At 41.8% G+C, this 120,978-nt stretch overlaps 2 protein-coding genes across 4 annotated transcripts; one reads left to right on the top strand and one right to left on the bottom strand.

The window, feature by feature from the left end:
• The first annotated feature begins 4,709 nt into the window (after positions 1-4,709).
• On the top strand, positions 4,710-27,308 carry LOC132832147 (leukocyte elastase inhibitor-like). Of its 3 annotated transcripts, none has more exons than XM_060849893.1 (7): positions 4,710-4,796; positions 15,426-15,604; positions 16,376-16,513; positions 18,302-18,419; positions 22,596-22,738; positions 23,945-24,112; positions 25,944-27,308. In XM_060849893.1, exons 2-7 carry the CDS (start codon positions 15,437-15,439, stop codon positions 26,346-26,348), a joined length of 1,140 nt encoding a protein of 379 aa, XP_060705876.1. In that variant the 5' UTR covers positions 4,710-4,796; positions 15,426-15,436; the 3' UTR covers positions 26,349-27,308. The 3 variants fall into 3 exon arrangements, with proteins under 3 accessions (XP_060705876.1, XP_060705877.1, XP_060705875.1); XM_060849894.1 differs by having other exon boundaries at positions 4,743-4,802; XM_060849892.1 differs by lacking the exon at positions 4,710-4,796 and adding an exon at positions 14,248-14,346.
• Positions 27,309-48,221: 20,913 nt separating this feature from the next.
• wrnip1 (WRN helicase interacting protein 1) lies at positions 48,222-120,774 on the bottom strand. The gene is made up of 8 exons (XM_060849838.1): positions 120,109-120,774; positions 104,619-104,813; positions 104,026-104,261; positions 63,060-63,292; positions 57,537-57,692; positions 54,853-54,932; positions 51,656-52,258; positions 48,222-49,520 (listed from the first exon to the last, which is right to left on the bottom strand). Exons 1-7 carry the CDS (start codon positions 120,676-120,678, stop codon positions 52,022-52,024), a joined length of 1,707 nt encoding a protein of 568 aa, XP_060705821.1. The 5' UTR covers positions 120,679-120,774; the 3' UTR covers positions 48,222-49,520; positions 51,656-52,021.
• Between the last annotated feature and the right edge of the window lie 204 nt (positions 120,775-120,978).

Below are 120,978 nucleotides of genomic sequence, written 5' to 3'. Positions count from 1 at the left end.
CCGAGGAGCAGGAGAGTCGACGTTTTGGGCATAAGCTGTTCGACTCGCCTGCTCTTTAGATGCTGCCTGACCTGCTGTGCTTTTCCAGCGCCACACTTTTTGACTCTGATCTCCAGCATCTGCCAGACCTCAGTTTCCCTTCATGGACCTCAGCTAATTCTGGATGGAGAGACCCAGACCGTTACATCAATTTTAGTAACATAATTTCACACCTAACTTTAAAACTGAATCCAGTGCAATTTATCTCACTGACTAAAAATGATATTTAATTCAACAAACTGTTGCCATTTCACAAGTGGTATTTTCGTGTGTTTCCTCAATTCCCGGCCATTTCTGCAGACGCTCTGCTGAAGTCACAATCAGGGATTGGGAGAGATAAATATATATTATCTTGCAATGTTTAGACATTGTGCGAGACTGCAGTTATACATATGATTTTACAAAATCCTGTTCCTCGTAGTATTGGGAATTTGTGTTTCTACATCAGTTACACTTAATGTGAAATAGATGAGTCAGGTTCCATTCTCAGTTTCTTTTAACCAACGCGGTAATCTGTGGGGTTCGATTACAGAAAATTTGTAAGGTTTAATTACTGCGAGGCAGGTAAGTGAGGAACTGGTGCATTTAACACTCAGCAATAATCAACAGTCTCAAACAAAAACAGAAATTGCTGGAAAGGCTCAGCAGGCCTGGCAGCATCCATGGAGGAAAATCAGAGTTAACATTTTGGGTCGCGTGACCCTTCCTCAGAACTGTCAACCATCTCCTGAGGAAGAGTACTCTACAACTCCACTCACAGAGTGCACTTTGCTGACAAAGTTAAAAATCACATGACATCAGGTTACAGCGCAACAGGTTTATTTGGAAGTACTAGCTTTCGAAGCGCTGCTCCTTCATCAGCTTGTTATGGAGCAGGATGATAAGACCAAATAGGCCAAAGATTGGCAGATTGAGTTTAATTTAGGTAAATGTGAGGTGCGACATCTTGGAAAGGCAAATCAGGGCAGGACTTTTACACTTAATGGTCAGGTTCTGTGAAGTGTTGCTGAACAAAGACACCTTGGATTGCCGGTTCATAGTCCCTTGAAAGTGATGTCACAGAAACACAGATAGTGAAGAAAGCATTTGGTGTGCTTTTAATGGTTGAGGCATTAGAGTAAACACTCAGTGTGTCACTGAAGCTTTGTCCAATAGTCAGAACATACTGCATATACAATCTGATGTGATAAATTCCATCTCCACATCTTGCAAAAGTGCTATTGACATTAAGGATGACTGAACATTAAGATTAATATTTGAAATTCCTGCAGGTACAATTGTAATTGGATTAAGTCAATGATTATAATAAATAATAATTGTCTTGGATAGCTATTTGAAGATTGCATGTAACATTATGCCTTTAAAGGCTTCACTGAAACTTCTACACCAAAATAAACTGGTGCCTGACTGAAAGAACACAAGTTGAGCAATGGCCGATGACCGTAAGTGGAGATTTACTGAGGCCTATAATAGACACGTACTCGACAAATCTTGGAAATCTTGTTTACACACAATGAGCAGGTTTAAAATGACAATCAGGGACGGGCATGTCCAACAGAATGTGTGGCCAGCCTAGGCACTCACTCCTGAGCTGATGCCTATAATACATTCGGTAGGTGGGTAAGGCATTAGCCAGGCTGCCCTTAGGCCCATTGAAGCCTTTAGCTAATGCATTAATACCCTCTTCCTACCCCAATGGGAATAGTATGTGGAATCAAGAAAGGTGGAACATAAAGTGTAGCCTGTTCCTTCACTATCTCGGGTGAAAACCCAGGAAGAATGAGGCTCGATCTTTTTTGAGGGATGCCCTACGTCCATCTGCAGCAATCACTTCAAATATGTTACACCTGCCCTTTGCGATTCTACTCATCCCTAGCCCTCCTCGAGCTCTGAAATCTATTCTCGTTCTGCCCACACTGCAATGACCTGATCCCTTCTAGTACTTCCCTCTCAATCTGGTCACCGACGACAGATTCTGATTTTTTTTACATATATGTAGAGTGATAGAGTCATACAGCATGGAAACAGACCCGTTGGTCCAACTAGATTTTTACAACTTCGAGGAGAAATCCCAAAGCATTCCCTTTGCTCATTACAAGGCAGTGAAGAATAAGATTTTGATTTTCCCTTTCAATATATCAGATCAGATCAAGTAAAAGTTCATAAGTTATTCATTGGACCGTTGTTCCCATGGATTGGGGAAGGATATTTGATTAAAAACAAATCAACTATACCAGGAATGAGATGCTAGGTGTTCCTGCAGCTTTTCCCAAGCCAAATCCTTATCACATCCTTCTGTACACCTACTTTACCACCTGATCTGTGCATCCGTAGCTCTCTGAGAGTGGCAAGGCAAGTGGGTAAGTTGGTAAAGAAGGTGTACTGCATTCTTGCCTTCATCAGTTGGGCCACTGAATGAAGAGGTTGGCAAGTCATGTTGGAGCTGGACAAAACTTCATTTCGGCTACGTTTGGAGTATTTTGTGAAGTTCTTGACACTACACTACAGCCAGGATGTGGAAGCTTTGGAGAGGATGCAAAAGAGGTTTACCAGGATATTGTCTGTAATGGACGGTATTAACCATAAGGAGAGGTTGGACTTGGATTGTTTTAATTAAAATGTCAGAGGCGGCGGGGCGACCTGATAGAAGTCCATAGTGTTATGGCAGGCGTGAATAGGGTGATGTGGAGGAGCTGGTGTTGGAATGGTGTGGACAAAGTTAAAAATCACACAACACCAGGTTACAGTCCAACAGGTTTATTTGGAAGCACTAGCTTTCGGAGCACTGCTCCTTCATCAGGAAGTTATACAGCACAATCATAAAACCTAATGGGCCAAAGATTGGCAGATTGAGTTTAATTTAGATAAATGTGAGTTACGACATTTTGGAAAGACAAATCAGGGCAGGAATTATACATTTAATGGTTAGGTTCTGGGAAGTGTTGCTGCACAAAAACACCTTGGAGTACAGGTTCATAGTTGCTTGAAAGTGGAATTGCAGATAGACAGGATAATGAAGATAGCGTTTGGTATGCTTTCCTTTATTGGTCAGAGCATGTTGTAGCTGTACTGGACATTGGTTAGTCCACTTTTGGAATATTGTGTCTAATTCTGGACTCCCTCCTATAGGAAAGATGTTGTGAAACTTGAAAGGGTTTGAAAAGGTTTACAAGGATATTGCCTGGGTTGGAGGATTTGAGCTATACGGAGAGCCTAAATAGGCTGGAGCTGTTTTCCCCGGAGCATCGGAAGCAGATGGGTGACCTTATAGAGGTTTATAAAATCATGAGGGGCATGGATAGGATAAATAGACATCCTGGGGTGGGGGAGTCCAGACCTAGAGGGCAAAGGTTTAGGATGAAAGGAGCAAGATATAAAGGGACCTAAGGGGCAACATTTTCACACAGAGGGTGGTGTGTGTATGGAATGAGCTGCCAGAGGAAGTGATGGAGGCTGGCACAATTACAGCATTTTGAAGGCATCTGGATGGGTACATGCATAGGAAGGGTTTCAAGGGATATGGACCAAGTGCCAGCAAATAGACCTAGATTAGGTTAGGATACGTGGTCAGCATGGACAAGTTGGACCGAGTGGTTTGTTTCTGTGCCTTGCATCTCTATGACTGTATTACCAGGTTATAGTCCAACAGATTTATTTGGAAGTACAAGTTTTCAGAGCACTGCTCCTTTGTCAGGTAGTATGTGGAGTAGCATCATAAGGCACAGAATTTATGGTAAATGCTCATTGCTCACTGATGCAATATATTGAAAAAAACCTAGATTGCTGTTCAATCATTCATCTTTTAGGTTGCAGGTTTTGGTTCATTAGTATGTAAATCCCAGAACGTTTTTCAAGTCACAATCCCAAGATGACTGAAGTTTCTATTTAAAAAAGGTGGCATCTCAGCTCTGACAATGCATTAAGGTTGTGAGGTTAGAGTATGTATTCCATTCTTAAGTCAGACTGGTTCTGTTTCCAAAGTATAAAATGTCATATGGATTCTAAACAACATTGACTCCCTACAGATTGTGTGGTTTTTGAATAGAGTATATCTGCAAATACAATTCTGCAAATTCAGCCCATGGGCTTATATGGAAGTTTGCGTGCAGGTGGGTAGTGGAATCTTTATCCTGTGGTGAAAATGTCAAAAACTAGGGACAGAGGTTTAAGGTGAGAGAGAGAAAGTTTAAGGAGATACATGTGGTAAGTGTTTTACACAGAAGGTGGTAGGTACCTGGAAGGTGCTGCTCGAGGTAGTGGTAGAAGCAGTAAGGATGGCAACGTTTGAGAGGCATCTAGAGAGAGACCTGAACAGGTGGGGAACAGCGGGATCTGGGCCATGAGCAGGCAGGTGGGATTAGTTTAGAATGGTATATTGGTCGGCACAGACATGATGGGCTGAAGGGTCTGTTCCTGTGCTGTGCTGTTCTCGGTTCTGTGTTCTAGGTTCATCCCTGGGCCAGTGCATTTCCACTGAGTACCTCACCGACCTGTATTCAGCAGGGGGTTTTGTTTCAGTTTCTGAGACTGTTCCGGAACATAGACACTTCGCAAAATCTCTGTAATTTGGCAACAACTTTCAAAACTCAAGCACAAGTCATAACCGATTAATTCCTGTTTGTTGGGAAGAGGAGTGGGAGGAGTGCAGTCAATTCGAGGCTGTGGGTGCGGAAACACTGGCATTAAACACCGCCCCAAAGGCGGGGACACCGAGAATGCAAGGAAGTCGGAGCTGCTGAAAGATCCCGGAGCATCAGGTAAAGGTATTTCTATCTCAGCCGAGTCGCTCGGTTACCCTACATCTCCCTATCAGCGCAGTATTCATTTCATATTTGAACCATGAAAGGCGCCAAGCAAATGCAATCCTGAGGGTTGACAATGTTGCGTGTTTCCCTGCTGCAAATGTGTTATGTTGGAGTGTCCGAAAAATACGTCCATTCCAGAGGGCAGCCACGTAAAAGTCATGGTTTTTAAAAGTGGGAGACTAGCTGTGAATCGTGCAGATACTGTGGGACTTTTCTCCCCCGGATTAATGAAGGAGTTCAGAAAGGATCGCTGTGCGTCCAGATTTCCTGGAAACAGGGTGATGAGTTGAAAATAAGTCAGTGCGTTCCCCATGAATGTAAGAAATCGTCAAGCTGATCAAAGCAAGCAGGAATTCTTATTTTATATCAGCTTAATAGAAAGGACGTGGATTTCCAAAGAGCTTTTTGTAGAAACTTAGAAAAGATGTACAAGGGTGTTGCCAAGGTTGGTGTCACAGGGAAGGGCTGAATAGGGTGGGGCTGTTTTCCTTGGGGTGTGGAAGACTGAGGGGTGATCTTACAGGTTTATAAAATGAGCAGTGTGGATCAGGTGCAAAGTCAAGGTCTTTTCCCCGGACTAGGGGAGTCCAAAACTAGAGGGCATGGGTTCAAGGTGCCGGAGCACGATTTAAAAGGAACTTGAGGAGCATGTTTTTCACTGGAGGGTGGTATGTGTATGGAATGTGCTGCCAGAGGTAGTGGTGAAGGCTGGTACAATTTAAAAGGTATCTGAATGGGTTTGTGAATATGAAGGGTTTGGAGAGATATGGGCCAAATGCTGGAAAGTGGGACAAGATTAATTCTGTACATCTGGTCAGCATGGACTGGATGGATGGAAGGGTCGGTTTCTGTGCTGTACAACCCTATGACTCTAGACAATAGGAACAGGAATAGGCCATTCGGCCCTTTGAACCTGCTGCTCTAATCAATATGTCCACGTTTAATAATCTGAGTATCCTCTTCCTGCTTTGTTCTGTACCCTTTGCTCCTTTAGCCCTCAGAATAATGCATAACTCCTTGAAACCATTGCCTATTTAGGTCTCAACTGCTTTCTGTGGCAGAAAATTCCACAGTTTCACCACTCACTGGGTCTCAGTCCAAACTGGCCTGACCTATCTCCTTAGACTGTGACCCTGATTGCAGACTCCCTGATCATCAGGAACATTACTCCTGCATCAACCCTGTTAGAAATGTATTGGTTTCTATGAGATTGCCCCTGCTGTCCAATCCTGATCTTGTGGGTTTAGAATGTGACAAAGCATGTTGCAGCCAAGGAATAGCTTTTGAAGTGAAGTGTTGTAATAAAGGAAATGAGGAAGCTGATTTGGTCACAGGAAGATCTCTCAAACAGCAATATGTTGATAGTCACTAACCATGTGAAGACCTTGAGGAACTCCAATAGGCATCTTTAATCGATTGAGAGAAAGAACATCTGTTTGTATCACACTTTTGACAATCTTGGGCTGTCAAGCACTTTGTATGAGCCCATGATGAGCTTTGAAGTGTAGTCACTGTTATAATGTCAGATGTACAGAAGTGAATTTGTGCATAACAAAATCCCATAACCAGAAATGAAATGAATGACTAGACAACTTGCTTAAGTGATTAGATTTCCTACAGTGTGGAAACAGGCCCTTCGGCCCAACAAGTCCACACTGACTCTCTGAAGAGTAACCACCCACCTCTGACTAATGCACCTAACAACTATGGACAGTTTAGCATGGCCAATTCACCTGACCTGTGGGAGTAAACCGGAGTACCCAGAGAAAATCCACGCAGACACTGGCAGAATGTGCAAACTCCACACACAGTCGCCCAAGCTTAGAATCGAACCTGGGATCCTGGCACTGTGAGGTAGCAGTGCTAACAAATGAGCCACTGTGCTGCTTCTGTTAGAGAGGAAAGGATATCGACCAAATAGGGTCTGTTTCCTTGCCAGAATCTTCAGTCCAACCAGTCTATACCGAACATAATCCCAAACTAAACTAGTCCCACCTGCCTGCTCCTGGTCCAAAGCCCTCCATACCATTCCTATTCATGTTTCTGGATCAGTGGTGCTGGAAGAGCACAGCAGTTCAGGCAGCATCCAATGAGCAGCGAAATCGATGTTTAGGACAAAGCCCTTCATCAGGAATAAAGGCAGTGAGCTGGAAGCGTGGAGAGATAAGCTAGAGGAGGGTGGGGTTGGGAGAGAGTAGCATAGAGTACAATGGGTGAGTGGGGGAGGAGACGAAGGTGATAGGACAGGGAGGAGAGGGTGGAATGGATAGGTGGAAAAGAAGATAGGCAGGTTGGACAAGTGCGGACAGGTCATGGTGACAGCGCTGAGCTGGAAATTTGAAACTAAATTAGAAAAAATAATTCAAACCAATATTAAGAAAACAAAACCGTTAATTATATAAATAAATTCTAACTTATAACCAAGCTATAAAAGAGAATCTGAACAATAATAATTATGATAACAGCCATAACACAGATCAGCAAAACAAAGCAATAGCCCTCGATCATCGAGCGCATAAGGTTTATACATATTCATATGTTCCTTCCCCCTGGATACCAAACTCATTACTTAGAATTGCCATGGCTGTATAAAAGCCCATGTCAGTATGGCAGACAAATCTGTACCCAGGTAGTCCAAAAAGGGCTGCCATGTCTTCCAGAAATTCTCAGTTTTATGGTGCACCATACTGGTCAGAAGGTCCAAGGGGACGTGCTTCATGACTAGCTTATGCCAGTCCACCACCCCAGGGGTTTTTCCAATACCCACCCTAATAGAATGCTCTTTCTAACACAAAAAGTGAGAATACTAAAAAGCCTTTTTTTGTGTGTGCATCTGATGAAAGAGAATTAACAAAGCCAAGAAGAAGAGATACCAGGTTCAACTTCACCTCCGTCCCCAAGGCCTTCTCTATTTCACCTACCTCAGCACTAGTCTGCCCGCAGTCTGTGGCAGGACCAAAGACATTGAGTCAGTGTGCCCACACATCGAAGATGCTCCCACGTTAAATTTAGCGAGGTGGTCTGGGGCCAATTGGACACTGTGATGAATCTTCAATTGCAAGTGGGGGTCCTTTTGCAAATTGAGATCCTTCTAGCATTTTCCCAGATAGCCTCCCATATTTCAGAAAAGATCTCAACGTCCAACATCCTCTTCCACATCCTACAAAGCTGTTCGGTCTTGTCCGAGGGATCCTCTCCCAATAGAAGATAAGCGTTGCTAACAGATAATGTACCCTCAGCACTTCTCCATGTCAGACCTATAAGGGTCAGTTAGAAGTGTGATTTTTTTTGTATGAAGTTTATAATTTGAAAGGAGCAAAAGAGATCCCTACGGGGCAATTCATATTTCTGAGCCAACTGGACAAAATACATCAGTATGTCCCCTTCGAATGAATCACCCAGACAAGATACGCCCTTAGCTGCCCATAGTTTAAACCCAGAGTCCATCATCCCTGGCTAAAAGCCCAGCATACCAACTATAGGAATCAAAAATGATGGGTTTTGGTAATATTGCCCTCACTTTGACGCATTGCCCTTCACACCTTGACAGTACTGATGACTAATGGGCTATGGCAATATTCCTTAACTGTTCTTGTTTTGTCTAAGAACAGCAGGCTAACAAGGAGGCATCTAGCCTGAGATGTTTCGATGTCCAAACATAGTGAGTAAGGGTCCCCCGGGCCCAATCATTCATGTACGATAGCGTCAAACTTGTATGATAGTTTTTGATATCTGGGAGGCCCACTCCTCGTAGTCTGTAAAGTAACTGCAATTTAGTCAATTTAATTAGGGGCCACTTGTGATTCCAGACAAAAGAACTAAACCAGCCATTCAATCTTCTAAATATTTGTTTAGTGAAAAACAGAGGAAGCATTCACATAGGATACAACAGACAGGGTACAATGTTTGTTTTAATGAGGGCTATCCAACATAACCAAGTGTTCGGAAGTGCCTCCCATCTACAAAGGTCCTTCTTGATTCTGTCGAATAAATGGACAGAATTGGTTTTAAATAGCCATTCAAAATGGGGAGTAATAAATATGCCTAAGTAGAGAAAACTCCCTTGCGATCATCTAAAGGGGAACAGAGATCTGCCTTCAGGATCAGGCACTCTCGGGGGACCAGCCATGGGCATGGCTTCTGACTTTGCAAAATTGATCTTATAATCCAAGAAGCCATTAAATAAGTTGATGCATTGTACCAGGTGTGACACTGAAACTGTTGGATTTAATAAGAAGGCAAGGACATCATCCGTATACAGCGGGATCTTATGTGACTTTGTCCCCATTTCTGGAGCAGTTATATTGGGATCCCTGCATATTGCCTCTGCCAGCGGTTCAATCACCAATGTGAAAAGCAATGTAACAAGGGACTACCCTGTCAACTACCCCGACAAAGATTAAAATTGCTTGACTTGTGCACCATTGGTGATGACCGTGACAAGAGGATCACTACACAAAACCTCCACCCACCTGATGAAGGTCTCTCCCAGGCCAAACTGCTTCAAAGTATGAAAAAGACTTGGCCACTCAACCCGGTCAAATGCCATTTCCACATCTAAGGAGATCACCAATCCGTGTATCGATAGCTGTTGACATACTTGGATCATGTCAAGTAATCTCCTGATGTTATCCGTCGATCTGCGACCTTCTATGAATCTTGTCTGGTCCTCCTCAATGATGGAGGGCAGTACAGTTTCTGACCTTTAATGCCAAAGTCTTGGATAGAATTTTGAAGTCAACGTTCGGGAGTGAAATGGGTGTATATGAAGCACAATCCTCCGGGGCCTTCCCTTTTTTAAGAATGAGAGAGATATTTGCCTCTTAGAGATGGTGGGAGGAGGCCATGACTATGTGAATCATTACTAAGCATTGGCCCTGACAATATACTTATAAATTCCTCATAGAACTCACTGGGGAATCCATGAGGACCCAGCGCTTTGCCATTCTGGAGCTGCGTCACAGCCTCCTGCACCTTTTGCTCTGACAATGGGGCATTGAAGAGAGACTTTTGTTCAGGGTCACTACCGAAAGGCCCAAATTCTGCAAAAAGGGCTCCATCCTAACCCGCCCACCCGCTTTCAGAATGGTATAATTCAGAGTAAAATTTCCAGAGTGCTGCATTAATCCTTTTAGAATTGTAGGTCAAAATTTCCAGTCTCCTCTTTGATCGAGGTAATGGCTTGGGGCAGGCACTCCTTTACCTAGCAAGGTATGCAAGGTACTTGCACAGCTTATCCCCATACTCCAACAGCCTTTGGCTTGCGAATGTATGCTCCCTCTTGGCTGTCTGTGTGAGTATAAAGTTCAGCCTGGACCGGAGCGCCATGATCCTCTGCAGTTTAACCAGAGAGGACCTGTCCATGTATGCCTTTTTAGCTGTTTTTAGATGCATCTCCAGCAAGTGTTGCTGCTCACCCGTCTGTCACTTCTTATTGGCTGAATATGAGATAATCAACTCCCTAGCATAGGCTTTAGCTGTTTCCCAAAGAATGGATGGGCTACTGGCCGAGGCTGAATTAATACCTAAAAGTCCTGAACTCTGTAGAAAAAAATTCGATAAACTTGCTATCCTTAAGGATGAAGAGGTCCAGTCACCTGTGCCTTGAGCCTACCATTGTATTCTTACCCATAACCATTAAATATACTGGGGCATAATTGGAAATAATGGTATTGCCTCTTGTACATGACGTCACAAAGCCCAGATGTGTTGCAGGGGTCAGAAAAGATCACTCTTGGTATGGCATTTATGTGGTGAGAAGAATGTGAAGTCCCTGCTATTAGGGTGAAGGTGCTCCCAGACATCGACCAACCCCAATTCAGCACACAGTTCCCTTAATTGTTTAGATTGCAAAGAAGATACCGGTGTACCTTTGGGCAATCTGTCTGCTGTAAGGTCTATGAAACAATTGAAATCCCCTCCTACAATAGGTTAATCAGTCTAGAAAGTGCGGCTGTGAAGAATTTAAAGGTGTGGGTCAAGGGACAGTAAAAATTTCAGGTCCCGTATTCTTCCCCATGTACCAAAGCTTTAAGAATTACAAATCTCCCATGTGTGTCTTTAATGCACTCTAATAACTTAAGTGGGAGATTCTTTCTAGCTAAAATGGCCACCGCTCTTCTACTCTTATTGAAAGATGAAAAATAAACCTGGTCATACCCATTCTGTTGAACTTCAAATGCTCTGCATCATCCAGGTGTATTTCTTGTAATAAGGCAACATCCACCCCCTCCCTTTTGAGGCTGAAAAGGATCTTTTTACTCTTGACAGGTGAGTGACTTCCCTTAATATTCCAGGTGCATCCCTTAAACACATCTTTAGCCATAACCATAACCACAGCACCATCTAGTCTCCAGAGAGGAAAAACCCAAACTACAGATCGCTGAGCTTTAATGCAAAAGAATCCACAAAACTCCAAAATTACACAGACTAAAGTAACTACATTCAACAGATCAACAAAACTTATAAAAACTATATACAAAATTCACCAAAGGGGCTGATTGGAGGAATTTACCCCCCAATTCAAAGGGGGTACCTACACATCCTACAACCCTACTAACTATCCCAACTGCCCTCCTACCAGCTAGGGTTGCGCCACACACACCGAACACCCAGTAGAGAAAGTAAAACACCAAGAGCATGTTGTTACTATAGACAAGTAAACTAAAAATAAATATGTCACCCATCCCTTAACATAACTTAGAAATTGAAAATAAATGCTCTATCCATCCTGGACATCATTTCATGCAACTTATTACCAGAAAAGAGACTCCACCAAATCCTTTTTAAAGAAGAGCAAACCAGAACAGTTCTGTCCTCTACACCTATTCGTCCGTTTGACTTAAGTCAACGTGTCCACAAAGGTGTTTGCTTTCTCCGAGTCAAACAAATCTATGGATGCATTATGATTGATCTGAAGCACAGCTGGATATCTTAAAAAATACTGGATCCCAAGCTCTCTCTATCTCCTCTTGATGTCATCATAGGACTTGTTTTTCACTGCCGTTGAGAAGTCTTTAAAAAAAAACCATGACTCTGGAGGCACCACCCGGGCTCTAGAAGCTTCCATGACCCTTTGCTTGTCTTAAAATGTTGGAATCACACCAGGACGGGGCGTCGGCGCTGATCTGCACCTGGTTTTCGTGCTGCAATCCAATGGGCTCTTTCAATTGATATCCTTTCCTTCTCAACCTCCAAACCAAGGAACTCCAGAAACTACTTATTGAAGAACTCCCCTGGCTGCTCACCTTCCGTCCCCTCCGGTATGCCGACAATGCTCAGGTTCTTTTTTCTGCCCCTGTTTTCAAGATCGTCTACCAGATCCAACAGACCTTGGACCTGTGTTTCCAGGGCTTCAATTCAGCTCTTGGAGGAGTCAGTCTCTGCATCTACCCCTGCAGTCCAGCACTCGAGCTCATTGGTCCTTTTTCCCAAGTTTTGCAGCATAGCAGATAGAGGAGCCAGCTTCTCTTCATTTTTTTTTTGGATCTGCCTCCCCAGGACCTTGCGGGATATATCTAGCTCCTCAACCAGGGTCTGGTGAGTAAGCAAGCCTGCTGCTTCAGAGGGCCAGACCGTGTACCCGGCCCCAGGCGAGCTTCATCCTTTCTTCGACATTCTGCAGCTGCAAGGACAAGGGTAAGTACGGTTTTTCAGGTTTCCAGCTCCTTTGTGTTTTGACACACACTGAAGTGTTTTGGATAGGTTCTGCCTCTGTTGAGTCAGTATTGCAGCGTGGAGCCCAGCAAATGTAATCCTACCAGGATGCTGCCATCTAAGATTCCCCCAGGATTGATACTTTAAGGCAATGATGCATTTAAGAGGGAGTGGTTGGACATTAGACAGACATTGACCAGAAGGTGGTCAGTGGAGGGGCTCATGTTCAAAAAAGGGATAAGATAATCAGGAGATTAAAACTCTGTTCATACTGCAGAAGTATATTTGAGGATCTCTCCATAAGCTGATGAAAAATACACAATAGAAAAGGAATGCTCATGTTTTACTATGCTCACCCGCTTGGTGGAAGCAACATCTCCAATGCAGACCAGACCGCAATATGGTCTTGTTTACCTCGACTCCAAAACACATTCAAAAAAATTTCTCATATAAACTTTGAAGTTGAATTCAGTACTCTGGGAATTAAGAATAAATTGTTAAAATTAATTCTAACCAAATTGAAGGTAGGAAACAACACTGTATAAATATTCTTGCTAATATTGATTGTGATTTGTGCAATTCCTGTGCAATTGTAACCTTGTATGCCTCACTATGTTTAAGCACCCTAGCATCTATATGTACTTGTTTGCTATGATCTGCCTCTACTGCTCACACACAGAGCTTTTCATTGGATATGGGTACATATGACTACAATAAATTAAATCAAATATTTGTACAACCTGGAGAAATCACATCTATTGGCTGCTCTGGTCTCCATGTTTCAAAGGATTTGGAAGCCCTTTGTTTCTACATTTCCTAAAGTTACAGGAGTGGTACCACAAAAGTTGCAACTATCAGGAAGGACTATTACCTAGAAATGAAAGGCTAGAGAAGTTACAGAAGAGAGTTATTTTGAATTCTGAAGGTTTTTGGTATATTTCCACTTGTAAGGGTGTTCAAAACCAAGTTGTAAATGAGAAATAATAATTAAGGCAAAAGTCCTTTACTCAGTGGTGAGAATATAAAACATGTGTCCTCATGGAATGGTCATGGAAAAGAGCACAGATGTATTTACAGGGAAGCTAGATAAGGAAGTGAGGAAGAAGGGAAGAGAAAGCTGTGTTGATAGGGCAGGAGAAAGTAAGATGGGAGGTAACCTGTGTGGAGCTTGCATGGACCTAATAGGGTTTCTGTCCTTTATAATCCTCTGCAAACATAAGTGTGAGAAAGTGAGGACTACGGATGATGGAGATCAGAGTCAAGAACTGTGGTCCTGATGAAGAGCTTATGCTCGAAAGGTCTACTCTCCTGCTCACCGGGTGCTGCCTAAGCGACTGTTCTTTTCCAGCACCACTCTTTTTAACTATCAAATATAAGTGTTTTATGAATGCTATAGAAATCAATAAAAGCAAGGGAACTAGTAAGTGAGTGATCAACAGTAAGTATAAATTTCCAGGTGAAGTAGTGCATGCGAAAATTCAAGTTGCATTTAAGATTTCAAAACTGTGAGAGAAACTATAGGATATTCATGGAAGATTGAATAGATAAGGATCAAATGATTTTATACATCTGGAACTATCTGGTTATTTGTCAATGTATCTCATCATTTGCTCAAGGAACAAATTTGAAGGTAGTGATGGAAACTCATTGAAACTAATAGTTGATAATCAAGTGTTTACATCCCATTTTGTAATTTTTTTTCCCCTATGAAATCAAGATAAATGGTGGACACAAGTTTTATGAACAGGATGACATGTAGCAACATGGGACTACAGATAGCCAAGAATATCAGTGTGTGCTTCTGCACGTATTCTTTCAACACCTTCTGTTTCAAGATAATGCACAAGTAAGCTCACCAGCCAAAAGCAGAATTCCACTCTTTTTCACTGGCTTCTTTTACTAGCTGCTCAGAAGAGACGAGTGTTGAAACATGAATAACAGTGGCTGACCATTTAGCTGAAGTGTTGATAATGATGGATAATGGAACACAATATAAGAATGAGTCGTCTTGTGTGATATTGCATACTCGATAGTGTGTTTTATGCCCACAGGTTAATAAACTACTGAAAGAAGTTAAAATCAAGGGCCTAAAGTCAAAAGATAAGACATGACCTGATTGTTCAGCCCCTCAGGCTGTTACACTACTCAATCACCTTTTTGCTCCATTGCCTTATTAAGTTTCCTAACTTGGATTGGGTAATCTTTTTGCATTGTTTTACGGGAGTAGATGAATTTAGTTAAAATGACCATAGTAACCATGTGGTCTGTGGTAGAAGAGTAAACAGTAGACAAAAGCTCACATGCGTGCATTTGACCTTGCATAATTTAATGTTTAATACCAGTTTAGGATTCAAGATGCTGGAGAAAAATGTATTCAAACATTTATTGTATGGAAAGATATCTTCTGTTTTAAAGTAGGTTATTAGAAAAAAATTATTTCTTTCATGATAGTAACATTGTATTTAATGCCTTTAACATTAATTTTTAACAGCGTGTAATGTGATATTTCTGACTGCTATCTCCGAGAAGGTGCATTTGGGCCTCCCTTTTTGTTTTATTTCACAATTATTTCCAAATATTATCATCTGCTTCACTTAACTTTAAGCTATTTACTTTGGCTGACTGGAAAGTACAATGTTGATTTAAAAGCTGGTTTTTCAATATGAATGCATTGAAGACAGATATTTTTGCTTCAAGTATTGACCAATTAACCAAGGTTACCTCAGCAACTTCATCTTAGTCATACAAAGAATAAAAGCCTGTGTGCAGTTTTATAGCAAGGTTGTAAACATTTCACTGCAAACGCCCAGTTTGCAATTTCTTAGAAGTCACTTCCTTCCTCCGTTTCAAACTTAGTAAATCATAAACCTTCTTGAGAACCTTGTCATACTAAACATTTGTAATTTATATTTATTTTCTTTGCAGTGTAAAACACCATGGAGGAGCTAAGCAAAGCAAATTGCCTTTTCACTCTGGACCTATTCAGAAAGCTGATTGAAAGCAATCAAGACGGCAACATCTTTTTTTCTCCATTCAGCATCTCTGTTGCATTGGCCATGGTTCACCTTGGAGCGAAAAATAACACGGCATCTCAGATGGCAAAAGTATGTATGAAATGAGTTTATTTTCTTACTTTTGATAAATTGAGTAGTTTAGAGCAGGAAGTGATGAGCTAAGCCTCCAGGGCGTAAGGGTTAATGCTTAGTTGATGCTGTGAGCTGATCTAAGTGGAATCATCATTGTTCTGGATGGGAGTATGTACTGGAATTCCTGCTTCATTACTTTGACCTCTACTGCTTTGAACGTGTGGACGTTACCTGAGATCAGGATTGTTTCTTAAATGACTTGACCCTTGGTTGAATAAATGACTGTCAAATGGTCTTTCAGCTTACACCTGTGGAATAGCTTCTTTAGGTATTACTGGAAGGTGATCAACAAGTGCAGAATAGTATTACAGCACAGAATATTTGCCTGCAGGGAATGTGTGAAGGAAACCAGCAGGAACCAAAATGGTGGAAAGAGATTGTATGACCATAAGATATAGGAGCAGAAGTAGGCCATTCAGTCCATAGCGTCTGGTCTGACATTTAATAGAATCATGGCTGATCTGATAATCTTAAGCTCCATTTCCCTTCCTCATTCTCATAACCTGAGATTGCCTCACTGTTTAAAAATCTGTCTATCTCAACATTGAATATTCTTAGCAACCCTACCTCTACACCCTCCGCAGTAATGAGTTCCAAAGATACCTGCTGAGACAATAAATTCCTCCTCATCCCTGTTCTAATTGGACTTAAAAATAGGTGATAATAACTCGTAGTTTCTTCCTCAATTCACTGTATGATGTTTATTTTCTGCATTTATTCTGATAACAGACTCTTCATTTTGATCAAGTTCAAAACGTCCACTCTAGATTCCAGGAAATGCAATCGGAGATTAACCGAGCTGATGCTGCATATCTGTTGAAAGTAGCCAATCGACTGTATGGAGAGAAGACCTATAGCTTCCTGGAGGTAAGTTGTGAGTTGGTCACCAGTTTCCACATTCTTCCACTTTTCTGGAACTAGGCTAGAAAACTCATGCCAGTTGTGCTGCATGTGGATTCTTACAACGATCCTTTCAAAGACAGAGTTCCAGCTATCTGCCAAGCAACACTCACACCATACAAGTGCCAAGTAATTCCCATTTTGAAGAAGAGAAAATCTAACCATCTCATTTGGCATTCAATGGCATTAAATTATGACCCCAGCTGATGTTAACACTGAACAAGTCAGATCCTAAAATGAAACCAGGCTTGATAAGTAATAAGTTTAAATTTTTTGTAGGTTTGGTTAGTCATTGAACACATCATCTTGAGGCTACCAATATATTTTAACATAAGAACACAACGTTACTACACAAAAGAAGTAAAAACAAACAATGCTTTATAAAATTGTTTAGGAAACATAACTTAAGCAGCAAAATAACGTTTCAGTCTACCTTCCAGAGGTATCCTTGTCAGATATGCATCCAAGAGAATTATCACTCACATCTCATTGCTTACATTTCTTTCCTTGTCTGATATTTCCTAATTCTCCTTCTGGTCCATTTTATAATTTCTTTCCAATTCTGATGGCCTAAACCTATTTTCAATTCAGACAACTTGAACGCTTCCATACAAAATCTCATGGCTTAGAGAATTCACAAACTCAACAGACATTTCAGGTGCTCAGATGAAACTGTTCCTTCCTGAACTGAATGCCTGGTTATTTTCCTAGGATGAGGCTGAAAGCTGTTTCTGAATTGAACGCAAATACAGCAGAGACCCCTGGATTGTTTTCACTGTCTATCTGAATATTTGCATTTGATAGGGTAGTTGACTGAATCTTGTGCTTTATTTAGAAATGATGTTCATAAGCCTTGCTTCCAAACAATGTTTTACTTTCTTTTAAAGTAAAATCTCATTTGCTTCCACAAAACTGAAAACAAAACCTCTTTGCCTCTATTTTAACAATCCAGTCTCCCAAAAAATAATAATTTACACCTTTTATCAAAATTACAATTGTTGAATCTATGAGACTCAACACATTGATATTACTATTGACCAGAAACAGAACTGGACCAACCATACGAATACAATGGCTATAAGGGTGGGTCAGAGGCTCAGAATTCTGAGGCTAGTAAATCACTTGCAGTCTCCATAATGCTTGTCCGTTGTCTACAAAGCATTAATCAGAGGTGTAGTGGAATTGCCTCTTCTTGCCTGATTGAGTGTAGCTCCCACAACATCTCATAAACCTAACGCTACCCAGGAGAAAATGTCCCACTCGATTGGTGTGTCATCTTTTAACATTCATTCCCTTCACCACTGCCACTTGGCAACAGCAGTGTGTACTGTCTGTAAGGTGCATTGCAGGAATTCACCAATGTTTCTTTGACAGCACCTTCCAAACCTATGACTTTGACTATCTAGGAAGGCAATGACAGTAGACACATGAGAACACCACCATCTGTAAGTAACCCACCAAGTCACAAACCATTCTAATTTAAAACTATTTTGCTGTTCCTTCACTGCCATTTGATCAAAATCCTGGCACTGCCTTCTCTACACAAGGGCATTTGAGGATGTGTCATAAATGCTGACCTATCCAGCCAAATCACATCCCAGCATCAAACATTCTTCAAATCTATTTTAATGTTGCTGTGCAGATAATACACCAATGTTTAGCAATTCTGGTGGTTAACTGTTTGATCATTATTAAATCAGATCTTCAAAATCTTCCAAAAATGTAGAATTCTGTTTTCCATTATGTATTGTGCAGGAATTCTTTACGTCCTCCATGAAATTCTATGGAGCAAAGATGTCTGCAGTTGATTTCCAAACTGCTGCAAATGGAATTAGGCAGGAGATCAATAAGTGGGTGGAAATAGAGACTGCAAGTAAGTTGTTCTCCTCATTCGGTCATTTGCAATCTGAGGTTAAAGCGAGAACTGAAAAATTTAAAACCCAGAGAAATGTGGATGTTGGAATTTGAAGAAATAAATTTAAAGCAGTTTTATTGAGAGCATAAAGTAGATGCTATGAACTTGTCACCTCTCCTGACGTTCTCCAGTCATTTCTGTTTTTGTTTGAGATTTCCAATATCTGCAGTTCTTTATTTTCTGCTTATTAAATTAACACCCTTGGACCTGAGCCAGGTTACCTTGATTTAAGGTCTGAGTGGAAGCAGTTGGCTTGTTGGTCTGGAATCTGACTTTTTTTTGTGATGAATGAATGTGCTCGAAATGCTGCATTCGAATCCAGGATATGGTCTCTCATTATTCAAGTGCCTTTTCAGTTTGAGAGGAAGATGCTTGAACTGGACATAACAGTATGACAATTGAGTAACAGTAACTGCAAAGACAGAGGTGCTGACCAGTGTTGGTGGAATGAGCCTAACGGGGAAGACAGTGGAGCAGCAATGGCAGGGGTTTCTGTGGGCAATTTGGGAGGCACAGCTGAAATGTATTCCATGGAGGAAGAAACAGACTGAAGGGAAGATGAGGCTACTAAGGCCGACAAGGGAAGTCAAAGACAGCATAAAAGCAAAAGAAAAAAGTATGCAATGTAGTGAAGATTAATGGGATGTCAGAGAATTGTGAACCTTTTAAAAAAAGCATCAGATCACAAATAAAGCAGTAAGGAGACGGGGGAGATGAAATAGAAGGATGAACAAGCTCAAAGATAGACTACAAAGATTTATATTAGACGTACAAGTAGTATTGGGGCATGGGGTGGGGAGGGAGGGGAGGAGTGCAGACATTGGACCGCTGGAGAAGAAGGTATTGAGTCAATTAAATGAAAGAGCGCAGCAGGTCAGGCAGCATCCAAGGAACAGGAGATTTGACGTTTCGGGCATAAGCCCTTCTTCAGGAAATGAAGGGCTTATGCCCGAAACGTCGAATCTCCTGTTCCTTGGATGCTGCCTGACCTGCTGTGCTTTTCCAGCAACACATTTTTCAGCTCTGATCTCCAGCATCTGCAGTCCTCACTTTCTCCCCAATTAAATGAAAGAGCCAGTATACATGATCTATTTTGATTTCCTCAATGCTGTTGATTTAAATGTGTGTGTAGGAGGCTGCTAAATAGACTGCTAACAGTGTTCAGGGTACAGTACAGGCATGGAAAGACGATTGGCTGACTGGCAGAAAGCAGAGAGTGAGAATAAAGGGATTCTGTTTTCAGGATAGCAGCTGGTGACTTGTGGAATTTTGCAGAGGTCTGGTTTTGAATTCCTATCTATTCACGTTATAGCTAACAATCTGGATAAAAGAATTGAGGGTATTTGCAGATGCCAAAGATCGATGGAAGGACAGGTAGTGTTGAGGCTCTAGAAGGCAAATGCGATATGCACAGTCATTTTGAGAGGGCAAGAATACAAGTATGGATTTATTTTTAGGTTGTAAAAGACTGTGGTCAGACCGTATTTGCAAATTTGTGAGCAGTTTTAGGCCCTGCATCTGAGGAAGGATGTGCTGCTATTGGAGGGGTTCCAGAGGATGTTTACAAGATTGATCCCAGGGATGAAGGACTTGTCGTATGAGGAGTGTTTGAGGACTCTGGATTGATTATGGATAGAGTTTACAAGGATGAGTAAACTTACAGAATACTGAGAAGCTGGTATAGAAAGGACATGGAGAAGATGTTTCCACAAATACCAGAGACAACCTGGTGAGGGCACCGCCTCAGAGTGAAGGAACAGCCCTTTACAACTCAAAGGTGGTGAATCTGGAACCCATTGCCACAGATGGCTGTGGGAGCCAATTTAGTGAGGTCATTTCAGACAGAGACAGATAGGTTCTTTATTTAGTCAGGAGATCAAAGGTTATATCAAAAGGCAGGAGAATGGGATTAACTACCTTTTACTCTTGTGGTGCAATATTAGTGTTCCAATCTCGCAATGAGAAAGTCTGGAATCAAATCCTCCCTGCTTCAGAGTATGCCCGAGCACAGCCTAATAGGTTAATGTTTTTTTAAGAAAGTCAAGGTGTTAGAGCAAGTTAATAAGGGTTTATCTGACAAGCCATTAAATTGAATAATTACATGTTCCCTATATTGGTAAGTTTATGTATTGGCTTTACCTGAAATCTGGAGCAGTTCTGACTGGCACATGTGTGTCCTGTGCTACCTGAATGTCAATCTTGTGTGTGATGTACTGTTTATCACAGAAAGTTCAAGGTAATCAGAATCTGCCCACATTCACCTAAATCAGCTGGAAGCCTCTGCAGGAGGAATGATCTTATAATGGGGCATTGGTGAACTTTTAATGAGAAGATTTGTAGAGATCTGGGTGTAAATTCTGCCTAATTTCACGTGACTCCCGAACTTGGTTGATCTTTTATGGTGACTGCATAATACCACGATACAAACTAACATCACTGTCCACAACCTTTTGCTAGATTGCAACATTTCTGAGAAGGCATTAGTTGTGAATGAGCTCCACTTACATCGCTATAATCTGAAGCACAACAAGACAGTCATTTGTTTGATAATTTACATTCAGTAATTCTTTTACTGATTTCTCCTCACTGAGCTTGATAATTTCCGTGACTGCATGATCTTAACTCCTGGACATCAGTCACAAATATTTTACATTTGATGGCTTCAAGCTTTAATTTTCATTACATTGGAGGGAGTTGACAAAGAAACATGCCATATGTTTTGTACTTTCCCTAAAATCTCCTATTATCTTAATTCTGCTTTTGCATTTTAATCACAAAAAACAAAATGTACAGAACCTCAATATAACAAAATAAAACTGGGTACAATGGAACTTTCAGAAAACAGATGAATTTTCTGCAGACTAGAGAAATCAAATTATGATTGATACTTGAACTTTTTCAGTTACCAAGGACAATTTGAGGGCCATTTGTGATCAGTTCCTGTTAGATAGGAATGAGTACCATTTTACATTAAATATAAACTAAGCACTGCGAATGGTAGAGGTTTGAAATAAACACAAAGTGCTGGAGAAACTTAGCAGGTCTGACAACTTCTGTGGAGAGAAAGTCAACATGAATATTTTGGATGTGACTAGCCTTGGAATCTAAGAAAACAATGTTATGACCTAACTTGGAAGAGTGCTGATAAGATATACCAGACTCAAACACTGTCTCTGGTTCTCTTTAAAGATGCTGTAAGACCTACTGAGTTTCTGCATCATTTGTTTTCATACCATTCTCACGCATCTAAGTCTGACTGCAGCTCTGAGTTAGCAAATTTTGCTTCTACTCCTGAGAAATAAAATGAAAGTCTCCCAGAAATGTAACTTTGCCACTAATTTGACAGCACAGCACATTCCTCTGTTTTCATCCAAATCTACCAAAGCTTTGGTACTTGGTTAGAAGGTTCTATACTGGGAAGGTTCGTCTGGCACTTATGACCAGAAAAGGGTACAAAGTTTAACATGACCAGGATAGTAATACCATTTGCAACTGTGTCAAGGAAATTGAGATCATAAATATTCAATCCAGTCATTTTCAAAGTCATTGATGCTGCATCTAAAACCAATGAAGTGACATCATGTAAGGGACCACATTCTTTTTGGACTGTAAACTGGAATGGAAACACAAATGCAATGGAGCTGAGATACCAGGAGAATTTTGCAATTTTGGGAATATTAAGTGATGTCCATTTTTAGCTGTATAAGAAAATATTGCTTTTCAAAACAGTGAGGGGAATATTTTGATACCAAGAGTCTTTAAGTGAAGGAAAGACGGAGTTATCACAATCCTTGGATTGGTCAAGTCACAGTTTGTTGAAGATCAATTCTGGGAATTGTGGGGTTTGATTTCCATCTGCTATCCCAGTGAGCTGTAACTTCCTGTAAACTAGCAGAAGGAGGCCTTCAAAATAGTTTGGTTAATTAATATTTTGTGGGAAAGATCCTGGTTTTCATAAATTTGAGTGCTAATATTTTCAAAAATATAATCAAAAGCTTTGGGAACTATTAATTTAATTCTGTTTCTCTCCTGAACTATTTAAATCACAAAAACAAATTACAAATGGCAGAAACTGTTCCCTTTTGTTTGGTTCTCTTCCAGTGTGCTGATTTTGCTGAATTTTATTCCATTTAGATAAAATCAAAGACTTGCTGGCTGAGGGCTCAGTGGACAGTGATACTAGACTTGTGTTAGTGAATGCTATCTACTTCAAAGGAACCTGGGCTAAGACCTTTGATGAAAAAAAGACAAGGGAAATGCCATTCAGACTGAATAAGGTAATCCAGACCAAGTATCGGCACTGCATCAGGTCATTTGTTTTCTTCGGAGTCAAGGTAGTCAGCCAGATTTTCTTTGAGCTGGGATGATGCAGAGACCTCTTAAAAACAGCAGGATTTACTCACACACTGTGGGACGTAGGAAGTTATGGCAGGCCAGAAACACTGTTGAATGATGGATAAGATCTTCAACTGTCACGTTCTGATGTTATGTAAATTCCCAAACATATGAAAAAGAATGAAACAAGGCTATTGCTGCCAGAATTTTAAAGCAAACCATTATTTCCAGATTGCATCAATTTGACAGGTCTTTTGCTGTAACTTAGGAAAAACACAACTACTTGTTCTCATTTGACAGACTTCATTGCTGTAATTTCCGAAGGGCTTATATTATAGCTGAGCCCATGATGAACGTCTGGTTGAACTTAAAACGACTCAAATGTGCTTATCTCAACAGAGGGTTTGAGTTCACATTTTGATTAATATTTTGAAGAGGCTACTGCAGTACTAAAGAGTTTTGATGGGTAAGAACACTGAAATTTGTTTGTTCAACAACAGATTAACAGACTGAATGGATTTGAAAACTTTTTGGGTTTCACAAATAGTAGTTTCTTTTTTTACTTTGTGTGCCAAGTATGGATGAGTGGAGTGGCACAGTGGCAAGAAGTCTTGCTGAACAGCAGACTCATGTGTGACTTGTAGAGGTGCTGAGACACCTGCCAGTGCCAGGCCAGGCTGACAGGTCACATCTGAGTGATGTGGGTCGAGTGGGTGTGGAGTTGGGTCACCTGTTCACATGCGACACAATCTTGTTATACAGAAAAAAAACATTGATTGAAAACTTTTGCATTTTGGAACTGCTTGGATTTTGAAATTTGGGATAAAGGATTGTGTACCTGTATTAAAATAGCTTTTCCTTGAACAAGCCTCCACTGCTCAAGGCTCCAAGCTCAAAACAACACTTTTTAGAAATAACCCTAAATGTCCGTCCCTTCTGAACATGAGAAAAAGTACAAATTTTTTAAGTTATGCATTACATATTCTTATATAGAAATACTCTCTTTGTAAGTTACTGTTTTCCCTGTATTTGTCCCCATTTTTACAATTCTATTATTTTTTAATTGTTCTCATTATTGTTTCCTTCAACACAATACTTTTTTAAACTTTAATTGCAAAATAATAAAGTGCTTTGATTACTTTCCATAGAATGAGACTAAGCCCGTGAAAATGATGTACCTAAAGAAGAAGTTCTTTATGTCACGTGTTCAAGACTTTAAACTCCAAGTTCTTGAGCTACCATATGTTGGTAATGACTTAAGCATGATCATCTTGTTGCCAGATGACATCATGGATGATTCTACAGGCCTGAAACAGGTACTCTATCTTTTCATCATTTCTTCATTTCAAGTTAACATAAACACGAAGAGCAGGGTCAGCCATCTAACCTTCAGGATTAGAGTGGTACTGGAAAAGCACAGCAGGTCAGGCAGCATCTGAGGAGCAGGAAAATTGACATTTCAGGCAAAAGCCCCTCATTCCTGATGAAGGGCTTTTGCCCGAAACATCAATTTTCCTGCTCCTCAGATGCTGCCTGACTTGCTGTGCTTTTCCAGCACCACTCTAATCTTGACTCTGATCTCCAGCATCCACAGTCCTCACTTTCACCCATTCGACCCTTCAAGCCTACTCTGCCATTCAGTACTGCCATGGCTATTCCCCTATCTAAATGCTGTATTGCCACTTCTTCCCCTTTTTAGCCCTTGATGCCTTTAACACCTTAAAAAGACTTGTCTCTTGATTTTTGGGTGAGATACAGATGGTCAGGTACACAATGTAAAATGCGTTCGCAAGATACCATGATTGTGAGAGACAGGCTGGATGATCCAGAGGTCTCTTCCTATCCATCATTCTTGCACTTGTAGAATTCAGAAAGTAGATGGAGAGACAGCTAAAAGAAATAGAAAATGTTAGGATGGACATTGTAGGCAAATACTACTCAGTGGCAGACCTGATCAGGAAATCCAATAAAGAAATTTGTTTGACCATTGGAGAGTAAAAAAGGTTGGAAAAGGAAGTTGATGTCTGGATGTAGACACAGAAGGTTCAAAGGTCCCACACTGTAGGGAATCTGTTCTAATCTAATTTAAGAAGTTGCTGTTGACAAAGTGTAATTAGTGTTGGGTGACCACAACCAGTTCATTTTGCATGTCAAGAATGTCAAAAATCTCACAGAATGCTTCATGAGGTTACCATGTTGCTTTCCCCACCATTCTGTAATACCAATGTTCTCTCTGTGGTGGGAACGACTCCTCCACTCATTTCCTGTAACTAGTGTTCACATGTCATCCTAAACTTCAAGTCAAAACTGATTGGAAACAATATGGGATTTAAGGAGGGTATGATAGACAAGAGGTGTAGGTACAATACCTGCCTGATGTTCCTTTTCTGTTCTAGAGAGGACACTATTATACATGTATACCATTATACACGAATATGTTATGAATTTTAAAAAGAAATATAAACAGTAAAGGGAGTGATGGGAATGTTGCATCCTAACTAGATGTAATAAACCAAACAGACCATTTTTCATTTGAGCTAATGTGCTCATTGATAAACCCCTGCTGAGCATTGAAATGTTCATTATGATTAACCACAAAACATTGAAATACTTTACCTGCACAATACATCTTTACGTATTTAGAATGGGCTCCTATATATTTAGAGTGGGCTCCTGGGTTTGATTCCAGCTTCAGGTGGCTGTCTGTGTGGAGTTTGTGCATTCCCCTGTGTCCAAAGATGCGCAGGTTAGGTGGATTAGCCATGTTAAATTGCCCATAGTATCCAGGGATGTGCAGGCTCGGTTGATTAGCCATAGGGAACGCAGGATTTTAGAGTAGGAGGGTGGTTTAGGTGGGATGGTCTGCTTTCACACCTTAGCAATTTTATGTTCTCTGCTACAGCCTAACCATTTAATACTAGCCTCGACACTTGTGAGGAATGTAATGTTTCTTTCTACTAGTTAGCTGTAATAAATGGCTGTTGGAATCTTTAGTGCCACATTATTCATTCCTAGTTATTTATATGACAGGAGATAACTTAAGCATTGCCCCATCAGGTGGAAGCAAACTCTCAGCACTTTGTCATTTTTTACCTGAGCTTTTCTTGCTTCGTGACTGACTTGTATCTCTTTGTTTTGTTGTGTCAGCTGGAGCAGGAACTTACATTAGAAAAACTACAAGAATGGACAGATCCAAACCATATGAGAAAGCTGGAGGTTAATGTTCGTCTGCCCAAATTTAAACTGGAAGGTGACTATGAGCTGAACTCGCCCCTGTCCAGTTTAGGCATGAGGGATGTTTTTGATAGTACGATGGCCGATCTATCTGGAATGTCTGCAACTCGTGACTTGTATGTCTCCAAAGTTGCACACAAGTCTTTTGTGGAAGTGAATGAGGAGGGAACTGAAGCAGCAGCAGCTACAGCAGTGATGGTTACAATGTGTGCACGGAAGAAAGAAGAGTATTTCACTGCTGATCATCCCTTCCTCTTTTTCATCAGGCACAACAAAACAAAGAGTATTCTGTTCTTTGGCAGATACTCTTCTCCCTGAATACCACGCTAAGTAACACTACACAATAAAACCTGAAAGCAAAATGTAGAAAATACATTGGTATCAAATGCAAAAGAATAATATTAAAGGCGATTACATTAAATGACCATATTTTACTTGGTAACTCTTCAGTATGCCAAAAATGAAATGTTAGTTTTAAGCAAGCTATTGCCATTTCACATAGGATTTTCAGGGGGTTCCTCAATTCTCCGCCATTTCTGCAGACCTTTTGCTAATTTACAATCTGGGATTGGGAGAGAGATACATTTTTAATTTCTGTCAATACGGTTTGGCACTCTGGGGCTGCAGTTATAGATGTGATTTTACAAAATCCTGCTCCTCATTATTGGAAACTTGTGATTCTATGTCTAAGTCCCTAAGTGATGTTGTAAAGTGCCAGGTGTCAATTTTCTGAAATTTAGTTACACTTTGTAATCTTTAATGAGTGCAAAGTAGAGTCCTAGTGAGGGTTTAATATATTTAATGACTAGCATCGGCAACAGCCTCCTGAGGAAGAGTAATGTACAACACCGCCCACAGAGTGAACTTTGCTGAGTATGATTGGATTGAGGCACTAAAGTAACCACTGACTCTGTGTGTCACTGAAGCTTTGAGAGAATCAAAATGTGTGGTGCTGGAAAAGCATATCAAGAATATCTTGATGAAGACCTTATGCTCGAAATGTCAGCTTTCCTGCTCCTTGGATGCTGTCTGACCGGCTGTGCTTTTTCAGCACCACACTTTTTGTCACTGAAGCTTTGCATATGCTGTATGTTCCTACTGTTGGACAATGTGGTCTGACACTTCCACCTCCACACCCAGTAAAAAGGCTGTTGACTTTGTTACTTTTATGATTGACTGAACATTAAAATTAGTTATCAAATTGCGCTTTGCTGCAGTTCCAATTGTAGTTGAATTAAGGCAAGCTTTACAATAAATGACCATTCTATCTCTAATTTATTTGAAATGTCCATGTAATGTTATGCCTTTAAAGATTTCACTGAAATTTCTGCACCAAAATAAACTGTTGCTTGACTGAAAGTACACAATAAGTTAAGCAATGACTGATGAGTTCTCCAATCTAAGTAGAAATTTGCTATCGATTTTACTCAACAGTTTGCACACAGGTTTTCAATTCTGGTCTCCCTCCTCGAAGGAACGTCGGAGGATGAGGGGTGACTTTATAGAGATTTATAAAATCATGAAGGGGCATGGATAGGGTAAATAGACATGGTCTTTTCCCTGGGTTGGGGGAGTCCAGAACTAGACGGCATAGGTTTAAGGTGAGAGGGAAAAATTTTAAAAGGCCCTTGGGTGCAACCTTTTCACACAAAGAGTGATGTGTATATGGAATAATTTGCCAGAGGAAGTGGTGGAGGCTGGTCCAATTACAACATTTCAAAGGAATCTGGATGGGTATATGAATGGGAAGGGTTTAGAGGGATATGGGCTAATTGCTCGCAATTGGGATCAGATTAGTTTAAGATATTTAGTCAGCATGGACAAGTTAGACTGAAGAGTCTGTGCTGTACATCTTGTGACTCTCCTATGTGGTATCTATATCAGGATTTTTGTTAAGGTTAACATAAGTGGCAGAGAAATGTGATTTTGGTTTAACTCAAAGTGAGATGCTGAGCGACTATCTGGAATGATGTGACCATGCAAAGTGCCTATTAGCTGAAGCGCAAATGCACTTCGAACAGGGTGCTACAACTAGTTTTGTCATTCGAAAATGCAGCAAGTGGAGTTTGAGTTACAGCATATACTGACAGAAGAAGATACCCTCACCAGGCTGACTGAGTTTGTATGAAGGCAATTGCAAAGCCTGACTCAGGATATATCATAAATAGAGGGACTCTAGATCAGCCCACAGCAAAGCTTCAAAACAAAGTCAACCCTCAGCCAAACGGGTAAAAATTTCTTGAGCGTCCAGGCCAGCAGGTCATTGTAGTTGCTGCCGGTATGTGGACTCCAGGCAGCAAAAAAAGTCCCAACTGATTTAAATCGCTTTAGAGAACTCAGGTCGGTATCGAGGAGAGTGTGTACACTGGTGTGGTTGTATCCATGATCACAGACCAGTCTTTAACAAAATTCATTATGGATTCCAACCCTTAAGTGTGCATAGAATCTCGGCCAGGGTGAGGTCCTATACCAGGAACTTATGCAGGTTACAAGTACAACTTCAATTCTGGTCTCTTGTAAGAAGCATTTGGTTAAGTTACCATTGATTGTAGTTAAAGCCTCGGGCCCAAGCTTGATGGGGCGAAATTGGTTGAGAAAGATTCAACTTGATTGGCTCAACATTTCTGATTTGAAAATGGCTGCCTGAGTGCCATCCTAATAAAACATCTGGATGTTTTTCAAGAAGGTCTAGGGGCTATCAGAAGGGCCAAGGCCACTTACATGTTGACCAAGAAGCAATTCCACAATTCTGTAAATCCTGCTCAGTGCCATTTGCCTTATATGCAAAAGTGGAGGCAATAATCAGGAGGCTAGAAAGCAAAGGTGTCAGAAAACCAGGACAGTTTGTGGAGTGGGCAGCATTGATTTTAGTAAAACAAACTTGATTGTGGATCACTATGGGTTGATTCACTTTTGCAGGGATTTTAAATAAATGCTAAATCGTGTTTTGCAGCTGGATAAATACCTAATCTCTTGCATAGAAGACTTGTATACAAATCTGGCATAGGGCTGTCCTTTACGAAGCTAGACATGAGCACTGTATATAGTCGGTTCTGTTATAATGTGCATTTTTTCAATGCGAATTGGCTATAATGCGATTCCAGTCCCATTGGTTTAAATGGTGCTGTGATTTTCTTATAATGTGGGATTGCATGGGAACACAACTATTGCATTATATCAGAACAGACTGCAATTGCGATAAGGATTCTCAGAAGTTTGCTACCAATAAGGGTTTGTACCAATATACAAGACTGCCTTTTCAGGTACCATTTTCCAGTGAACAATGGAGAACATTTTACAAGGTCTACTCCAGATCTCTAATTATTTGGATGATGTGCTAATAACTGGGAAGATCAACAAAGAACATGTAGGGAACTTGGATGTTTTGCTTAAACACTTCTCCAGGTTTTTGTGTTCTAGGCACCCCAAGTGACCTACTTGAGCTAGAGAGTCAACAAAAATTGATTACACCCATTGGAAGGTAGAGTAAGGGGAATCAAACGTGCCTTGGATCTTAGGTCTTTCCTTGGGCTGGTGAATTATTACAGAAAATTCATACATAATCTTGCCTCCATCCTAGTACCGCTACACCGGCTATTGAAAAAGGGTCAGCTTTATAATAGCCATGCAGCCAAGATGTAGGTTTTAGAGAAGTGAAGAAGCAGCTATCATTCATCTGAGGTATTGGCATGCTATGATCCGAAACGAAGAGCAGTACTGACATATGATGCCCCTCTGTATTGTAGAGAGGGTATGATACAACTCTGCGTAGAGTTGGCACACTGGTGACCCAGCAGATATAAATAGGAGCGTCAGGGGTTTTGTTCACTCTAGGAGCCAGCTCTGAGCTCATGGTTCAGTATCAAGTACTATGTAATGGTAAATAATAAGTGACTTGGTGATGGGATACCAGCCTTTGTGAAGTTATTTCAGATGGTATGCATGCTAAATGCCTTCTTGGAGGAGAAAGTGATGACTGAGGATGCTGGAGATCAGAGTTGAGCGTGGTGCTGGAAAAGCACAGCAGGTCAGGCAGCATCCATGGAGCAGGAGAATTGACGTTTTGGGCATAAGCCCTTCATCAGGAATGAATCTTTAATGCCTTCTTAATTGCCCTGTCTATCTGTGACACAAATTTCTAAGGAATATGTACATGAGGCCCTAAGTCTCTTTGTTCTGCAATGCTACGCAGAGTCCTACCATGAACTCTGTAAGTCCTGCCCGTATTTGTTTTACTAAAATGCAAGACCTAACATTTATCCAACTTAAACTCCATCAACCACTCCTCAATCCATTGAACCAGTTGATCAAGATCTCTTTGTAATCATAGATAACCAATTTGACAGTGAGAAGGCTGAGTGTAGGTTGTATCAGGCTTTTTCTGAAGGATTTTTTGCCACAATTCCCTGCCATTTCTCACTAATTGCACCATCACCTCATGTCCGATTCTAGCCCGCTCTTACCATGTGCCATTGTTGGAACAACACTGATGTCCCTGAGGCCAGCGTTCTGGCGTTGTGCCACATTTAAAATGGCTGCTATGCTCCTGGATGAGCACTGGCCCTGCTCAGTGACAAATGGAACATGATCATGTCCGAGAAGGACAAGATGGCATCCTCATGTCAGTTGGACCCTCATGGGTCAAGTCACTTGGCATCACCAACCCAAAGAAACCCAAACCTGTAAACAGAAAGCAGGAATCAGCAGTGATGCTTCACTGGAGGCCCAATGAAAATGTAATCTAGTAGGGTGACGAAACATCTGGAAATGAGCCTTCAACTCATTGAGCAAACCTACATCTAGATAGAAGTAGGTCAACATTCTGATCACGACACTTTTTATGATGTATGTTAATGACCTAGATTTATATATAGAGGGTATATATTCAAATTTTGCAGATAACATGAAATTCAGAAATATGGTAAACAATGGAAAGGATTGATTTCAAAAGGTCACAGACAAGTAAATTTGGCTGACAGAAGGCAATGCAGCTCACGATTGATTTGGCTCAAAATAATGAGGACAGACAATTAAATGACACAATTTTTAAAGAATTTAGGAGTAGAAGTAGGAGAAGTATGGGAGTGTGCACACTAATGTTTAAAGGTGGGAGAACAAGTTGAGAAGGCTAAAGATACAAGGGATCTTTGGCTTTATAAGACAGCAATAAAGCTAGGAGGTCCAACACTTGTTAGGCCAGGTTGGAATATTATGGTCCCTACTGAGCATCACAACTTAAGAAGTCAAAATATTGAAAAGTGTACAAAGATTTACGAGAGTGGAAGCAGATTAAGAAAAAGAGGATTGTCCTCCTCTCGGCAGTAAAGGTTCAGGAGAGATACAAGAGTTCAAAAGTTTGCATGGCTATGATACCAAAAATATTAAGAAACTGTTTCTACTGTCAGTAACATCAATAAGCAGAGGACACCGTTTTAAGGTATTTGACAAAAGAACTTAAAGATCAATGAGAAAATATCTTTTGATAAATACGGTTATTACAATTTGGAATTTTGTCTGAAAGGATGGTGTAAGCAGATTAAGTAATAACTTTTTAAGAAGAATTCTGAATTAAATTTTGAAGGATAAAATAGTGTAAGGCTATGGGGAAAGAATGAAGTTAAAAATCACGCAACACCAAGTTATAGTTTATTTTTTTTTGTAAGATTAGATTAGACTTACAGTGTGGAAACAGGCCCTTCGGCCCAACAAGTCCACACCGACCCGCCAAAGCGCAACCCACCCATACCCCTACATTTACTCCTTACCTAACACTATGGGCAATTTAGCATGGCCAATTCACCTGACCCGCACATCTTTGGACTGTGGGAGGAAACCGGAGCACCCGGAGGAAACCCACGCAGACACGGGGAGAACGTGCAAACTCCACACAGTCAGTCGCCTGAGTCGGGAATTGAACCCGGGTCTCAGGCGCTGTGAGGCAGCAGTGCTAACCACTGTGCCACCGTGCCGCCCACATAGTCCAACAGGTTCATTTGGAAGCACTAGCTTTTGAAGCGCTGCTCCTTCATCAGGTAGCTAGACAAAGGAACAGCACTGAAAGCTTGTACTTCCAAATAAACCTGTTGGTCTATAACCTGGTTTTGTATGATTTTTAACTCTGTCCACCCCAGTTCAACACCAGTACCTCCAAATCGGGTAAGAATGAGACAGCATGATGAACTGGATAGCTATTTCAAACAGTCAGCTCAGGCATGATAATTTAATTATTTCCCTCTTTATTTGCTTTATTGTTTAAAGAAATACTTTGCAACAGATTAGACAATACAATGAGGACACACTTATTGCCAATCCTTAGTTACTCAAAGGAAGTGATTCTCATTTCCTTGTAGTCTTAATGATGATATAGGTTCGATAGGAAGCAACATAAACATAAAAATGACTCAATTATTGTAACTCACACTCTGTAACTCTCTCCATAAACCAACCCCTGCCTGCCTATATCTCTACCCACCCTCCAATTCCACATTCAAATGGAAGACTATCAAAGTGCATAATATTCTGCAAAAAAGTTGAAGGAAATCAGCAAATACTGACATATAACATTTAATACAGACATAAGTGTGAGACACGTAGATCGGAGTAACACAAAATACACAATAAGGAAAGCAATTAACAGAGTGGTTAGATATTATTCTATCATGATTAAGGGAAACAAGAGAAAGACTTATTTACATAATGCCTTTCAGGAACTCAGGAATTTTAACAACCGATGAAATACTCTGAAGTACAATCAATATTGTAGAGCAGGAAACGTTGTAGCCAGTTTGTATGCAACAAGCTCCCACAAACAGAAACGCTTTAGTGTCTAGATAATCTGTTTCTTACTGATATTAACTGAGGAATAAATATTGACCAGTATATGAGGGATTACAACCCAGATCTTCTTCAAAATGCTGTCACAGAATCATTTACATTCACTTAGGAGGAAGGCAGCCTCAGTTTAACATTTTATCCAAAACCAAAAATGAGAATTTGTGCTTACATTCTGCTGGGAAACTCGAACCAAAAACCTTCTGACTTGATGGTAAGAGTGGCATTAACTGAACCATGTCTGCCTTGACAATGAACAAAAACTGGAAGTGATGGAGTTATATTAATAGAAATATGCAAGTCAGGGTCACCTCTGTCCTTGTGGAGTTCCTTGGTTTGACTGTCGTGTCCAGGTTTGTTCACTCACGTGGTTGGAAACATAACCTTGAATAGTTCCTGAGACAAAAAATGATTTCCATCCTAAAGGAAATTTATTTGCTCACATGTGCAGTGTATGAGGCTTTCCTATGTGCTGTCAAAAGAGAACTAGACTGGGTCACATCATATAAGAGGTAAGTAGTTTAAAAATTGCTCAAACATAATTAATATAATTTCCTGACGAGCTCTTCATTGCCTGTAGGGGCTGGAAAGTAATTTCTCTATTATATCCCCATCATTCCAGCCTTAGTTCAAACATGGACAAAAGAGCTGAATTCCAGAGATAAGGGGAGAGTGAACTCAAGAGCCCTTGATATCAAGGCCACAATCAACTGAGTGTGGCATCAAGGAGACCTAGCAAAACTGGAATTAGTGGGTATCAGGGAGCAAAATCTCTGCAAGTTAAAATCATATCTGGCACATAGAAAGGACATCTCTGCAGAAATTCCTCAGGGAAGTGTCCTAAGCCCAACCATTTTTAGCTACTTCAACGACCTTCCTTCCATAAGATCAGAAGTGAGGATATTCACCAGTGGTTGCACAATGTTCAGCACCTCTGGAGGGCTGTTGCAGACTCGATGTGATGAATGGCCTCTTCATTCATTGTAGGGATTCTATCATTCTGTTCAATTCTTTCATGCAATTATTGTCATCAGCAACCACTCACTGCCAAGTATGATTGTTCACTGAGGGAATTCTATGTCACAGGTCATGGATTCTGTCATCTTTGTGAGGTTGATCAGCCCAAACCTAGAGCTGCAACTCTGACCATACATTTGGAAAGAGGTGGAATTGGTCCTTGGCCTTGAAATTGCTGTTATTTATTTATGGAGTGACAGTCATAAAGATGTACAGCACAGAAACAGACCCTTTGGTCCAACTCGTCCATGTTGACCAGATATCCTAACCTAATTTAGTCCCATTTACAAGCACTTGGTCCACATCCCTCTAAACCCTCCTTATTTGTATACCCAACTAGATGCCTTTGAAATGTTATAATTGGACTAGCCTCCACCACCTCCTCTGGCAGTACATTCCATACATGCACTACTCTCTGTATGAAAAAGTGGCACCTGAGGTCCCTTTCAAATTTTTCCCTTCTCACCCTAAACCTATGCCCTCTATTTCTGGATCCCCCACCCCAGGGAAAAGACACTGTTTATTCTCGCTATCCATGTCCCTCATGATTTTATAAATCTCTAGAAGGTCACCCTTCAGCCTCTGATGCTCCATGGAAAACAGCCTCAGTCTATTCAGCCTCTCCCTATAGCCCAAATCCTCCAACAGTGGCAACATCCTTGTAAATCTTTTCTGAATCCTTTCAAGTTTCACAACATCCTTTTTATAGGAGGGACACCAGAACTGCACATCAGAAGTGGCCTAAACAATGTTCAATACAGTCGCAACATTTCCTGACCAATAAAGGAAAGCATACCAAACGCCTTGTTCACTATCCAGTTTATCTGCGACTCCACTTTCAAGGAACTATGAACCTGCACTCCAAGGTCTCTTTGTTCAGAAACACTCCCCAGCATCTTACCATTAAGTGTATAAGTCCTACCCTGATTTGCCTTCCCAAAATGCAGCACCTCACATTTATCGAAATTAAACTTCATCTGCCACTCCTTAGCCCATTGGCCTATCTGATCAAGATCCCGTTGTACTTGGAAGTAACGTTCTTTGCTGTCCACTATGTGTCCAATTTTGGCGTCATCTGCAAACTGACCAACTTGACCTCCAATGTTCACATCCCAATCATTTATATAAATGACAAAAAGCAGTGGACCCAGTAGCACATCACTGGTCATATGCCTCCACTACCACCTTCTGTCTTCTATCTTTGAGCCAGTTCTATACCCAAATGGCTAGTTCTCCCTGTATTCCATGAGATCTAATCTTGCTAACCAGACTACCATGAGGAACCTTGTCAAATACCTTACTGAAGTCCATATAGATCACGTCCACCACTCTGTCCTCATCAATCCTCTTCATTACTTACAGTCATAGAGATGTACAGCAGGGAAACAGACCTTTTGTTCCAACTCGTCCATGCTGTCAGATATCCCAACCCAATCTAGTCTCACCTGCCAGCATCCAGCCCATGTTCCTCCAAACCCTTCCTATTCATATACCCATCCAGATGCCTTTTAAATATTGCAATTGTACTGGCCTCCACCACTTCCCCTGGCAGCCCATTCCACAAACGCACCACCCTCTGCTTGAAAAGGCTGCGCCTTAGGTCTCTTTTATATCTTTCCTCTCAGACTCCATCCTTTTCATTGCCCTGTCTTCCCCCATCCTTTATTCTTCCTCCTCTTCACCAACCTTTCGTGCCTATATTTACCTAATAATTGTGGATGCTGACGATCTGAAACTAAAACAGAAAATGCTGTGGAAACTCAATAGTTCTGGCAGTACGTGTAGAGAAAGATACAGAGTTAATGTTTTAAGCTGAGTGAGTCCTCATCCGAACTGAAAGCAGCTAGGAAAAGGTGGCAAAACCCTGATGATTGTGGGGAAATTAGTGAGATGGATAGATGGAAATGATGCCCATAGAAAGAGAGCAAAACAAAAGGGAAGCAAAGGAATTACTGATAATAAATGGGAGAAGAAGTAAATGCTGAATAAATATGATTAATAGGTGAAAATGATTTGGCTGCACTGAGAGCAACTCATATAAATCAGGACCTGTGGAGGGTGTGCGGGTGGGCAACTGTAACCTGTAAGTATCACTCTACTTTGGTCTTTGCCAATGTTCAGTCATGAGCCCATGCCCCTCTATTCTGGCCATTATATAGGGCACCCTCAAACTGTTTCAATTGCTCCCTCTGTCCTTCCCATTCTTGCCTCTCTGTCTGGCCCGCACCTCCCCTCATTGTGATTTTTTGTTTCACAGTACAGACTATGGGGACACTCTCAGCCACTGGGCTCACAGACTAAGTCTGACTGTGGGAAAGGGCAGAGAATACTACACCTCTCCCTCAACCCCCCGTAACCCCCAAAGTGACCTCACACAGACACTCATCCCCACCCATGAGAATGCCCCACTCCCAGACAGACCTACTTGCACAGACACCACCACCGCCCCCCCAGGACAGTGCCTCATATCCCCAAATGACTACCCTCAGACATCATCCACCACCCCCAAACTCTGGACAACACAGCAAGGGTGAGGGAGGGAGAGGGCGATGGCTGGCTGGGTGGGGCGTGTGGGTGAGAGCTGCCACCCCCAGCCCAAGCTGTGTGTGTGGGAGGTGCAAGGATAGAGGGACATGAGGGTGGAGAATGCACTGCCAGGCAGGTGGGGGTGAGCGAAGGGGGCGTTCTTCAAAAATTTCAAATCAAGTGAGTGAAACATGTATTACTACGCACACAGCCATGATGGCTATCCCTATTTAGTCCTTGCCTTTCCAAATACATGTAAATCTTGTCCCTCAGGATTCCCTCCAACATCACCAATATCAGGCTCACCAGTCAATAGTTCCCAGGCCTGTCCTTACCACTTTCTTAAATAACGGTACCACGTTAGCCAACTTCCAGTCTTCCAGCAGCTCACCTGTGACTATTGATGATACAAATATCTCATTAAGGGGCCTAGCAATCACTTCCCTAGCTTCCCACAGAGTTCTGGGATACACCTGATCAGGTCCTGTGGATTTATCAACTTTTATGCATTTTAAGACATTCAGCATCTCCTCCTCGGTAATATGGTTGTGTTTCAAGATGTCCCCATCTATTTCCCTACGTTCTATATCTTCCATGTTCTTCTCCACGGTAAACACTGATGCAAAATACTTGTGTAGTACCTCCCCCATTTTCTGTGGCTCCACACATAGGCTGTCTTGCTGATTGTTGAAGGGCCCTATTCTCTCCCTAGTTGCCCTTTTGTCCTTAATGTATTTATAAAATCCTATTGGAAGCTTCTTAACCCTATTTGCCAAAGCTATCTCATGTCCCCTTTTTGCCCTCCTGATTTCCCTCTTGTATACTCCTGCTGTCTTTATACTCTTCTAGCAATTAACTCAATCTCTGCTGTCTATATCTGACATATGCTTCCCTTTTATTGGCCAAAACCTCAAATTCTCTAGACATCTAGCATTCCCTACACCTACCAGCTTTGCCTTTTACCACAATAGGATCAAGGATATCCCAAATAGAGATCAGAATATTCTCAAACGGGACAAAGACCAGCAGGAGGTGATTGTGCACATTGGAATTAATGATAGAGGAAGGGAAAAGGATGAGATTGTGAAGGGAGAATATAGAATATATTGGACTCTCATTATCTCATTTTTGAAGGCATCACATTTTCCAGCTGCCCCTTTACCTGTGAAGATTCAACCCCAAAACAACTTTTGAAAGTTCTTGCCTAATATCATCAAAATTGTCCTTCTTCCAATTTAGAATGTTAACATTAGGATCCAGTCTATCCATCACTATTTAAAAACTAATAGAATTGTGGTCGCTGGCCTCAAACTGCTCCCTCAATTACACCCCAATCACTTGCCCTGCCTTATTTCCCAAGATTGGGTCCAGTTTTGCATCTTCTCTACTAAGTACATCCATATACCAAATTAGAAAATTTTCTTGTACACACTTAACAAATTCCTCTCCATCTAAACCCATAACACTATGGCAATCTCAGTCTATGTTTGGCAAGTTAAAATCCCTGACTACAAGCGTCCGCTTACTCTTACAGATAACTGAGATCTCCTTACAAATCTGTTTCTCAATTTCCTGCTGACTATTGGGAGATCTATAGTACAATTTCAATAAGGTGATCATCCCTTTCTTATTTCTCAGTTCCACCCAAATAACCTCCCTAGATTTATTCCCAGGAATATCCTCCCTAATTACACCGTTGATGTTATCCCTTATCAAAAACACCATTCCCCTTCCTCTCTTGCACCCTTTCTGTCCTTCCTGTAGTATTTGCATTCTGGAACATTAAACTGCCAGTCCTGTCCATCCCTGAGCCACATCTCTGTAATTGCTATGATATTCCAGTTCCATGTTCCTAACTATGCTCAGAATTCATCTGCCTTTCCTGTTAGGCCTCTTACATTGAAATAAATGCAGTTTATCAGTCCTGTCTCTTTTTCTGCTTTGTTCCGACCTGCCATGACTGTTTGACTTGCTCCTTTTCCCACCTGTACAGTCTCAGTCTGATCTCTTTCCTCACTATCAACCTTGGTCCCACACCCCCACCTTATTGGTTTAAATCCTCCCGAGCAGCTCTAGCAAATCTCCATGCAAGTATATTAGTCCCCTACCATTCAGGTGTAATCAGTCCTTTTTATACCAGTCACCTCTACCTCAGAAGAGATTCTAATGATCAAAAAATGTGAACCCTTCTCCCCAGCACCAGTCTCTCAGCCACACATTCATCTGGTCTATCCTCCTATTCCTACTTTCAATAGCTCATAGTATCAGGAATAATCCAGATATTACTACCCTAGAGGACCTCCTTTTTAAATTCCTGTGTAACGTTCTATATTCTTCCTTCAGAATCCAATCTTTTTCCCTTCCTCTGTCATTAATTCCAAAGGGCACAACGACTTCCTACTGGTCCCTCTCCCCTTTGAGAATATTCTGCACTCTCTTTGAGATATCCTTGATCCTGGCACTAGGGAGGCAACACACCAACCTGATTTCTCGTTGCCAGCCACAGAAATGTCTGTCTGTGCCCCTGACTAAAGAGTGCCCTATCACAATCGATCACTTAGAATCTGTCATAACCCTCGTCACACTATAGCCAGTCTCAGTACCAGAAACTTGGCTGTTCATGCTGCATTCCCTTGAGTCCATCACCCCCTACATTTTCCAAAACAGCATACTTGTTTAAGAAGGGGATAGCTACCGGCGATTCCTGCACTAACTGCCTCCCTCTCCGAACTCTCCTGGAGGTAACCCATCCACCTGACTATAACTGTGGCTTTCCTCCCTTCCAATAATTGCCATCCATCAAACCCACTAGATCCTGTAAATTCCTCGTTGTCTCTAACCACCCCTCCACTCGATCCATGTGATCTGATAGGGTTTGCAACCAAAGACACATACTGCAGACGTAATCATCAGTAACATGGAAACTCTCCTTAATCTTGCACACCCAACGGGAAGAGCACATCACTCTACTAAAGGCCATCTTTACTCCTTAAAATCTACAGACCCAGAAAATAGCACCATCTTACTGCTCTAAAAAACACTGCTGTAGGCTTAGTTTTATGTTTATATTTTTAAAACTTTAATCAAGAGACCGATATAAATAAATCATATAATGAAAAAAGACCCACTCTACTCACTATTGTAGACTTACAGTAAGGTTACACTTAAAAAACTATGCAGTTGGCTTCTCCCGTGCAGTGAGCTCTCCCATACAGGTTCCTCCAAAATCAGCTATAAATTTCTCTGTTTGTTAATTCTTCTTAGATGCACTCCAATGTACAGAGATTTTTGAACTCAAACAGCAAAGGCAGTAGCTGTGCAGATTTACTGCTGTGTTAGACAGCAGTGTGGGTTTCTTTCTCTGACCATGTGGTTTCTCTTCCTCCTTTTGAAAGTGCTGTTGTTTTGATCCTCCCCCCATCACGCCCCCCTCCCCCCAGAAGTTCCAGAACGATGTAACAGTTTATAAAACAGTAATTACTTCTCCTGGAATTCAAGGAAATCACCTCTGACACATAAAATAGACAATAGGTGCAGGAGTAGGCCATTCTGCCCTTTGAGCCTGCACCACCATTCATTATGATCATTGCTGGTCATCCTCAAGGAATATCCTGTTCCTGCCTTATCACCATAACCCTTGATTCCACTTTCCTTGAGAGCTCTATCCAATTCTTTCTTAAACAAATCCAGAGACTGGGCCTCCACTGCCTTCCGGGGCAGAGCATTCCACACACCCACCACTCTCTGGGTGAAGAAGTTTCTCCTCATCTCTGTCCTAAATGGCCTACCCCGTATTTTTAAGCTGTGTCCTCTGGTTCGGCACTCACCCATCAGCAGAAACATGTTTCCTGCCTCCAGAGAGTCCAATCCTTAAATAATCTTATATGTCTCAATCAGATCCCCTCTCAGTCTTCTAAACTCAAGGGTATACAAGCCCAGTCTCTCCAATCTTTCAAGATAAGGAAGTCCTGCCATTCCAGGAATTGACCTCATGAACCTACGCTGCACTCCCTCAATAGCCAGAATGTCTTTTCTCAAATTTGGAGACCAGAACTGCACACAGTACCCCAAGTGCGGTCTCACCAGGGCCGTGTACAGCTGCAGAAGAACCTCTTTACTTCTATACTCAATCCCTCTTGTTATGAAGGCCAGCATGCTATTAGCTTTCTTCACTACCTGCTGTACCTGCATGCTTGCCTTCATTGACTGGAGTACCTCAAAATACCTCAAAAAAAAGGAGCAGCTCTTACAACCATAATTTTTTCCTATCCTCCATCTTGGATTATTCTCCAGTTCCTTTTCTGTACTTCCAGTTGCCAAGTGCGCTCTCACAGAATTGTGTCCCTTCATACATGAGTTTTTTCACATCAGTCTTATCTGAATGAGGGTCTCCAGGCATTGACATCTCTGTTGTATTTTCTAAAAGCTCCTTCAGGGAGACTTTGAACCACTTCCTTTGTCGTCCTATCATTCAAGTGCCTTCCTTGAGCTTTGGTAATCAGAACCTGGGCATCATAAGAACATTGGCCAGTGCAGCAGAGTTGGGTTTGGATGATCATGGCCTTGATGTTAGTCCTGTTAGCCACTTCAAGGACGTTGATGTTAGTATGTTAGTACTGCTCAAGGACCTTGAGGTGGCATGTATACATAGTCCACGTTTTGGATGCACATAGAAGAGTCAGAATGATGACAGATATCAAGGATCTTGGTATCAGTACAGATGTCATGGTCATCAAAGACACTCATCCTTAGGTGTTCTGTCAAAGTACTTTGGCATGCATTACTTTAGTAATGACTCAATATAAATTAAACTATTGTTTGTTACTTTTTCTGCACCATAAACTTGAAGCTACAGTAAATCCATGAACTAGAATTGTAGTGCTCCTACCAAAAGTTCTCCAGGCCTTTTGTGCTTTCTGCCACTACAGCCAGGCAATTCAGTTTAGTGTTCAATTAATAAAGGGTTAGGAAACGCATAGGAACTATGAATCAGCATCCAACAATGAATAGGATGTTAATCTTGGTGTTATGAATGTTGCTATTCACTGTGCCAGAAGCTGACATTAACAGAATTAGTTTCCAGCTGGAACCGATGGCTACATTGTTCAAGAGTTAGAGCAGTGGTTTGAGTGAGCTGTTTGCTGAGGTTTCAAAGTTCACTGGAGCCTGCTCCTATGAGAGTGGGCTGATAACACAAAGAAATGGGCTTAAAATCCCAGCACAAAGGCTGGGGAATTTTAGCTTCATTATTTAACTTGCAGCAATTGAAGGACTGAATGGGAGAATGACTGAATGGGTTGCTCCAGATTGCTTGACAGGTTCCTTCAGTGCTGTGACTGATTGGAATATCAGATTGCGGAGCGGATGTAGTACAATGTAATAAACCACAATATATTTTCAATTTTCATTTTTAATTGGAGGTTCATCCTTTCCTTTTAATGTAAGGAAATGTCCTCGTCAATAACCATAATATTAAAAAAGCTCAGTATATTCTGTTGGTTTATAGCATTATTGTGTTGGGATTAACTCTTCACTTTGTTCAGAACATTTAATAAAGATACTTCTTTCACCTTAACATAGAACTGGTCCTCCAATTCTAGTCAGTTATCCAGTATTGGTGAACGTAATTATACGGGGATTACATTTCAGCAGTTGATGGTTGAATTTTCCTTATTTTTGTAAATCACTCACCCATTCAGAATACCTGCTGGCTTAATTTTAAGAATGTTGGTCAATTAGCAGGCTGCATCCTCAGTTAACCGTTCAAAAAGTAGGAGTCAAATGCAACCTTGAGCACTGGTCGGGAAGCTGGTATCCCTGACTTTGTCAGCAGGGGGAGCCCCGCTGAAGGCCAAGCAGCAAAAGTCGCAAAAGCCTAATACAGGCAGCTGCATCTTAGGAGAGGGGCTGTCCCTGCATTAAACATTTCTGCCAGAAACCCTTAAAACTCATGCATCTCCTGCCTTCTGCTATGAAGCATTTCCTCCTAGTTACTAGACTCCTGCTATAGCAAGGGGTCTGTATGGTGCAGACAATGCTATCTTCTGGTTTGAAAGTTGCTGACAATTGGCCGTTCAGAAACCATAATGGATAATGTACTGGGGAGGTGGTGGTATAGTGGCAAGCCTTGCAGTCCAGAAGCCTCATTTAATATTCTAGGGACATGGGGGCAGATAGTGAAAATTCTATTTAGAAGAAAATCTGGAATAAAAATTAATTAATCTAATGGCAACACTGTTCCTTTTAGAGAACAAAATCTGCTGGCTTTATCTGAACTGGTTTTCATGGGACTCCGGACCACAATGGGATTGACTCCGAAGTGTTCTCCATGAAATTAGGTATTGGCGATGAATGTTGACCTTACCAGTGGTGTCCACATTCCTGTAATGAATTTATGTAATAGTTTTATAACTAGCATACTGGACAAACAAAAAAAAAAGGAAAAATCATTTGCATAAATAAATGCCTTAGTAACTTGTAGACAGTATGTCCAATGATACAACCTAAATGCTTTGTAAACCGCAAAGTAGTTTTCAATTTCTCCTGATCTAAAATAAGTTTTCTGTCTTGCAAGCCTAACTGAGGGGCAGTAAGTTTTTCTCTATTGATTAATCAAAGTACTTTATTCAAGGTAGGATACTTGAGGCACCAGCACCGTCCACACAATCTAGATGGCATAGTGGTCAGATTTCAGTCATGCAGGCCAAAGTAAGATTTCAGTCATGTGTCAAACCATAATGACCCAGAGCACATTAGCATTGCTGATGTCTTCAACCTTCACAGCTGAAGGGGTGCAGCCTGTTCTACTATCAAGGATGGGAGACAGAATTAAGTATTGCCTACTCCGCATCAAATTCACAAGCATTCTTGGTCCCTTCAAATTCTGCATACTTAATTGGTCCTTGAATATTGCCAAAACAAACCTTATATCAACTCAGAACTGGGAAGTTAAACCTTCCACTGCTCATACATGCTGAAACAAAGCTACAGTTCACACATTATTTTCTTTGCAGCAGCTTTTTCAGGACATGTCATTATCGGGTCAAATCTGATCTTGGTTACTAATGTCCAGTTGCTCTGGGCCAGGTTGTTCATTTGCTTTTTGAACAGCATGGTTCATTAACATACTTTAAGGAAGGAAATCTGCTGTCCTTACTGTTTGGCCCGTACGTGAATCCAGTCCCACACCTTTATGGTTGACTCTTAATTACCTTGACTGAAAATGTGTTGCTGGTCAAAGCACAGCAGGCCAGGCAGCATCTCAGGAATAGAGAATTCGACGTTTCGAGCATAAGCCCTTCATCAGGAATGAGAGAAAGTAGCCAAGCAGGCTAAGATAAAAGGTAGGGAGGAGGGACTTGGGGGAGGGGCGATGGAGGTGGGATAGGTGGAAGGAGGTCAAGGTGAGGGTGATAGGCCGGAGTGGGGTGGGGGCGGAGAGGTCAGGAAGAAGATTGCAGGTTAGGAGGGCGGTGCTGAGTTGAGGGAACCGACTGAGACAAGGTGGGGGGAGGGGAAATGAGGAAACTGGAGAAATCTGAATTCATACCTTGTGGTTGGAGGGTTCCCAGGCGGAAGATGAGGCGCTCCTCCTCCAGCCGTCGTGTTGTTATGTTCTGCCGGTGGAGGAGTCCAAGGACCTGCATGTCCTCGGTGGAGTGGGAGGGAGAGTTAAAGTGTTGAACCACAGGGTGGTTGGGTTGGTTGGTCCGGGCGTCCCTGAGGTGTTCTCTGAAGCGTTCCGCAAGTAAGCGGCCTGTCTCACCAATATAGAGGAGGCCACATCGGGTGCAGCGGATGCAATAGATGATGTGTGTGGAGTTACAGGTGAACTTGTGGCGGATATGACCTCATCACCTCAGGGGATCTCCCATCCACCGCCTCCAACCTCATAGTCCCACAACCCCGCACCGCCCGTTTCTACCTCCTGCCCAAAATCCACAAACCTGCCTGCCCCGGCCGACCCATTGTCTCAGCCTGCTCCTGCCCCACCGAACTCATCTCCCAATACCTCGACACGGTCCTGTCCCCTTTAGTCCAAGAACTCCCCACCTACGTTCGGGACACCACCCACGCCCTCCACCTCCTCCAGGATTTTCGCTTCCCCGGTCCCCAACGCCTTATTTTCACTATGGACATCCAGTCCCTGTACACCTCCATCCCCCATCACGAAGGACTCAAAGCCCTCCGCTTCTTGCTTTCCCGCCGCACCAACCAGTACCCTTCCACTGACACCCTCCTTCGACTGACTGAACTGGTCCTCACCCTGAATAACTTCTCTTTTCAATCCTCCCACTTCCTCCAAACTAAAGGAGTTGCCATGGGCACCCGCATGGGCCCCAGCTATGCCTGCCTCTTCGTAGGATATGTGGAACAGTCCATCTTCCGCAACTACACTGGCACCACCCCCCACCTTTTCCTCCGCTACATCGATGACTGTATTGGTGCTGCCTCGTGCTCCCACGAGGAGGTTGAACAGTTCATCAACTTTACTAACACCTTCCATCCCGACCTGAAATTCACCTGGACTGTCTCAGACTCCTCCCTCCCCTTCCTAGACCTTTCCATCTCTATCTCGGGCGACCGACTCAACACAGACATCTATTATAAACCGACTGACTCCCACAGCTACCTGGACTACACCTCCTCCCACCCTGCCCCCTGCAAAAACGCCATCCCATATTCCCAATTCCTTCGCCTCCGCCGCATCTGCTCCCAGGAGGACCAGTTCCAACACCGCACAGCCCAGATGGCCTCCTTCTTCAAGGACCGCAGATTCCCCCCAGACGTGATCGACGATGCCCTCCACCGCATCTCCTCCACTTCCCGCTCCTCCGCCCTTGAGCCCCGCTCCTCCAACCGCCACCAAGACAGAACCCCACTGGTCCTCACCTACCACCCCACCAACCTCCGCATACAACGTATCATCCACCGTCATTTCTGCCACCTCCAAACGGACCCCACCACCAAGGATATATTTCCCTCCCCTCCCCTATCAGCGTTCCGCAAGGACCACTCCCTTCGTGACTCCCTCGTCAGATCCACACCCCCCACCAACCCAACCTCCACCCCCGGCACCTTCCCCTGCAACCGCAGGAAATGTAAAACTTGCGCCCACACCTCCACACTCACTTCCCTCCAAGGCCCCAAGGGATCCTTCCATATCCGCCACAAGTTCACCTGTACCTCCACACACATCATCTATTGCATCCGCTGCACCCGATGTGGCCTCGTCTATATTGGTGACAGGCCGCTTACTTGCGGAACGCTTCAGAGAACACCTCAGGGACGCCCGGACCAACCAACCCAACCACCCCGTGGCTCAACACTTTAACTCTCCCTCCCACTCCACCGAGGACATGCAGGTCCTTGGACTCCTCCACCGGCAGAACATAACAACACAACGGCTGGAGGAGGAGCGCCTCATCTTCCGCCTGGGAACCCTCCAACCACAAGGTATGAATTCAGATTTCTCCAGTTTCCTCATTTCCCCTCCCCCCACCTTGTCTCAGTCGGTTCCCTCAACTCAGCACCGCCCTCCTAACCTGCAATCTTCTTCCTGACCTCTCCGCCCCCACCCCACTCCGGCCTATCACCCTCACCTTGACCTCCTTCCACCTATCCCACCTCCATCGCCCCTCCCCCAAGTCCCTCCTCCCTACCTTTTATCTTAGCCTGCTTGGCTACTCTCTCTCATTCCTGATGAAGGGCTTATGCTCGAAACGTCGAATTCTCTATTCCTGAGATGCTGCCTGGCCTGCTGTGCTTTGACCAGCAACACATTTTCAGCTGTGATCTTCAGCATCTGCAGACCTCATTTTTTACTCTTAATTACCTTTAATTGTATTGAAATGCAGCAAAAAAGGAACAGACTAAGCAGCAGCAATTCTGAAGGTACAATCTGCTCAGTGAATCCCTGACAACTCTCCTTCATTGACACAAGGGTTGATGCAAAATTGGGCTCTCAAACTATCTAAACAACCAGGCATAGCTAACCTTACTGAATTATTCTTATCAGTTTCCTCTGAAAGTCCTGTCCTACCAGTTCGCAATATATGCTATATATATTTGGTATACAATATTGACTCTGGATCTTATTATGCCTCATGGCTTGAAGTCAAACATAACAAAGAAACTATCATTTACTGATCCTCAATCAGCTGATGGCTTAGTCCTCCCCCACACTATCACGGAGAAGAAACCTTAAAATGAGAAGTACAAAATATAGGCTTGGTTGGCAGCTAAAGCACATCATCAAGCATTATCACTAAGTGAGCTAGTCAAGTTTTGAAGCTTCCATATTGGATTAGTGACAGATAGTGCAAAAGCCAAAGGGAAAAAAATACTTCATTAATCTAGATGTAATTATCTATGACAGCATCATGCAAGGAACAAACAAGCAATTAATGTGAAGAAATGTTTCCATGAACATCCTCAAAAATGGCAGAGTTCAGCATGGTGAACGTCAATGAGGTTCAAGCATTACAATCAGTTTCAGACTGAAGTACCAGTAGCACTTCTTCCTGGCCTCTTGACATTCCCATCATTATAAATGTCAGTCTCCCAATGAATTCAATTCGCTCCATTGGATGTCAAGATACAGATAAGTATGCTGTGTACAGTCACGGCTATAACGCTGAACAGCATCCCAGCTACAGAACTAAAGGACTGTGCTGCATGCATTGGATAAGATCATGAAGAAAGCACATCTTTTTAAACACAAATGGAATGGAAAATAGATCAAGTGAGACCCACAAATTAAATCATTTTTATTAAACATGTCATAGTCCTGAGGTGCAAGTGCTCCCACAATGCTGTTGAGCAAGGATTTCAGGAATTTGACATAGCAATCATGAAGGAATGATTATGCATGTCCAAGTCAGAATGATGACAGAATTATAGTGAAATATGGAGACACTTGCTGCCCTTGTCCTCATTGGTGTATTTAAATGTGATGTTGAAAAGCGTTGGTGATTTTCTGTAATATACACTGTAGATAGTGCCATGGTGTTCTGCTGATAGAAGCTGTGCATGTTTACAGTGTGGATGATGTCAGTCAAGAATATGTCATTATCCTAAATGGTATTGAATTTTGATTACTGTTTCAGCTACACAAATCCAGGCAAGCATCCTATCACAATCCCTGCTTCAGACATGTAAGTACTGAAAAGGCTTTGGCTAGTCTGGAGATGAGACTTTCCCTTGCATATCTAGCCTCTGATTGCTCTAGAAGTGCTAATATTTACGTGGCTAGCCCAGTTTAACTTCTAGAAAGTCACAAACCCATGATGCTGACCGTGCTATTACCCTTGAATGACTGTTTTTTTTGTTGGAGATGGTACTTGTCTGAAATCTGTATGATATGAATGCTACTTCGCAGTTAGCAATTCAAAACCTATATGTTGACCAGTTGCATGTTGGCCAGGGTTGTTTCATTATTTGAAAAATTAGTTGTTGAATTTAACATTATGTAATCAGCCAATTGCTGAGATGCTTGGTTTCTAACAACCACGACCATCTTCCCAATTGCCAAATATGGCTTCAGCTATCAGAAAGAATTCTCCCCTACTGGTTCCAGTATTACCAGGTTTCCTTGATGGCACTCTGTTTCCTCCTAATCGTATATTCCTCTGGCAATGGCATTCATTTTCCTTGTAACCCTGTGAATGATCTGTTTTGTTTGCCTCAAACTTTGATGATATAAATGCAAGTTGTTGATGTTTTCAAAGAAGTTCAGTTTTTGAATTAGCCAAGAATAGTCTGTTCCAAAGCAATGTTTATAGCTGCACAAAGAGATGTTAAGGAACCTCAGGCAAGTTGTTGGAGTACATTTTTAATCATTTACATCAAAATACAATAGCTCAGATTTTGCAGATCGCGGCAAAGATATAGTGCCCACTGTCTATTGCATGCAAAATGTTTCCATGGATTTTTGATTAACAACATGGGCATTATCAGAAATTATTTCCAGGATCACATCTTTTACAGTGCTATCACAGCAAGACAAGCAACAAAGTCCCCTTTCACAAACTCTTCAGATTGAAAACCCTCCCTGAGGCACTCAGGGCAGCATCAAATGAAGTTGCTTTTTAAAAAAAAATCTATTCTTTCAGAAGATATGGGTGTCACTGGCATGACCAGCATTTGTTGTCTATCTCTAATTGCAGTTGACCTAAGTGTCCTGCTGGACCATTTCAGACAATAAAGAGCCCACCAAATCACTGAGGGTTTGGTGTGATGTGCAAGCCAGACCAGGCAAGGATGACAGATTTCCTTCCCTGAAGAACATTAGTGAACTAGGTGCGTTGATTTACAACAACCAAGGTTAATTTAAAATTATTAGTGAGGACTTTTTTCTTTAGTTCCATCAGCTGGCACAGTTGGATTTTAACCAATGTTCCCCAAGAATTAATTTGGGCACCTGGACCGGTGACATTACATGAACATCTCCCTCGATTAACTGACCAGTAGGCTTTGTCCAGAATTAAGGGCTTTGGGAGTAGTCATACCTTCCAAGAATCAGTCAATGAGAGGAAAAAGGTGGTGCCCAGCGGTTGAGACCCTCAACCGAGCACTGAGTGCCATGGAATGAAGAACACTCCCAGCTGGGTTTTCCGTATGGCAAATCTCCCACTCAATACTGTCACGAATACTGATGTTGACAGAAATGAGTAGTAGTTGGGAAGGATTGGGTGTAATCACATTACAGCCAAACACAGTAGGTTCATCTGAACTAAGTGCTGAATTCAAACAGACCCTAGCTGGTTGTTTCAAGGGTATTAAACCAGTGGGAATCACAAACTCATGGAATAGACAAACATGCTGGAAGCTTCATATTCCTGAACAAAGACAAGCAAAAATCATTTATTTCATTCAATAAGTCTCACAACCTTCCTGCCCTTCTCCTTTTAGTAATACCACCATGGTCATTATTGCACCAAGTATTTCCTTTTCTTGTGCTTATGTTGCAAAGGGGTTACTCCAGTACACTTACATTGGATGCTTTTTCTACTCTTCTCCTGAAGAAAATAATGATTACTTGAACAGGTGGCCCAGCTGATGTCAGCAAAGAACAATGGTGTGAAATTCATCTTCAGCATTAGTGCAAAATATGAACTGGAAGAGAGAGAATTAATCACAGCGTAAACCAGTTGCTAATTATGCAATCATCCATTTCACATATTCAGTGAAGCCTCCCCGAAAGCCTGATACTTTTATTCAGGATTTTCTTTGAATTTGCCAGTTAAGAATATTGTTGAGCCCAATATGCAGGAAAAATACATCAGTTGAAATGAAGTGACAAACTTCCCCCAACCAACATCTAACCCCCATCAAAGATGCAGTAAAATTTATTAGAAGTGTAACTGAACTCTACAGAACACAAGGTTCCCATTCTGTGCTGTGTAAGCTCTGCCATGAAGGGGCAGGGTAAGTTACTGTTTCCATTTATCATGACGTAGTGACACCTGCTTGATTTGTTGGTATTAAAGTAATTTAAGAACATAGCTGCACACTACCTGTCCCCCATCATACTGGAGTACAGCGATGAATAACTGTGTTGTAAACACAGAGTCTAGGTATCAAAGTTGGCTTGATATTCTGAAATTACATCCCAGCAGTTAATAATTTCAGCAAATAACATAACCAGTGAATTACAGAATTATTACAGTGCAGGAGGCCATTCGATCAATTGTGCTTGCACTGGTATTTTAGAAAAGCTTAATTACATAGTGCCAATCTCCTGCTTTTTTTCTACACCCTTGCCTAATATTTCTATCCAAAAAAAACATCCAATGTTTTCTCAAATGCTTTAACTGAATCTGTCTCCACATCTCCAGGCTATGCATTTCATACCCTAGTCACGATATGCAAAAGTTATTTTTCTTAATTCACCCTTGTTTCTTTTGCAGATTAATTTAAATATGTGTCCTCCCGTTCTGACGCCTTTTACAATCAGGAACAATTTATCTGTATCTACTCTATTTGGCCAGCTCATGACTTTGAAAACCTACATGAAATCCCCTTTTGGATTTATTCTTCCCAAAGAGAACAGTTCCAAATTTTTCAATCTAACTGCATAACTGAAGCTTTGCATTCCTGGAAACATTCTTGTAAATTGCTTCTGCACTCTCACTAAAGCAGTCACATCTTTCCTTTATTGTGGCACCCACAACTGCACACAATATTACATCTGAGGTCTAAGTATTGTACTACTTCAGCATCACCTCCTTGCTCTTGTACACTATGCCTGTAGTATTAAGTGGAAGACGCTACGGTATATGCTTTACCAACTGCTCTCCACTTGTCCTGCCTCCTTCAACGATCTGAGCAAATATACACCCAGGTTCATTTGCTCTTGTACTCTCTTTAAAAATGTAATTTGTATTGTCTTTCTACCTCACACTTCTCTGCATTAAACTGCATCTGCCATCCACCTGCCCACTGCATCAACTTGTCAACATCCTTTTTGAGTTCCACACTGTCTTTCTCACAGTATACAATTCTTCCAAGTTTTGTTTCATCTGCAAACTTTGAAATTGTTTCCTACACACCAAGATCCAGACCATTAATATATATCGGGCAAAGCAGGGGTCTCAAAACCAATCTCTGGGGAACTCCACTACAAACCTTCCTGCAGCCTAAAAACTATTCATTGACCCTGTTACCCATCACTCAACCCATTTTGTATCCAAGTTATTACCAGCACTTTAGAGATTGGAACTATATTAGCCACCACAGCATAGTGGCAAATACATAGTAGAAATACCTCTACTCAGCCATAACAAGGAGCCCCAAACTAAATTCATCCTATTTTATACTAAAAAAGATTTCTTTACCAAAAGCAACCCTGTAGATTCTCGAGATCAGTTATTTTGTTAGAATGAACATGAACTCCCACTATGTACTGATGCAGAATTTAAAAGTTTCTGGAGAACAGTGTCCACTAAAATCAAATTAGCCCAGATTCAAAACTAATTTTTGGGATCTATAATCATATGGAGTGTTAAATTTTTTTTGTTTATAGGCCCTTATGATCATGATTGCCTACATCATAGTGACTGTAATTCAAATTAATCATTGTATATAAAGGAATGTAGAATGCCTGAGAATGTGATAATATAACACTGCATAAGTTACATGAAAGAGAAAAGCAGACTCCATTTCTGATTTTGTTTTTTGTTGCATATTTGGGTTAAAAAAAAAACAAGCCTCTGGTTCAACAACATGCAAGTAACAGATTTAGTACAAACCTGATTATTGGTCTATCTGTGAATCCAGTGAAATGTTCACCTTTCTTCGTTGATATGGAAATTAGACAGACGTTCAGCTGTCTTCAACTGTTAACTACTGAAATGCCAGATGGACCCACACAAAAATGGAATAAATAGCCAAAGTCAAGTCATGTTTTATTCTTGCTTACATGTTTTTAGAATGAATGTACTTCAGAGATGACGGGAACAGAAGGTGATGACAGAATTGACAAGTTTGCAGCTAGTACATTGGTTTCTTTTCTTTTGCTGGTGAAAGTTTTTTTTAGTGTTAATTCCAACTGTTAGAAAGGCAAAAGGAAATACAAATGTCAGGGGGAGAGAAAGAAGTCCACCTCAAAAAAGTGATTATTCTTTAGTTGAACAGGGATTATCCTCTGGCTTGTTCAAAGAACAGTATTTATAATCTTTTCCATAGCCAAGATCCTTCATGAGTTTTGTAGGTGCATTTCTTAGGTGCAGTGGAACAGAAGGCAACGGACCCTTGTGGTTCCTCAGGGACTCTTTAACAGCATCATATGCCATGTACACCTCAACCGATTTTGGTGCTCTTGACAGGTATGTTACACACTGTGCTAAAATAACCTGTATGATAAGAGAGGAAGACTATTACTTAATCTTAAATTTGCCCATCATTCTATAAATTGAAATAAGCCTCCACAATGACTGTTACATTAAACATCAGAAATCAGAAACATGACTTATGATTTACTGGTTATGTGCTTTTCTCTTCGGTCTTAGTACATTAAGCAGATTTCTGTTCTTTAAATAATAGGAAATATTTAATTCAATTTCTTACAAGCTCACCTAAAGTTTTACAGATCAGAAACTAAACATGTTTTCTAGTGTTGTCCATTTATAGTTGCTAATTAACAGGTTCCTACAAAAGGGGTTACTTGATGTAACTGGGATATCATGATAGATTCAAGATAATGCAAGATTGCCTTTCTTTTACTGAAAGGCTGATCAAGGTTGCAAAATTGCACTGACCACCATTTCAAAGTATTCCTCACTGCCCTGATACTAAAGGCATATAAGAAAGAGAATTCTGCTCTGTCAATGAAGTAGATCTGCTGATCTGCACTTCAATAGCCATTTTCCTGTCTTTATTCCACATTCCTTCATACACTTGTTTAAGCCATCAACCTCAATTTTGAAAACTACAATGATATGGTATTTTGAACGAAATGTTTAAATCTCTAATATATCTTATCTCTACGACACTAACTTTAACTTTATGATCCCTTTTTCTTGGTACACAATTCTCCAGCCCCTTTATCCACAACATTAATAAATATGAAAAGTTCAGGCTCAAGTGGAGATCCTTCGGATGGCTATTTGTCACATCCCACCACTCAGAATATCTACCTTTTACTTTCTAGTACCTCCAACTAATTTCTGACTGAATTAAAAAGACCAAATCCAATATTACATGCCCTCACTTCTGCAAGTAATTCATGATGCAGTTTTATGACAACTTCTGGAAGTCCAGACAGATAACACCCGAAGACACTCCCTGAACTCGTATTTGTCAGCATCTGGAAAAATAACAACTTGATGCACCGGAGCCTGATCAGTTTGGGTTATCTATTTCTAATGACAGATTTTAGTTGCTTTCCTACCACGGGCATAACTTTGCACGTTTATACCTCTAATGATATTGTTCAGTCCAGAATATGGGGTGTAGTTCTTCGCACAATGATTGACATGAAACAGTTGTTTTACCATCTGATCAAATATATCACATTATTGTGAGACAAAATATTTCTGAATTGGAACTGAACCAAAAAGTTAATTCTGTTTCTCTTTCCAGAGATGCTGCCAAACCTGCAGAGTTTTTTCAGATCTTTCTGATTTGATTTTAGCTTTACAGCAAATGCTGTACTTTGCTTTTATTTAAGTGGAATGCTGTAAACTAACAAGCACACCCTAGAGATTTTTACCTCATGGAACATTTCTTCACCCCCAATCTCACAGGCTAACTTTTGCATTAATACTAGCATGCACCATTAACATGCTTCCCTTGTGCCAGGAAAATCTGACTCATTATATCTGAAATTTAGAATTTCAAATGCACATACCAAATCATAATTAACTGAATGAATAAAAATCAATTGTGTAATTTTCTTAAAAATTAACATATGTAAAATGTATACCTTCTGATCAACATATGAGTTGCTTTTTCTTTTGTACACATTGTTTGCCACCTCATAAGGATGGAGTCAAAATTCAAGCTCGATTCATGGTGTACAGATTGGATACCTTGGCTGAATTGTGGGGTCATTCCTGATGTATCTGGGATTATACTTGTTTTTTGCTTAATTTTGCAGTATGGGGATAAATGCTTCTCATTAGGATCGGTCTAAAGAAAGTCCTGAGCAGTCCTAGGAGACACCTGCAGTAACAATACTTGACTGCCCCTGTTTAAGCAAGCTACTGTCAATTAGGAACATAGAACAGAATCCTTACAATGTGGAAACAGGCTATTTGACCCATCAAGTCCACACTGATCCTCTGAAGAGTAACCCACCCAGACCCCTTCTCTTACCCTCTAACTCTACATATACCATGACTAATGCACCTAACCCATTCATCCCTGAACACTATGGACAATTTAGCATGGCCATTTCACCCAACATGCACATCTTTGGGTTGTGGAAAGAAACCGGAGCACCTGGAGGAAACCCACACCGAAGAATGTGCAAACTCCACAGAGATAGTCGCCCAAGGCTGGAATTGAACCCGGGTCCCTGGCACTGTAAGGCATATCTATTCTGTTTGTTTACAGAAATTCAATCAAATCAAATTCAAGAGCATCTTTGTCCTGGCCCAAAAGAATTATATTTGTATAGTTGTTGGGGGCCATAACAAATGTCAGCTTTGGTCTTACTGGGATTGGATGTACACTGGTCCTTAGGCCATCAGTTGTCTGGCTCTAAGTGGTCATATTTATGATTGCAGAACCACTACACCAGCAGCACTTCATTTGGAATTTAATTAACCAGATGGAACTTCTTTACAGCTATTAAAAATTTGCAACTGGAGGGTGGAAACAGAATCTGGCAGAGACCCTTTAAAAGCAGATTAAGAATCATAAAAGGAATGTGATTTCTGAAGGTACACAATAGTTATTATAATCCAGATATAAATACACAGACAAGAATAAAATATTAAAATACCTCACATTCAGGCATCCCTATAAAATGGCACCCTTGGTAAGCAGATACTGCCTGGGTCAAAGCCAAAGGGTCTGCTAGTCCTATAAAAGATCAAAAAACGACAGCTGAGTTTAATGTACCATCTTTCAGAAATTCTAACAGGACTAAACACTTGTGCATTTATTTAAGTTGGTTTCATTGCAGAGTTTGAAGTAAAGATGGTTTTAGTGCCTGATGTCTCAATTGCCTACTACAATTCTGCAAAGATTTTAGAATGAGCACTGGAAATGAGGACAAGTCAGCAAAAGGAAAAAAATGAGAGATGTAGTGGGACCACTGTGAAAATAAAAATGCCTGAAGAAACACCAGTCTACCAAAAAGATCATCTCTAAAGAGCTGTCACATTTGATGGATAATTCAAACCAGAACAGCATGATATTAAAAGATCAGTTAGAGATTTAGGCAAATGAATGGGAACTTTCATTTAAACATAGTCAATGTAGCTTTATTGTGTGCACCAAATAATACAACATTAAAAAAAAGGGTTGGATATGCCTGGTCTATCAGAGCTCCCTGAACATGGAAGAGATTGATGGTGAAATCATTTAATTGTTCTACTTAATCTGGCAAGTATTATTAACTACCATTGCTAACCCCCATGTGCTCGAAGGGCTTTGCAAGTCAACCAAGTAAACCTTCGTCCAATACTTCTTCTCATCAAAAAGTTTCACTGGAACTCAAACCAGCTCCTACCTGATGAGTCCCACCACAATCTTATAAGGTTGTACTAAACAGATTTCCTATGTGGGCCTAGGACAGGCCTGGCCTTTGGAGGAACTGACCGATCCCACATTTTAAGAAATGGATGCATGGAAAAAAGATGGCATAATCCGGGTGGAACCAGGAAGAGTCCTAATTCCAGTCACGACAACCAATCTGCAATCTCCCTTTTGATCTGAGTTCAATTTGAAAATCTACCCTCGGCAGAACTCAAATAACATGCGCACAAGGACAAAGCAGGTCACTCAATATTTAGAGTAGACAAGCAGGAGGCTGGAAGAACACAGCAAGCCAGGTAGCGTCAGGAGGTGGAGAAGTCGACATTCCAATTGTAACCTTTCTTTAGCGCTGAGAGTTAGTGTAAGGGGAATTGCAGATGGGGGGGGGTGGTGGGTGGGCTGGGATGGGGGAGTGTTTGGGTGTGGAGCACGGCTGAGTGGTGAGATAGAGGTAGGTGGACACAAGTAGAGGGCACAGCCTGATTGGTCGATGTGAAGAATGAATCTGGTTGGTAGCCTGAAATTGGAGAACTCAAGCTTCAGTCCTCCGGGCTGTAGGCTGCCCAGGTGGAAGCAGAGATGTTGTTCCTACAATTTGCAGTCTGATTCACTGTGGCAATGGAGGAGGCCAAGGATGGTCATGTCGAAGAGGGAATGAGAAGGGGAATTGAAATGGGTGGTGACAGGGAGGACAGATCGGCCCTTGCAGGCCCTGCTGAGATGCTCAGCAAAACAGTGCCCTCACTGATGTAGAGAAGATCACATTGGGAGCACCGGATACGTAAACTAGGTTAGAGGAGAGGCAGGTGAACCTGTCTCATCTGGAAGGACTATGACCCTTCCTTTCAGCTACCAACCGGATTCATTCCTCCCATCAATCAAAGGCCATACCCTCTCCCTCTGTTCATCTATCACTACCACACACTCAGCCCTTCTCCCCACCCAAAAGCCCCCTTTATCCGCAGCCCCACTTACACCTACCCCCAGTTCTGAAGAAGAGTTACACCGGAAAAGCTGACTTCTCCACCTCTGATGATGCCTGGCTTGCTGTGTTCTTCCTGCTTGTCTAACTTGGATTTCAGCATCTGCAGTTTTTTTGGCTCTACATCAATATTTAGAAACAATACTTTATACATTAATATAGTTCATGTTAAAAAATTACATAACTATATTAATGAGTAAAATTAATAAACTACTGGTGGAATTGTTCCAGCTTCTGAACAGCATGGGAAATTACAAATCAGTGGAAATATATAAGATCAGAAGAATGCAATTCTTGATGTGAAGAAAAAAATAGTTTGATTTTCCACCGAAGGTGTGAATGATGAGATGGGATGCTCACAACATCTCTTCCTTGCCTCTATATGTCTTGCACTTAGTTCAAACTTTCAGGTTCACAGCACTTTTGTCTTGATTTGCCTTTTAACACAGAAACAAAGCCATGCAACGTTTCAGAGCTGTCAGCAGTGATCAGTCAAAAGGGCAAACATGTGGCTGTATGCCTCCAATGCTATGTCAATGTCACACCAAGAGCATGTGCCAGCACCTCAAGAGGCAAGTATACAGAATAAGAGACATGGCATTCGGTGGAAGCAAAGTCTAACAGCAGTCACCCTTTGTTAAGACAAAAGAGCTGTCGTCAGTTGGGGGACCTGCCACATTCAGTCTAGGGCAGCATCTGATCTTAGCCCAGCAATGTGAACACAATCAATTGACCGCTGGGTCAGAATTCCATATCACTACAGTCTGCAAAATAGGCCATGTTCAGTCCAGGGATCTGTGATAGATCAATTGAGGGGAGCTGCAGAGATCAGTAGGAGTTCCGGTTAGTCAGTTTTATTTATTTTCTTTCTACTCTCTTCTCAACTATTCAAAGGCTTGGAATAAATGTAAGAAATATTCAATACTGTTATTTTGAAGTCTTACCTACATCTTCACTCGCAAATCTCACCAGTCTCCGTGCAACATACAACGGATCCTCACCACCTTCTAGCATTCTTGCAAGCCAATAGAGGGCAGCCTTCTCATCGGAGGCTCGCATCGTCTTGTGTAGTGCTGAGATGCAATTATAATGTTCTTCACCTGAGAATTAAGCAGGTATTCTGTGATAACTGACTAGCTGACTCTCATACTTCCAATGATATTATTCAGTCCAGAGCACGGTGTATATATGCACTATGAACGTTCCTGATGGTGGGAGTCGAGAACCAGGAGTCACAGATTAAGTGTAAGGGGTAAATAAGGGGTAAGTAGTGGGTCTGTGCAACTCACTACCAAAGAAAGTGGTTGAGGCCAAAACATAATGTGTTTTCAAGAATGAGATAGATAAAGCTTTTGCGGCTAAAGGCATCAAGGGATTTGGGGGAAGCTGGAATTGGGGTATTGAGCTTAATTATCAGCCATGAATATATTGAGTGACTGACCAGGCTCCAGGGGTCAAATGACCAACTCTTGCTCCAATCAAACGATTCCATGTGATGTGTGATGTGTGTATGTTTGGCCATCTGATCAAAAATACGACGAGAGGTAAACATTGTTGATGAGATAAAATAATTATATGTCTTACTGAGGATGGGTTGCATTTGAACTGAAGGGGCACCAATATCCTGGGCAGGAGGTTTGCTAGAACTCTGCGGGAGGGTTTAGCAAGGGTGGGGGGAAATTGGAACCGGAGCTACGGATCAGATGATGGAGTAGGTAGTGAACAGCCAGATACAGCGTGCAGAGAGTTTGAGAAGGGATAGGCACTTGATTGGACAAAGATGCAGTCAGTGTGATGGGTTGAAGTGTGTACATTTTAATGCAAGTAGTTTCAGGAATAAGAGTGACAAATTTAAGAGCATGGATCAGGGACTTGGAACTGTGTGGATGATGGGTGTATGGGTGTGTGTGTGTGTGTGTGTGTGTGTGTGTGTGTGTGTGTGTGTGTGTGTGTGTGTGTGTGTGTGTGTAAGAGATGGAGGAGCAGCATTGCTAATCAGGGATAGTATCACAGCTTCAAAAATGGAGGTTATCAAGGACAGATTGCCTTCAAGTCAGTATGGGTGCAAGTTAGAAACAGGAAAGGAGCAGTTACTTTATTGTGAGTTTTCTACAGAACCCTCCAGTAGCAACAGAGAAATGTAGGAGCAGATTGGGAGGCAGATTTTGGAAAGGTACAGAAGTTGTTTTTGTGGGTGACTTTAACTTCCCTCATATTGATTGGAACCTCCTTAGTTCCAATAGTTTGGAATGTAGCAGTTTCTGTCAGGTGTGTCCAAGAAGGTTCCTTACTCAACGTGTAGATAGGCCGACTAGAGGGGAGACTGTATTGGAATTAGTGCTCGGCAACAAACCATGCCAGGTGTCAGATCTCTCAGTGGGACAGCATTTCAATCACAACTCCCTGACCTTTACTGTACTCATGGTGGGCTTAGGAGCAGACAGTATGGGAAAGTATTTAATTGGGGGAAGGGGAAATTGCAATGCTACTAGGCAGGAACTGGGGTGCCTAAATTGGGAACAGATGTTCTCAGGGAAATACACGACAGAAATGTGGAGGTTATTTAGGAAGCACTTGCTGATAGGTTTGTCCCACTGAGGCGAGGAAGGGATGACAGGTTGAAAGAGCCTTGGGTGACAAGGATGTAGAACATCTAGTCAAGAGGAAGAAAGAAGCTTACTTAATGTTGAGGAGATAAGGATTAGATAGGGCTTTAATGGGTTACAAGGTAGCCAGGAAGGATCTGAAGAATGGATTCAGGAGAGCTAGCAGGGGGATTGAAAAAGCTTTAGCAGGTAGGATTAAGGAAAACCCTAAGGTATTCTACATCTATGTGAGGAACAAGAAGATTGCCAGAGGGTAGGGCTGATCAGGGATAGTGGAGGGAACATGTGCCTGGAGTCGGAGGAGGCAGGGGAGGTCCTTAATGAATACTTTTCTTCAGTATTCACTACTGAGAGGGGCCTTGATGTTTCTGAGGACAGACTGATATGATCGAACAGGTTGATGTTAAAAAGGAGGATTGCTGAAAATTTTGAAAATCATGAGAATAGAAAAATGCCTTGGGCCAGAGGGGATATACCTTAGGGTTATTACAGGAAGCAAGGGAAGAGATTGCTGTGCTTTTGGTGATGATCTTTGTGTCCTCATTGTCCACTGGAGTAGTGCCAGATGATTGATTCCCTTGTTCAAGAAAAGGGAATAGGGATAATCCTGGGAATTACAGACCCAGTCAGTCTCAAATCTGTGCTGGGTAAAGTACTGGAGAGGATTCTGAGAGACAGGCTTTATGATTACTTGGAAAACCATAGGTTGATTAGAGACAGTCAGCATGACTTTGTGAGGGGTAGGTCATGACTCACAAACCTTACTGAATTCTTTGAGGGTGTGACAAAACACACTGATGAAGGTAGAACAGTGGATGTGGTGTACGTGGGTTTTAGCAAGGTGTTTGATAAGGCTCCCCATGGTAGGATCATTCAGAAAGTAAGGAGACATGGGATACAGGGAAACCTGGCTGTCTGAATGCAGAATTGACTGGCCCATAGAAGAAAAAGGATGGTGGTAGATGGAAAGTTTTCAGCCTGGAGCTTGGTGACCAATGGTATTCCACAGGAATTGCTTCTGGGACTTCTGCTCTTTGTGATTTTTATAAATGACTTGGATAAGAAAGTGGAAGGGTGGGTTAGTAAGTTTGCCAGTGACACAAAGGTTGGTGGAATGGTAGATTGTGTGGAGAGCTGTTGTAGGTTGCAACAGGACATTGACAGGATGCAGAACTGGGCTGATAAGTGGCAGATGGAGTTCAACCTGGACAAGTGTGAAGTGATTAATTTTAGAAAGTCAAATTTGAATGCAGATTACAGGGTGAAAGGCAGGATTTTTGGCAGTGTGGAGGAACAGAAGAATCTTGGGGTCCACGTCCATCGATCCCTCAAAGTTACCAACCAGGTTGATAGGGTTGTCAAGAAAGCATAGTGTGTTGGCTTTCATTATCAGGGGGATTGAGTTTAAGAGCTGTGAGGTTATGCTGCAGCTCTATAGAGCTTTCGTTCGACCACACTTGGAGCAGTGTGTTCAGTTCTGGTCGCCTCATTATAAGAAAGATGTGGAAGCTTTAGAGAGGGTGCAGATGAGATTAACCAGGATGCTGACTGGACTGGAGGGCATATTTTACAAAGAAAGGTTGAGGGAGCTAGGCCTTTTCTATTTGGAACGAAAAAGAATGAGAGGTACCTTGATAGAGTTGCACAAGATGATGAGAGGTATAGGTAGGTGGATGGCCAGAGACGTTTTTCCATCCCGGAAATAGCTAGCACATAATTTCAAGGTAATTGGAGGAAGGTTTAGGGGAGATGTCTGAGGTAGGATCTTTAAATAGAGTGATGGGTGTGTTGAATGCACTGCCAGCAATGGTAGTACAGTTAGATACATTAGGGACATAAGCAACTTTTGAATAGGCACATGGAACTTAGTACAATGAAGGGCATGTTGGTTAGTCTGTTCTTGGAGTAGGATAAAAATTGGCACAATATCGAAGGCTGAAGGGCCCGTACTGTACTATGTTCTATATGGTACAGTTCCACAAGTGTATTTGTAATACTCGTGACATATGATGTTAGAATTTTGCTTATATTAAAAACAATTTCCTCCCCAAACAGTGCTCAGTCATTAACATTGCAAATCACAACTATTTATGGTATTCAATTAATTATTTAATTTTTTATTCTTTCCTCCTTCAAAATAATTTTCTACTAACTATTTAATTAATTGATATTGAGGCAGTAACGAGGACACCACACAAAATTACTAGGATGTTACCTGGTTTATAGAGATGGAAACATTAGAAAAAGCTGAACATTTCTGGCTGTTTTCATAATTCTCACTGGCATCGTTTCGCATTCATCTCTTCAACCATCCAGATCTCTTGCACACCTTCAAATCTGAAACCACCCCTGAACTATACTTTCCCTGAATTTGTCCTTTTGCATGTTCCCACCCCCTTTATTCCATTGTTGGCAGCATGAGGAGACATTGATTGAATCCTTCGCGTGTGAAGGTAGTAGGTGTATATTTAAGAGGAAATTCAGAAGGGCAAAAAGGTTAAGGAGAATCCAAAGGGATTTTATGAGTATATTAAGGACAAAAGGGTAATTAGGGAGAGAATAGCACCCCTTAAAGATCAGCGAGGCAGCCTGTGTGTGGAACTGCAGGAGATGGGGTAGATACCAAACGAGTATTTTGTATCAGTGTTTACTGTGGAGAAGCACATAGAACATATTGAATATGGGGAAATAGATGGTGACATCTTGAAAAGTGCCCATATTAAAGAGATGGTGGTGCTGGATATCTTGAAACACAGAACAGCGGATAAATCCCCAGGACCTGATCAGGTCAGAGCACTGAGTATAAGAATTGGGAGGTCATGTTGTGGCTGTACAGGACATTAATTAGGCCAGTTTTGGAATATTGCGAGCGATTCTGGTCTCCTTTCTATGGGAAGGATGTTGTGAAACTTGAAAGTGTTCAGTAAAGATTTACAAGGATGTTGCCAGGTTTGGAGGTTTTGAACTATAGGGAGAGGAACTATAGGGAGAGGCTGAATAGGCTGAGGCTGTTTTCCCTGGATCGTCGGAGGCTGAGGGGTAATCTTATAAAGGTTTACAAAATTATGAGGGACATAGATAGAATAAATCACCAAGGTCTTTTCCCTGGGGTGGGGGAGTCCAGAACTAGAGGGCAAAGGTTTAGGGTGAGAGGGGAAAGATATAAAAGGGGCCTAAGGGGCAACTTATTCATACAGAGGGTGGTGCGAGTATGGATTGAGCTGCTAGAGGAGGTGGTGGAGGCTAGTACAATTACAGCATTTAAAAGACATCTGGATGTGTATATGAATAGGAAGGATTTAGAGGGATATAGGTCAAATGCTGGCAGGTGGGACTAGATTGGGTTGGGATATCTGCCGAGTTGGATTAAAGAGTCCGTTTCCGTGCTGAATATCTCTATGACAATATAACATCAACTGTTCAGGCCCCCTCAAATTCCCTCCCTTAAATCCTCTGCCTCCTTTCCCTCTTCCAATAACCACCTCAAAACCCATCCTGACCAAGGTTTCTGGTCACTTTTGAGACTTTGAGTGCAGAGATGATTAAACTTCAACTACTACATTCGTCTTTATTATTGAAAGCTATGATTCCAACCAGTGGAGAACTAGCTCTCCTGATTCTCAATGGATTTTGTTAGGGCTCCTTGATGCTACATTTGGTCACATGCTGTTTTTACACTGAGGCAGTCACCCTCACTTTCACACTTGAGTTCAGCTCATTGACCATGTTTGGACCAACGTTGTAATATCTCCACAGATGCTGCCTGATCTACTGAATACTTCCACCATCTTCTGTATTAAACTTAAAATTACTATTTAGTCTATGGATAGACCAGTTCATTCCACTGTACAGATAACTTACCTGCTCGATCATATAATATGTGAGACCTTTGGAGTCCTTCTTTTATGTGCATTTCCTTAATTAAAATCTTCTTTGCCAGAGTATTTTTCTGTGCAAAATCATTCTGGGGTTTTTTTGCTTCAGCAACTTTTGCTTGAATCGCAAGATGAAGTCCATTTAATGCAGCCCTTGCGTCACCATCACATAGGTAGGCAATGCTTCGTATTGCTTCTGGTTCAATTGAAATGTGAAGCCTAGAATTTAAAAAGAATTAGAACTGAAGACACCCGATCCTCTTTTCAGTTTGTTAAACCCCCCCAGTATTTCTCCCCCCACAAATGGATGAGGAACCAAGCTCTTGATTACTATCCAAGTGACTGCTGATGGAAAGTGTATATATGTAAGCGCTGAATGAAAACAGAAGCAGATTCAGCAGCATCACTGTGCCAATGATAAAGTATCTGTCAACAGTTGCTGTTTGAGGCATAGTACAAGAGGACTGCTGCTCCTTCTCAGATCTCAGAGCTAGTCTGCATCTTCAGGAAAGGAGAAGAGCAGCTGTCATTGTTTTAAAGTGTCAAGTATAAACTGTCAAATGCAGCTACATTCAAAGTGAAATGGTGTTAATCAAATAAATGTCATTGAAGGGACTTATGATAGTCTCTAAAAGCTTAATGATGTGACAGTGAAGGTAGGTACGTCAAATCAGTACAAAATTGAGACAAAGTAATTCGGTACACAACAGCTAATACTTTACTGTGCAAGCTGCAATGCTGCTGTAAACAAAAAAAAAGTTCTACACTTGTCTCTTAACACTTGTCTTCAGAACATAAAAAAGTTATTTGAATTTTTCTGAAAATGCAATTTAAATTCCAAATGAAATGTTTATATGAAACTGTAAATTAATTTAAAAACCCATCATTTAGAATTACCCAATTAATAAAAGGAACACCATTTTGTTTTTTTAAACTTTATTTTCTTTATGTAAAAGGATTATGTAATAGACACCACTTTTTATTGTACGCACTGAAACTTCAATCGAAGGAGCATGTTGTTTCATTGAATCAGCAAGGAAATGTGCTGGTGTGAAGACTGAATTTATAGTGAAACACTACATTTAATTTTTAAAATAATAATCTATAGGTGCTGCATTTATTTTCCCTAGATATCCTATATGTGGACCATTTTGATATTTTAGATGAGAGAATAAAATGTCACTTTAGTCTCCGAAATGGAAAGAAATGCTCTTAAATGGCATGTAATATGACTTTCGGATAGCCTTATTTATCTATTAAGTTGTGCCTGAATTCATAATTTGTTGGAGTGAGGATTATTATCCTTCCCATTCACAGGTATCAATCTGCTTAGGTAATGACAATCATAGGAAGATAGATAATAGGGTAAATAGGTTTAATCATTTTTTGCTTGATTTTATGGGAGATAAAAATCAAACACCAAATCTGGTTTCCAAATCTACTTAGAAAGGAAAAAAAAAATCCACAGATGAACCAATATCCCCACCTGTGACAGTGTTGCATAATGTCAGCACACAGATCGGAGTTGAAACTTCAACTAAACACAACAGGCTTAATGGGAAAATGGTTTATTAATTTAGGTCAATGCTTAAACTCCTTCAAAAGAATGTTGTTAAAAATTCTAATGCAATTTCAATAGAATGAGATGTGAAATTGACTGTAGCTGTACTGAAGTGGAAGTATTTTGGAATTACTTCCACATGTATTGAATAAAATTTCAGTGTTTGCAGTAACTCCTATATTGTGCAATTCCTGGATAACCTAGAGGTTATTTATGATGGATATCAGCGGAAATTAGAGGACACAGGAGCTTAATAAATTAATTCTGCACCTGTTATATTTACACCATCAAAACTGGCCATCTAAATGAAGCTCCAAACAATATACAAGAGCTCTCGATCTTTACATTATCTGACTGCTTCAGATACTAGATGGGTTTGTTGTGACGATGTTGACAGAGGAGGAGAACCCACTCTTTCTGGTAGCCTTTTGGACTTTTTTTCATGTGCCAGGTATGTTTCGCTCCTGTCCTGTTTGCGAGGCAGCAGCATTCATTTGACCATTTCCATATAGTTCCAACAGCAAACTTCATCCTCTTTCACTTAAAGGTGGCATGAGGTCGCTTTGATATTCCTGATGCCGCTTCACCATCGTCACCCCCTTACCCAAATCTGGGAATATCAGGTTACTGGACCAGCTGCTACCTCTGGTTGAGCTCTATTCTGCTCTGTGGGACTTGATTGGCTAGGACCTGCTGGAAGTGTACATCAGTATGCTTCTGGCAGGTACTATGAATGAATCCATGAGGAAAAGCATCATCACCCTCATCTACAAGTGGAAGGGGGAGACGGAGGAAATCAGAAATTGGAGACCAATCTCACTATTGAATGCGGATTACAAAATTTTGTCAAAGGTCATCGCCAACCGGGTCAGGTCTGCTCTGGGATCGGTGATCCACCCTGATCAAACTTGTGCTGTACCGGGCAGGAAGATCACTGAGAGTCTCGCACTCCTCAGGGATACGATTGCCTACGTGCAGAACAGGGGGTTGGACACCTGCCTCATTAGCCTGGACCAGGAGAAAGCCTTTGACAGGACATCACATAAGTATATGAGAGATGTTCTCTCCAACATGTGCTTTGGGGAGGGAATCTGCAATTGGATCAGATCGCTCTACATCAATCAATGGCTGGGAATCAGACAGCTTCCCAGTCAGATCTGGAGTCAGGCAGGACTGCCCTCTCTCTCCTGCCTTGTTTATGTACTGCATAGAGCCATTTTCTGAGTCCATCAGGAAGGATGCGAGCCTGGCAGCGGGGGCCTACAGGTTAAGGCCTCCCTGTACCTGGATGATGTCGCCATTTTCCGATTGGATCCGCTGTCCGTGCACACACACATGTGCATATTCCACCAGTTCGAATGAGCTCGGGGCTGAAAATGTGTTGCTAGAAAAGCGCAGCAGGTCAGGCAGCATCCAAAGAACAGGAGATTCGACGTTTTGGGCATAAGCCCTTCTTCTGCCCGAAACATCGAATCTCCTGTTCCTTGGATGCTGCCTGACCTGCTGCGCTTTTCCAGCAACACATTTTCAGCTCTGATCTCCAGCATCTGCAGACCTCACTTTCTCCTTGAATGAGCTCGGGGGCCAAGGTAAACCGAGGCAAGAGTGAGGCCATGCTCTTCAGGAACAGTGCCGACCAATCCTTCATTCCCTTCACCATAAGGACTGACCACCTGAAGGCGTTGGGTATTTGGTTCGGAGGGGCTGGGGCGTGCGCCATGTCTTGGGAGGAGCGTATCAGGAAAGTGAAGCAGAAACTGGGCAGATGGAAGCTACAGTCGCTCTCCATCGTGGGTAAAAACCTGGTCATCAGGCATGAGGCACTGTCAGTGTTGTTATATGTGACACAGGTCTGGCCTATTCCCAGAACCTGTGCCATCGCAGTCACCTGGGCCATCTTCCATTTTATACGGAGATCAAAGATGGACCAAGTCCAAAGGGACTCGACGCATAAAGATCTGGGCAACGGGGGAAAAAACACACCCAATGTCATCCTTACCCTGATGGCCACCTTTGTGTGTGGCTGTATCAAGCTGTGCGTGGATCCCCAGTACGCAAACACCAAGTGTCACTACATATTGAGGGTCTACCTGTCTCTGGTGTTGCGAAGGATGGGCCTGGCTTTGCTGCCGCGGAATGCTCCAAGCAGTTGGACCATTCCATATCACCTGTCCTTCATGGAGAAATTTATAAAGAAAAACACCTTTGACCACAAGTCCATCAGGAAGTGGTCAGCACGTAGTGTCCTTGAGACCATTTGGGAAAAGGAGAGGGCAGATCCTGTTGAGCAGTTCCCGGGGCAGACTGTCAAAGTCATTTGGCAGAATGCCTCATAGCTAGAACTTTCCAACAAGCACCAAGACATGGCTTGGCTGGTGATGAGAAGGGCTCTGCCTGTGAGATCCTTTATGAACACCCAGACTCTCTGCCGCACTACATGCTGCCCTCGAAGCGGCTGTGGAGGGGACGAGACTGTCACACACCTTCTTCTGGAATGTGCCTACACAAAGGAAATCTGGAGAGAAATACAGTGGTGTTTGTCGAGGTTTGTCCCGAGCAGCTCCGTGACGCGGGACTCTGTGCTCTACAGTCTGTTCCCCAGGACGCTCACTGAGACGAACATCAACTGTGCCTGGAGGATCATCAACTCGGTCAAAGATGCTCTTTGGTCAGTCTGAAACCTGTTGACCTTCCAGCTGAAGGAACTGACCCCGACTGAGTGTTGTGGATTGGCACATTCCAAGGTCCAGGCCTACGTGTTGAGGGACGCGCTGAAGCTTGGGGCAACTGCTGCCAAGGCACAGTGGGGAAAGACCACCTTGTAACATTTGCCTGCCAAAGAAGAACAGGGGGCCTACTCAGTAAGTGGACTCCGCTGAAGCCTTAGCTAAATATATGGATGATAAATGTACAGACCTGTATATACGAATGATTAATTCCGATCACTGTATGTAAAGAAAGGCAAGGTGCGCCTATGAATGGCACCACCAATTGTACAGATCATCAAAATATTTTATGAATAAAGTATATTTTTGAAATTAAAAAAAAAAATCAGGTTTAACCTGGCTCGAAGTCTTCTCCCCATCAGCAACTCTGCTTGAGCTAACCATGTAGTTACATGAGGGGTGGTCTTATAATCAAATAGAAACCAGGACAGTTTTGTTTCAAGCAAAGCTCTAGGCTGTTTCTTTAAGCCTGCCTTCAACGTTTGGACTACTCTTTCCACCACACCATTGGACAACGTTTGGTATGGAGCTGTCTGAACTTGCCAGATACTATTTGACTTCAGGTAATACTCAAAGGCACTGCTGGTAAATGATGTCCCATTGTCCGTGACCAATACGTCCAACAGTCTATGTATTGCAAATGATTTGTGCAGCTTTTCAATCGTCATCCCGGAATTTGACGAATGAACTCTTTGTACACGTAACCACTTTGAACAGGCATTCACAATGACCAGGAATACTGAGCCCATGAAAGGACCATCATAGCTGATGTGTAACTGAGTCCAGGGTTTACCCGGCTATTCCCATAAAAGTGGAGGAGCTACTGACGGTAATTTTGACCCTGTTGGCACTTTGGGCACTGCCCCGCTAATCTATGTAGCCGTCCAAACCTAGCCACTGGACATACTCTCTTGCCAACAGTTTCATTTTGGAAACCCCTGGATGACTCTTGTGGAGATTAGCTAGTATCTGGTGGTGACAATCACCCTTGCTCCCCATAACAACATGCCATCCTCGATGGTGATCTGGTCTCGCTGAGTCCTGAAAGGTTTTAATTCAGGTTGTGATGGTCCTTTTGCTTCCCCCTATCATCGCCAGCTGTTTCAGTTTGTCAGGACAAGATATTTTTGTATCCACAGTTGGATAATGTCAGCGATGACCGCAAAGCTATTCAGAAAGATTAAAACCTGAACAGAGAGGCACAAACAGTGGTGTATCGCTCAGTGGGAGGTGGCTCAAGGCATCCATATTTGTTATTTGGCTTCCTTTTCAGTGTTCCAACTTGTAATTGTATTCACTGAGAATAAGGGCCCACCATTGAATTTGACCTGAAGCTACTGGCAGCACTGCTCTGTCCTCTTTAACTAGCCCTAGCAGAGGTTTATGACCAGTTATTATTACAAATTTACATCTGTAAAAGGTGTTGGTGGAAACTTTTCATACAAAAGATGATTGTCAAACCTTCCTTCGTTATCTGGGTGTATCTTTTGTCAGCATCAGGCAAAGTTTGGGAAGCATACACTATCAGGGGTTCCTCTGCATTGGGCCGCCAATGAGCCAACACTACCCTGATACCATATGGGGAGGCATCGCATGTCAGCACATCTCCCTTGGGCTCATAGTGGGCCAACACCTCAGACGTTGATAGCTGCTTTTTCACTTCCCCAAAGGCTACTTTTTGTCTATTGTGACCATTTCCAAGGCTGACCCTTTTTCAACAGCAGTTGTAAGGGTGCCAAGATGGAGACCAGGTTACATATGGATCCTCTGTAATAATTCACCAACCCAAGACCTAAGCTCCATTACGGACATGGGAGCTAGCATACTTTTGATCCCCCTCACTTCATCTTCCAATGGATGCAACTTGTCGACTCTAGCCCATGTAGGTCACTTGAGATGTATGGAACACACATTTCTCTCATCTAAGGCATGTACCCACCAGGGAGAAATGTTTAAGCACAATGTCCAAGTTCTCAAGATACACTTTATTGGTCTTCCTGGTTATTAGCATGTCATTCAGATAAATAGCATCTTGGGCTAGACCTTGTAAAACGTTCTCCATCGTCCGCTGGAAAAGGGTGCAAGTTGATGATACCCCAAGTGGCAGTCTTGTATATTAGTACAAACCCGCCTGGTATTAATTGTGGCATACTTCTGGAACTCCTCATCAAGTCGCAATTGCAGGTAGGCAGGGCTCATCTCCAGCTTTGTGAAGTATAGCACCCACCCCAGTTTTCCATATAAGTGCTCTGTGCAAGGGATTTGGTAGTTATCCAGCTGTGAGCATCAGTTTACAGTTTGCTTAAAATCCCCACAAAGGCAACACCACCAGTCAGGCTTCATAAATTGGTATGACCGGTGCTGCCCATTCCACAAATGGTACTGGTTTGGTATTCCTTTGCTTTCCAGCCTCTTGATTTCAGCCTCCACATTTGAATACAAGGCAAGTGGCACTATGTGGGCTTTGCAGAATCCCTGAGTTACTTCCTGGTCAACATGTAAGGTGGCCTTGGCACCTTTGAAAGTACCCAGACGTTCCTGAAAAAGTCCAGATATTGAATTAGGACTGCACTCAGGCAGCCATTTTCTATATGAAAAATGTTGAGCCAATCAAGTTGAATCTTTCTCAACCAATTTCATCCCATAAACCTTGGGCCGCAAACCTTTTACTACAATAAGTGGTAACTGAACCAATTGCCTCTCATCAGTGACCGGAACTGAAGTCAAACCCGCACTCTGTAACAGTTTCCCAATATAGATTGTCAGTCTGAGCAAGGTCTTGCACAAACTTGTGCAATCAGAGTGAACCTTGTTAAAGACTGGTTCTGCAATTACTGATACAGCTGCGCCGGTATCAACCTCCATTAGAACTGGGTGATCATTCAACCAAGATATCTATTTTGACTGATTCTGATGTGGATGTTGATAAGCAGTTTAACTGTCCCACACCACCTGTACGTGAACATCCCAAGGTGTGCACTCTCCTGGATACCGGCCTATGAGTTCTCTTACTCAAGTGTGACCTCATAGGACCTGGAAAAAATAAAGCATTATTTCCATATTCTGGGCCCAGTCTTTGACAGCAGGATCAAACGAGTCAACCTTCCAAAACAAAGGCATGTCAGAAATGCTTACTCCCAACTCGAAGATGACTGTGGCGAGTGAATATTCTTCAGGTGCACACTGTTTCTCTTGTCACCACTGAAACAACACCATGGAGGCCAGTATCCCATCACTAAGTCACCCTTCATTTACACAAGTTTAGTACATGGACTCTGACTAGCTAACTCAGAGCTAGTCCCAAGAGTAATCCCGGAGACTCCTGTTTACATTTTCTTTTCTTTTTGTCCACCAGGAACACACTGACTGTGGCACTAGCCAGCTCAGAGTCAGTGACCTAAACTAAGACGACTCTAAATCTCCTGGTTTTTTTTTGAAGAAACAAACACAAACTATAAAGAAAGCAAACAAAAAAAGGAAACAAATATCTTCCCTAAACAAGGGGGGAAAAAGACAAAGAAACTCTTCTCCTCTGTACCAGTAGGAGCACACTGTAGCACCAACCAGCAGAGTCAGTTCCCTACACTGAAGAGACTCTAAATCTCCTGGTTATACATTTTTTTCTTTTACTCCCACACTACTGCCTAACTGCGGTAGTGTTTATATTTTCCCCAGCACCCATGTGATGTGTGCGCAGGTGTGAGACAGTGGGAAACTCCTCTTTACTTATGTCAGCCAGGACTCCCTAATTGGGGCCATTAACCTGAGCCAATCAGGGAATTCGTATTCAGTGAATTCTATGAGAACAACCTGGTTCCAATCAGGACCAAGAACTTAGAGTCATAGACACATATAGCACGGAAACAGAACCTTCGATCCAACCCATCCATGCCGATCAGATATCCCAACCCAATCTAGTCCCACCTGCCAGCACCTGGCCCATATCCCTCCAAATCCTTCCTATTCATATACCCATCCAGATGCCTTTTAAATCTTGCAACTAGCCTCCACCACTTCCTCTGGCAGCTCATTCCATATACGTACTATCCTCTGAGTGAAAAAGGTGCCCCTTAGGTCTCTTTTATATCTTTCCCCTCTCACCTTAAACCTATGCCCTCTAGTTCTGGACTCCCCCCACCCCAGGGAAAACACTTTGTCTATTTATCTTATCCATGTCCCTCAAGATTTTATAAACCTCTATAAGGTCACCCCTCAGCCTCTGACGCTCCAAGGAAAACAGCCCCAGCCTATTCAACCTTTCCCTATAGCTCAACTCCTCCATCCCTGGCAACATTCTTGTAAACCTTTTCTGAATCCTTTCAAGTTTCACACCATCCTTCCCATAGGAAGGAGACCAGAATCACTCGCAATATTCCAAAACTGACCTAATCAATGTCCTGTACAGCCACGTGACCTCCCAACTCTCAACCGCTTCCCTTTCTATTTCATTGATTCCAATGTGTACAAAGACCTCCTGCTGGCCCCTCCCCCTTGAGAACATTCTGCACCCTTTCTGAGACATGCTTCATCCTGGTACCAGGGAAGCAACACATCATTTTGATTTTTCGCTGCTGGCCACAGAAAAGTTTGTCTGTACCTCTGACTAGAGAATCCCCTAACGCAATCGATCTCTTGGTACCCGACATATCTCTCATTACATTAGCCAGTCTCAATACCAGAAACTTGGCTGTTCGTGCTACATTCCCCTGAGAATCAATCATCCCCTACATTTTCCAAAACAGCATACTTTTAAAATGGGGATAGCCGCAGAAGACTCCTGCACTACCTAAACTTCTATTCCTGATGAAGAGCCTGCTCCTCGGATGCTGCCTGATCTGTTGTGCTTTTCCAGCACCACTCTAGACTCCTGCATTATCTGCCTACCTCTCTTACCTTTCCTGGAGTTAAACCAACTTTGTGACTGTATTTGAGACCTTCCCCATTTCCTATAACTGCCATCCATCACACCCTTTGTTCTTGTAAATCCTTCACTGCCTCTCCAACCGATCCATTCAATCTGATAGGATTCGTAACCAGCGGCATTTATTGCAGGTATAAATCCTCAGTAACCTGTCTCGCTGAAACTGCTCTCAACATTTGCAAGTTGAAACTCATTCGATTATTACCTGGACAAAGTACTTTTAAGATGATACCCTGCAAGAGTATTTTTCAAACATGGAGGTTATTACTTTTCAAGAAGAGTAGCTGGTTATATCTACACATTTTAAACTTATTGTCAATAATCTTTGATTGAGCTAGCTTTTTGTCTTTTCAATAGAACGGTGTTTGTTTTGGTTCCCTTATGGCACCTAGCTGATTGGTTTCTAAAACTGAGCTAAATACCAGCTGATATGTAAATAAGCGACAATATCACCTTCCTTTTAAATTCGAACTTTGTTGTGGTCAGTAGCTATGCGAAGTGAGATAAAGTAATCAATTCACCCTATCTTAAATTCCCCATTTCTGACTATAAGGGACACACATTAGTTTTGACTAATCTTTTTCTCCTTGCATATCTCTCAAAATTTTTAGTTAGTTCTTATGTTCTCTGCAAACTCATTCTTGTATTTAATTTTCCCCTCCTTAATCAATCAATTGCTCTGTCCTCCTTTGCTGACTTCTAAAATGCTCACAATCCTGAAGTCTATTGTTTCTTCTTGCTTTCTTCGTGGCATCTGACACTATCATTAACTTCCCTCATAAGCCATTGTTTGGCCACTTATCTTTGCACTCTGGCACCAGACATGAATAAACAATTTTTGTAGTTCATCCATTCACTTTTGAATGTCTGCCATTCACCATCCATTGTCATTCCTTTCAGTAATATTTCCCAGTCCAAAATAGCCAACTGACCACCCTGGGTCTCAGAATCAACCATCTCTCTCTCTCCATCCTGATGAAGAATTTTATCATATTATGGTAGCTAACCCCAGGGGGTCTCTTACAACGACATCACCCATTATTCCTTTGTCATTTTGTCATACTCATTCAAGGATGCCCTGTTCTCTGGTTAGTTCCTCAACATATTGGTCCAGAAAACCATCCTGTATACACTTTAGGAATTCCTCCTCTATGGTATTGTGGATAATTTGATTTCCGCATTCTATACTCGGATTAAAGTCACCCATAATTACACATGTTCCTTTACCACATGCATCTCTGACTTACTACTTAATGGCATTCGCAACATCACTGCTACAGTTTGGCAGTCTATATACCACCCACAGTAATGTTTTTTTGCCCCTTGGTATTTCTTAATTCTGAGATTCTATATTGGCTGAGCTAATGTCTTCCCTCAATATTGTTTATAACTTTTTTAACCAGTAGTGCAACTTTGCTGCCTTCTGCTTTTTGTTTATCCAAATTACCCAATATCCCTGGATGTTCAGTCCGTAACCCTAGTAATGTTGCAGCCATAATCTGCCTCCATAATCCCAACTGTACTATGTCTATTTGCATGATTAATCATTGATCTTTATTTCAAATGGTCCATGTGTTCAAGTAAAAAATCTTAAGGCTCATCTTTTTAACACTCCTGGTCCCATCCCCACTATTTTTTTTTAACTGTGGCCTTGTGAGAATCTGGCCTTTGACTCCTCTGCCTAACAATTCCCTTATTCCCCTTTCTGCCTTTTGTTAGTGTCCTTGATTCCACTTCCTCTGACTCCTTGAATAGGCACCCATATGCTGGAAATTTAGTTTAAACTTTCACCTTGGGCATCATTCTCGATCCTGCCCAGGTATAACCCGACCAGCTTGTTCTGGCCCCATCTCCCCCAGAAATGGAGCCAATACCCCAGGAATTTAAAGTGCTTCTGCTGACACCATCTCTTTAGCCACTTGTCATCTGTTTACGGGTCTGGGTGGGTTACTCTCAGGAGGGTTGGTGAGGACTCGCTGGGCCAAAGGGCCTATTTCCACACTGTAGGGATTCTATGATTCGATCCTATTTCTAATCTGACCAGCATGTGGCATTGGCTGTAATCATGAGACGACTATTTTTGAAGTCCTCCTTTTCAACTTGCTTCCTGACTCCCCATGTTCTGCTTATCGGACCTCATCCCTTTTTGTTGTATTGACACATGATACAACAACATGTATCAATATATGTTGTTGATACCAATATATATCACAACCACTGACTGCTCAATCACCGCCTCTAGGATGCCCTGTAGCCACTGAGAGACATCGTTGACCCAAGCATCAGGAAGACAACGTACTATCCTGGACACTCATTAGGTATTTCTGTGTCTGTCGTCTATTGCCCTTAGAGTTGAATTCCCCATGAATATTGCATTTCCACACTTTCTGCTTTTTCCTTGTGGTGCTACAAATTTTGACATAGTTATTTTCCTTGGAGAGGGCATTCCCCTCACCCAAAGCAGCTCTGGTTTGCAGGGAAATGACCACTGGAGATTGTTGCACTGCCTGCCTCATCCTCTTACTCTAACTGGTGGTCAACCATTCCCTTTCTGCCTGTGGGTCTTGGCCTACTGTGCGACTATCTTTGTTTATGCGCTATCCAGAGTTCTCTCAGCTTTGCAGATATGCTACAGTGTCACCTTGTGACGCTGCATTTTGGAGACCTTTCAGGAGGTTTCAGGATCTGCAGCTAGCGACAGAGCCTGTCACATGCTATCTGAGGCACTGGAAATATGCCTAGTTTCCCACATGGTTTAGGAGCAAAAACTGCCTGACTTACCTCTTTAAATTTAACATTTTAGAAGAGGGGACACTTCTCACTTCACTTACTATCCAGTTATAGATTGAGCATTGTGGCAGCATGCAGCTCTGCCTGATCTCAGTTCAGTTGATGCTTGAGACTTTCAGTAATGCCTCCAGAATTTATTGTTTCCATCCTTCTTAGTACCTTCTTGTTCGCCATCCTCACAGCTTCATCCCCTCAAATGTTGCCACCAATTCCTATCACACTAGTCCCTGATGACCTGCTCTTGGGTCCGAAGTGGAGTTAAAATTCCATTCCTGGTGTTTATATTTCTTCATTGTCTTAACCCTTACCTACATTCAAAACCTCCACCAACATTACAAACTCTTTCATACTGCCCATTGGCTTGATTCTACCTCTTGTATCTACCTCAGTATTGGTGGCCATACATTGGGCCACCTAATTTTTGATTTATCACTCCAAACTCTTCAAATTTCCATCTTTAAGAATCTTCTTAAAACCCATCTTTAACCATTTTATTATCTCCTTATTTGGCTTTCCGATTTTCTTATACCTCTCTGATGTGTAACGAAAGTTTCATGCTAAAAGTTTGCAGTTGATATGATCGTTGTTCACAGTCTTCTCAAATCGATACCATTAGCGAGTTTTGAGAAGATTTGTAGCTCACGTTGAGGTTCTGGATATAAATTTGCTCACTTGAGCTGGAAGGTCCATTTGCAGACGTTTCATCAACATACTTAGGTAACACTATCTGTGAGTCTCCGGTGAAGCATTGTGTTATGTCTCACTTTCTATTTGTGTGTTTAGGTTTCCTTGGGTTGATGATGCCACTACCTGTGTTAGTGATGTCATTTTTTGTTTTATTTCCTCAGAGGGTGATAGATGGTGTCCAAAGCGTTGTGTTTGTTGATAGAGTTCCAGTTGGAATGCCATGCTCCTAGGAATTCTTGTATCTGTTTGGTTTGTCCGAGGGTGGATGTGTTGTCCCAGTCAAAATGGTGACCTTCCTCATTTGTACGTAAGGATAATAGTGATACTGGGTCATGTCTTTTTGTGGCTAGTTTCTGTTCATGTATTCTGATGGCTAGTTTTCTGCCTGTTTGTCCAATGTAGTGTTTGCAAGGTATTTTGTAAAGTACATTTGCTTTGCTTGTTGTCTGTATAGAGTATTTTAAGTTCATTGGCTGCTGTTTTAGTGTGTTGGTGGGTTTGTGAGTTACCATGATGCCAGGAGGTCGGAGTAATCTGGCAGTCATTTCCAAGATGACTTTGATGCAGCGGAAGTGGCTAGGATTTCTGGGCGTGTTTAGTCTGCTTGTTTGGGTTTGTTGCTGAAAAATCAGTAGATCCTGCTCATTGGGTACCTGTTCTTTTTGAATATGCTCTTTTGGTGATGTTCCTCTGTTCTTCGTAGTTCCTCTGTGCTGCAGTGTGTGGTGGCTCATTGAAAAATAACGTTCTAATGCAGCTTTGTTTGTGGGTGTTGGGATGATTGCTTCTGTAGTTCAGTTTTTGGTCCGTATGTGTTGGTTTCCTGTAGATGCTGGTTTGAAGTTCCCCAATGACTGTTCGCTCTACTGTGACATCTAGGAATGGCAGTTAGTTGTTGTTTTACTCCTCTTTTGTGAATTTTTTTGCCAGTAAGAATATTTGTGATGGTCTTGAAGTTTCCTCTAAGTTGTTTCGTTTAGTGATCGCAAAGATGTTATCCACATAGCGGACCCAAAGTTTGGGTTGGATAGTCGACAGAGCTGTTTGTTCAAGTCTCTGCATTACTGCCTCTGCAAAGAACCCTGATGTCGGAGATGCCACAGGTGTTCAGTTGGTTTGTCTATAGGTTTTGTTATTGAAAGTGAAGTGGGTGGTAAGGCATAGATCCACTAGCTTGATGATGTCCTTGCAGATGAAGTTGGTGGTGCTTGGTCCATGTGTCTTTGATTCTTCAAAACAGCATCTACAGGAAAACAACACATATGGACCAAAAACTGATCTACAGAAGCAATCATCCCAACAACCACAATGAAGCTGCATTAGAACATATTTCAACGAGCCACCGCACACTGCAGCATAGAGGAACTATGAAGAGCAGAGGAAAATCACCTAGACAGCATATTCAAAAAGAACAGGTACCCAAGGAAAAGTCCGATGTTTCAGCAACAAACCCAAACAAGCAGACAAAATGTGCTCAGAAACCTGAGCCACTCTCCCCTACATCAAAGGCATCTCGGAAATGACTGCCAGATTTCTCAGACCTCTTGGCACGACCCTACACACACAAGCAAAGCAAACATCATTTAGAAAACACCTTGCAAGAACTGTAACAAACACTATATTGGACAAACAGGCAGAAAACTAGCTATCAGGATACCTGAACAGAAACTAGCCACAAAAAGACATGACCCAACATCACTAGTATCCTTACGTACAAATGAGGAAGGACACCTCTTTAGGACAACATATCCCTCCTAGGACAAGCCAAACAAAGACATGCACGAGAATTCCCAGAAGCATGGCATTCCAACTGGAACTCTATCAACAAACACATCGATTTGGACCCCATCTACCACTTTCTGAGGAAAAGGATAGGAAATGACATCACCAACTCAAGGAAACCTAAACACATAAATAGAAAGTGGGACATAACACCAGCGCTTCACCGGAAGCTCACTGATGATGTTACCCAGTATGGTGACAAAGCTCCTGAAAACTAACCTGCCAGCTCAACAAGCAAACTTACATTCAATACCATTGTCAAGAAATTGGTTAATTGGCCACTCTTTCTATTACTATTCCTGAGGTCATATTGCATGTAAGATGTCTTATGCATTTACCTATAACTAATTACGTTGAGTCTCTAACTGACAATTTGATAAGTGTTAAGCTGTAATATTATATCAAGATCTACGACTGCTTATCCCCTCACCAGCAATATTTACTGGGCTATTTCGGGAACCTCTTTTCTTAGGTTTACAATACTTTTGACATATAAACAGTTTATTTTGAAAGTGCAGGTAGTCTCATATAAAATTGGCTTTTCTTTTATGTGTGCTTTCTATTTATCACAAGTAATAACAAATTAGAAAGATAGCATGGTCTTTGAACAATACAAATTCTGACAACCCAAGACTGAGTCCTCCTGTCCCCAAAAAGGCCTATTTTGGTGGCAATGGTCATGGGATTGGGATGGGGAGGGGGGGGGGGGGGGGGGGGGGGCTTATTGACCGATTTATTATTACAGAACATCAAAAGAGTGGAACACTGCACCCTGTAAAATCAATTGTTCTCATATCAAGTGTAGGAACGGTACTTTTAAAAAGAAAAATTCATGTGATGATGGTGTTGATGGCTAGGCCAGCATTCACTGTCCATCCTACAGGGCAGTTAAGAGTTAACTATATTGCTTTGGTTCTGGAGTTACATGTAGGCCAGATCAGGTAAGGAAGGCAATTTCTTTCCCTAAAAGGGCATTAGAGAACCAGACGAGTCTTTCCTGACAGCAGACAATGGATTTATGGTTATCAATACACTCTTAATTCCAGATTTTTATGAATTCAAATTCCATTATTTGCCTTGGTGGGATTCGAACCAGGGTACCTAGAATGCCCCAGAGGTGTCTGGATTAATAGTCCAGTGATAATACCACGAGGCCATTAGCACGTGGCACAGAATAGATCAAATTTGAGTTCTCCAGCACAAAATGGTGTCCAGAAATGCACCAGGATAATGGGCCTAAGCGCATTTTACACTAGTGGAAAGCTAAAGAAATCTCACACCCTATTTCGCTAATTCGAGATATTTGACTTTTTTAAAATTAGGACCGTTAGTTATGAGGTGGTTAACCTTATGGGTTAGTTTTCATTTATTTTTCAATTAACAACTAATTTTCTTCAAACATCTTCACAAGGTCCTCACCTCCCAACAGTGAGCATGAGGTAGAAGAACAAATAGGCAAACAGATTATGAATAGATGTAAAGGCAATAGGGTAGTGGTGATGGGAGATTTTAATTTTCCCAACATTGAGTGGGACACACTTAGCGTCAGAGGTCTGGATAGAGTAGAATTTGTACAAAGCGTCCAGGAGAGTTTTCTAGAGCAGTATGTCAATACTCCGATGAGGGAAGGGGCCATCTTGGACCTGGTACTGGGGAACGTGCCAGGACAAGTGGTAGATGTTGCGGTGGGGGATTTCTTTGGGAACAGTGATCACTCTTCTGTAAGTTTTAAAACACTCGTAGATAAAGAAGAGAGTGACCCTCAGGGAAGAGTACTAAACTGTGCCAAAGCCAATTATATCAAAATTAGGTACGAGCTAGGAAATGTGGAATGGACACAGCTATTTGAAGGGAAGTCCACATTTGAGATGTGGGAGGCTTTCAAAGATAGGTTAACGGTAGTGCAGGATAGGCATGTCCCATTGAAGGCAAAGGATAGGAAGGGCAAGATTCATGAACCATGGATGACAGGAGAAATTGTGCGACTCGCCAAGAGGAAAAGGGAAGTGTACATAAGGTCTAGGCAGCTAAGAACAGAACGGACCCTGGAGGAATATGGGAAAAGTAGAACAAATCTTAAACAAGGAATCAAGTGGGAGAAAAGGGGTCATGAAATAGCTTTAGCAAGCAGAATTAAGGAAAATCCCAAAGCATTTTATTCTTATAAAAGAAGCAAGCGGGTAACTAGAGGAAGAATTGGTCCACTAAAAGACAATGAAGGAAGGCTGTGTGCTGAACCTGAAAGAATGGTGAGATTCTGAATGATTACTTTGCATCAGTGTTCACTGAGGAGAGGATCAAGCCGAATCTTGAGATTAGAGATAGAAGTTTGATTAGTCTGGATCACGTTGGAATAAGTAGGGAAGATGTGTTTGTTATGCTAGAGGTTATTAAAAGTGGACAATTCCCCAGGAGCGGATGGGATCTATCCCAGGTTGCTGAGGGAGGCGAGAGAGGAAATAGCTGGGGCCCTGACTGATATCTTTGTGGCATCCTTAAATACAGAAGAGGTGCCGGAGGACTGGAGGGTAGCTTATATTGTCTCCCTGTACAAGAAGGGTTGTAGGGATATTCCGGCTAACTACGGACCAGTGAGCCGGATGTCGGTGGTGGGGAAGTTGCTGGAGAGAGTACTAAGAGATAGGATCTATTTATATTTAGAAAAGAATGAGCTTATCAGTGATAGGTAACATGGTTTTGTGCGGGGGAGATCGTGCCTTACCAACTTGATAGAGTTCTTCGAGGAAGTGACCAAGTTGTTAGATGAAAGGGTTATTGCTGCCATATACATGGACTTTAGTAAGGCTTTTGATATGGTTCCCCATTGTAGACAAATGGAGAAATTGAAGTCACGTGGTGTGCAGGGTGTTCTAGCTAAGTGGATAAAGAACTGGTTGAGCAACAGTAGACAGAGAGTAGCAGTTGAAGGGAGTTTCTCAAAATGGAGAAAGGTGATCAGTGGTGTTCCACAGGGATCAGTGGTGAGACCGCTGTTGTTTGTAATATACATAAATGAGGGCACTGTTGGTATGATCAGCAGGTTTGCAGGTGACACAAAGATTGGTGGAGTAGCAGATAGCATAAGGCACTGTCAGAGACTACAGGAGGATATAGGTAGACTGGAGAGTTGGGCGGAAAAGTGGCGATGGCTTTCAATCCAGACAAATGTGAGGTGATGCATTTAGGCAAGTCTAATTCTAGAGCAAATTGTACAATGAATGGAAGAGCCATGGGAAAAGTTGATGGGCAGAGAGATCTGGGAGTGCAGGCCCCTTGTACCCTGAAGGTTGCTGCACAGGTGGATAGAGTGGTCCAGAAATCAGGTAAAAATAATGACTGCAGATGCTGGAAAAGTTTAGACAGTATCCGAGGAGCAGTAAAATCGATGTTTCGGGCAAAAGCTCTTCATCAGGAATACAGGCAGAGTGCCTGAATGGTGGAGAGATAAATGAGAGGAGAGTGGGGGTGGGGAGAAAGAAGCCTTCATTGGACGGGATATTGAGTATAAGAGCTGGCAAGTAGTGTTAAAATTGTACAAGACATTGGTTCTACCACATTTAGAATATTGTGTACAGTTCTGTTTGCCACATTACCAAAAGAATGTGGACGCTTTGGAGAGGGTGCAGAGACGGTTTACGAGGATGTTGCCTGGTATGGAAGGTGCTAGCTATGAAGAGAGGTTGAGTAGGTTAGGTTTATTTTCACTAGAAAAAAAGAGATTGAGGAGGGACCTGATTGAGGTTTGCAGAATCATGAAGGGTAGAGACAGGGTGGATAGAGACAAGCTTTTTCCCAGGGTGAAGGATTCAATAAACAGAGGTCATGCTTTCAAGGTGAGAGGTGGAAAGTTTAAGGGGGATACACGCGGCAAGTACTTCACACAGAGGGTGGTGGGCGTTTGGAACGCGTTGCCACCAGAGGTGGTAGAGGCAGACACGATAGATTCATTTAAGATGCGTCTGGGCAGATGCATGAGTAGGTGGGGAGCAGAGGGATACAAATGCTTAGGAAATGATCGACAGGTTTAGACAGTACATTTTGATCGGCTCAGGCTTGAAGGGCCGAAGGGCCTATTCCTGGGCTGTAATTTTTTTTTGTTCTTTATTACCAAAAGGATGTGGACGCTTTGGAGAGGGTGCAGATGTTTCCGAGGATGTTGCCTGGTATGGAAGGTGCTAACTATGAAGAAAGGTTGAGTAGGTTAGGTTTGTTTTCATTAGAAAAAAGGAGATTGAGGAGAGACCTGATTGAGGTTTGCAAAATCATGAAGGGTAGAGACAGGGTGGATACAGACAAGCTTTTTCCCAGGGTGAAGGATTCAATAACGAAAGGTCATGCATTCAAGGTGAGAGGTGGAAAGTTTAAGGGGGATATAAGTGGCAAGTACTTCACATAGAGGATGGTGGGTGTTTGGAACGCGCTGCCATCAGAGGTGGTAGAGGCAGGCATGGTAGATTCATTTAAGATGCGTCTGGATAAATGCATGAGTAGGTGCGGAATAGAGGGATACAGATGCTTAGGAATTGACCAAAAGGTTTAGACATTACATTTTGATCAGCTCAGGCTTGGAGGGTCAAAGGGTCTGTTCCTGGGCTGTAAATTTTCTTTGTTCTTTGTTTTTGAGAGCAAGAGGTTTTCACGCTTAATTGTGAAAGTTTTAAAATCAAAGTATCACGAGTAAAACATTTTATAAGTTACCAGTGGTATTGTCTGATTAGCTCTAAGCAGACAAAATCCACTGTCCTCTATTTTAAACATTAATCTATATCATGTTTAATTGGTCAATCAGTTTACTAAAACAGTAAAACAACAAGAATATTGTGGTGCTTGCTGCTGTTGTCACCAACATTAGCTTCTCGGTTCCTAAAAACTAACCTACGGAAGTTCCCAAGCTCCATTACCTACATCTCATTGACCAAAAATCATATCCAATTACAGCACTTTGCTTCGCTTGCAGTTAGCAAATTCCACTGGAAAGGAAAGCCCTTGGATCATAAACGGCAACCTTTTTAGCAGTGTAGCTGAACTCGTCATGAAGTCATACCTTTTTTGAAAAGGAGACTAAATTCACACAGTGGCATAAAAAATACGAACAGCTGTGTTCCTACAAAAGGTTCTGTTGATTCATAATTGACGTGACACTCTACACAGTCCAAGGACAAATCTACAAAATTAATTGGCTCCAGAGCAGAAGCGAATTGTTTACGAGGTGAAAAGGTAAAGAAAATTGCACTTGATAACCTTTGGTATAGCACTGCTGATGTTCAAATATGTACATGACACACAGGGCTCATCATGTGTGGAACAAGGCTCAACTTAGAAACAAACTTAAACAGTACTTTTTAAACCTGTAATAGGAAATACATGCGACCAAAATGAGAAAATATTTTTAAAATGTATCCAAGGTGGTAATGCAAAGAAACTGTTAATCGCCAAAACAGGTGTAGAGATCGTTGTAGGTAATCAATATGCACCCATTCATTGTGCTGCAGGCAATGTTATAACTTTATGCTGCTTGCTATTTACATTAGTATCAATAGGGTTCTGATAATAATGTAAATGGAAAGGCAACTTGCATTTCTTCGAACTGGGGATACACTTTGGCTGCAGAAAGTGGAATCAGTTGGACTAATTCCAAATCAGTAATTTACAAACCCAACATTGGCTCTGATAGTTAAAACACTGGCTGAACACAAGAGAACATGCACTAATATTCTGGTGGAAAAGGTAGGGAAAAAGTAGAAGTCTGTCCAGGAGTGTTGCCACAAGAATAAGAAAGAACTACAAGTCATCTGGTTAGCTCACGAGTTGCCACAGTGAATGACTTCTTCAAGTGGCATAACCTACTATTTGCATAATTTGCCATTCTCAAAATACTACAATCCTGTCACCCATCCACCACTGATTTCCATCCATCAGTACTCGACACTTCAATTCATATACTTTATCTCAGCACCACACATTTAATGCATGCACCCACAACTCTAGCACACTGGCAGCTTTTCAACTACAAAAATCACATCATGCAAGTGTCTATGACAATTTGTGAGATCCACATTCTTTTCCCTTGAAGTGAAGGAGGCAACAAGCAACAGCAATGTAGGAGGATAAGTACACTTTTACACTTCAACTACCATTTTATTTAAGATTAGATTCCCCTACAGTGTGGAAACAGGCCCTTCAGCCCAACAAGTCCATACCGAACCTCCAAAGAGTAACGCACCCTGACCCGTTTCCCTCTGACTAATGCCCCTAACACTATGGACAATTTAGCATGGCCAATTCACCTGATCTGCATACCTTTGGACTATGGGAGGAAACTGGAGCACCCGGAGGAAACCCACGCAGACACGGGAAGAATGTGCAAACTCCACACAGACAGTCGCCTGAGGCTGGAATCGAACCTGGGTCCCTGGTGCTGTGAGGCAGCAGTGCTAATCACTGAGCCACCATACTGCTCCATATCATGGGGCAAATAATGCAGCCAGAAAGAGCGAGACAAATGTTTGGGAGGTGACCACCAGCACCTAAAATAATGACAGAGAGGATTGCTTGCTTCTGACACTGTGCAAGAGAAAGCAGGGACCGCAGCTTCATAAAGAGTGGATTTGGGTGAGAATTGTAGTGGTGGACAAAAACTGAAGCAGAGAACCCCTTAAACCTTTTTCTAACTGTCAAAGCTAAAGTGCAACATCTCAGGAAATCAGATAAGTGATTAGTGTATATTTCTTTCACATATCTTTTGATTGACCAAGTGGTGTAAATCAGGAGACATCGTTGCAGCTGAAGTGCAGAATGAAGAAATTCACTTTTAAAATATTTAACATCTAAACCAACTGATTAACTGGAAGTGATTGCTGGACAGACATGTCTGCCATTGCTTGCTCACTCACTGATTTGCTTAACTCTAACTGCCCTCAAGTTGAGGATGCTGGTTTGAGACTGAGTTGCTCTCTCTCAAACCAAATTTGAAACTCTAACATGTTATGATCATTATACCAGGCACATTAGACCACCCACAAGAACGGAACCTCCCTGGTCTTCACCTTCCACCCCAACCTCCAGATACTCTGCATCATCTTCTGTCTTTTCCGCCACTACAAATAGACCGCACCAGAGATACATTTCCTCTTCACCCCATCTACATTTCAGGGAGGCCATACCCTCCACGACTCCCTTGTCAGGTCCATACCCCCACTAACCCATCCTCACATCCTGGCACCTTGCCCTGCTATCACAAGAAGTGCAAAGCCTGCACCCACACCTCACCCCTCACCTCCATCTAATGCCCCAAAGGATCCTTCCATATTCGAAAGAAATTTACTTGTACTTGTACAAGTGATCTACTGCATCCGTTGCACTGATGTGGTCTTCTCTACATTGGGGAGACAGGACGGCAATTTGTGGATTGTTTCAGAGAACATCTCTGGGACACCTGCACTAACCAACCCCACCGCCCTGTGGCTCAACCCTTTAACCCCACCTCCCACTCCCTCAAGGTCATGCAGGTCCCGGGCCTCCTCCATCGCCAAACTCTAACCACCTGACACCTGGAGGAAGAACGTCTCATCTTCCGCCTTGGGACCCTCCAACTACATGGGATCAATGTGGATTTCACCAGATTCTCCATTTCCCATTCCCCCACGTTATCCCAGTCCCAAACTTCCAACTCGACACCTCCCTCTTGAACTGACCTACCTATCCAACTTCCTTCTCACTTATCTGCTACACCCTCCTCTCCAACCTATCACCTTCGACTCCACCTACATTTACCTATCGCATTCCCAGCTACCTTCCCGCCCAGCCCCAACCCCTCCCATTTATCTCTCAACCCCCTTTGCCCAGAAGCTGCATTCTTGATAAAGGACATATGCCCGAAAGGTTGACTCTCCTGCTCCTCGGTACCACTCTTTGACTCCAGTGGTATGGATCATCACCCCCATCCTCCAAGAATGCACTGTTAACCTAATGTTAACCTAACATTGATGATTGCGAAAATGCTACAGTCTACTAATGAGAAAGAAATAGCAGATCATTTAGAAAAGGTCAACAGTTAACATGGCTTTGTGAAACTGTGAGACAAATTTGCTTGAGTGTTTTTGAGAATATAACAAACAGTAAAGGGAAAATGGCAGATGTAGTGTATTTGGCTTTCAAGAACGCATTCAGTAAAATGACACACAAAGATTTATTGAACAAGATAGGAGCTCGCATGTTTATTATTTGCAAGGGTTGAGGACTTGTTAACAGAGAAGACATATTTGGGATCAAAGGATCTTTTTCAGGATGGAAATACATAACTAGTGAGTGCCATGAAGGTCGGTCCATTAACCTCAGTTATCTATTTTACTGACTCAGAAGAGGTGGTAGAGAGTGTAAAATATCCAAATTTGCTGATTATAGAAAAATAGCTGAGGACTCTACAAAAATGCAGTACAGAAGAATCTGGGTGTTCTGGGATATACCATAAGTTACTACAGGAAGTGAGGGGAGAGATTACCATGCCTTTGCTGATGATCGTTGTGCCCTCACTGTTCACTGGAGTACTGCCAGATGATTGGAGGGTGCCAAATGTGATTCCCTTGTTCAAGAAAGGGAATAGTGAAAATCCTGGAAATTACAGACCACACAGTCTTATAACAGAGGTGAACAAAGTATAAGAGGGGATTCTGAGAGACAACATTTATGATTTCTTGGAAAACCCTATTTTGATTAGAGATAGTCAGCTTGGCTTTGTGAGGGGCAGGTCATGTCTCACAAACCCTATTAAGTTCTTTGAGGATGTGACAAAACACATTGATGAAAGTAGAGTAGTGGATGTGGGGCACATGGATCTCAGCAAGACATTTGATAAGGGTTCCCCACAGTAGGATCATTCAGAAAGTAAGGAGGGATGGGATACAGGGAAACCTGTCTGCCTAGATACAGAATTGGCTGACCCATAGAAGACAGAGGATGATGGTTGATGGAAAATATTCAGCCTGGAGCTCTGTGACCAGTGGTTATCTGCCGGGAACAGTTCTAGGACCTCTGCTCTTTGTGATTTTCATAAATGGCTTGGATGAGGAAGTGGAAGGGTGGGTTCGTAAGTTTGTCGATGACTGAAGGTTGGTCGAGTTCTAGATAGTGTGGAAGGCGGTTGTAGGTTGCAACAGGACATTAGGTAAAAACAATGACTGCAGACGCTAGAAACCAGATTCTGGATCAGTGGTGCTAGAAGAGCACAGCAGTTCAGGCAGCATCCAACGAGCAGCGAAATCAACGTTTCGGGCTGCCCGAAACGTCGATTTCGCTGCCATTGGATGCTGCCTGAACTGCTGTGCTCTTCCAGCACCCCACTGATCCAGAATGCAACAGGATATTGGCAGGATGCGGAACTGGGTTAATAAGTGGCAGATGGAGCTCAATCTGCACAAGTGTGAAGTCATTCACTCAGGAAGGTTGAAAATAAATGCAGAATACAGGATTAAAAGACAGGACTTTTGGCAGTGTAGAGCAACAGAAGAACCTTGAGGTCCATACCAATAGATCCCTCAAAGTTGCCACCCTGGTTGTTAGTGGTGTTAAGAAGGTGTATGGTATGCTGGCTTTCATTAGCAGGGGGATTGAGTTTAAGAGCCGTAAGGTTAAGTTGCAATTCTATAGAGCCCTGGTCAGTTCTGATCACCTCATCATAGAAAATCGATGGAAACTTTAAAAGAGGGTGCAGAGGAGATTTACTATGATGCTGCCTGGACTGAAGGCTATGTCTTATGAAGAAAGATTGAGGGAGCTATGGCATTTCTCATTGCAGTGAAGAAGGATGAGAAGTGACTTAATGGAGGTCTATAAGATGTTGCGAGACATTCGATAGAGTGGTTAGCCAGAGATGTTTTCTCATGGTGGAACTGTCTATCACAAGGGGGCATAGCTTTAAGGTAACTGGAGGAAGTATTAGGGGAGAGGTCAGAGATAGGTTCTTTACTCAGAGCGGTGGGTGCATGGAATGCACGGCCAGCAGTGGTAGTAGATTCAGATACATTAGGTATATTTCAGTGACTCTTGGTCAGGCACATGAAAGATAATACAATGAAGGATATGTAGGTTAGTCTGAACCGAGAGCAGGATAAAAGGCTGACGCAACATTAAGGGCCAAAGGGTGTGCACTGTGCTGTACTGTTCGATGTTCTTGTGCATGAAATAGTAAAAAGTCAACACGCAGGTGCAACAAGTCACTAAGGCAACAAATGGAATCTTGGTCTTTGTTGTTAGAGGGCTGGAATTTAAAAAGAGGGCATTCTTGCTGTAACTGTACAGGATGTTGACTGGGTGCACATGGAATGTGGTGTATAATTTTGGTCCCCATATTTTAAAAAATTGTTACATTGGATGCAGTTCAAGAGAGATTCATTAGGCTGATGACTGGGATAAAAGGATTGATTTAGAAGGTACTGTATGCCTGGAATTCTCTATCAGAGAGCTGCAAAGGCCTGCTCATCAAGTATATAATGATGAAGGTGATTTTTTTGTTTAAATAATCAGGGAATTAAGAGCCATCAGTAGTTAGCATAAAAGTGGAGCTGAGGCCTGGAGTAAATCAGCCATGATGTTACTGAATGATGGGACAAGCTTGAATGGCAAAATGGCCTATTTCTGCTAGTATTTCTTATCACCTAAAGAGGGAATTTGACAGCACTGAGACAATTAGAGATAAGGGTATCAGCACATCTCATTTCCCTTCTCCCTCAATCTTTCCTGAAGGCATGGAAATTTACTTACACAGTTTTTAAATTTCTAGTTTGCTCTCATCAAAACCAATCTTGGTTACTATTCCATGTTTGGTAGTACAAAACTGTCTAGTTATTGTATCCTTTTGTAAGGGATACAATAGCGAAGGAGTCACAGATTTAAAAGAATCACTAAGACAACAAGTAAAAAGATATAGAGAATTGTTTCCTTGTAGAAAAATAAGTGGAGAATGGAATTCCTTGAATACAGTTTTGAATTAGTATATTAAGGGGAAATTATATTTGAAGCTGAGGAAATGTTGTGGGAAAAGAAAGAGTGGGACAGTGGGATTAATCTTAGATTGCTCCAGCAAAGAGAGGTGTAGATACAGTGGGCTAAATGGCCTTTCCGCTTTAAACATTCATGGAAAAATATGTAGCTCAAACATTTATCGGGTTAAGAGCAGACTGTATACTTATCCTTACAATAATTCTATAATAGATGTAACTTTGTTTAGGGAGAATACTCATGTAAAGGTGAATTAAAGGTTAAGTCTCCTGGAATACAGGGAGAACTAGCCATTTGGATGCAGAACTGGCTCAAGAGTAGAAAACAGAGTGTGGTGGTGGAGGGTTGTTTTCAGGCCGGAGGCCTGTGACCAGTGGAGTGCCACAAGGATCGATGCTGGATCCACGACTTTTCATTGTTTATATAAATCATTTGCATGTGATAGTCAGTAAGTTTGCAGATGGCATCAAAATTGGAGGTGTAGTAGACAGTGTAGAAGGTTACCTCAGATTACAACAGGATCTTGATCAGATGGGCCAATGGGCTGAGAAGTAGCAGATGGAGTTTAATTCAGATACAGGGGAGGTGCTGCATTTTGGGAAAGCAAATTTTAGCAGGGCTTATACACTTAATGGTAAGGTCCTAGGGAGTGTTGTTGAACAAAGAGACCTTGGAGTGCAGGTTCATAGCTCCTTGAAAGTGGAGGAGTCGTATGTAGATATGATAGTGAAGGCGGCGTTTGGTATGCTTTCCTTTATTGGTCAGAGTGTTGAGTACAGGGATTGGGGAATCATGTCGCAGCTGTACAGGACATTGGTTAGCCCACTGTTGGAATATTGTGTGCAATTCTGGTCTCCTTCCTATTGAAAAGATGTTGTTAAACTTGAAAGGGTTCAGAAAAGATTTACAAGGATGTTGCCAGGGTTGGAGGATTTGAGCTATAGGAGGAGGTAGAACAGGCTGGGGCTGTTTTTCCTGGAATGTCGGAGGCTGAAGGGTGACCTTATAGAGGTTTATAAATCATGATAGGATGATTTATCCATGGTCATGGATAGGATAAATAGACAACGTCTTTTCCCTGAGATGGGAGAGTCCAGAACTAGAGGGCATAGGTTTAGGGTGAGAGGGGAAAGATATAAAAAAGACCTAAGGAGCAACCTTTTCATTCAGAGGGTAGTGCGTGTATGGAATGAGCTGCCAGAGGAAGTGGCGAAGGCTGGTACAATTGCAACATTGGGTATATGGGTATATGAATAGGAAGGGTTTGGAGAGATATGGGCCAGGTGCTGGCAGGTGGGACGAGATTGGGTTGGGATATCTGGTCAGCATGGACAGGTTGGACGGAAGGATCTGTTTCCGTGCTGTACATCTCTATGATTCTGTGAATCTAATCTAAATGTTTAGTTAACAAATCGGGAGACTGACTATTTACAAGTAATACCTTTGGAGGACTGGCAATCAATTGTCTCCACCCACCTTGCTATGACAGATCCCATGCCAAAGACTGTTTCCCTCAAAAATGATTAAGTATTAAAAACTTTTATTTCTCAATCATAGTCTCCAAGAGACAGGTATTAGTTTCTGAGGAACAGGAGAGTCAACATTTTGGGCATAAGCCCTTCATCATGAATATGTCCAAAACATCAACTCTCCTACTCCATGGATGCTGCCTGACCTGCTGTACTTTTCCAACCTTTTTTGACTCTGATTCTCCAGCATCTGCATTCTTCACTTTCTCCCAGGCATTAATTTCTGTACATTAAATTCAAAAGCAAAATCTAAATGTTAAAATTCAAACAATTTTACTCTGCTTTTTCATGGTACAGAAAAGAATACTTAGCAGCAGAATGTTCATCAAACATGTATTAGTTCCATGAAAACCACCCTCCCACTATTTAACTTCCAGGTCAAATAGCTCATCCCATTCTGCTTTTGGTGATCTTTTCTGATTTCATCCCAGACCTCTATAACCCACTCACAAAGGGTTGCTGATGACAGAGCCCATATGTAGCATTTCTTGGTGAATTTTTTCTTTATTCATTTGTGGGTCTTGGGCATCGCTGGCTGGCCAGCGTTAATAGTCCATCTCTATTTGCCCTTGACAAGATGGTGGTGAGCTGCCTTCTTGAATTGCTGCAGTCCACTTGCCTTAGTTGACCCAGTACAGAGGGAATTCCAGGTTTTTGACCCACGACCGTGAAGGAACGGTGATATATTTCCAAGTCAGGGTGGTGAGTGGCTTGGAGGGGAACTTGCATGGTGGTATTCCCAAGTACCTGCTGCCCTTTTCCGACTAGATGGAAGTGGTCGTGGGTTTGGAAGGTGCTGTGTAAGGATCTTTGGTGAATTTCTGCAGTGCATCTTGTAGATAGTACACACTGCTGTTACTGAGTGCCAGTGGTGGAGGGATTGAATGTTTGTTGATGCAGTGCCAATCAAGCAGGTTGCTTTGTCCTGGATGGTGTCAAGCGTCTTGAATGTTGTTGGAGCTGCACCCATCCAGGCAAATAGGGAGTATTCAATCACATTCCTGACTTGTGCCTTGTAGATGGTGGATAGACTTTAGGGTGGCAGGAGGTACTCACAAAAGTATCCTTAGTCTCTGACCTGCTCTTCTGGTGACTGTGTTTATGTGGTGAGTCCAGTTGAGTTTCTGATCAATGGTAACCCCAAGGATATTGAAAGTGGGGGATTCAGTGATGGTAATGCCATTGAATGTCAAAGGGGCAGTGGTTAGACTGCCTATTATTGGTGATGGTCAGTGTCTGGCATTTGTGTGGCGCAAATGTTACTTGCCACTTCTTGGCCCAAGACCAGATATTGTGCAGATCTTGTTGCATTTGAGCACGGACTGTTTCAGTATCTGAAGAGTCATGAATGGTGCTGAACACTGTGCAATCATTGGCGAACATCCCCACTTCTGACCTTATGACAGAGGGAAGGTCACTGATGAAGCAGCCGAAGATTGTTCTGCCTAGGACACTATCCTGAGGGACCACTGCAGAAATGTCTTGCAGCGGAGATGACTGACCCTCCACAACCATCTTTCTTTGTGCCAGGTATGACTCTAACCAGCGGAGTGTTTGCCCCCTGATACCCACTGATTCCAGTTTTGCCTGGGCTCCTTGCTGCCACACTGTCAAATACAGCCTTGATGTCAAGGGCTGTCACTCTCACCTCATTTCTGGAATTCAGCTCTTTTGCCCATGCTTGAACCAAGGCTGTAATGAGTCAGGAGCTGAGTGACCCTGGTGAAATTCAAACTAGGCACAACTGAGCAGTTTGTTGATGAGCAGGTGCTGCTTGATAGCATTGTTGATGATCCCTTCCATCACTTTACTGATGATGGAGAGTAGACCGATTGAGCAGTAATTGGCTGGGTTGGATTTGTCCTGCTTTTTGTGTACAGGATATAACCTGGGCAACTGTTCACATGGTTGGATAGATGCCAATGTTGTAATTGCACTGAAAGAGCTTGGCTATGGGAGCGGCAAGCTCTGTAGCAAACATCTTTAGTACTATTGCCGAATGTTATCAGGGCCCATTGCCTTTATAATACCAGTGACTCCAACTGTTTCTTGATATCACGTGGAGTGAATCAAATTGGCTGGAAACTAGTTTCTGTGACGCTGGGGACCACATGAGCCCAAGATAGATCATCCACTCGGCACTTCTGACTGAAGTTGCTGCAAATACATCAGCCTTATCTTTTGCACTGATGTGCTGGGCTGCTCCATCATTGAGGCTAGGCTCCTCCTCCAGTGAGTTGTTTAATTGTCCACCACCATTCATGACTGGCTGTGGAAGAACTGCAGAGTTTAGGTCTGATCCGTTGGTTGTGGAATCGCTCAGCTTTGTCTATCACTTGCTGTTTATGCCATTTAGCACACAAGTAGTCCCGTTTGGTAGTTTCACCAGGTTGACACCTCATTTTTAGGTATACTTGATACTGTTCCTGGCATGCCCTCCTGCATTCTCCATTGATCCTGGGTGCATCCCGTGGCTTAATGGTAATGGTTGAGTTGGGGATCCGCCAGGCCAGGTGGTTGCAGATTGTGCTGGAGTACAGTTCTGCTGCTGCTGAATGCCTTCATTCCTCCAATCATCCAGTCAGTCCACTTTTTTCTGCATTTTTGGCTTTACAGATACCCAGTGGTTGAGCAAGGCTGGCTAGAACACTGGGAATCACTGCGATGTTACTATTCTACCACGTAACTTCAGATCATCAACAAGGTCTGATCTAAAACATCTCAGATGAAAAGACTTTTATCTTATGTAGTCTTCCTGGTTGGAATCTCCAAACTTTTAAGTTACTTCCATCCATCCATCCAACATGAATTAGAGCAATTATACTTTTTGGAAATTGCTGTTAGGGAGGGCTTCTTTCCTGAATATCACGTTTGGCCTGTCAGATATACAATACAACACAACACTGAATCTGCTGTTTGCATAGTCAAATGTCTTCAATGTTTTCTCTCCAACTCTGCCCATGCTATGATTCACTGGCATGACAAAATTCATGAGAGTTTCAACCATGTTTAGGCTATTTTTTTCTGGTGTTTGATTACAAACTGCTGAAATGTGATCATCGAGTGGAGGTGCCAGTGTTGGACTGGGTTGGACAAAGTAAAACATTACACAACATCAGGTTTTACTCCAATGGGTTTATTTGAAAACACTAGCACGCGCACATTCCATCCCACAAATCTCCAGATACAGCACATTATTTCCCTCCATCTTCACCACCTACAATCAGCACCACCCCCCCCCCCCCCCAACAAAAACAGATTTCCCTCCCCACTCGTATCTGCATTCTGCAGAGACCATTCCCTCCTCGACTTCTTCAATAGGTCCACACTCCCCACCAACCCACTGTCCATAACTGACACCTTCCCCTGTCGCCCTATGAGGTGCAAAACCTGCACCTACATGTCTCCCCTCATCTCCATCCAAGGCCTGAAGGGATAATTTCAAATCTGGCAGAGACTTTCCTGCACATCCTCCCACTTCATTTACTGCATCCTTTGCTCTCTATGTGATTTCCTCGACATCGGGGAGACTGAGCACCAACTCAAGAACCAGTTCGGGGAACATTTCCTATCTGCACACACGAACCAACTCTACCACCCTGTGGCCAAACACTTCAACTTCCCCTCCCATTCCCCCAAGGGCATGAAAATCCAGTGCCTCCTCCACCACCAAATCAAAGTCACCTGCTGACTGTACGAAGAACACTTCACCTTCTGCCTCAGGACCCTACAACCACACGACATCAACAGAGACTTCACCATTTTCCAAGTTTCCCCACCCCCCATCTCATCCCAGATCCAACTTTCCACTGCCTTCTTGACCTGACCTACCTGTCCATCTTTGTTCTCCATCCTCCACAACAAGCTATCACTTCCCACCTGCATCCACCTATCACCATCCCTCCTACCTTTTCCTCCAGCCTCTTCCCTACTACATCCCTAATTAAGCATTTATGCCCAAAACGTCGACTCTCTTGCTCCTCGGATGCTGCCTGATCTGCTGTGTTTTTTCCAGTGTCATGCTTTTCAACTGACTCACCAAAATCTACAGTTCTCACTTTCTCCTCATGTTTTCAAATAAACCTGTTCAATTATAACCTCACATTGTGCGATTTTTGACCTTGGAAATGTGATAAGACAGTCATCAGGCTTTGGTGGAAGATGCTGTGAAATATTGGACTTTTGACATTGTAGAAAATTATTTCCCTTTACTAAAAAGGTACACCATCCAGGGCTGCATTTGAAAGCTGCAATTCATAATTTCCTTGCTTGTTTCAGGGAATATATTTCTCAAGGATTTATCCAAATCATGTCTGTTGTGGCAATACTGATTGGATTATTTTGCAACTTCATTTTCTCACTGCAACTACATTCTAGACTTTCCTCTGTTTCTGCACTTATTCTTCAGCCACCTATCTAAGTCACGTAGAAAGCTTTCCAAATGTTCTTCTCTGACACCTCGAATTCTCTAGCTCTGCACAATTATTTGTCAGCTCTACAATTTCAATGACTTTGAACTGAGCCCCGAGTCTCCTGCTCCTTTTTCACAATGTTTCCATAGTAGATGGGAGGATTCATGGAAACACAACATGCACCAATGAGGACATAGCCTTGACATCACATATTGATCTGCACAGACAAGAGAAGTTGAACAGTCATCTGCAATGCTCTGTTATAATATGATTCTATCAAGTAGGTTTGCACTACAGCTGGCATATATCAGGAGTTTTCATGGTTTGGGTTAAAGGTCAGAGATTGACTTGTACATGAGGTGGAAAAGGAAATCATGCCTTGGCTAAAAGTTATAGGGTAGGGGAGGCGAAGTCAACTTTTATAGAGGATCACCCATTACTTGCACCCGAACACTAGTCACTCAAATAATAAATAGTTTTTTTTAAATTGTGGCAATCAAAATGGATAGAATAATGTGTGAGTGATTTTGTATTTTTAATTTCCAGTCATTCACCAGAAGGTACAAGAACTTATCATGTGCTTAATTAAGTGGAGTTGACAGTATAAGGAATTCTATCTGTAGGGAATTACGAAAACAATATTTGCTAGTTAACAGCATTAGATTCATCCAATAACACACAGTAATTAATAGCAACAAGTTTCTCAACACAGATACAAAAGTGCAATAATTAGAAATTATAAAGCAATCATTATTTATAAACAGAAAAAAAATCCAATAAATTCAGTGTTTTTCATCATAAATGTACACTAAGCCAAAGAAAATTCGGTGAACTCCACTTACTTTCTAAATATTCCCAGGTACTTCTGTTTACCACAGAAACCTGCAAGACCATTTTAATTTTTAAATTGCAGTCAATACCTATTCATTAAAACTAAAGAATTCCTTAATTTAGCTTTTGAAAAACTCTTCCCTTCCTCCACAAAAATTATCTTAAATAAGAATTTCAAAACCATTTTTTCTTTAAAAAAGGATATACTGTCAACACCATGAAACACAATATTCAGGGACATGACCAATGCCAAGAAAATGGTTAGTCCAAAATACTTAGTGACAAAATGACAAACAACAGACAGGTGCTATTAACAGTAGAGAAATTTAAGGTTGTAATCTAACCTTACAGTTCAGAGACAATTATAAAAACTGATTTATCTTTGCTGTTTATGTTGTAACATGAACCCCAAGATTTGGTTAGATAAATCATCTAAATACACCACAGTGTCAGTGTCAATTCTATATTTATCCTCCAGGCTTGTATTTAAAAATAAGTCACATCAGGAAAATCCATTATCGTGTCAAGTATTTTATGATGTCTTTAAAGTGATGCACTAATTGAAAGAAAGAATTAAGTTTGCAATATTAGAATTTCAACGAACACCAGAAGGACTTATCAATTAATTTACAGTGCCTGTATTAATATTACTATATGAGACATGTTAACATATCAATGGCAGAAATTACATGCATACTCATCGAACTTCCTGACGCCAGAAACTGTACCACTGCCAAATGGTCTGGCCACTGCCCAACCAGTTTCCATAGACCAAACCCACTCATTGGCCTGGATGAAACTGTTCTCACATTGCAAATTTTTTCTTTAATTTTACTTACTTCCTCCAGATAAAAAGCTGCCGTTAATGGAACATGCACAGAATGGGACAGAGTGGGCCATCTGTGGTTTGGGACTGGAGAAGGCATTCGAGTACAAGGTGTGGACACTGACCAAGGTCAGGGATGGGGTGGCAGATTTGAAATGGGATAGGATGGTTTGACCACTGTCTGGGGACAGGGGGGTGAAAATTTCCATTTTAGGGCAGAACATTGCTGCCAAAACTAGAATGCGTTGACACTCCAGAAGATTTACTTCAGAGATACTGCTCCGTACGTTTTAGAGCAACTCAAAAACTGAATAAATTCATGTAATTAGCAGAGTAATGTACAGTAATGGACTCCTGGCTAATCACATAACAATCTGGGCAGAGTAAAACCAGCAACAAAAAGTTCAAAACTCCCCTTGTAAGTACCATGGACGTTCTTTCGTCGAGACATCCTCAGATCCTGAGACACATCAGTAATGCAAGTTGAATGGTTCTTGCTTATCAGAACGTTTCATGTTGACCTTCCTTTTCTGAATGCCTCCACTGAGATACTGGTAGCAAGCTGGCTGGTTCACTTCAAAAGTGGTCTCTGACGTATCAATTGAAAGTCACAGCTTACTGCAACTGCTGAAGAAAATATACTCTGGTTTTCTTCCTGTTCAAAGTGAAATTTGACTGCAGAGAACCAAGAGATTGCTCCTGAACTCGAGAGATCGGATCATTTCTCTGGCCCGAGCCCAAACCCGCGAACCAGTCATATGGCACGGAAAAGACCTTTGTCATCAATAATTGGTTACTAGTCCACAGACCAATCAGGTTTTTGTTACTAACCAAAGCTCCATCTGTAAACAACCTCTCATCTCCAGTCTGTCTGTAGACACGGTGTGACCCACAGACATACAAGCAGCATTAAGTAATAAATTCCTTTCAAGTCTTGTTGCAAACCTTGATTTTTAAAACACTTTTCTCTCTTTAATTTTAAAAAGTACAATTTAAAAAGACACATCTTTACAAATAACATGAAACTCTCTTGCATTTTTGCCAGGCAGAAACAGAGAAAGGATTCTCAATCATAGGTGCGTGGGTGGATGTGTATATGGGTGGGTATATCTGTGATAACAGATAACTCAGATCCAAAGTTAACCTGGTTTGACAGACCACAAGTTTTATATTTACATTTGTTTAACATAGTTGTCAGTCATTGAACATGTTCACAAAGTCTAGCAATGTACTTCCAGCACGCTGTAAAAAGTTAATTACACATAATATAAAAAGTATAACTAAGTTACACGATACAAGTATTTGAAATCATATTAAAACAAGCATTAGAAAGAAAGATTCAACTGCCAACAATAACTTCACAGACAATCAAACCTCAGTGAATGGTCATCTCTAACACTATTTTAAAAGCTTCTTGCTCAGCTGCCACAATTGTAATTGGTTTCATTTGGCATATTTAGCAAATTTCTTCAGTCAATATTTCTTACAGTGACCCTTAAACAATCTACTAACTCAGATCTTTTACTCCTCAATGGGTCTTCCTTAAAATTTACATTTCAACAGCTTTGGAGGGTGTCTTCCTCCATGACTTGCCCATTGCCTCCTGTCTCTTACACTTGTATCATACTGACTTCTAAGGCAATCTGGAGTCCTTTTGTTCTGCTCCGGTTGTGGAGACTATAAAACATCCAGCATATCTGTTATTGAATGAACAGTCACCTGATGAAGCAGCAGTGCTTCAAAAGCTTGTGATTCCAAATAAACCTTTTGGACAATAACCTGGTGTTGCGTGACTTCTGACCCTACAACTGTACAAAGGTTTTAGTGAGACGACATCTGCAATATTCTGAGGAGTTTTGGTTCCCTTATTTAAGGAAAGATACATCATTTCTCTGAAGGCAGCTTAGAGGAAGTTCATTAGGATGACCATGGTGTACAGGCATTGTCTTGTGGAGCAAAGGCTAAGCAGATTATGACTTTACTCATTGGAGTTCAGAAAAATGATAAGTGGTCTCTTTTAAACATAAGATTATGAAGGGGCTTTACAAAGTAAATGTTGAAAGAATGCTTCCCCCATTGGGAGAGTCAGGGATCAGAGGGCATAGTCTCAGAATACATTTAAGACTGAGGTCAGGAGGGATTTGTTCTCTGACCATTGAGCATCTTTGGAACTCCTTGCCACAGAGAGCTGTGGGGAAAGAGTCCTTGTATATATGTAAGGCTGAGATAGACAGATTCCTAATCGGTAAGGGAATCAAGGGTTACAGGGAAAGCACCAGAAAGTGGACATGTGGAATGTTTGATCAGCCATTATCCTACCGAATGGCAGAATAGGCTGTCGGGGCTGTTTGTTCTCTTCCAGCTTCTATTTCCTACATTTTAAATGAATAACTTCTATCACTCTATAGATAAGGTGTGTAATATAAAACAATTCTTAAAGAGAGGCTTTATAATTAGGAATGTGGGAATAAAAGCAACAAGGAGCGGGCCGTTAGGGCCGATTGCCTGCCCCTCTTCCGTGATTATGTCAGAGCCCGGGTGTCTCTGGAGAAGGAGCACGCGGAGTCCACCAACACCCTTGAGCTGTTCAGGGAGAGGTGGGCACCGCAGGGAGTGGAGTGTATTATTTCCCCCTCCAACTCTATTTTGATTTAATCCCTGCTCTCCTCTTCATTATTTCATCACGCAGCATTGTCCTCTAAAAAGGGCATTACTCGTCACTGGCCACTTGGGTGTTTTCTTTCTTCCTGGTGGTGAAAACGGAATAAAGATTTGTCTACCTTGTGTCTTTCACTGTGTCCCACACCTGCACACTCACAACATGGGTGCAGGGGAAAATATAAGCACTACCACAGCTAGGCGGTAAAAAGAAAAAAGAAAAAAAGCAACAAGGAACAGAATTCCTTTCTTGTAATTAGGAAAGCAAAAACTGTTTGATGAGTATTTATATTCACAAAAGTTGTTGTGTCAGAAGATTTCTGTTTGTAAGAAAGACTCTGGATATTTGGAAAATACAGTAAAATGATCACTGGTGAAAGAATAATTTAAAAGATAACAAAAATCTTCACTAAAAATCTGATTCCTCCGCCCACTTTTCATAAAATAGTTACAGCACAGAAGGCAGCTATTTGACTCATCTCATCAAAGGCATCTCCCTGTAACAGCAACTCGTTTATTTCCACTTTCCAACTTTTTTTTTTAAAAAATTCACTCATGAGACATGAGCATCGCTTTGGCAAACATTTATTGCCACTAAGGTGGTGGTGAACTACTTTCTTGAACTGCTGCAGACCACATGTTGTAGTTTGACTTACAATGATATTAGAGGAGGAAATCCAGCATTTTGACCCAGTGACAAAGGATGAACGACAATACATTTCCAAATCAGGACAGCGAATGGCTTGGAGGGGAGAGCTTGCAGATGGTGGTGTACCCATGTGTCTACTGCCCTTGGCCTTCTAGATGGCAGTGCTCATGGTTGAAAGGTGGTGTTCTTCAGTCTTCCAGCACCACCTGAATAGAAAGGAGTATTGGAAGAGTATGGGTAGCCCCTCTACAATTTCCATTCTTACTTCCTTCCTTTTCAATATCTCCTTATCATGTGTCAACCAATGACTCAACTACCTCCACTTTCAGTATGAATTAACTGCACTTTCCCAAGGAACAAGATGCCAAGTACTAATCTAATACCTCAGTCAAGTGCTCTGCCTTCCTGCACAAATCCACTTTATTTATGCAAAGTGCACAACTTTTGTCTTTATAGCTAAATATGTGCCAGGATAATAAACAAGGCAGGGAGAAAGATTCACAAACTTTGCTTCATCAACCAAACCATCAGGAAACAAATGGGAAAAGTATGAAATTAGTGAGCATAATACAGACATGCTAACGACCAGCACTAGCGAGATTGTGGTAGAAGCGGAAAGGCTGCGCATAATGCTCTCTGCAGAGAATCTGATGCCTAGCATATTTGAATTCCACTACCAATCCAAACACATAAGCTCTTAACTCTGTAAGCATCCCTGTGAAACAGATACGCAGCTTATAAACATGAAACCATGAAGAAATTATACTTCCATACGTATCAAGTTGTCAAATGTCCCTTTTAACCTTAGATTTATTACTTTTTCAGTTCCTTACTAATTATCTTAAAAGAATATTATTCTCAATATGACACTATCCTCTAGATCCGTTATCAAATTTATTACTACACAAACTTTAAGTAAGTTTTGTTTGTCAGTTATATAAATAATTTGGAAAAAGAATATAGGAGGCATGCTTATGACTTTGTGGATGACATCAAAATTAGTGGTTATAGTGACACTGAAAGAGGTTATCTAAAATTACAAAAAAGATTTTGATCAATTGGGTCAATGGGCTGAGGAGTGGCAGATGGAGTTTAATTTGGATAAATGCGAGGTATTACATTTTGGACCTTTACAATTAATGGCCCTGGGTAGTGTAATAGAACAGAGAACCCGGGGTTCAGGTATATAATTCTTTGAAATATGTTTCACAACTAGACAGAGTGGTTAAGAAGGTGTTTAGCACACTTGCCTTCATTATTCAGACCTTTGTGTATAGGATTGGGGTGAAAATTTAAGGTTGCATAGGACCTTCGTGAGGCCTCACATGGAGTAATGTGCGCAGTTCTGGTTGCCCTGTTACAGAAAGGATGTTATTAACTGGAGAGGGTTCAGAAATGATTAACCAGGATGCTGACCAGAATAGAGGGTTTGAGTTATAAAAATAGGTTGGAAAGGCTGGGACTTTTTTCAACGGAGCATAGGAAGTAGAGTGGTGACCTTATTTAGGTTTATAAAATCATGAGGAGCATGGATAAGTTGAATAGCAAAGGTCTTTTCCCAAGGCAGGTGAGTTCCAAACTAGGGGCACATTTTTAAGGTGAAGGGAGCAAGATTTAAAAAGAACGAGGAGCAAATTATTTTTAAATGGAGCATGGTTAGTGTACAGAATAAACTGCCAGAGGAAGTGTGGATGCAGGTACAGTTACAATGTTTACAACCTTTGAATAAGCACATGAACAGGAAAGGTTTGGAGGGATACATTCCAAATGTAGGCAAGTGAGACTAATTTAGTTTGGGAACATGTTTGGCGTGGACTAGTTGCACCGAAGGGTCTGTTTTCATGCTGTGTGACTCTATGATTCTATAAGTTAATAACTCCATGCTACACCAAAGCTTTCATTAACAAAGTTGCAACTTTTCTCTTTTTCAGCTATCAGTCCAAAATTTCTCAGAAAGCCAAGTTTTCTTAATTCAACCTATTCACAAATGTATAGGTTTTAACTTTGTTAGTCACCAAGTTGCTCAAAATGTTAACTCATTGCTGCTTAGTCTTAGTAACAGCAGATTTAAATAACTTTGCAGCTTGACAGTTTCACAGATCCTATCTCCTATAGTAATTTATATGTCTCTTCTTTTTTCAAAGAAAAATCTGAAGTCACGTGCTGGCGTAAGGTCTTCACTTCACCCAAAATGGCATTTGTTTTCACTCAGCACTAAATTCTAAGGACCCTGGTGAGCACTGGTTTCCTCAGATCGGAGGCATATCCCACAGTTCATCACCACCATTCACCTGACATCAGAAATATAATCTGTTTGAAATGGGGCAGGACTTCTAGATTCATGATCCTGGTGCAATTTTCGATAAGGTATAGAATCTGAGTCCTCAAAAATGCAAACTAGAATTTTCTTTTCCCTCGTTGGGAGATCAAACCAGTGATAATATAATAGTCACCATGAAATCAAATAAAGGAATTCAGAAGAAACGTCTTTACCTAGAGGGTGGTGGAATAAAAGCAAACAATATTAATGAATTTAAGGGGAGACATGACAAGCATGTGAAGAGGAGAAAAAATATCGATGCTGACAAGTTGGACAAAATGCGAATGGAGCATAAATGACAGCCTGGCTGGTTGGATCAAATAGACAACTTCTGTTCTGTAGATTGGATTTCAAAGTTTACTTCCTTCCCTTTTTGATTTCTCTTTGTGCACCAACTTGGACACTGAATTCACCCGCTTTAGTACAATCTCTTACTCATTCCTCCCTCTGAGTGGCTCTCAAGCCTTTAATCTCCTTGTAAAGATAATGTACTACTAGGTCTGTCCTGTCCTTGCAATTTTATCTAATACATGCCCATGTCTCCAAGGTGAAAAACTGGTGCTTGCATTCAGTTCAATTTCTGTTTGTTAACACAATACCAAGTCCCACCACACATTATAATTGCTGCTTGACTATTTGCACAACCTGCAATTATCAGAATGGGTAGCATTCTTGATGAAGGGCTTTTGCACAAAACGTCGATTTTCCTGCTCCTCGGATGCTGCCTGACCTGCTGTGCGTTTTCAGCACCACTCTAATATAACTCTGGTTTCTAGCATCTGCAGTCCTCACCTTTACCTTAGAAGGTGTATGAACTACCCCATAGGTTGACACAAGTTAGGAAAGGAGCAATTGGGGTAGGTGGAGGTCTCAGTTGGTGTAAATAAAGTTACAGGGAGGAGATGAGGAGTTGTGAGAATGAGATCCTAAAATTGAATGACATAAGTGGGTTGAAGCCCCAAAGAACTAAGGCAGGCCATTTCACCAGCTCACTCAGCAGCTTCTGCATCTGCTTTCAAGAGTACCCAACTGCAGAAGTGACTGCACAATTAAAATTCTGCAATGTGGAGCACTTTTTTGCATGGGACAAATCTGAAAATTTTCAGTGAGTTTGAAAATTTCTCTACTCTATACATCTCTCTTCAGAGTGAGCAGTGCAATTCTATGGAAACTGTGTATAATTTTGAAAACCTTTATTTGAACATTAATCTTCTCTTCTCAGGAAGAAAAAAAAATCAAAATCTGCCATCCTCAAAACATTCAACAATAATTTGTAACCTGAAAGAAAGTAAACCCACACTTTCAGGCCAAGGAGTTGATTGGATGCCCCTTACATTGCTAAAAAGATACTATCACTGTTAATTACCAGATATAACAAAATGAAATGTTTAATGAACAAGTATTGTGAAAAAGCATTAATTTCATAACAATTACGGTAAGGTTCAGGCTGAAGTTTGTTTTGTGAAGCAAACAGTACATAACTGCCAGCAACTTGCAGAGATTAGCAATTCACAGGCAATCTCTTCCTTGTCACAAGCAGCTGGCTGACTGGCAGATTAATAAACTGCACATCTTTTAAGGATTTACTTCTTCAGCAAAATCTGTGGTATCATATTCAACATGCCATCAAAATTTCACCTGTAAATGTACTTTAATTTGGACAACAATAGGAAAAAAAAATCATGAGCTGGTAAATAAGAGCAAATCCATTTTTTTCACTAGATAATAACTAATTCTAGAAAAGTATAATGTTGCAAAATACAGTTACTTAGCATATAAACTTGTTAAAAAGAGAAAATAAAATAAGCAATTTTCCTATTTTGTGAGTAAAACGAGGGAATTCCTCCAGAATGTGTTTCGTATATAGTTGGTTCTAACACTCTATGTCAATTAACCTAAGCTTTGTAAAGTCTGTCAGTGAACTAAATGTTTTTTCCAGTATGACGTGTAATTAACAGTCAACCAAAGCAATCAACACTTTTGAATCTTCTAGTGAACAATGACCTTTGAAGGAGCATTAGTAGCTTGGGTTACAAGTAGTATCTTTATCGAGTAGGTGGCAATCTACAAACAAAACATTCAGTGTGTCAATCCATAGTCAAAATATCATACAGTCCTCAGTCCATTTTAGTGCCATTTTTCATACTTGGAATCCCAGTTTTGCTGTTATCTACTTATACAATATTTACAGTAGTTTCCTACTGGCGCCCAGCCACCAGAGTCAGGACATTCTGTTTTTACAAGTTATGTTTGAAAGCAACTTACTCAGACTCTTTACTGCCATCCACAGAGCTGGCTTCTTTATCCTGTCCTAGTATACTGATCCCGAGAGAGTTTAAAGCACGCAGCAGAATAGTTTCCATAGCTTCTACTGACAGCTTCTCAAGAACGATGACACGGCAGCGACTCAGTAATGCTGAATTGATCTGAAAGGAAGGGTTCTCTGTTGTCGCACCAATCAGTGTAATTGTTCCACACTCGACGTGAGGCAGCAATGTGTTCTGAGTATTGGAGAAAGAGAAAGTTGTTATCACAAAACAGACTGAAAATGTAAGTTTTGTTTCCAATTGTTTCCAATTACTTCATCCATAGTGGTAGGTAACAGCTTAAATAAAAATGATTAGGAGAAAACGTTAATTGATTCATGTGAGAACATGGCTTGCCAGCTTCTGCCAAAATTATACCCCAAATTATGTTTGTGAAATATTCAATTTGTATTGATTGTTTAAATGGAATGTTTTGATAGGAGATCAATATTTTTAATACAGGTTTCAAACTAATCTTTCATAATTCAATATAAAACAAGTGATTTAAAACATTTGTGTTCCCAAAGTTTCAGATAGCAAACAAATGTTTACCTGTTGTGTTTTATTGAAGTGGTGAATTTCATCAAAAAATACAATTGTTCTTCTTTTCAATAGCTTTAGTTCATTTTGAGCTTGTTTTACAACCTCTCGAATCACATCTGTGGCTGCATTCGTAGCGGAAAGACTTACGAATCTTGAACTGTTCTGTTTCTTACTGTTGCTTGCTAAAACGTGGGCTAATGATGTCTGAAAAAAAGTTCATTTTTTTTAAAAAAATGTACTATTCTGGTACTTCTAAAAAAATTAAGCAGGAGTTTTGCATTTATCAGATATACATAATTAAGTCCATATTTCTATTATCAATGTGCTGACATTAATGGACTGGCATGTGGGTGGTGGTGTGGCGCAGGAAATCCAACAAGGCTGAAGATGTCGAAACCCACCCAAACATAACAACTGGGCCTTATTTAAACAAAATATTGCAGTTTCCATCCCGACGGATTAAAACCCGGGCCTCATTCCTGATGAAGGACTTTTGCTAAAATGTCAATTCTCCTGCTCCTCGTGTCGTCCCGTTTCCCCTCCTCAGTGGAAGCAAAACACTCAGAGACACAGTATAGTTTTACCTCCATCATCTTTTTTCCGGGCCCTGGAGTGAGAGAGAACAATTGCCCACGTGCACAGAGACATGAGTTCTCGGTTTTCTCTCGAACAGTAATTTCTTGATGAATTATATAGTCATTCTACATGGAGGAGTATCCAGATAAGGCAACATACATATTAATTTGGTGAACATTATAATCAGCAAATGTCAATAGTAAAGAATAAGCCTTCTGCTGTAACACAATGAATGTGTAAATGGTGTTAAATGGCTTCACATAATGGATACTTTTCCCCTTGTTAACCGACTTTACATAATAAATTCTTCCAATATTGTTAAATGGCTCTACATAATGAATGCTTTTCCACCTTGTTAACGTATGACCCTTGCCTCCAGCACGCCATTGTTAACTGCAAGTTCTTATCTCATCTGAGTCATGTTCAGCTGAATCACATTTCACAAAACTCAAAACTTAACTCTTTCCTTACCTGCTCATACCATATACACTTTCACACTCAGATGCTGCCTAACCTGCTGTGCTTTTCCAGTACCACACTCTCTATTCTAATCTCCAGCATCTGCAGGCCTCACTTTCGCCTAGATTCAAAGTCATGTTGACAAGTGTGGGCATGAACAAGCTGTAACAGGCACGATTTGGATATGTGTTTTGCTGATCATGGGAACAATCTGGTTTGGGGAGGCCCAGCATTTCTTTCATAAATTAGGATGAGTATTCATGTCTCTGAGGAAAAAAAGAAAAAAAATTTGATCTTCTCCTCCACTTCTGGCAGGTTTTGGCTGACGACCCAAATCAAAACCAGTTGACATCATAAGCCTCATTTTTCTTAAAATAGCACTCTCTCCATCTAGGTTCTGGTCTGTGTCCCGTTCACCTTCTCAAAACAGGTTAGTATGGTGGGGTCAATGATGTAACTGACATCTGTAATTGTATCCTTGAGTCTCAATCTGTGCTATACAATTCTACATAGTCTGAAAGGACACAGAGGAATTCTGATTCAGGGTTTGTCTGGCTCTATAGAATTTTTCTCCAATTTATAAAGTAAGGAACTTCAAGTGAGAAAGATTAGAATGATGTCAGTAGATAAAAAGTAGTGTGGAAATTTGTAATCCTCTCCTGCAAATAGCTGTTGAAACCAGGTCAATTAAGTATTGCTAAACTGAGATTAATGACTGGAGTTTTATAGTGCAAGGTTTATAGGACAAAGGTAGGTATCACAATAGCACAGCACAGAAGGAGACTATTTGGGCAACTGAATCAGGGTGCTCATTCAAACTTAATTGATGTTGTTATTTTGTCATCCCACTTCCTACTGTGCTCACTCTCAAAGAGGTACCCAGTTAGCTCCAATCTGATGCGGGACTAAGGTACCAATCATCCACTTGATTGAATATACTCAAGGACTGAAATTATCTACTTTTGTTCTCATGATGGATTACTGAGTCCATCACTGAACTGAGTATAGCTTCTAACACTATGTCCTACCACCAAAAATCTTAACTGAAAGAAAAATGTCCACTTGAGTGTGGGTTTCAACATCCAACGAATTAAAAGGAAAGTGTTTTCTGTAGGACTATCAACAAAACACACAAGATACTAACTGCAGTGGGAAGATGCGGGGGGGGGGGGGGGAGAGAACAGGTAACAAATAGTCACAGCCTGTTTAACTTTTCTGAGATAGCATTTTTTAAAGGAAGTATATAGAATATCATGTTCTTAAAATAAGAAACAACCAGAGTGAAATTGCTATCAGGTCCATCACTGACCAAGTATGGAGCTTATCAGCATCATGAACATAAGAGAATACCAAAAGCCATTGCAGGAAGCCTTCATTATTTTCAATACGTTTTTTGACTTAGTACTCAGGAATTCAAGTTAGTTGCTCCTAAATCTGGTGCTTCAGATAAACTGGCTCATTTCTTTAACTCGTATGCAAGGATGTAACCAGTTGTCTGCACAGGAGGAATGTAAAGTCCACTTAGTGTGCTCTGCCAAACTGAATCACTAGTTCAACAATGAAACATCAGCCTTGATCTGATTTGAAACCAAGGGTCTTGATTTTGCAGTATTCTATTGGTGACCTCTGACTACATATTGGCAAACAGAGTAGATGAAACATCGTATTCTAAAAGATGAGGCCAATTCATTTGGCCCCAATCTAAAGTAGTGCACTTTTGTGTTTCAAACCTTCAAACTTTTACCACCGTGAACAACAAAACCATAGACATGGTTGACAATTTAAACTACTTTCAGAGTTTAATAGTCAGCGTAGGCACCTCTGATGGAGGCAAACTTCAATGCACAGAATCCTACATCTATTACACAATTTTTCACCAAGACAACAAGGAAGTCAAGTACTAAAATAGCAATCAAGCTCAAATAATCATGGTATCCTGTCACGGAAGAACAACACTATATAACGAATTGAGATGCCTTTGACTATTGGCAGATCCCATAAACACTATTAAGAATCTGTTGTTACAATACAAGAATGTTGAATGGTGTGGACTACAATGCACCAAATCAGATGAGAATTCAGTTGAACAAAGTCCAGCGACAAGCACTTTAGTGAAGGTTCTTTTCAGGTGTGACAATCAAGAGCCATTTGGATCTACAAATCATGTAGAACTTTCAATGATGACGTCACTACAGATAAGAATGAAGGCTGAAAAAGTCATTTGCGCAACACTACACCCATATTATTGAAGCAGTAGCAACTCCAAGATTTAGAGTCTGCAGAAAACTTTGAATGGCAAATTGTATATAACAAGCCTTGCTGGCAACATATTGCAGTTGTAAAGGGGTATAAATCAGATTCTCCACAGTATGGAAACAGGCCCTTCTGTGCAACAAGTCCAGACCGAACCTCCGAAGAGTAATCCACCCAGACTCATTCCCCATATTTACCCCTGATTAATGCATCTAACACAATGGGCAATCTAGCATGGCCAATTCACTTGACCTGCACATCTTCGATTTGTGGGAGGAAACCCATGCAGACACGGGGAACATGTGCAAACTCCACATGGTCAGTCACTCAAAGCAGGAATTGAACCCAGGTCCCTGGCACTGAGATAGCAGTGCTAACCACTGAGCCACTGTGTACCCCCCCATCAAGCTTTTGAAACGTAATGTTTTACTGGCAAATAAACAAGCTGTAACCAAAGATACTATCACCAAATTTCCACGGTTTAATATCAATTGCACGAATAATCATTTAGATACAAGTGGCAGGCACTGGGACTAATTATGTGGAAAACATGAACATATATCAATTTTAGACAGTTAAGTACAATAAAACAGTGAGACTATATTCATTTCTAGAGTACTCTAAAATAAATCTTTGCCGGACTTAGAATGTTACAGAGCAGTACAGGTCCTTCGGCCCTCGATGTTGCGCCAACCTGTGAAATTAATCTGATGCCCATATAACTTACACCATTCCATTATTATCCATATGTATGTCCAATGCCCATTTAAATGCCCTTAACATCGGCGAGTTGCAGGCAGGCCGTTCCACGCTCTTACTACTGAGTAAAGCAACCCCTGATATCTGTCCTAAATCTATCACCTCTCAATTTAAAGCTATATCCCCTCGTGTTAGCCTTCACCATCCGAGGAAAAAGACACTCACTGACCACTCTATCTAACACTCTGATTATCTTATGCTTCTTGATTAAGTCACCTCTTAACCACCTTCTCTCCAACAAAAACAGCCTCAATTCCCTCAGCCTTTCCTAGTAAGACCTTCCTTCCATACCAGGCAACATCCTAGTAAATCTCCTCTGAAGCCTTTCCAAAGCTTCCATGTCCTTCTTATAATGCGATGGACCAGAACTGTACGCAATACTCCAGGTGCAGCCTTCCAGCGTCTTGCACAACTGAAGCATGACCTTGTGGCTCCAAAACTCAATCCGGTAGACTGACTGAACTGGTTCTCACCCTAAATAACTTCTCTTTTCAATCCTCCCACTTCCTCCAAACTAAAGGAGTTGCCATGGGCACCCGCATGGGCCCCAGCTATGCCTGCCTCTTCGTAGGATATGTGGAACAGTCCATCTTCCGCAACTACACTGGCACCACCCCCCACCTTTTCCTCCGCTACATCGATGACTGTATCGGCGCTGCCTCGTGCTCCCACGAGGAGGTTGAACAGTTCATCAACTTTACTAACACCTTCCATCCCGACCTGAAATTCACCTGGACTGTCTCAGACTCCTCCCTCCCCTTCCTAGACCTTTCCATTTCTATCTCGGGCGACCGACTCAACACAGACATCTATTATAAACCGACTGACTCCCACAGCTACCTGGACTACACCTCCTCCCACCCTGCCCCCTGTAAAAACGCCATCCCATATTCCCAATTCCTTCGTCTCCGCCGCATCTGCTCCCAGGAGGACCAGTTCCAACACCGCACAGCCCAGATGGCCTCCTTCTTCAAGGACCGCAGATTCCCCCCAGACGTGATCGACGATGCCCTCCACCGCATCTCCTCCACTTCCCGCTCCTCCACCCTTGAGCCCCGCTCCTCCAACCGCCACCAAGACAGAACCCCACTGGTTCTCACCTACCACCCCACCAACCTCCGCATACAACGTACCATCCGCCGCCATTTCCGCCACCTCCAAACGGACCCCACCACCAAGGATATATTTCCCTCCCCTCCCCTATCAGCGTTCCGCAAGGACCACTCCCTTCGTGACTCCCTCGTCAGATCCACACCCCCCACCAACCCAACCTCCACCCCCGGCACCTTCCCCTGCAACCGCAGGAAATGTAAAACTTGCGCCCACACCTCCACACTCACTTCCCTCCAAGGCCCCAAGGGATCCTTCCATATCCGCCACAAGTTCACCTGTACCTCCACACACATCATCTATTGCATCCGCTGCACCCAATCTGGCCTCCTCTATATTGGTGAGACAGGCCGCTTACTTGCGGAACGCTTCAGAGAACACCTCCGGGCCGCCCGAACCAACCAACCCAATCACCCCGTGGCTCAACACTTTAACTCTCCCTCCCACTCCACCGAGGACATGCAGGTCCTTGGACTCCTCCACCGGCAGAACACAACTACACGACGGCTGGAGGAGGAGCGCCTCATCTTCCGCCTGGGAACCCTCCAACCACAAGGTATGAATTCAGATTTCTCCAGTTTCCTCATTTCCCCTCCCCCCACCTTGTCTCAGTCGGTTCCCTCAACTCAGCACCGCCCTCCTAACCTGCAAACCTCTTCCTGACCTCTCCGTCCCCACCCCACTCCGACCTATCACCCTCACCTTGACCTCCTTCCACCTATCCCACCTCCATCGCCCCTCCCCCTAGTCCCTCCTCCCTACCTTTTATCTTAGCCTGCTTGGCTCTCTCTCTCTAGTTCCTGATGAAGGGCTTATGCTCGAAACGTCGAATTCTCTATTCCTGAGATGCTGCCTGGCCTGCTGTGCTTTGACCAGCAACACATCTGCAGCCAAAACTCAATCCCTCTACCAATAAATGCCAACACACCATATGCCTTCTTAACAACCCTATCAACCTGGGTGGCAACATACAGGGATTTATTCACCAGGATACTGAGATCTCTCTGTTCATCTACACTGCCAAGAATTTCATCTACATTAGCCCTGTACTCAGTGTTCCTGTTACTTCTTCCGAAATGAACTACCTCACACCTTTCCACATTAAACTCCACTTGTCACTTCTCAGTCCAGCTCTGCATCTTATCTACGTCCCTCTGTAACCCATAACATCCTTCGGCACTATCCACAACTCTGCCTACCTTAGTGTCATCTACAAATTTACTAACCCATCCTTCTATGCACACATCCAGATCATTTATAAAAATGACAAACAGCAGTGGCCCCAAAACAGATATTTGCAGCACACCACTGGTAACGGAGCTCCAGGATGAACATTTCCCATCAACTACCAGCCTCTCTTCTTTCAGCTAGCCAATTTCTGATCCAAACTGCTACATCACCTTCAATCTCGAAGCTCTGTATTTTGTGCAATAGCCTATCATATGGAACCTTATCAAACACCTTACTGAAACCTTACTGAAGTCCAAAAACACCACATCAACCACTTTACTGTCATCCATCTGTTTTGTCACCTTCTCGAAGAACTCAATAAGGTTAGTGAGGCACGACTTACCCTTCACAAATCCGTGTTGACTATCTCTAATCAAATTATTTATTTCCAGAAGATTATAAATCCTATGTCTTATAACCTTACCCACAACCAAAGTAAGGCTCACTGGTCTATAATGACCAGGGTTGTCCCGACTCCCCTTCTTAAACAAGAGAGCAACATTTGCTATCCTCCAGTCTTCTTGCACTACTCCTGTCGACAATGATGGCATAAAGAACAAAGCCAAAGGCTCTGAAATCTCCTCCCTAGCTTCCTAGAGAATCCAAGGATAAATCCCACCTGGCCCACGGGTCTTATGTAGTTTCAGATTTTCCAAAATTGCTAAAACCTCCACTTTGTCGACCACAATCCCATCTAATCTAGTAGCCTGTATCTCTGTACTCTCACTAACATTGCCCTTTTCCAATGTGAATACTAATGAAAAATATTCATTAAGTGCTTCCCCTATGTCCTCAGATTCCACACATAACTTTCCACTACTATCTTTGATTGGACATAATGTTATTCTAGTTATTATTTTTTTCATGATATACCTATAGAAGGCCTTAGGGTTTTCCTTGATCCTATCTACCAACATGAGCCTCCTGGCTCTTCTTAGATCTCTCTTTAGATCTTTCCTGGCTAACTTATAATTCTCAAGCCCCCTAACTGAGCCTTCACACTAAATCCTCATTTAAGCCGCCTTCTTCCTCTTGACAAGAGCTTCAACTTCTTTAGTTAACCATGGCTGCCTATCTCAACAACTACCTCCCTACCTGATAGGTATATACTTATCAAGAACTCACAGCAGCTATTCCTTGAATAAGCTCCACATTTTAAGTGTGTCCCTCCCCTGCAGTTTCCTTCCCCATCCTATGCATCCTAAATCTTGCCTAGTTGCATCATAATTGGCTTTCCCCCAGTTATACCCCTTTCCATGAGGTATATATCTATCCTTGCCCATTGCATTTGTAAACATGACCGAATTGTGGTCACTATCGCCAATGTGCTCACCGACCTCCAAATCTAACACCTGTCCAGGTTCATTCCCCAGTACCAAATCCAATATGGCTTCACCCCTTGTTGGCCTATCTACATACTGTGTCGGAAAACACTCCTGCACACATTGAACAAAAACTGACCCATCTAAACCACTTGAACCATAGTATTCCCAGTTAATAATCGGGGAAGCTAAAGTACCCCATAACAACTACTCTGTTACTCTCACTCCTGTTCAGAACCATCTTTGCTATGCTTTCCTCTACATTCTTGGAGCAATTTGGAGGCCTATAGAAAACACCCAACTGGGTGACCTCTCCTTTCCTGTTTCTAACCCCAGCCCAAACTACCTCAATGGAGGAGTCCTCAAACGATATCTCAGCTGCTGTAATACTACCCTTGATTATCAATGCCAAACCCCCTCTGATTTTACCATCTTCTCTGTTCTTACTGAAACATCTAAATCCCAGAATCTGCAACAACCATTCCTGTCCCTCCTCTAGCCATGTCTCTGAAATGGCCACCAACATCAAATTCCAGGTACCAATCCATGCTGTAAGTTCACCCACCTTATTCTGGATGCTCCTGGTATTGAAGTAACACATTCAAACCAATATCCTGATTGCCTGTGCCCTCTCACGACTTTGTAAGTCTATCCCTGACCTCACTACCCTCAACCTCCCGTACACTTATATTTTTAAAAAAAAGAACATTTACAATTTAACAATAATTTTGAAATACATGAAGGAATCTGAAGACTTCTGTATTCTTTGCTGGCAGGAGTGGATTGAGCCTATGTAGTTTAACAAAGTACATAAATCCATCATAGACACCTATTAAAATAATAAAAATAAGCCACATGAAACACAATACTACTGTAAGGCCAAAGTGTCATATTTTGATAACATGCCATCAAAGACCCATAAAATCTGGCTAAGTAAAAGACCAAACTTAAAAGATTGACTGCAAGTACATTTAAAATATTCCTCAATTCATTTTGCTTAATACATTAAATACAGACACACCAATATTTCAGGATGGAAATTCCATGTACGGAAAGAAAAACCAAGCTTCATTATAACTGTTACACAAACTGCAAAGTTAGATTTCTACTTCAGTCACTACAAGGTTTCCTGCAGTAATTTATATTGTTGATTTTAGTAGACAGGACCTATCACCTTGGTCCATTTTATTACTTCAGTTTTGACATCAACTACCACCTTCAGTATCTGATGACCTCGAGCGCTTGCTAAATTCCTCTACACTTTTTCATAAACTTTACAGCATCCAACTCAATTGGTGCAAGCCAGTGTTAATCCACACACACAAGCTGCCTCCCACCTTATTTTATCTATCCCCATCAAGATATACATCCATTCCTTTATCCTTCAACTACTTATCTAGCTTTGCCTTAATTACCACATGACAGAAAGTTCCAGATTCTAATTATTCAATCAGTGAAAAAAAATCCCTCTAATTTCTTTTTGGGTTTATTGGTAACTACCTTTCTACGTATGGTCTCTTTTCGAATTCACCGAGAAGCAGAAACATTTTCTCTCTTTCTTTCTCTCTCTCTCTCCTCGATCCCCAAAATTTTAAAGACCTATCAGGCTATTTTTCAGCTAAGGTTGGCATTAAATCTATTACCAAAAGTTTCTTCTCATGACTTGGCAACATGCTACAGCTATCAAGTCAGCCAAAACACACACCCTTATGATCAGAGCTTTCCTACTCCAACTGGGAAAATAAAGACTCACTTCATTAGCCAATTGGATGATGCTGGACAGTCAGGCAAACCACGTTTTTCCTCCCACCACCATTTTCAATATTTTTTATATCAGATAAAAAGAAACCTTCAAAGAAAATAACAAAAAAAATCTTATTATCACTTGGATTTTTTCTGATTTGTACATCAGTATCCCTCAGTCTCACTGTGCATCTACCCTGTTTGACCATATTTTCCAAGGATTGCATTCTCTCTTTAGGCCCATATAAAACATCGAACCAGCTCATGTCAATCTATTTTGAAATTAATTTTTCATTTATAAATTTATTCTGCAATGATCATATTCAAGAAAAGCATGATTCCTCCATCATAAAAGGAACAACTCGGACCTGGTATTATGAGCTTTGAGTGGCAACATAGCTTGGGCTTTAGTGGAATGGGCAAAAGAGTGATGTGAAATATTTCCTTAGAATGGTACTGACTCACTTAACATAAACTTTACTTTTGAAACAAAAATAATTAGCCAACAACTATCTAAAATAATATTATGTAAATACACAAATGGAAGCTGTATCAGTTGTATGCTGCACTGATTACTTACATAGTCTTTTGTGGGCAGCATGGTGGCACAGTGGTTAGCACTGCTGTCTCACAACACCAGAGAGCTGGGTTCAATTCCCGCCTCAGGCAACTGTCTGTGTGGAGTTTGCACATTCTCCCCGTGTCTGCCAGGGTCTCCTCCGGGTGCTCCGGTTTCTTCCCACAGTCCAAAAACGTGCGGGTTAGGTGAAGGGGTAAATGTAGGGGAATGGGTCTGGGTGGGTTGCTCTTCGGAGGATCGGTGTGGACTAGTTGGGCCGAAGGGCTTGTTTCCGCATTGCAAGTAATCTAATCACAAAAACTAGTCATGAGGGCTCTTGTAATCAGTGGAAGTGTCCCTATGTCTAAACCAGGAAGATGAAGAATACAGAGAACATTTGTAACCTCAGGATGTTTCAAAATGCTTGTACAGCCCCAAATGACTTACTTTAAAAAATGTGGTTACAGTTGTACTGTAGGCAAATGCACGAAGTACGTTCTCACAAACAACAATAATCAGGCAATGAAATGAGAATTGATGTATTGTCCAGATGAACTGTCGTTAGTGTGCATGGAATAATAAAATCAAAAATTTATAAACTTAATCTGTGCTTATTTATAATTGTCCATTTTACTGTACAGGTAAATCACAAGACTTCGAGAAATTTGACACATAGACAAAAAGAACTATTTAAAGTCTAGGTGTTTTGTTAGAGCGCAGACTGATGTGAGACAGCAAGACAGGGCGAGGCAGTGAAGAAAATCAGAGAGACAATGAGAGAAGAGTTTGGTCTGAGGCTGATGCATTGAGAAAAGAGCAAGTCAAACAGCCAAGGAGGGTATGAGCAAGGCTGACAATAAGGTAGGATTTATAAATTAAGATGCATTCATTTCAATGCTAAGCACTGACAAGTAAGGTAGATAACTCAGGGCATGGTTAGGAACATGGGACTGGGATATCATGATGATTATAGAAACATAGCTCAGTGATGGACAGGATTGACAGCTTGATGTTCCAGGGTATAGATGTTATAGGAAGGGTGGAAAGAGAGGAGGGAGGGTGATGTTCTTGACTGGAATAATATTACAGCTGTACTTATTCTGCGGAGTATGTTTAGTGAAGTTATTTGGGTGGAACTGAGAAATAAGAAAGGGATGGTCACCTTCTTGGTAATGTACTACAAATCCCCCAATAGCTGGAAATTGAGAAACACATTTGTAAGGAGATCTCAGTTACCTTTAAGAATAATGGGTCTGTAATTGTAGGGGATCTTAACTTTCCAAACATAGATTGGGGAGTGCAATAGTATTAAGGGCCTGAATGGACAGGAATTTTTTTAAGTGTGTACAAATTTTCTGATTCGGTATGTGGATGTACATACTAGTGAAGGAGCAAAGATTGACCTTCGCTTGAGAAATAATGTAAGGCAAGTGACTGTGGGGTCAGTGAACATAATTCTATTAGTTTTAAAATAGTGATGGAAAAGGATAGACCTGATCGAAAAGCTAAAGTTCTAACTTGGAGGAAGGACAATTTTGTCAGAATTAGGCAAGAAATTTCAAAAGTTGATTGAGAGAGGATATTTGAAAGTAAAGAGATGCCTGGAAAGTTGGAAGCCTTCAAAAATGAGAAAACAAGAACCCAGAAACTGAATGTTCCTGTTAGTGTGAAAGGCAAAGCTGGTAGATGTAGGGAATGCTGGACGACTAAAGAAATTGAGAATCTGGTCAAGAAAAGGAAGGAAGCATATGTTAAGCATATGCAGCAGGGATCGAGCCAATCCCTAGAAGATTAGATTAGATTAGATTAGATTACTTACAGTGTGGAAACAGGCCCTTCGGCCCAACAAGTCCACACCGACCCGCCAAAGCGCAACCCACCCATACCCCTATATTTACCCCTTACCTAACACGACGGGCAATTTAGCATGGCCAATCCACCTAACCCACACATCTTTGGACTGTGGGAGGAAACCAGAGCAATATAGACGAGTATATAAGGGCAGCAGGATATTTAAGAGGGAAATCAAGACTGCAAAAGGGGGACAGGAGGTAGTTTGGCAAGTAGGGTTAAGGAGAATCCAAAAAGATTTTAGAAATGCATTAAGGACAAAAAAAAGAGTAACTGGGAAGAGAATAGTGCCCCCTTGATTATCTGCAAGGCCACCTATGTGAGAAACCACAAGAGCTGGGGAATATACTAAATGAGCAAGAGCGTAGTCTTGGAAAAGCACAGCAGGTCAGGCAGCATCCAAGGAGCAGGAGAATCGACATCTTGGGCATAAGCCCTTCCCCAGGAATGAAGGGCTTATATCCAAAACATCGATTCTCCTGCTCCTCAGATGCTGCCTGACCTGCTGTGCTTTTCCTGCACCACGCTCGCAACTCTGATCTCCAGTATCTGCAGTCTTCACTTTCTACCAATATACTAAATTAGTATTTCACATCATTGTTTACTGTGGAGAATGATATGGAAGCTAGAGAACTTGGGTAAGTAAATAGTGATATCCTGAAAAAATGTTCATATTACAGAGGAAGAGATGCTGCAAGTCTTAAAAAGTTTAAAGTGGATAAAACCGTGGGACCTGATCAGATGCACCCCAGATCTTTGTGGGAAGCTAGGGAAGTGATTGTTAGGTCCCTTGCTGAGATATTTGTATCGCTGATAGCCACGGTGCCAGAAATCTGGATGGTGGCTCATGTGATGCCATTACTTAAGAAATGTGATCAGAAAAGGTCAGGGAAATATAGATTGGTAAGCCTGACATCAATGGTGAGTAAGTTGTTGGAGGAGATTCTGAGGGACAGGATTTACATGTATTTGGAAAGGCAAGGACTGATTACGGACAAAAAGTAAGGACTACAGATGCTGGAGAATCAGAGTCAAAAAGTGTGGCTCTGGAAAAGCACAGTAGGTCAGGCAGTGTTCGAGGAACAGGAGAGTCAATGTTTCAGGTGTAAGTCCTTCAATCTTGATGAAGGGCTTATGCCCGAAACATCAACTCTCCTGATCCTCGGATGCTGCCTACCTGCTGTGCTTTTCCAGCACCACACTGTTCAACTCTGATTAGGATAGTTAACATAGCTTTGCATGTAGGAAATCATGTCTCACTAACTTGATTGAATTTTTTGAAGTGACGATGACTGATGAAGGCAGAGCTGTGAACATTGTCTATATGGAATTCAGTAAGGCGATTGATAAGGTTCTGCACAGTAGACTGGTTAACAAGGTTAGATCACATGGAATACATGGAAAACTATTCATTTGGATAGAAAATTGGCTTGAAGGTAGAAGACGGAGGGTGATGGTGGAGGGTTGCTTTTCAGACTGGATGCCTGTTACGAGCGGTGTGCCACAAGGATCAGTGCTGGGTCCACTGCTTTTTATCATTTATATAAATGAGTTGGATATGAATATAGGAGACATGGTGAGCAATTTTGCAGATGACACTAAAATTGGTGGTGGAGTGAACAGTAAGAAGGTTACCTCAGAATACAACGGGATCTTCATCAGATGGGGAAATGTGAGGTGCTGCATTTTGGAAAGGCAAATCAAAGCAGGACTTATACACTTAATGGTATGGTCCTGAGGAGTGTTGCCAAACAAAGAGACCTTGGAGTGCAGGTTCAGAGTTCCTTGAAAGTAGAGTTGCAAGTAGATAGGATGGTGAAGGAGGAGTTTGGCATGAATGCTTTTATTGGTCAGTGCATTGAGTATAGAAGTTTGGAGGTCATGTTGCAGTTGCACATGACATTGATTAGGCCACATTTGGATTAATGCATTCAATTCTCATCTCCCTGCTATGGGAAAGATGTGAAACTTGAAAGGGTTCAGAAAAGATTTACAAGGATGTTGCCAGGATTGGAGGGTTTGAGCTATAGAAAGAGGATGAATAGGCTGGGGCTATTTCCCCTGGAGTGCCAGAGGCTGAGGGGTGACCTTTTGGAAATTTTTAAAATCATGAAGGACATGGATAGGGTGAATAGCCAAGGTCTTTTCCCCAGGGTAGTGGAGTCCAAAACTAGAGGGCATAGGTTTAAAGTGAGAGGAGAAAGATTTAAAAGGGACCTAAGGGACAACTTTTTCATGCAGAGAGTGGTGTGTCTATGGAAATGAGCTGCCAGAGGGAGTGATGGAGGCTGTTATAATTATAACATTTAAAAGGTATTTGGATGGATACATGAATAGGAATAATTTAGTGGTATGGACTAAATGCTGGCAAAAGGTACTAGCTTAAATCAGGATATCTGTTTGGTATGGATGAGTTGGACCAAAGAGTCTGTTGCTGTGTTCTATGACTCAAAATCATGTTGCCATTGAGTTGTGCATGCGTATTTAAAGTATTTCCTTCAACATTCAAGGCTGAAATAGATAGACTTTTAATCAATATGGGAATCAAATGTTATGAGAAAAAGCATGAAAATGGAGTGAGGGATTACTAGATCAACTATGATCTCACTGAATAGTGGAGCAAAATTAATGGGACAATTGGACAGCTGTAGTTCTTATGCCTTATAGTCATTCAATTCAAATATTTCAAACTGCTAGATTGCTACAAGTGTGGGATTCATGGAGCATCTTGGACCTTAGTAGGTAGCGGAATCAACAGATTATTCTGCTTAATCAATATAATTTACAAGATTAAGCAGAATTTTCAGCAGAGGAGGGCAGAATTGGAATGGATGTCTTGGAGTCAAATTAGATACAAAGTAAACAGTGGGAAGTAAAATGTTGAATTGATAAAGAAATAGCACATTGAAAGAAATAAAACAAACTTAAAAACATCTTTAAGAATAATTTATACATGCAGAGATGACTCTCCAGTTGAAATTGTTCCCTTTCTCAGTTGAGGAAATCGATTGGCAGTGTATTAACACATGATTTAAGGTGTGTTTTACCTATTCAGCACAAACATCAACATGCGGAGACTGTAATATGGAAATCCAGCAAATATAAAAACATCAGGTAGCTTGACAGCATGTTGCAAGTCAACCAGCTCGATGTGATGGCTTGCGACGTATCACTTCTTTGCTCAAACCCACTGACCACATCGATAATAGTGCTAAACTCAAAATTCTTCTGTGGCAAGATTGAGCTCATTTCATATTTCTGCAAACTGAGAGGTGCAAATTAATGAACCTCTGATTCTGACTTGGACACATTCAAGTGAACCAAAAGTAGGCAAAAATGCTGGGATACTCCTGTTACAAAGTGAAACGAGACACTTGTACTATGGGGAATAAAGTACATCCACAGGGTTTACCCTATCATACTTAATTATTGTGAAGAAGAAAAGGTGACATTTTGTTGGTTTTCAACCTGCATTCATCAGGGCAATTCACAAGAAATACAAATTTAATGGATAACAATGTTGGTTTCCCCTTACATTAGTATTTCTTGAGAATTGTCCTGATAAGGGTAAAAATGAACTTTCAATAAAATGTGTCATCTTTCAGCCATAGTGAAATATAGTGCCAAACGTACTTACTTTGCCACATCCTGGTGGACCCCACAATATGATGGACGGAATCTCATGTGATTCCAACAGAGTCCTCAGCAGAGTATTTTCACCCAAAACCTTATTCTGCCCAATAAGTTCGGCCAGGACAGTGGGCCTCATGATCTCCGCCAGGGGTTTCGCCTCCAGCTGCTGCAGCAGCGACACAGTCGCCCCTTGGGGACGGGGGGTCGAGGCGGCGGTTGCTGGGGTCTGCCTAGGCAGCGAGGCGCTGCACCTGCTCTTGCCGTCGTTAACGGTCGAGCTCGCTGCCGCCTCGCGCTCGCTCTGCCCGGGCAGCGTTCCATCGCCGCGCGCTAGGCCCGGCGGGGTTCTGGCTGCAGCGTCGCGCCCGCTCTGTAGGAGAGACGTTTCATCGCCGCACGCAGCTCCTGGGGACAGGCGCGGCCTCTTGCTGCCCGGTTCCCCATCACTCTCGCCGCCGCCTTCCCTCACACCCAGACAGTGGTCCAGGTGAGCGTTGATCCTGAAACTCTTCATCTGCTGCGAGCAGACAGGACATTGCACTGTTGACGTCCTATCCCCCTGCATCTGCGCCATTTCTTCGCCCTGAACATTGATCCGAATGCACACTTCCTTCCTATTCCTCCACCCCTTTTGTTTTCACTATGGAAGGACCAACATCCTGAGTTTATGGATATGCTTCTTTCATCCCTCCCCTCTACACGCTCCTTGATTTTTTTGCTCTGAATATTAACTTTGGACATAGCAAAGTCATAAGGAACTCGAAACGTTAACTCACCTTCCACCCCCAGTTGCTGCAAAACCTGCTGAGTTTCTCCAGCATTTTATGTGTTTGTTTCAGATTTCAGGCATTCACAGTATTTTGCTTTTAATGCC

Source organism: Hemiscyllium ocellatum, chromosome 34, assembly GCF_020745735.1.
Source record: "Hemiscyllium ocellatum isolate sHemOce1 chromosome 34, sHemOce1.pat.X.cur, whole genome shotgun sequence".
Taxonomy (NCBI): Eukaryota; Metazoa; Chordata; class Chondrichthyes; order Orectolobiformes; family Hemiscylliidae; genus Hemiscyllium; species Hemiscyllium ocellatum.
Note: the sequence above shows the minus strand (reverse complement) of the source record. Positions and strands in the feature narration are given on the sequence as shown.

Coding starts and splice junctions, on each gene's coding strand:
- wrnip1 (XM_060849838.1), bottom strand. CDS start 120,678: ATGGCGCAGATGCAGGGGGATAGGACGTCAACAGTGCAATGTCCTGTC. Junction 63,293..104,025: donor GATGGCAGTAAAGAGTCTGA/GTAAGTTGCTTT, acceptor TTTAAATTCTAG/GCTTCACATTTCAATTGAAC. Junction 57,693..63,059: donor CATATTATATGATCGAGCAG/GTAAGTTATCTG, acceptor CTTAATTCTCAG/GTGAAGAACATTATAATTGC.
- LOC132832147 (XM_060849893.1), top strand. CDS start 15,437: ATGGAGGAGCTAAGCAAAGCAAATTGCCTTTTCACTCTGGACCTATTC. Junction 16,514..18,301: donor AGACCTATAGCTTCCTGGAG/GTAAGTTGTGAG, acceptor TGTATTGTGCAG/GAATTCTTTACGTCCTCCAT. Junction 24,113..25,943: donor ATTCTACAGGCCTGAAACAG/GTACTCTATCTT, acceptor TTGTTGTGTCAG/CTGGAGCAGGAACTTACATT.